Raw genomic sequence first — 144179 nt, 5'->3', positions numbered from 1 at the left:
TTACCCCACCACCGACCTTCGACTGACGGCGAGGTGTAGCTCGTTATTGATATCGACGCTGCACGATGTCATTAGAGCAAACATTATTGGCGCCGAAGTGGCACGATATATGACGTGCGCAACTTGCTCACATCCAGCCCGTCTCTCTCTCTCACTCCAACTTGTGCGATGCGGTGGTCTTGGCAATCGTAAATTGCTGAAAGTGCTGTTTTGAATGGGCCTGCACAGGTGCACATCTGAACGGATTTCAATCAAAAGTTTCCAGGAACAAAGGTCTCTGGGCTTGAAAGGGAGCAGACGTCTTTGTTGAAATATTGATTAAGGAAAATTCGCATGGATATTTTAACAGTTGATTGAATCGCTTCACGATTTTTATTTGGGCCCCAATTAATAATTGGTGATAGATTTCCCAAATCATCGTAGCTGGTTTAGTGTCATTTCTGACAAGGCAGCTGCCCCGTTGGAGGGGTTTTTAATTTCCGAAATGGCCAATGCAATGGATCAAAGCAACGTGGACGCCAAGCAGGGTGTTATTGAGGGCAGCTCAAAGACCCCTGCACAGAATAAATTCCTACGCGAGAAAATGGAGAGCACACTGAGGAAAGCTCGGGAAAAGGTCGCGCAGGTACAGCAGGAAGTCGATACCGACCGCTTCGACAAGGCGTGGGAGCGCGTCTACGGCAACAAGCAGTACCGACCCTCGTGGGTCGGGAAGCTCCAGAACAGGGGCTCGCCGCCCAAAGTCCGGCACACGCGCAAGAAGCAGGAGCCCATCAAAGAAGAGAAGAAGGAGGACGACGACTTCTTCTCGAACCAAGTCGAGGGCATTCCCGAGCAGTTTCGCGCCAAAAAGACTCTCGAACCCCTGAAGATTAAAGGCAAAATCGTCCCCAACGAGCAGGAGCTGGGCAAATGGCGGAAAGAAATTGACACAGGCGAAACGACCAACAACGCAGTCGTCAAGAAAACAAACGTCAAAGGCTGGATAGACGACAACCAATTCTGGAAGCATGACAAAAACTTTCTTGCAGCAAAGCCCAAAAAGCGATTCGATTCACATAAACCTCCCGAGAACCAAAAAATCAACACGGAGAGATACGATATGGTGGCCAAGTACGAGAACAAGGTTCAGAACGCCGAGCTCAAAATCGGCAACAGTGTGGTGCCGCGAGAGCGGGATCTCAAGAAATGGGGTGACGAGCTCGAAATACCAGACGATCTCACCACCCAGGATTTCAGTATCGCATCGTCAAAGAAACAAGTCGCCACAACGTCGTCGAGCAAGGAGTCGGAAGGTCAGAAAAAATGGAACAGGGTACTAAAGACTGCAGATGTTCCGAACTTTCTAGCATATAATGGATATTGGTAGGCAGTACAATGTATACTGCATTTAACATAGAGCAGTCATAAAACGCATCACTGTATGAAATCGCATCAACCCTTAGTTTCTACCCTTTCCGTATCAAACTCAGTACACTTGATGATCCTTGAGAGATATCAGGATGATTGCACTCGCTTTTTGGAATGGGGAGATTATACGCCAGCAACTCGATATTTCGAAATGACGTATAACACCTGTTTATACAGCAAAGATGGGCAACTAAACTTCGTTCATATTTGCCTCAGACGCAGGAGCGAATTACCAATTTTGAAATCATCGTTTGCTGAGCATGTTTGATTGGCTTGGTGTATGAAGACGATTTCTGGGAGGCAATCTACTCCTAGAAGTCAAAATCTGGTGCATTCATGTTCTGTTTGGAAAAAAAAAACCCGACAACAACAATGTGTGATTCTTCCTGTTTGTCGACGAGCGTTTAAAGCCCAGAGCACCAATTATTTTTTGGGTGAAGTATTGTGAATCACAAAGCCAAACAATGCCAAATATTGGAGAGCCCCTGTTACGACAATTCGATACTCTTTACCTAAGAGATGGATTTGGAGTAACTCGCGGAGCCTGTATCATTTGGGTGTTTGTGAGTTTGTTTGTTTTCTAATAAGAAAGGTATCCCACGAACGCATCAACAGGAAGTGTTTGCGTTTGTGTCCCACCTCTCGTATGTAAAGATGGAGGTATAGGTTGACGATTTCATCGCCCACTGATGGCCAAGGAATAGCGTAGGCGTAATGACGAAATTCCTCAAGAAGTTCCGGGTTGACTTACCCGTCGATCTGTCTACGAGCTCGCAGCCGCCATAGGCTTCCAATTTGAAGTTGCAACGAGGGGATTGCTCGTGCAAGGCAAAAAAAAAAAAAAAAAATGAACGAAGTTTAAGACATTTACTATGTATTTGATTTCCATCAAACTTTGTAAGATAATTATGTAAAGATATTGCTTTGAAAAAAAAAATATATATATATTATATCATATACATAATATGGCATGTCAACACTGCTCAATATACGATGGCACCCAATGTGATATTGTTAGATACAAGTAATTGTGACCTGTTAGATTGTTAGATTCGCTCCGTACAACCTTCAACATATGGCATATAGAGATAACAGCTTTATTCTATATATGTAGTATTGCACTCGAATTGTAGGTGGAAGAAAGTGGACTTAGATGTCTTAAAATGTACTTTTCACACAATATCCTGATATTCCTACTTAGATGGAGAAAATTGTTGATGCTCATGTTCATACTTTTTTAATGAATGATAAAAGAGTCAAGATGATACTGAAAGTGAATTTCATTGTTTCAAACAACTTCAAAAAGTATAATATGTAAATTATGCTACACTAAGTGATATCAAGCGATAAAATTTATATTGATAATTTTGTTAATCAGTATTTTCCTCCTTTGTACTTCTGTATGTCAGTGTACACGGTGTAGTATTTATCTGATTGCAATTTACAGAGTATTGGGAAGCTATGAGTGACTCCATACTGGCATACCAGTGATAAGACACAATGTTCATATTTGGATGTTAAGAGCTGTGCGACAACAGTTTAAGCATTCGTGTTTAATGCTCCATGATTGCCCTCAACATGAGACAGATCGCAGATCTATTCAAATCAATCACTACAAATTGATGCCCTGTAAATCTACAAGGACCCATGGGTTTGGACTTTTGTGCGTTTTTTTTTTTTTTAAATATGTTATGATTTTTTTAATGCTTTATTTAGTTGTCTAAGAACTGGGTCGCTTCTCGGGTTGGACAGGCCAAACACTGCGAATCTATACGTGCCAAATCACTAATTGTTCATGTGTATCCAAAATAGTGTGTTGACAACGGTAAATGCGGACCGATTTGAGATTGTTGATATTTTCTGGGAAGAATGACTGAGGATTGTAAGGCATTGACATGGTCATTTTCGACTTGGCTTTCCGTGAAGGAAATCAGAAGATTGTTGGTCGGCAACCAAGGCTTTTCGGTGTGTGTGTGTGTGTGTGTGTGTGTGTGTATGAGTGTAGGATATACAATGAAACATTCTGTAAGGGCAAGGTGTTTTACTCCATTTTGACCAACTTTGGTTAGGGACTGTACTATTAACTTGATTTATACTTGTTTCCCACCTGCTCTTCTGCATTGCAATGATGCATCCTATAGAAAAGCTTATAAACGAGGGACTGTATTAAGCTGGAGAAATGATATGTTAAGTGTGTTGCCCTTTTTGTCACGATGGTTCAGGCGGGAAACGAATGCGTCCATACATTATGGACTGGAGCGATTGAGTATCTTTTGCATAAGCCAGAATTGTGCACCTGCTTCTTTTCCTACGACATTGCCTGAGACAAAGAGGTTTCTGACACCTCAGCGATTGAGTACATCCTCCATACAGGACGGATGTACACGACGCAGACGCATCCTTTCGTCCAATTCACTTGTTAGGTCTGAAATACAAAGCTTGGTAGTAGCGACTGGAAATAACGCCTGGTTTTCATTCACTCTTATACTGTATTTTATTGTAGCAGTTGCTGATTGCGACCAGCCTGCAATACACCTCTCACTGTCATTAGGATCCATTTGCATCGAATGTGAAATTGGTTCATTGTCGTTAAAAGGGGTTTATGTTTTGTGGAGTGTACACAAACGTAATGACATTCCGTTTATGATTTTACTGTCTGATTGATTAGAAAGTGAAGGTTGTATAGCATCCAGAGGGAGAAGAAGATATATAAGGGGATGTGAAAAAAAAATGTACAGGAAATTGACGGAAAACAGTCGCTTCAAGGTGTAAAACATGAAGGATTTGTATGTATGTATGGATTCATAACTTCCGAAGGATATTCTCCGTATGGGCATGCTAAATGATATCAGTGCGAACTATGCGCAGCGTTGAATTTAATTTGTCGATGTTTAAATATGTAGTTGTCGATGTTGGCGTTAGAATTAGAAGGCCTAGCAACAACAAAAAAACAAAGATTAATTAAAAAAAAGATAAAATCAAAAGGTTAACTATACATGCTGCTAATATGAAGTGATAAAAAGCTTGGCCGACTTTGAATATAGCATAGTGCACTTAAGAACCTTTGGACGAGTACCTACGACTACCTTCTCATTATCTGCAGCATTATGCCCAGCATATCCAATAATTTGAATTGTTAAGCAAAAAGCGTTACATGGCACCACATTCACTCACAATAGGAATCCACGAAATGATACGTGTTTTTTTTTTTTTTTATTTTAGGCTCATGAGCTTGCAAATTGTATGTCCTTAAGATTAGCGCATGATTTTGATACCATTCAGTGTCATCTTATACAAGAGGAATTGCATGATTTTAAATCATAGAGTAAATATCCCTTGAAATAATTATGTAAGTCCCAAATGGAGCTTTAGGTCCATTGTACCGGAAAGTTTCGAATTGCATTTTCCACTTTTATTGTGCCGACGTAATACGATTTGTACCATTCAGAGTTGTAATCTGTGGATATAGCGCAGTTCTAGTTATACATGTATTACAAATATCTCGCTGGTTATTGCCAGGTCGTCATAGCAACAAATCATTTCCTTTGCCGCGAACGCAATCAATCATTATCCACATATAACACCAGGGTAGCGTATTAGGTTTTTCCTGTTTCGTATTAGCTAATCGTTGGTATATCACGACTATATTAGTCCTCCAGATGATCTCTCCACCTGCACGGGGTACTGCACGGTTCACCTCTCTTGTACGTTGTATTAAATGTGTTTCATTATGTCGGAACAGATCAGTGAGATATATAATATATTTGTCTGTCCTTCCCGCAATTCAAAAAACACACACACACAAAAAAAACGCATTCCACCACACATTATTGATAATGTCGTGACTTGTTGTCTCGCAGACAGGTAAATGTATTCATACATAATCTCATCTGTCCTTTCGTGTACTTTTAAAAACAAGTATATAGGCTACTTATGCAGCATACGTGCTAAACGCGGAATATGCGTAATGGATGTAATTAATATGACCTGCCGTGAATACGTTTGGAATTAGAATGTATGTCAGGCAATGTATCGAATAACGCTAATTGCTATGAAGGCGTTATCAGGGCACCTAAACTATAGACCAGCAGGTGCTAATGAATAAGAGATGACGGGACAGTTTATGACGATTTTACGGTTTCAATCTGTATACCTTTGTTTGTTTGTTTGTTTTCTTTTTCCTTTTTGTTCTACTTAAAACGGATAAAGAAAAACAATAACATAACTCAACCCACCGTCATGCACTAGCCGTGACAAAAAGTATTGTTCGGTAGCAGAGATTGAAGCTTTTTTTATTGGCGCGCAACTGTTCGGAAGTACATAGGCGTTTGTGTGAATTGGTGTGATTTGCTTTTTGTTGACTTTCCTTTAACCGCTGTCTGGAAGAGAAAAATGGATTGGGATGTCGTAATATACATCCCTTTGCGTCATGCACTTTTTTTTGCTGGAATCCTGACCTCTGCGCTCTTTGTGTTCTTTTGGTTTTTAGATATGTTGGCAATTTACCATGCTAATGATATTTATCTGTAATTTTGCCTGTGTATTCTACCCAGGAGCACATCTACTGTGACTCACGCAACACGGTGCATTTTCCAACCATTCAGCTCTAACTGATGAAAACACAGGTAGATGTTTCATGAAGGAGAATATAAAGAATTATCATCTTACATAGCAGATGTACTTGATCCACGACAAATATTATGGAAACACGTTCATATTTGAAGGTTAAAAACAAAGTTTGCTCGCCAGCATTTCTTCCTTTCCTTACAATGCCAAAGACATCAATGTCTTCTTATTTATGTGTTTGTGATACGCCATTGTTAACTTTGTCTCTCTCGCAATGGTGTGCCATTGTACACAAATAGGACACCTCGTTTTGCACAGTATACCTGCACGTGAGTGTACCTTGCAGTATCGCGTATTACTAGATAGTCATAATTATGTAAAGACACTTTCACACAATCGGACACTACATATACGCGGCTAAGTGAATTCTAAATCATCATCACATGTATACTTTTTTTTTGATAATTCTTTATTCAAATTTCGTTCAAATTCCATATCACAAGAATCAGAAATGTTCACAGAACAAAAACAAGAGTTAAGACATCATACGAAAACAAACTGCATTATACACAAACATAATACAAAATAACATCAACTTACACTATATAAGGACAAAATGCAGTAATACCAACATTGTGCAAACTAATATCAAACTTACATTGTTACATTTTTAACTTTTATTCTCGCAAAGGCCCGTAAAACAGGAACATAATAGATAATTTGCTTCTCGAAAAAAAAAAAGAGAGAAAAAAAAAGAGGCCATTTGCGAGAAAACATACCCACATGCACACAGACACACCCACATAACACCAACATGCCCTCCCCCTCCCCCACCCTCCCATAAGTGCAGTGCCTTCAGCCCTCAGGTTTACATTTACACTTGAATAACTGTGCCGTGTATAAGTTGCCATTTTATTTGTCATACAATAAAATACATCCTAATCATAATATGGAGGTGATGTGGAAAGGTAGAAGCAATAGAGAGAAAAAAAAAAAACGACAACGATGTGATAATAACTCGCAGATACGGCAAAATCAAGACCAAAAAAAAAAATACACAAAAAAAAATCACGTATCATCCTCGGTATACATCATATATTCCAACTGTTTCTCTTTTACTCGCTATTTTCTTCTTCTTTACACATATTAAAATACTTCATAAAATCATTAAACTTCGGTACCTTCCCTTCTGATCTCTCTAAATATAAAATATGTTTAACCATCATTATAATTGTATTCCATCCTTTGACTTTTAACGAGTTTCCGGATATACCTGTATAAACAACTTCCCAGTTTATATTTCCTAATTCTTCTAAATTCAATTTCTGAATAATAATTTGCCACAATTCCTGCACTTCAATACACTCCCAAAATAAATGTGAATATGTCTCAGTGTATACTGCCATCAGTGTGTACAGCCATGTACATACATACACACACACACACACACACACACACACGCACACACACACACACACACACACACACACGCACACACACACACACACACACACACACAGACATACACACGCACACACACACACACACACAAAGCGTGGAGCGATTAGTTGCAAGTAGGTCGCGTCATTATCACTTTAACTGGTAACCATCATTTTGTATCGCCAAAACTGCGTCTTCTGGAGGTTAGGTTTACTTTGTTTGATTATACGTTTTCTTTATCAATTCATCCAGTTAGTCATTCGTTCATTTATTAATATGTTTGTGCATTCATACATTTATCTACTTAATTTGTCTATTCTTTAATCATCCATTCATTCATAGTAAGATGGATTGCAATCTTATGTCTTATCAGAGACAAACGAGATAACATTATGATTCATTACGCAACTCGTCATTTATTTACGATGAAGCTTACAACATTCCTTCACGCATTTATCGAAGGCATCGATTGCCAGTACCGATTTACCTATCGATATCGGCTACCCTTGTCATTTTTTCGGTTTCCGGATCGATGAACTGCAAATTAGCGGCGTAAAGCTCACTAAGGCGAAACGGTGTTGCGTAGTTACCGTACGAATGTACGCACAGCGGTCTAGTCTGTCTCAGTAACAGACCATCGATGGATTATGATATTATCGACTCACACTCTCTTTTTATAGCCTCGATCCCAGCTATAACATGTCGTGGCTTACATGGGACTCACACTCTCTTTTTATAGCTTCGATCCCAGCTATAACATGTCGTGGCTTACATGGGAGACTGTTACGATGAGGATACTTCATTTCCTAGCTGTGGAACGCGTCCCATGATTGGTATGATTAGTACTAAACCCTGGAGTAATAATAGATGCAAAAGCGTCTTTCTGACTCCCGTGGTAACAATGAAATACAGTGGGATATAAAATTATCAAAATATTATTGTCTAAGTGACACATTATATGCTTAACGCTCAGTTTATTACCCACTTGATCTAAACCAAGTATTATATACAGGCATTTCTGTGCGCTCCATTTTGTGTGGTGAAGAAAATTCTTCAGTAAATTTCCTGAACGGTTTCCATCTCTTGGTAAATAAGCATCGCTATGGAGACGTAAATGTGTGAATAAGTATAAATAGTCAGTTATGAATTAAGAGCTGTTTCTCCTAGGTATACCTTTTACAATGAAAAGAGTAAATTCGGTTGATGTATGTTACGTTTGGCTTATATCTTCTTAAAACAACGTTTATGTGTTGCGCCGACTTCATTGTTTGTTGTTGTTTTATAAATGTATTACCATGCTGTGGTCACAAATTTTCACACTTCCTTTATCATGAATGGTGAAAATCTCACGTGTTTTCATTCGGGGAACTGTGGTACTGAATATAATCATGTGACCATTACTAATAGATCCCACCCCCTGCCCCATGCTCACGTTCTTCAGCAAAGGCGGTGTACACGCCAGTAAGCGGATCCAGGGGGGAGGGGGGGGGGGCGCAACCGGCGCACGCCCCCTTTATTTTTCGTTAAAAACAAAAGAAATAAAAATAAACAATAAAATGAAACCAGGAAGTGGCACCAGAAATATTTGTTGCGCCCCCCCCCCTTTACAGAATTCCTGGATCCGCCCCTGCACATTATGTTGCCACTTTTGTTGATATGGGTACGGACATGCAGGTGCAAAATGATCGTAATCAGTCGGCTTCCGAAGTTGAAGGGGAAAGAAAAAGTGGTATTTTATTGCACTCTTGTATATGACATGAAATTGATCTACTCTACGGAGATCTAATATAATGTGCCCAAAATTACCCACACTGTTTGCCTTCAGACACTGAATATTTTTCTTAGATGCGAAGTGAGGAAAGTCAGCATTTTCCGCTCTCTGCTCAAGAAAATTTCACCTAAATTATTGTCCAATAACGTTGTCATTATTTTTCGTGTCATTGACGTATACGTTTAGCTGTCATGTATACATAAATATCACCCATGATGCAAGAAATTGATCGCTATATAATGTTTGTCTGTGTAATGGAATATGTGTGTTTTATAGGCCAACCTTTAATAGGATGTGAATATTTGCTTGTTTGGATAAAATATTGCAGTATCATTTGTCATAATGGCAGCTTTGATCGCTTGACATATCATACTTCAGCCAGTTTAGTATAATATGATTTCCCGGTCAATTTCAAACTCTCCCCCATCAAATTTGTAAAAACGGTTATTCAAATTCAACAATACAATATGTTATGTGTCTATCGGTCGTTCAATTCAACGCAAACAGCAGTCAATTTCGTTATTGCTTACGCGATTTCTTTTTCTTTTTATGCGATCATAAGTGTCAATAGGAACACAATTTCGTTAATATACGGGGGTGGATTCGAAATTTCTGTTATCAAATCAAGAAGTCAAGGCTCGTAAGTTCGTTTCGAACACTCAAATTCGTTTTCGGTAGGAAGTAGATTTTAAACTTATTCATTCAAATTAGTATTGTGCACGATGTATCCGCGTGAACACATCTCAACAAGCATTTTGATCTTACATGCATACACATGCCAAAGTACATATAATTTACATTCAAATTTCGTGTGTTCTTTTCCATTCTCTTATTCTTTACTTCTTTTCCCTTTCTTTCTTTTCATATCTCTTCTCTTCTTTTGTGCCATTCATGACTAGTTGCTTTCCTTTTTTCTGTAGTTTCTCATGTTTGTTTTCTTTATTTTCATTTCATCCTTTTGTGCATGTCTTCTGTAGGCACATGTTTGCCTTTTTTGTACGCTTTATTATTATCTGACATTTTATTTTTTATTTTTTATGCATCTTTTATAGCTGTCTGGCGCTTGACACCAAGTCTGTCCGCATTTCAAAATAGTCCGTTTTGGTGTCTGCAAAAAGCCGTGGTTATTCTGAGTCAGTCATCACTGGTATTGCTTCGGTAGCGTACTGAATGATGGTCAGATATAATATTGTTGTTTTGACTGTCTATAGGTTGTCAGTTCATTACACTATCCCGCTTCAAGTTTGTAGAATGAAATGGAATGAATACAGATCACAGAACAGATGAAGGCGTAAGCGTTTATTCAATAGACTCTGGATACTAATCATGTTAATGTAGTCAAATAAACCTGCTCCTGATGACGAATAACATTATACAGATCTATTACGCAAGGAATTCCCGGAATGAATTTTAAAGAATATTTATGGCTAAGAACGGGAGAACAGGGGCATAACCCCCCCCCCCCCCCCTAGGAAATCACAATACCACTTCCACATCAAAGCTCAGATTTCCCACATTTTCCAAGATTTTACAGCAAAGGAAGGAGAATGTTTCATGTTATTTGTCAAATGAGTATAACATCACCAAGGCTCAAGTATTGATCTGAACTGAAGTTCCCAAATCCCCTCCCCATTTGACTTTCCATAAACAGATACGAACCTCACATTCTGAAGTTGGGTGCAGTATTTTCAGATATGCTTGAATCACCGAAGGAACGGACATGTTAGGCATGGACGAATTCGAATGACTATTTATGAATACCATTGTTCTATAGTGTGAAATTGATTGGTGCAAGTTCAAGTTGGTTGCCGAGTTGTTGATTTTCAGCGCCCAAAGACGAAGTTGAAAGCTGATTCTTTTTTTTTTTTTAATTGCGATCGCATTTCAGACGAAATTGATTGGAGAAAGTGTGAAATTGACTGGGAAATCCGATATTGGAGTATAAGTTTATGAGATATACAAAGATTAACAACGCGGTGAAGTAATAACTGTGTCTTAGTAGATTGAGATTTTTGTACGTACCAATTAAAGAAAAAAGAATGATGTCCTGTCGGGTTTGTTGTCCACTTTTATTTTGTTGGCAAAATGAGTACCTTCATCAGATATCCGTCCACTTAAAATGTATGTGCTTTCAATGTTTCTACACGATTTAGAATTTTTGCATGACTTGCGATGTAATTATAAAGGTATGATTATAAAACCATAATCAATTCAAACATTTTGTGTGCGTCTCTGACTTCTTATTGCAAATTGCTATAGTGATAAGATTTGAACAGAATTATGATACTTCTATCACCTTTTCGGCGCCAATCTATACTGGTGCCGTTTGAATAATTCTCTATATGTGTTTACAGCGTTACTCCTGGAGGGCATTTCATGAAGCGTTTTGTCACATATTTTGTCTGACAAACCGTTAAAAGCTACTGAAATCCTTGCATTTGATTGGCTAATAGCAAATTTGTCCGACAAAGTTATCAGACAAAATGCTTCATGAAATGCCCCCTGTACTCATTCATGTAGAGTAGCAGTTTTCAGATTTTATCTCCTTCATTAGTTCATAGATCGGGGGGGGGGGGGTGGGAGGTTTGAGGAAAAAAAGTTAATACCGTGATTCAATAAACAAAATAACCAACGTAATTATGTTTACAAAAAATACTTTGTATGTTTCTGCATACAATTAAATCCATGCATAGAATCACTGAAAAAAGGGGTCTTGGACTTGTTTACCTTACACCTTACACATGACTGTACACAATAGGGCCTAACTATGATTATGTAAATATGCAAGTGTGTCTATTTTTCATTTTGCGTGTGCGTGTGTTTGTGTGTGCACGTGGTGGGAGATAGAGATAGATAGATCGATAAATCAATAAATGAATGAATAAATAAACAAATACATACATGCATACATTAATTGATTAATTATACAGATGAATAAATAAATAAGATAATTGATTATAGATGAATACATTGATTAATTAATTAATCAATTACTCAATCACCTATAATTGATTAATTAACTGATAGAGAGAGGAGAGGGATAAAAGGAGATACAGTATACTGACACAGGATTTAGTGCTCGTCTTTTTGCACCTATACACGATGACATGCACACAATACGAAATGCACACAAATGGTTTCATAACGAAAACATAGTATGAAAGAAGACACACAATCTAACTCAGTTTGAAAAGAGCATGCAGACAGACTCACGGAGGTATACATTAATTATCAGGAATGGAGGCAAATATAACCTGTTCAGCGACTCTCTTATCCTCGTGCTTTCAGTACGAGAACTGATGATTAATAGACAAACCACGAAAACAAGCAAAGCATTTTCCATTACTCTATAACTTTGGGTACATTTGGCCTTTGTGTAGGTATTGTTAGGTAGATGAATGAGGACCATGACCTTTATGAGTCGGGGCGTTTGAAAAATTGAAGGGTGTTAATAATTAAGCAATGACAAAACTATGAAAGAAAACAAAAATAGATAAGACGATTGCGCACTTTTCCTCGAATGGGTACGATTGTGTCGCCAGCAACATTTGAGCTCTTGAGGGCGCTATGTAGAAGAGAGAGACTACGGCCATGGAAGCGGTCTGAGCAAAATTTAAAGGGCTCTGGAGGCTGCAGTGCTAACTCCTGGGGAATCCGGGTGCAGTTCACATTGTACTCGGAATTAAACCTAAGTGGAAATCATATCGTTTTCTCATATGCCACATCTATGTTTCAAAAGGTGACAAAAATAATAATAATAAATAATGATAATAATAATAAAAAACAAATAAACAAATATATAAAACAAAAAAATACAAAAAGTTAAAGGGGGCACAACAGGCGCGACCCCTTTAATTTTCTCCCTTTTTGTTTTAGTTTAAAAAAAAAAGAAAGCAAAATTAAAGGGTTCGCCCTATTTGGATCCGCCACTGGTGGGTAGGTCTCACGGAAATTTGGAACAATCAAGCATCAAATCTTCCTCTATATAGGTAGCTTCGAAAGTTTAGTTAGCACCAAGCAGATTAAATGACATTAAAATTATTTTATAAACAAGAGTGGCGTAATGATGTAAAAGAAAATTCCCAATGCTTGATCTATCGAATTTTCAAGCAGGAGTACCATTTTGAGAAATGCTTCTGACACTTTAGTGATTCGCAGGCAAAAATCTTATGCAAACTCCGTTGTGCTAATCACAAATTGTCAATTGCTTCTGAAAGATGTAATTAAAATTCCTCTAAACTAAAGATTTTGCACCCATTGCAATGAGGATAAAATCGGTGATGTTATATAGTGGCATTACCTTTTAATGAACAGCAAAGAAATTCTGAAATGATATTACTGGAAATGCCCAAATTAATGGATTTTTTTATCTAACTGGTGAAAAGAGAACAGTCCTTTCTACTTTAACCAAGTTTTGTATAGTTACGTAATGACACATGTTTAGACAACTAGTATTTTGTCCTTTTCTTGTGTACTACATAAGTCTATTTAGAAGCAATTAATCGGTAACTTGTTTGTCTTCTCACTCTCCCCCTCTCTCTCCATTTCTCCTCCTCTCGCTCTCATCTCCATAATCTATTATTTCCTTCATTCTTTGTTCACTTATCGTATTAATATAATAATTTCCGTACGTCTTGGGTGTTTTTTATTTTCCTTTCCCTTTTTTATTGTTTTCTCAATTATATATCACTCGTGTTTCTTTTAACCTATTGTTGATTTGTGTAAGTAGGCCTACTTTGCCACCAGTTTTGTGTCCTTCTCACTCTTCCCTCTTCACCTCCATTTCTCGTCTCCCTCTCTCTCTCTCTCTTGTCATAGTTTTTCCGTCCTTTGTTGTTTGTTCACCATTATATTGTGTGTTATTTCTGTACGGCCTACATTTTTCTTTATTATTTCATCATTCGTATTTCACTCTTATCTAGTACTTAATTATCGGTGTTTTGTATATCTTTAAAGTTATTTGCAATTTTGTATCATTGAATTACTAGTAATGGGTATAAAGGACTCCGATGCCCAGAATATGGGTTGTTGAGTAAAATAAACTTTCAACTTTTAACTTACAACGTAAAGTACTGTACCTTTGCGTGTACAACAGTGCCACTAGCAGTTCGGTGGCTCGGTCCAGCGATCACTGCTGTCACGCACACTACTAGTCTATTTTCAGACACTGCTGAGAGGCAAGCAGCGCGCGATGCCTTGTCCAAAGGCTATAGAGTCTGACTTGAAATTAATGGCTGAGCGAAATACAGCAATAACTGTCATGATTATTATTTGAGTATTATAGTATTATTACAATCCCCTCCCCCTTTTGAGAGCCAGTATGACCAAAACTCGGCCATGCCCGCAGACGTAGCGGAGAGGGAGCAGTTCTGCCTCCGAAAATTTTCACCCTGCCCCCTTTTCTTCAGACTCGAATATCATAGATTTTCGAATGATTTACATTCTGTAAATGAGCACTCAACAACTACAGAGTACAATTTTTTTTTGTATTTGCTAATTGCACTTCTCGTAATATTATCCTAAATTCTCCCCTACCCCGGTCTCCCCTCTCCTGGTCTCCTGTCCCCCCCCCCCCCCCACCCCCGAAATCGTTTCTTCGCACCGCCATCAACTCGACAGACGTCTCTTGCACTCCTTCACATTCATTGCCAGGAAGTGATCTTATAAGTCTACCTGAAAGAGGTGATAAACATATCTTCAGCAGCACAAATCCGGTTGTTAGAAGGATGGTGCTGGACTTGGTCAAGATATATATAGGTTACAACAGATATAATATACTTTATACAGTAGGCCTACTAGTATAGGGGCGAAAAAAAAAATCAGAGATTTTTCTTTATGGTTGTTAGGCCTACATGACATATTGTGTCAAATCAAACTATTTAAAGTTCTTTATTCCCTCAGAAGGGTCCATGGAAAATCCAATTTTGACTCCCCCCCCCCCCCACGGAAAAGCATACACTTGAAAATCATCTGGCATTTGCTTCATTTGAGCATTGAATAAATTTATTTTAGTGGATCCGTTAGTGGATCCGTAAGGACTTGAAGAAATTTTGAGTTTTTTTATGCAATCTTTTTATACATGTTTTGACTACCAAAAGCAATTATTGATATATACGGGGTCTGATTACTTGGTATGTAATACCGTATAATGTATCAATAACCATTTCTTTTTTTTTAATTGATTAAAGAGTACACAACACTTGAAATGTTCGAAAATTTGAATATCGTTTCTATGATCAAATGTAATGGAAAAAAGTCAATTATCATATTTTTTTTTACATCTCAGCCACGTCTGCCTTTGTCCTCTTAGAACACGGCCAAGCCAATCAAAAGAAACCCTGTCATAAAACAGTCCCGTAATACGAGCGAAGCTGATCATCACGCGCTTCATTGTGTGATGGCTGAAAATGGGATTCTAAACATATAACTTTTCCTCTTTTTTTTCTTCAGACGTAAAAACCACTGAAAATATGTAATGTTGGGAATATCTTGCAGTAATCAGACTTACCACTCCAACAAATAACGGGTGCTAAAAGTTAAATTTGTAATACTCATTTCAATTGATAGCTCTTTTTTTTTGACAAATCCTAAACACTTATGACGTTTTTGTGTTTTTTTTTTGTTTGTGTTTGTTTTTTTTTTTTTTTACTACAGAAGTGTCTAACACATATAATCTTCAAGGATCCAAAGAGTTCATCAGGAGTAAAGTAAGTCAAAAGAGTCTTTGCATCAGGGATGTGGAAATTACCTTCCTGCTGGGCCCCGTCTTACAAAGACTTGTGATTGATTCAAATCAATCACAACTTTACGACTGAATGCAAATCCATCTTATAAAAAAGTTATGATTGAAATTGATCATTATTTGCATGATGAAGTCATCAGCTGAGCAAAGAATGATACCTTACACTACATACACGTGTCTTTGTTGAAGTATAACACGTGTACTTGCGGTGACGTCATTCGTCAACATACAGACCGTACCATTCTCGATGGATACGGTTTCGGGTACGGGTGGATGGATGAACACTCAGTGCGCCGCCTCCATACCGATTTACGGTACTGGTAACATTCAATAACTGCTAGCATTATCAGCATTGAAATGACCATGATAGCTACTACCAAGGTACTGATTGTGTACTGTCTGGCTGTGATGCTACACATTTCACTAATGTGTGGCGTTATATCGATGGTAAGTCCTGCTTAATCCAAGTTCTATCAACTGACATTTAAAGAGTTCGAAGCAGCAGGAGATGTGCCACTGGGCACTGTAGGAAGGGTGTCGGTGGCAGATAATCACGCCAGAGCACCGGGGTGGAATATGTCGGAGTTCCGATGCGTGAGGAATGATTGGTACGATAAACGTTTGATCAAGAGTTGTATAAACGAACAAAGAAGTTGAATAGGAGAAATCGAATCCTTGACTGTTAAGAAAATCTTCGGGTATGTAAGTTCTAGGTCTAGATGATGCATGTGAAATCCATTTTACCTACTTTCAATTAATGTGGCCGTCAACAAGTCGCATTCGTGCACTTGTGTACAGCAACACTAACACCAGGGCAGGGCTGTGTATAGTATATTGCACTCAATCAAGGTATTAACGGTACTGCTGTGCCTGCCTGTAGGCTACCTGGTATGTCACCAGTTGGTCATGGCTGTTGTGAGCATAGTTTGTAATTTGTGGTTTTATGCTGCAGAAGGTATATGTGTAAATATGCTCCCGTTAATGATTTGGTAGATTAATGTCAGACCACATCAGCTAGATTACTACAAACGTTGGGGCGGGGGAAACGCGCGGGGAGGAGCTAAGGACAATGCTGATAAGTAAGCACACAATAGGCCTAACGTTACTTCTGAATTGCTCATAATATTCATAAGGCTTAATATCTCAAAGGATGCATTTTCTCCATGACTCAACTCAGAAAGTATCTAAACACTTTTCAGAATACTTGTTCTTTAAATAACACAGCAAGTTGAAAGATCACATTTTGGTCATTTTGTATTGTAATCAGTCTGTAAGTATTCCTCTTCCTTTTGTGACATTGTGCGTCTTGTAAGAGCAAGATGGCTGCCCTTGAAGATCACCATACGTTCATCCTAGACCTTTGGCTTTCTGAGGAATTACCAAAACTTTCTTAATCCTTGTCTGTTATAGTGATATTGCCTTTTGGTATAAGTAGAACAGTTTTATTCAAATACCTGAATATCTGACGTAGCTCTAAATTACATGTATTCCAATCATGTTTCACCCAAGTAATGCCACAAACTGAATCATTTCAACATGCCTCAGCAGAGGAGTCCTTTGTGATGTAAAAGAAGAGAAGAAAGTTTTTGCTTGAAGTTATGACTGCATGATGCATGTTGAGAATTGTAAGCATCACATCCCCCCTTCCTGTTTTTTGTCTTGTGTATTTTTTCATCACAGGATGCTGAATTTAAAGGCTCCTCAACAGCAATCACAGTACATGAGAGTGAGAAGGAAGGTGAGCTCATACGGGAGGATGACCACCAAGAAGAAGATGATGGTGTGGTGATGGTGACGGATGAGGAGAGAGAAAACTTTGAAGTCTTCGTACCGACGAGGGAGTGGCAATCTATCCAGGAAGGTACGTTAGTCATTAGATTTAAAAGGCTTGTGCCGAAAGGGTGGGTTGGGTGGTGGCGCGTCGCGTTACTGGGAACACCACCCTTCGTCCAAAGCCCCCCCGGTTTTGCCGAAAGGGTGCGTTGGGAGCGTTGGGTCGCGTCGCGTTGACTGGAACCCCACCCTTCATCCAAAGACCCCCCGGTTTTGCCGAAAGGGTGCGTTGGTACTTTTTCTCATGTAATATCAAAAGACGAGTTTTGAATTCATATTTAACCTTCAAACAACCATTTCAAAGAGGCTATCGTCTGGATCGGTTTCTAAGCGCACAGGGAAGAGACGAAAGTTGGTCTAATTCCATTTTGTATTAAGCGCATTACAAATGTAATGTATTAATATTATTATTATTATCATTATCGGTTTACACTCTATTACCACTTGGTCTACAGCCAGTTGGTCTAATAGACTGTTTAATATCAGTTGGTCCAATAACCAGTTGGTCTAGTCATCATTTCGTCCAAGTACTGTTTGGTCTAATTGTTATTTAGTTTAATTACTATTTGGTCTACAGTCAATTCGTCTAATAATAGCCATTTGGTCTATTTTTGGTCTAACACCAATTTATATCATCAAATACTGATTTGGTCTATTATGAGTTGGTCTAATTCCATTTCGTCTAATCATCAAATGGTCTAAAATAAAACCAAATTATTTTGTCCAATATAAATTTGATGTACACATCATTAATTTTGGTCCATTGCCCAGTTGGTCTAGCCTCTGTCTATCATCATTTAGTCTACACCCATTTAGTCTAATAACCATTGATCTTATTGTCATTTGGTCTAATAGCCAGCCTCCTGGTCTAATCAGGTACCATTTGGTCCAATCATCGTTTCGTCTATATGACCAACTGGGCTATTTTTTTTTTTTTTTTTTTTTTTGGGGGGGGGGGGGGGCCTTTTTATTGATGTGTACACCAAATTTATATTGGACAAATTTGGTTTGATTTTAGACAATTTGATGATTAGACGAAATGGAATTAGACCAACTCATAATAGACCAAAAATAGACCAAATGGCTATTATTAGACGAATTGACTGTAGACCAAATAGTAATTAAACCAAATAACAATTACACCAAACAATAATTGGACAAAATGATGACTAGACCAAGTTATTAGACCAACTGATATTAAACAGTCTATTAGACCAACTGGCTGTAGACCAGGTGGTAATAGAGTGTAAACCGATCCGGACGATAGCCTCTTTGAAATGGTTGTTTGAAGGTTAAATATAAATTCAAAACTCGTCTTTTAATATTACATGAGAAAAAGTACCAATGCACCCTTTCGGCAAAACCGGGGGAGGGGGGGGGGGGGGGCTTTGGACGAAGGGTGGGGTTCCAGTCAACGCGACGCGACCCAACGCTCCCAACGCACCCTTTCGGCAAAACCGGGGGGGGGGGGGGGGGGGGGGCTTTGGACGAAGGGTGGTGTTCCCATTGACGCGACGCGCCACCACCCAACCCACCCTTTCGGCACAAGCCGATTTAAAATCACCTGTTGTCATACCCACCTTTCTTACTTAGTCTATAAGATGAATCTATAACACAGGCCTGCCAATGTAGGCTTATTCATTTCAAACTGTTGTGGATATCTTATTCTGTCAGACTGAGATCACAGATGTTAGCCATCGACCATGGCCGTGGCTACTGTTAAGGACGAGTCCCGAGTATACTCTGGCAAGTGTCTATGGGAAATGCATGTTGTAGCAAAATCAGTCCGTCCTCAATGGGTTAAAAATTGCCAGAGGCTTGTACCGGTACATGATAAAATGATGAATATTACTAGTAGAAAAGATAAACTCTGTACATTAAGAAATTGAAGAAACAAGTAAAATTTCCCCAGAAAAGCAGCTGTGGTAACTACAGAATCCTAATGGATTGTGCGCAAAGTCAAGCTCTATCGCGACATTAATTAGAATCTTGTTGGAAATACAGTCAGTTTTCTATTAGCACTAGGGCATCAATGAACTGGATGCACAGACCAACGTGTTTCTATGTCACCATAAATGCAGGTGTTTACTGTTATCTCTAAAAACACATAGTACCTACTTGCTAGGGAGTAAATGATGTATTTTGATTGCAATGATTCATTCATAATGTTCAACTATAGAGGGCCTCCTGATCTGCAATGGTCATGAGAGGAGAGTGTGAGAGAGAAAAGAAAATAGTGGAGTTGCTTTTGCAGAGGCATACTTCCAAACTCCTCAGACTTTGAGTTTGCAGTGCTGTATTACAACTGCTGTACATTGTAGTTCAATAGCACTAGCAGTGTACCCTGGAAAACTCCAGCTGTACACCAAGCTGACTTGATTGTGAATCAGTTCTTGGGCAGGCACAACAGTCTGTCCAAAGTTGTCTGAATGGGCTATGAGCAATAAAATTATAACATGAGCATAATGAAACGGCAGAAATGCTGTTTAGGTGATGTTTTAAACAGGAAATATTTTGTACCCTACCAAGCAACTCTTGCCCAGAGCATGCCAAGTTTGCAAGTAGTAGATTCCACTGTTAAAGAATAAAGAGATTAGTAAATAAAGACTCATGTACACGTTAAATTATATTTTTGTCCCCATTGATATCTTTTTGTGCTCAGGCACATTAAAGACCGGCCAAGTTCCCCTGATTCTGCACAAACTCCCCCCCCCCCCCCCTCCAAAAAAAAAAAAAAAAAAAAAAGAATTAACATTTTTTCATGTCCTGATATGAAGTTTAAAGCAAATCTGTTTTGTATCTTGAAGTGGATGTAAAACATTAGTACAACAGCTCTTTAAATGCTTTCTGGAGTATCCCTTTGTAATTTGATGTGTTAATGCTGGCAGCACTGTATTCTTGTAAGCAATAAGCACTGTGAATCAGGGTTAACCCAGCAAACTACAAATTGGAATTTGCTGGCCTGTGAAAAACGCTATATGTTTTAGCTTTGGACATACAACCTAGAAAATACTGCTTCCTGTAATCATTGCTTAGTGAATGCACTGCACTTGGGATAATTGGGGAAAAAAAAAGATGTTGGTATCTAATGAAGAATTTGGGCAGGTTATAGAAGCATGCGAATGTGGAGTGTAAAAGTAAATCCCTGTCAGTTTGGTAAACAAAGAGGAATCAATTTTCAGTAGATTTAGACTTAAATTTGAGGATGAACGCAAACATAATTCCTGTGTTTCATCGTGTAATTATTGAGTGATGTTCCACACTCATACTAAGTTGCTTTCCTGTTATCCTTGTTTGTACAGGAACAACCATAATGTCCAAGCAGAGGTAGAAACAGAGTTTACAACCCCCGGTATCTCTTAAACCTGTTGAGGACGGATTGACTTTGCTATACTGTTAAAGTGGATATTTTTGCGTTACTAATTTTTCGCGCTTGGCCGGGTAAGAAGAGTTTTGCGTGTTTTTAATTCCGTGGAATCAAGACATCACGCACAGGCACATATAGCAAGCAAAAATATTTGCGTGCTTTTATTTTCGCACTAGTTTCTGGTTGCGCAAAATGCGCAAAAATTTCAACATCGCGAAAATTTCCACTTTTACAGTAACACACATTTCCCATAGACACCTGCCCGAGTGTTCTCGAGACTTATGTTCAAAGATTTAATGTGAGATTCTCCTGTCTAATCCCCCTAGCAAGCTGGAGTCTGATTTGTGCATGTGCGTAGCATACATCACAAGCATGAAGTGCAGTGTCCCTTGCCACCGGGGTTAGAAACAATGTTTTTCATATCTCTGCTCAAAACTCAAGTTAGATTGTCATGCCTGTTATGAGAAACTATGTTATGAAAGTACCAAACTGCTCTGAGTGCGAGAAGGGTATAATCTGACAATGAACCAAAAGAAATGATCAAAAGAAAATGCAAAGACAGGAACAAAAATTAAATACAGAAGTACATGAAATAATGATAAATTTCTCCTCATCTCTTCTTGTCAGGTCAAGCCATTCCAGCAGGACTCCATGTGAGAATCAATCTTGCCACTGGAAAGAAGGAAGCAAAACTTCTTGACGAAGACGAGGAACAGACGACATCTTCAAAGGAGGATGTGAATGTGAGTTCACTCCTAATCTCTACCCCGAAAGGTCATTCTGATTCAAGGACTACCATGATGCCACCTATGAGTCTGGATTCTTAGCAAGCCTCCTCCTTACGTCCCCCTTACAGTTACCACTTTTGTTGAAAGATTATCAGAGAAGATGAATCCTAATCCTGTTCATGCATCATAACACTCTCTGTGCTCATTCATACTAATTGCGACCCATAATCAGGAAAGCATGAATAAGTCATTGAACATTAATACCCTGATTTTGGTAATTTGTAATTCTGCAGACTATAAGCATTATAGTTAGATGTGATCTGGTCTTCTTTATTTCCAGACACTTGCCACAGAAGAAAGCCCTAAATACTTGATTTTGATTGGCTGAAAGTGACTACGTTTAATTTTTTTTAATGTTGTTTATTGCTCATATAATATGAGAAAATAATCGTTGTAGTGTAGCTGCAGTCAAGCATGCACAACTTCTATGTATGGCACATGAATAACATGCTTCATAAACCAAAATGTTTTAAATCTAACGAGATATGAAACTTGTCACACTGAAGACGAGTTAGGTGATACGCTTGGGGTCATCAGATGTTTGTCGACAAAGAAAAGAATGTGATATAGCACCTTGAAGTTATATTGAGATACTTAGTTGAACTTTTTTGGACCTACATTATTCAGATCACATTTTTTTTCTGTCACACAAACTAACTGGAAATTCTGTGCGTGTGTGACTAAGTTGATTTACAGGCTTTTTGAGTACGTACAGTGCATTTACCAAGTGATCCTCGACACGAACAAATTAGACGTGACAAGTGTTTTAAAGATAATAAAAAGTTTTGGTACCTCAAAAGTTTCCCTGAATTTCCGTGTTTCAGGTTAAAGTATCTATCATATAACTAACACTGTGAGACTTACTCGCCCAAAAGTGCTCTCATTTCTTAGTAATCATGCAATTAACTGCGACCAGCAGCCCCATACGCATAGCGTAATGGGGCTTCACATTGTAGCCTTCAGGATCATGACAGATTTAGTATCGCGCGTAAATATCAACTTAAAATCCACAAAATTCTTCAATTTGAAGACTTACCAATTAAGTTGAAGTCTTGAAAACAGGCTTTGGGCAACGTTTGGTTCTGCCAATAGTCCCTTTCTGTTCGAATTGATGACTGAATGTGACTCTGTCGAGAGGACCTTGGGAGAGCTACATACACAGATTACTACGACCAGCGCATACGCACACATCACATGCGAACAAATTTCAAATCCATGAACGGATAAGATGTTTGTGTGCGCATGCGCTGGCCGTCAATTCAGTGTAGCTCTCCCAAGGTCCTCTCGACCGAGTCACATTCGTTCATCAATTCAAACAGAAAGGGACTATTGGCAAAACCAAACGTTGCCCAAAGCCTGTTTTCAATACTTCAACTTAACTGGTAAGTCTTCAAATTGAAGAAATTTTTGGATTTTAAGTTGATATTTACCCGCGATACTAAATCTGTCATGATCCTGTAAGCTACAATGCGAAGCCCCATTTAGCTATGCGTATGGGGCTGCTGGTCGCAGTTAGCTACACAGTATGCGTATGGGGCTGCACGCTGCTGGTCGCAGTTATCTCGCACAATACGTGTACTACCTCGCCGTGTACTACCTCGCCTCGCGGCTCTGGTACGAAACCATTATTGAATGATTACTAAGACATGAGAGCACTTTGGGGCGAGTAAGTCTCACAGTGTTAGTTATATGAAAGGTACTTTAACCTGAAACACAAACTAAGACAAGGAAATTCAGGGAAACTTTTGAGGTAATACCAAAACTTTATATTATCTTTAATAACCATCTCGGCTTTAACATTGGCTTTTTAAAACATGACCTTTGACCCTTATTTACATAACCAATATGACTCCCTCTAATCTTGTTATCATAATTTGATATGATCAGTTCAGAGAGCTCTTACAGCTATATACAAGCCTGTGAGATTTACCAGCAGTAAAAGCAATGAAGCCTCCGATACAAAACAAAGGGATATAGAGCGAGTGTGTCTGTTTACATGAGAATGTGATTTATACCTGGATGAAAGTGGCATTACCTCAATTAAAGAAAAAAGGGCAAAAGAAAAACTTTTCTTGCTTCTCATCCTATGAGGTTAATTATTTGAAATTTCAAGGGCCCAAACGTACGGCTGCGGCGAAAGAGACAGCGCCTTTAACCATGTAACTGTAGGTCTCCTCCAACCAAGAGTAGTGAACATAAGCTTATATGTGAATCATAATTTATGACGATCACACGTGGTGGACACACATTCAAAGGGGACAGTTAGAAGTGGAAGGAGTACTTAATCGTCTCATTAATTCCTAATCAATGACACCCCTACATATAGGCATACCATAATTTCGCATCTAAAATCAATGGTAGGACTCATGCACCATTACTTGTATAGTGCATAAACTTTGCTTTTTAAGCTTTGAGTGAAACGTGTCATAACATAATTCTGTAATTCCATCAGCAGTGATTGACATAATAAAGAAGAAAGATATATCAAATTGAACGCTTAGAACATAACCAGGGGGGATTATAGCATGATACTCGGTTCTTTACTGCCTAGATGCCAACAACACACATCACCCACGGCGACGCATAGAGAAACAGCCATGGCGAAAATAAAACTTTGCTTTTTCATAGGCAGAATGACACAGAACCCCTTCAAACACACTGTACTTGGCAGTGTGTGGCATGAAAGAGCTCTTAACTAATACTAAACAGTGTATACCTTCCGTGGCATGAGATACCTCTATTGCAACATGAAAGCCCGTCTACAACTCCGATGGTCGAGCAATAACAAACTGAAATTTCAAAGAGATGAGCGAGATGCTATACACCTGGCCTAGAGTTAATTAATTCAGTTCTCATTCCAAATACTCAAGTTGGGTTATGTTAATAGAAACATTCACATCTGCACTATAACTTAAAGAAATGTAGCGACAAGGGAAGAGAAAAAAAAAAGAGGTGGGAGAGGAAAACTGCACAACTGCAATTTATAACCTTGCGTGATACAAGTGAAGGAAATGTATTAGATGTTATAGCATAGTTTAAGCATAAACTGACAAATAGACAGACAATGTCAGAAAAGAAACTAACTTACAAAATGCAGTAAACCATAGCGTAAATTGCTGCTCTACCACTCTGCCTAGGAACATCCACACACACACACACACAAATGTTAAGGGAAAGAAACAACTTTAGATATAACCATTTTTAATGAAAGGAAAAAAAAAAAGAAAAAAAATATCTGCGTCAGGATAACAAACGTGTCCGCATGAACATGCATGGTATTGATGATTATCTCATTGATTCAAAAGCAATGATTCCTTTACCACCAGCACCATTACCACACACCAATGACGTCTCTGAAATCAATGGTAACACTCATGCACATGTAATTTCATTGTGCATTAACTTCCCTTTTCCTAAACTACCAGTTGAACGTGCCATATTGTGATATTGTGTATTTCGATCGGTAGTGATTCACTTTAAAAAAGAAATATAATGTATCAAGTTGAATGCTTACCTCATTACTCAGGGTAATTCCAGTTTGATACTGATCTGTTCTACTGCCCCAGATGCCAACAATACATATCACCTACGGCTACTAATGAAACAGCCATGATGAAAATAAAAGACACAGAACCCCGTCATATGCACTACACTTGGCATATTGTGGCACGAAATACCTCATATAATATAAAGCAATACAAAGCCCATTCCTTAAGCCCATTCCTTTCCTACCTGTCTACAACTCCGTTATTGGGTCAAACAATAACAACTTGGAATTTCAAAGAGATGAGCAAGACGCCATACACCTGGACCAGAGTTGGTTAATTCAGTACCCATTCATGATAGTTATGTAAACGTCCACATTCCTACCTATCCTGTTACAGTATAACAAGAACAAATGGTAGAGAAAAGGAAAGAGAAAAGGAAAGGTGGCAAGAGGGGCACTGTTCCAAGGGGCAATTTACTACATTACGTGTGACAAATGAAGCAAACCCAACCTCCAAACTCCAATACAAAACAAGGGAAATAGATTATCTGTGTTCAGGGGGTTGTGTTTACTTAATGATATAATACGATAAATGACATCGGAGTGAAGCTGAACTGTCTAAGAAAAAAAGAAAAATAAAGAAAAAGAGAGAGGGAAAAAATTAAAACAGCGCCCTGCGTTACTCGAACCTCTCGTCCTCCGCTATGGCATTATGAACATGCAGCGCACTAAGCGATTGAGCCACACGGGTCTCCCGATGATCGTGTACGAAAATTAAATATATATACTATTCACGACACATATTTACTTTTATATTGACATTTCTGCCCTGATAAGGGTGTCTGATCGATATTTCCATGCCAAATTAAGAAAATTTGTCGTCTCGAGATACGTCTTTAAGTGACTGTGATTGACTGTGATGGCGCTATTCGACTTCCACAACTGGATTCGATCAATAATAATACAGTTGCTAAGATAAACTGGTTAATCGTTTCGTCCAGATTCCATTCTCATGTCCAGTTTTAAACTACAAAATTGTCAACATAATGTGGATATTTGAAAAAACGAAATGCATGGTTACTACAGCTTATTGTGTCAGCCATAATATACTTAAGTTTTAGAAGACATAGAACAAAATCAACTGAGATACAGGTGCTAGAACGTCAAGTCAAGGCATGGTTTTGAAAAAAGTTACCTCCCATAGACATAACACCTAAATTTGGTTGATTTTGAGTCTTTGCCTTTAATTACAATTTCCAGCATGATGACGTCATCAAAATGCAAAACAATGACAAGGATTTGAAAGGCAAATGTTCAAAGTACAACATATCTAAATTTGGGATAATATTGAGCTAAAACAACAGAGATAGCAGCAAATGAATGCCAGGAACAGTACCTCAAAAAATTTAATTCCACTTTTTTTATTTCAGATGACGATATGATGACGTCACGGAGCATTTATCTAAATATTGGTACTTGAAATGTTATTTGCAATTCGTATGCTTTTGTAATATTCAATAAAAACATAGGGCCAATGGACATTTTAAAGAGCTATGGCGAAATAAACAAAGACATGTTTTTTCACTATATTTGCACATAGACGCGCACGCGAAATTTGAATTTTGACGCAAGTGCATTGCTTTGTTATTGGTCAAAATCGATCAGAAATCAATGGATGTTGTTCTTGGATGTATCAAGAATCAAAATCAGTCAGAAAAAGTGATCTTTCATGTTGCTAACGCGCTGTGCGTGCGAAAACGCGGGGACAGACGTGCACGCGCAGAATTTTTTGAAACGCTCAAAATTGTCTGAAACTTTGAGATTTCACATTGGGAAGTCGTTTTGGGCATTATAAATTTTTAACACACGCATAGCGCGCGTCATAATGACCTGAGTAATCAGCATAGTACAGGACGATCAGTCGTGACTTGAACTTTGTGTCTACCGAAAATGATATAGAAATGACATTTTGTTATGAAGTTATAATCAATCAAGTGACTTTATCTGAAAATCACAAAATGGCACCTAGATGACATCACAGATATGTTACCATCATGAAAGCTTCATGTACAGAGATATTGATATGAGATATGTTGACTGAAAATTTTTATTTTATTTTGTCATGTCATTGTTGATATATTTTGTCCACAAAATTCGTCAGAAAGAAAGAAGAATAAAAAAAAAAGGAAAATTCTGTACAAACTCAAGAGGTGATACGCCGATAGCGTATCACCTAAAAATGACCTTCGTAGACTTTGGAGTATAATTGTTGTATAGGTATTAGATAAAACTTTTGACTGTTCAGCAAACTTTGGATTGTGCTATGTCAGCTGAATCACATCTGATTTCCTCAGCCTTGTGTCTGCAAAATATCAGAATATATTAGGGGTCAGAGGTGTATCCCTGGATTATTTTAGCTGTGAGCCCAAATTGTTTTGCCACTGTATTCCCTCTGTCCTGTCCAGTACTCGTTATTGATTTGAGTCCCACATTCTCACTGATCTGTAATCTGGCAGATATGTTTATTGTTTCTTTTGTTAATTTTGATGTAAGACTGTCAAAAGAAAAACAACAACAACCAAACACACCAGTCTGAATGATCTTTGAATGTAATATTTGTGAATGAACTCTGATTGCAGCATGAATCTGAGGAGGTTCAACATGCCAGGGAGGAACTGGAGAGACGGCTAGCCAAGATGGAAGGCGATGATGAGTGTGAGAAAGGTGAATGCAAGACTGACAGTGAGGAACTGGTAAGCATGCCTATGTATCACTCCAGAGGGTTGGTCAGTATTCATACAAGGACCGTTTGACGTCATCGTAACAATTATTGAAACAATTAACCAATTACAAACACACAAATAACACTACATCATTACTATGACAGGATAAATGCTAATTGGGTTGAATTTGCTTGCCATTTTGGTCCATAGCTGGTGTATTTATTGGATGAGCACCATCTGTGCACGCATAGCTGCATAACAAGGTTAGTGTACATGTATGGGACAATCCTGTAGTATTATGGTAGTTCCATTTCATGCCTTCAGAGCGTATTGATGCTTTAGCAATCATTAATGCCAAAATTTCCTCTTCCCACAATATTACCTGACACTTGTTATGTGAATCTTTGTTGAAGGTGATTTTATGTGAAATAGAGGAGGAATATTGCATTTTTTTTTTTAATAGGAAAGGCTTTTGTGACCAGAGATAATTTGAAAGTTGCAGTAGTTGGAACCAGTATCCATGGAAACAACATGACTCTTCACTGGTAAATACATGCTGATGACTAGTTGCAGAGTGTGAGCATTCATTTTTAGCTCACCTGAGCCGAAGGCTTAAGTGAGCTATTGCGATCGCTCTTTGTCCGGCGTCCGTCGTGCGTCGCCCGTCGTCCGTCATGCTTAAACTTTTTACATTTTCATCTTCTTCTTGAGAACCCCATGACCAATTTTCACCAAACTTGGCAGGTGGCATCCCTAGGGGGATAGGATCTCAGTTTGTTCAAATGGGCACCATGCCCCACCTGGGGGGCCCCCAGACGGGGCCCAAACCCCCCAAAATGAAGGAATCTTTAAAAAATCTTCTTCTCTAGAACCAGAAGTAATAGAGCTAAGTTAATACTATGAGTTGGTACATTGATGGCTGTAGTTTCACATTTGTTCATGGCGGAATCAGGGGTGCCCCCCCCCCCCCCCCCCCTTGGGACCCAGGGGAGGGGGTGGGGAGGGGTCCGAATGGGGCCCAAATTATACATTTAAATTTAATTATACATTAAACTTGGCAGGTAGCATCCCTAGGGGAATAGAATCTCATTCCCATCATATTGGCACCATGCCCCACCTAGGGGCCCCAGTGGGCCTAAATTGGGGCCTAAATTGTACATTTTCATATTTTTCTTGAAAAGCCCACAATGAATTTTCATTAAACATGGCAGGTAGCATCCCTAGGGGGATAGAATCTCATTCCCATCATATGGGCACCATGCCCCACCTAGAGGCCCCAGTGGGCCTAAATTGGGGCCTAAATTGTAAATTTTCATATTTTTCTTGAAAATCCCACAATGAATTTTCATTAAACTTGGCAAGTAGCATCCCTAGGGGGATAGAATCTCATTCCCATCATATGGGCACCATGCCCCACCTAGGGGGCCCCCAGGGGGTCAAACCCACCCCCAGTAAGAAATCTTTAAAGATTTTCTCTAGAACCAGAAGTGATTATACTAAGTTAATACAGTACAATGAGTCAGTATATTGATGACTAGTGTTTCAAGTTTGTTAATGGCAGAATCAGGGGTCCCCACCCCCTTGGGACCCAAGGGAGTGGGATGGGATGGTTCCAGATGGTGATGTAAGTTGTACATGTTCATAATCGTTGAAAACCCTTTGATGAATATTTGCCAAACTTGACAGGTAGCATGCCGGGGATTAAGATCTCAATTTGTTCAACAGGGCACCATGCTCCCCTTGGGGGACCCAAGGGGACCTAATTTCCCCCTCCCCCAACATTAAGGAATATTCACAATTCTTCTCTAGGACCAGAAGTGATGAAGCAAAGTTGTTTTGAGTTTGTACATTGATGACTGTAGTTCCAAGTGGATCCAAATTTTCATCTTTTTGCTGAAAACAACATAATGGATTTTCACCAAACTTGCCTAGTAGCATTCCTAAGGGGACATGATCTCAAAGTGTTTGAATGGGCACCATGATTTCCGTGGGGGCCCCAGGGGGTTCAAACCTCCTAAATTAAGAAATATTCAGTAATATTCTTCTCTAGAATCAAAAGTGATAGTGCTTTAAGTCTTTTTTTTTCCCCCAAACTGCATAGTCAAATGTTCTATAAAGAACAGTGTACTTGGCAGGTATTTTTACCAGTGTGATGGTATATGCAGATGGACACCATGCCCCCATTCTCAAAGCTACCCGCCTTCACAAGTTTCCAATGTTCATAGGTAAGAGTCTGTTAGAGTGCATTGAAGGTGAACCTGCGATACTCAGGTGAGCGCGAGACCCCCGGGTCTCTTGTTATATGAACATATGCCATGTCCGGGATATACTCAGTCTCTTATTTATTCATTTATTTTCTGCTTCATGTAGATAGAAGAGGTAAAGAGGCGGTACAGATCCATCGAGGAGCTGAAGAAGGAATTTGCTGATCTGAATCTGAACGTGGAGACGGACTTTGAAATAATGACAAATCTCATCACAGAGTACAAGGAGACTACATCGACAGAACGTCGAGCAGTCATCCTACAAGACCTCGAGTACTATGTTCACCAGGTACACCCCCTTGTTGTCAACTTGATACATGTACAGTCAAACCTGTCTATAGCGGCCACCCAAGGGAAGCGACAAAAGTGGTCATTATAGACAGGTAGCCACTATAGACAGGTCAGTGGCCATTTTAAGTGTCAACACTTGCATTGTACAATAGCATGAAATACTGCATATTATTCTTGAAAAAAAAAACAAAAACAGCAAATTACTTTGCATGAGCAGCTATAACATGGGGATTTTTTTAAAAACAATTTACAAGTTTCTTTTAGCCTACATCTGTTCTTTTGATAGGACTCGGTAGAATTTGTGCAGTGAATGTAAAAGCTTATGTATTCATGGCTGATTTCACCATTGAGCGAAATATTTGTGGCCGCTATATGCAGTTAGATATTTACCAAGGGATACAAAATAAGTGGCAGCTGGCTGCATTAGGCAGGTGACCGCTATATAAAGGGTCTATAACGCAGCAATTTTGTGCGGAGGATTTTTCAGTGACTGCTCTAAAGAGGTGGCCACTATAGACAGGTGGCTTCATTTTGTAGAAGGTCAGCTCGAATCAGTTACTGTAAAACAAGGAATGTTGGTGTGCATTTTGATTTCACAAATTTTGCGAGAGCCAAGATTCGTAAAATTCAAAAGCACATGAAAGTTCTTGTTTACAGTCTATGCATTGAATGCCAGTGGCAATTTGTGAAAGTGTCATGCTGCAAAAAAAAAAAAAAAAAAAAAAAAGCAATCAGCTTCAATTCATACAAGATTTCATGCCATGAATATATCTTGTTTTAGAGTATATTCAACTGCCACCAAATCAGGAAAAAGGGAAACACATTTTGAAAGACACAGATGCAAAATAAATCAAGCAAAAAGAATGATAGAAGTTTCATCAAATTTTGAAAAATAATGAAGAAATCCAAGGATTATAAGGTTAGACATGTTTTTGTGAGACGGTGACATTGGTTGCAGCCTTGATGGCTATGTCCGTCTTCATATGTGAGTTTTATAGCAAACAAGTGCACTGCTGCATCGGGAAAAGGTAAATTTGACAAAACTATACACAGATTTGACACACACAAAAAAAAACATATATTGATAGAAGAAGCTCTAATCTTTTCATCGCAGTCATTTTCTGGTCAGCAGAATGCAACCAAACATGAATTTAGGCCATGAATGTAGACACTCTTGTCTACATTTTGGGAACCTGGCATATTGGAAACCTGGCATACCAGGTTCCCGTAAGGAACAGATTAAAAGCTTGACTAGGACATCCACCTGATATAACTTACACATATGTACAGAAACATTATAAAAAACATATGTGCATTCAGTAGGTTTCACTCATATCTTCTGTCTATAAATCATACATCATACATTGCTGATCTTGGCTGTGTAATCTTCATGCTGTGTTCATAATGCTTCAGTAAGTTCTTAGTTACCGGCATTGATATTTCTGTTTAATCATAGTGTGCAAGTTTGATGACTTAAATCTGTTTAAACTAGGTGAATCGTCATCAAATTGAAATCACACGACATCAGAAGTATTATCTTCCTATCCCCTAAAATCTGACACCACCAATCATTTCTTCCAGGAGTATGGAAGTTGCATGAGTGTCTACCCCCTTGGTTGTGGGGGAATCTTGAAATCCTCCATCCAACTTTTTTATCCCTTGTATGATCTAGTTGTACAGTATATGCAGACATTCTGTTCGCATTCACAGTTCTCTGATGCCTTTCATCTCTTACTGATTCTCAATCCTATGCATAGGTTGATAATGCTGTGGATCTTGAGCGATTGGGTGGCTGGGAGATTCTGATGGCTGCCCTGAATGATACCAGTGAAGCCCTACAGACAGAGGCAGCTCACGTCATTGGATCAGCTGTACAAAGGTAACCTTGTAGATCACAATTTCATCGAGAAAACCAAGCTGTATGTCATACAGTTGGACAGAAAGACAGACAAAATATACGAGACAGATCTTTATTGATGATGATGATGATGATGATGATCCACAGCATTTGTATTGCACCATATATCTGTTGTAAACATTCATAGTCGCAGACTCCTCCAAGAAAGTTAGCAGTTTATTAATGCCTTGTGAAAACTGTGAGTCTTGAGTGAGGCTTTGGAGTGATCCAGTTTGTCAATTTGACGCAGCATTCAAAACACTTGCGGTATATGAAGTCATGCTACATTAATATGGCAGGGAAATAAGATGTATGAAATGAAGAGCAACAAGCAAAAAATGCCCTTTACAACTACAGCAATAACAAAATGTGTCTTAGGTAGAGTTCTAGAGGGTGAAATTCCTAACTTGAATGAAAAATCTAAATTTATCAGGAAAGTTAAAACGATCTCATTCGCTCTCTTCTGTTTAGAGTGTGTTGATGTTCTGATTTACCCTTTGAAAATGAAGGAGGGGTGGCTGTTTCATCTGTTTCCTCTTCTCTGTGGTCACACATCAACCACAAGTGTAACATATTTTGACTGATATAATTTGGTGTTCAAATGATTGCTGTAAAACTCTGTCATAATTGTTTGCTTTTTTTTAACACTTTTTCTCATGAACACTGAAACCTCTGTTTTCACCTTTTGTCCATATTTCACATGTAGGAATGAAAACTCTTTGCATTCCATTCCAGTGCACTACTTGTCTGTGTTTCATAGGAAAAGACTTACATTTGTGTGTGTGTGTGTGCGTGTGTGTGTGGGAGGGGGGGGGGGGGTGTTTTTCACATGCACTATTAACCCACTGAGGACAAGTCTCGAGTATACTCAGGCAGGGGTCTGTGGGACATGCGTGTTATAGCAAAATTAGCCCATCCTCAACGGGTTAACTGTATTTTTTTTTCTTAATGCCTCGAGGGGGAGGGGGTTTCAATTGCAAAATTTACCTGGCTAGGATTTGAAAAACAGACAGGAGCAAGTTAATTGTATAAGTATGAGATAGTGACATGGTCTTCATTTCCTTTTTTTGCCTCTTGACAGTAACCCAAAAGCCCAGGTAGCAGCAATCGATCATGGAGCTATGCAACTCCTCCTGCACCTCTTACGGACAACTCCATCACCATCCACTCAGAAGAGGGCACTGTTCGGACTGTCTTCCCTCCTTCGCTTCTTTCCCTATGCCCAGAAGAAGTTCCTGGATCTTGGGGGCCTCAATTTACTATCTGGTCTTGTTCAGGAGGACACACCGGGGCGCATGCCACTCCAGATCAAGAGTGTGACACTGCTCCACGATCTGCTCATTGAACAGGTGATTTGAGTTATAGGAATTCATGCATTGGCTGAGTCTGATCTGTATTTTAGATTCAGAATCAGATTCATTCATTGTCCATTTAGGAAATTCTTTTTGTTGGCATATACACATAGGAATATCTACATACATACATTTATTCATTGACATACACGTATAAATGAATACAATTTTCAATATGTACTCAATTTCAATTGAGTATATATCGATCTCTCGGTGTGGAAGCAGCATATAGGCTTATGAAAAGTGACAAAGAAAACACTGACACAGCCTTTGAAGCTGAAGAAAGCAGAAAAATTTGTTGAATATGTGAAACAAGTTCTTCAAAATAGGCCTTGAGCAACAGCCTCTTTTCTAATGTCTGTAATGTGGAAAAAATAAATGAGGTTTACTCAATGCATAAAAATGAGTTTCCTTGCATCAGAAAGCTTCTAAACAGCGCCTAAATATCCTTCACTGGAAAGTCAGGAGTGTGAAGTACAAAGGATTCATGGCTAAGTTTTGAAGTGATGGAGACCTTGGCACTTTCGTGACAAAGACCTGCATGTACAGGGAATTTTTGGATAAATCACAGTTCTGAACCATAGGCATTTTTGCATGGTGTTTTTCCTGGATTCTCTGGCCTAAAATCAGCATGATAGCTTGGTGTTAGCATGTAATGCCAACTTTTGGCTTGTTTTTCCAGTGAACATGTAACTAGATCTGACTAAGTACCAGATATTGGTCTACTGTATACACTATCGGCCAAAATGCACAATGATTTCTTCGACCTATCAAATCCAGTGACTTCCTGTAGATATGTCTTAATATTGGCACTTTTCATTGTTATGACATATCTTTTTTCTTTGTATCAGAGGAAGATTGGGTGCAATTTGCACACAAAAATCAAACAAACTGGATACACAAATTTGCAAATTTCAGAGAGAAACAGTAACGTTATTGTTCTAAAATTTTGGGAGAGGATCAGCCTAAGAGAGAGATCTTTCTCCTCGAAGGAGTGAATCCTTTGAAGTGCATCCCATAGCCTTGTGTAGCAATATCTTTAACCATCATTAGAGAAGGACTCAAAAGGGGATTAACAAAAATAACACAAACAAAGAAAGAGAAAGGAAAGGAAGTTCATGAAAATATAGAATATTCAACTTTTTGTGTATCATGGTGTAAACTTTGTGTGTGCCACACTATTTTGAGACTGCAGTGCATGAGTGCTATTTTTTTCAAAGCCATGTAACTTGTATTTTGCTAGAAATGCAGTACAGCAAAGTTGTAGAAGAACTTTTAGGCTTTGCTGTGATGTAAATTTTGTGACAAAGCCATGGTTATGATGCTTACAATTTACACTGACATATTGTGATTTATTGATCAGTTTGTGTACGGCAGTGCATTTGAGCAAAATATGCGTCGTTGGCAATCGTTGTACTGAGTTGGGTGTGCAAATGCTGCACTCAAAGATTTAGGGGGAGGGGCATGGTCAACATGTGTACTTCAACTGTACTTCAACATGTTTTCTGATAAATGACTGTAGCATTTTCATTTTCAAATTTATAGTAACCAGACCCTTTTGGCTGTTGTGCAGGAGGTGAACTGTGGAATAAGAATGGTGAATCAAAAACAGCTGTGACTAAAAAGTTCAAAGGTAGTGCTGCCCCAGTCTGCCCTAGAGAACAGTCCCCATGATGAGGTGGAATTTGTCCTTCATTTTGAGTTGATCCAAGGAAAACTGTGGCCTGGAGTGAAACCTGGTTCTTTGAACCTTGAAATAGAGCTTGTGTTTGATACCATTTTTTTTTTTTGACAGATGATATCTATACAGCAACAGAGTTTTAGTCAACTATATGATTGGAGCTTCAGTGTACTTTTCAAGATGTGTGTACACTTGGTACCCATTCACTCATTATAGTTGTACCAGTTGTAAAAACTCAGGTGCTAACTCATTGATCTCTCCCAAAACAACACATAAACCAACAGAAATTCTAAAGCGAGTGTTTGTAATTATCTGTAGAATGTGGCCACGCTGTTGGTTTGCTGATGATATATCTTTCAGTATGCAAGTAAAGACACTTGAACCTCCGGCTGCATATATCCTGGCAGTCATTTCAGCTGTGTTGTTCATTCTTATCACTCAGATATTGGAATCAAACTACCAGTCAAAAAATTAGATGCATAGAAGTGACCTTTCACTACGTCAGAATCAAAAGGAAGATGGGCTGGAAGAGAATGGGAGAATGGTCATGGGCGCATACTTTTTGTGCTCATCTATTTATGTGTGGCATGTTGCTAGATTTGTTGCAAGTGTTGTCATCTTCTTGATGCCGGATGATACTTGAATTTAGATGGTCTTGAAGAGACAGGCCAAAGTACTATATATACCATGTCATGTAATTAATGGATATGATTTGCAAATAGGGATATGTGATATTTCAGACAACTATGTGACTGGTTACTGTAAAAGTGGTTTCTTTCGCGTTGGTTTTATTTTCGCGCTTTTCGCTCTTTGAGGTTGAACCGCGAATTTAACATCACACGAAAATGTTTTGAACTCATCACTTGTTACAACGCTATCATTACCGACCGCGAATTTAAACACACACAAAAAAGTCGGCACCGATGGAAACCGCGAAAGTTTCTGTACGCGAAAGAAACCACTTTTACAGTAGATATTTGATCAAGAACAGAATGAGGAATGATACTGTCTGGAAGCTTAGTGTCATCCCACTTGGAGAATGGCAAGGCAAGGCTTATGTGCAGCTGAGTAGCCAATTACATGCCTTTTGTGAACTTTGATCTGCCTTACCTCGCTAAATGTATAACTTTAAAGGCTTATATGCATCATTCATGTTTAGTATGGTAATCTACTGACTGTGCATCAATTGCCCAGTCCAAATTAGAGACCAGTAGTCCAAATTAACGAATTGTCTCCGAATCATCCATGATTTTGCGATGTACTTGGGGGCGAAAAGGTGACTGTGTATTTTCTTTCACGAAAGGGAATTTTTGGATTTTAAACTTAGATTATGATAAGTGATATAGTTATTTGATAGATTATGATAGCATCTTATCAGTTGCACATGCCATTATATAATCATAATTTATATGAAAAAGATATTCCAGCTACTACCAGCCTTGGAAGAATCAGGCATCTGGGCAGTCTGTCACCTAGAGGTGACTGCCTCATTTGGAGTCAATGTTGCTGGCTGCTGTGTCTCAATAGTGACTGTAGATGTATAGATTAATTTTACCAATGTAACGGATGAAAGGATTTGTATAGAGCAGATAATCAATTTTAAGAAATCCAGTAACTGAACATAAACTCAGCAAGAGCTTAAGGGGTCTGCTTACTCTTCCTTGTAGAAATTGTGGACAAAGAATGAACATGTATGATCTTTGGCTTTGCCTTCATCTGCGGGCCATGGGGAATGTTAAGATTCACCAGTTCCTTATCAGAGGAAAAGATAGTCTGCTGCAGGGCTATGATTGGAACCTTGCCTCCCTTCTTTGAGCGTGTTTCTACTGAGCGATGAAAATTTGAGGTGATGCGAGGCGATGCAAGGTGATTCGTGGTGATAGCGGTGATGCGTGGTGACACCTCAAATTTTTCCTTAGTAGAAACAGATTGGGTAGTGGCCGATGTGCGGTGATGTGAGGTGCTCCGTTGTCCACCTTTTGAGGTTGTCGATGCGTGGTGATGCGAGGGACGATTTTCAGTAGGAACACACCAGGTAGCGAAATTCGCGGTGTACCGGAAGTCTCTATTATTGGGAGATTTCGCCCGCGTTATTTGAATGGTCACACACCTGCTTTGCGTTCACAGCGCTGACGTATCTCGAGTGTTGTAGTATCCTATACAATACATGCACACTTTGTACTGCGTACTGTTGCTTCTCGTTTCACGGCTTGCATGAACCACCAGATACACTAACTTGTTTCTTGTAGTTTGAATAAATTATATATTGGAGAATATTGACTGGAAAATGGACCTGCAGCTAATTTTTATTTTCAAGTGACGGCAGATATGACAGAAGTAGTGAGGGGCATTTCATTTTTGGACGGCAAAACAAAGCGGAATGCCAACAGAATGCCGTTATGTAGCCTTGCATGCTTCTTCTAGTTTGAGATGTTGCATCTCCTGAAACATTAGGCAACTTTCTCATTCTCCAAGCAGCAGATTGAACGAGACTCCTGACTCTCTGACTGGCAGTGAGAACAGCTGTTACAAAAGCGAAAGTATAAATGCACATTTCACGTCCTGATCTAGTTTGTGCCATCTTGATCATTTTGTTTACCTTCCCATACCACATGACCTGCTACCACATCTGGCAAATACACGACTTCCGGTTCACAGCAAGTTCTCTCCCATCTTCCCGCATCACCGCGTGTCACCGCGTATTTATCGCTCAGTAGAAACAGTTCTGGTAATCGTAAAATACGAGGTGATGCGAGGGACAAAATTCGCGGTGATGCGAGGTGATACGAGGTGATGCGAGGTGTCCCCAGTAGAAACACGCCCTTTGTTTCTTTGCATTTCATAGGCATAATGCTACACTGAATTTTGACTTTGAAACTCCTTTTACTTGTCACTAGATGTTGCTTCCTTTGTGTCTTGACCAAGTGTCTGCAGTGGCTTCTCACACTTGCTTACAGATCCGCGTCAGCTCCACGCTTTCTTAAAACATTCTGGGTAACTTCTGCATACCTTCATGAAGCTGCCCACGCCACTGAACTCTTTCAGGAGGGTTTGCAGAAGAGACGTAAGTGTAGCAGAAGGGCTGGATATCCTGACGATGTCCTTAGGTGAAGTTGCGGAAGACGTCGGGAAGTTCATTCAGTTTTCATCTCCCTCAAAATTTGGATGCAGACATTTTCTCTCTCTGGAAGGTGCAAATGTTTTTAGGAATAATAAAAACAGTGAAAGGAATCTTTCAAGAACACTAAGAGAGATTGCCAGATGAATGCAAATATTACTAAATTTGCGTTCTGCATCTTGTCTGTGCCTGAGTGGATGCCAAGTTTAAAGTCCCTGAAGGGAGCACAAGTTTCTCTTACTGTCTCCTTTTGTCTCAATGTTAATCTAGACTAAGACACACAGTGTGGAACAGTGTTACACTAACCAGGATTACTTGTGTGTATCATTTCTGTAATAATCATAGTTAAAAGAGAAGTATGATATCAAAGTGTGCAGTATGTTTTACAAACATAATCATGACAAATCACTTAGTTTAAAAAAAGAGAGATTAGAGAATTATTCACTTGGATGAATAGGGTAGAGCAAACACAAAGTTGCTGAAATTTTGCTCAAAGTTTCCAAAAGTGAGAAAGAAACAGAATTTTAACGCAATTCTCTGAGTGCCTTGAATGCCCCCAAACGAGATTCTTTTTGCCCGTCGACAGGGTACGGACAGGTTGGTAATCCACCTGTGCGAAAGCAGTCAAGAGTACATGTATTCCCTTTCCACGGTCAATTACATATGCCATCGAACAATGGAAATATCGATCGGGTGCGAGGTATGAATAGAGCGTGCGCTGATGGGCTCACAGCCTCTTTTGTTCTACACAAAACCAGGCACCTGAATGTGATGACTGGGGTCAGGGAACACAGAAATCTACCAACACTCAGCTTTGATTGCTATGTACATGTTCATATGAGTTTAATAGCGAAGCAAACGTAAACAAGATCAGAAAAGGGGTAAATAATACTGTGATATACACATTTTTCCAACAGAAAGAGAACACATGGTGATAGAATAAACTCTTATCTTTTTATCAAACCCATTTTTCTGGACATTACAACACAAAGAAACACAAATTTAGGCCTGGAAAGTAGGCACTGTTGTCTTCATCTTGGGAACCTGGTATACCAGGTCCCCGTATATCAGTTGCTCCCACAGGAACCTGGTATACCTGGTTCCCATAAGGAATGGGTTAAATGTCACATTACATGAAGCAATGATATCAGTCACAATTACAATGACATGGTGGATTAGGCAGTGATGATATATTTATCTTAGCAGGCTCCAAAATCTTCACCAAATTTCCTTTCATTTGATAAAATTACAACAAAACAGTCATGCATTATATGAGTAGAGTTGTACTGACTAAACAATGACAAACTTTTAAAATGTGAGATGTTGACCCCCAAATCCCCCCCCCCCAAAAAAAAAAAAAAGATTTTGTCTTGTGCATTACTGTATGCAAAAATGGTGAAATTATGACCTTATGATTGAGATATCCTGGAGTGTGTTTTGATATTATGAACAGTATCACTTTCATGTAGAGGATTGAAAATTCCATCGCTTTCTTATTGTTTTTGGTTTATTTTCTTGGGTAGATTTCTATGAATACTACCTGAGCTGCTTTTTTATTTCACTCAGTCTAACCTCAGTCCAACCAAGTGAAGTTGAACATGGATTACCTTTCTGCAAAGAAAACTTGTATGCCATACATGTATGTCAGTACCTGACTTTTAAAATTGTCCCCAAGTGGAAGTGTTACCTGATATGTTAAATCACTATAAATTTTGTGTAGGGTCTATACACTTTGTGTTTGGTTGTATGTGATGCAAATTAATCATATTTGAGTTTGTGCACCATACATGTTATATTTGAGTTAATGCACCATTCATGTTATATTTAAGTTGGTGCACCATTCTTGTTATATTTGAGTTAAAGCACCATTCATGTAATATTTGAGTTGGTCCACCATTCACGTAATGTTTGAGTTGGTGCACCATTCGTATTTCGATCAAAGCCTTTTGAGAGAAGGCAGTGTGCTTCAAGGGTCATTCTTCCTCTGAGTTGTTAAAATGAATGAGCCTACAAATCTTGATGTGGTCATGCACATCCCTCGCTCCAGCCAAGGAAATTTATCATGCTTGTTTGTTCTTTAAATTTTTTAGCAAACATTAAAGGCAGACTGAAATGTTTATTTTAACCCGTACACATCCCCTTTTCTTTCTTTTTTCCTCTAAATGTCAATTGATCACTTGTTGAAGGAAGTCCTACCTCTCCCTATTGATTGAATCAAGATCAAGATTGATTGTAGATGATAGTGACACTGGGATGATAAGAAGCAAGTAAAGAAACACACATTTTCACTCACTTACCAAAATAGGTATGTACACACAAAATGAGAGAGTGGACACATATGCACACACACACACACACACACACACACACACACACACACACACACACACACACACACACACACACACACACACACACAACACACACACACATGCACACACAAGAATGGCTGTGGATAGTTCAGTGATTTTTATAGAGGAGCAGCTGCTGGTTCTATTTTTTTTTTTTAACTCTGTGGGCACACATGTGTGTAGCAAGAAAAATGACTGCCCCAGTTTGGATGAGTTACCTGTACCTGTGACATGTTCCTTTGTATTCAGTCATGTAAACCAATTATGATGATAACTTTCAGACAGTCTTGTGCGTGAGATTTTTGTGTATTGGACACATATACCCAAGAAGGTTGCCTGATCCATATGCTATAACTTTCATTTAATAGTATAATAATAGTATGGTAGTCTCTTTGAGTACTAACACTGCTCTTCCAGAGGGTCCTGCCATTATTATTACCCCAACATTGCCAGATACCCATCTCACATGGGTAAAGAGGGACAATGGGGGCAAAGCAGCTTTTCCAGGCATGAACACACCGAGCAGGATTTGAACCTCAGACCTTCTGTTTTAAAATCCTTGGTCCCATCCACTATACTATGGGGTGCTCCACATTTGATTGTAGCCTACAAACTTTGTAGATGCCCAGCTAGCATAGTTATAATGACTTCAAAATCATATTAACCTAGTTAAATATTTGTGATACTGTATATGCCATATATGTTACAACATTTCTATTTTCACAAACTTTAAAACTTGGGTGCTCTTCATCAATTTAACATCACGTGAAAGTATCGACTCTTATCCTGACACAAATGTGGTGTGCAAGCGTGCATTTCACCATTCATAACTGTACTCCATGGTCACAAATTTAACCATTAAGTGGAGTTGGTGGGAAGTCCCGATTCGTGAAAAATTAGACTTGCTAAATATATGGCATATACAGTAAATTTATCAAATTGTTTTTCTGAGTTGCTCTCAATATACCTCCTTATACACATTCATGGATAGAATTTGCATTTCATTTGAATGCGCTTCTTCGACTACAGCATATTTGAAATAAGGTTTTGTCATGTCTTTAACACGTAATTCCTCTGTTTAATGCATCTCACGATCTTGTATTTTTTGAGTATATTATTTGAGATTGCTGCTGTGTGGCATTTTTTGTGTTAATTTCCCCCTTCTTCTTCTTTTTTTTTTATGAACAGAGGAATGCCTTGAGCTCCCCTGAGGCCATTGATGACCAGAGTGAGGAAAGGAAGTTGCAGTATGAGAAGTAAGTCAATTATTCCTGCTTGCTTGTGTCATGTGTGCTGCTGCAAATCCCCTGCTTCCACTGTAGGCAGGCTCCTGCTGGACGTAACGATTGAGCTTAGGTAGGGATGTTCAGTCCAGTGCCAAAGAGCTGCAGTGAATGTTTTGCCACAAGAGCCTCTCTGAGGAGTGGCATTTGTAACGGCTGACATTTGGGACCCGCCGTAATCTCAGAGCGCGTGTGCCGGTGCCGCCGCCGCCGCCGCCATACCGGTGGTGGTTTTCCGTTTCGTGTCGTGCTTTGTTATAGGCCGGCATCATGTGAAGACTGTTGAATATTCATGCATCATTTGTTGTGGTGGGGAAGAGTGATGGAGGGATGGAGGGAAAAAACAAAACAAAACAAAAGGGATGAGAGATCCTTCATCACCAAACACTGCTGCTTCTCATTAGGAAGTGGTTGAAATTCCCACCTCGCCGACCATTCTTTGTTCTTTTTGTCTCTCTCTTTTTTTTTCTTGTTAAAGAGGCACTCGAATGTGGAGGGAGGGGAAGTTCCTGGCCGAGGCATAATTGGTCAAACACCGAGAGCGTTTTTGACATCTCGAAGAAAATGGGAGCGTGTCCCATTTCCATGCGTTTATAATGTCAAGTGATGTTTTATTCACTTGGACTTCTGATCACTCACGTCTGGACAGAGCCCATCAAAGGTCATGCACTGTGCACTGGATGACGAGTGGAGGTGTTGCATCTCTGAGGCTTGCACATGCAGTGACACAAATGTGTCACAATATAACTCATCCTCCCCTCCCCAAAGTGTGAAAATTAATATATGTATCAAGGTCTCCTATGGGGTTGCAGTCACTGACAGACAGTCAGATAAAACTTAAGTAAATTATACCGTTGCCCTGTTAACCAACTTATTAGGGAGCTTTAGATTGTGATGCACATGCTAAGATGGCAGTTGCGTTAACCATTCTCCTCCTTCCCAGTGTCTTGTTGCAAAGTACAATGTAGCGTTAGATTTTGCGAAGATGTAGCCTATAAAAAGTAAAATAGCGTCCCCATTTGTTGTGCGTGGTGTGCGAAATTTCTCGTGACCAGCTAGAACAGCTAGCTGATCTCATAATGGCATTACAGTTGTTCTCTGCATTGTGAAAATGAGAGGATGCTAAAATGGCCCAAAACCGTTGTAAAACTCTGATGATGTCAGATTGATTTTGATAAGCGGTCTTGCACATGCGCAGAACAGGTTTTTTTTTTCCTCATAACGTTTGCATTGCAAATCTAAAGCTCGCTATTCACAGTGTATGAATCTCTGTAAACCAAAGGATACTTCTGATGAACGGAGCTTTCCAGAGGCTTGCCCAGTATAGCAACAACCATTACAGGCAAGCTAGAATCCAATTATAAGGTATTGAAAAAAAAATGGAATGGTGCATGTGATTTCAGTGTCTTTATCTATATTTCAGTATCAGGCACACACATACATGCACGTGTGCACATGCATGCTTTTTCCACAAAAATACAAAATTCTTTAGTGTGGAATTGTCATTAAGGTGACATTAGGCATAGACGACCTTTGTGTTTTTATCTTGTTTCATCTTCCTTTCATTTCTTTGCATTTCTTTATTCGTTTCTCTGCATTTCTTTTTTTATGTGGTAGTAACCATTAACTTTTGACTGCTTGTAATACATAGATGCCTAATTCTGTACAGGCAAACAAACACACCATGTGTACAAATGAGGCATGGGTGTCTGGAGAGATGAAAAAATGGTAGAGAGAGATTTATATCTAAGCAAATATCCTGACATCATACAATTGGCTAGATAGTAAAGTATGTCTTGTCATACATCAGCGTAGAGGCACATATCACACACAAATTTGATTGATTTTTTTTTTTCTGTTTTTCTTCCGATATATTTTGCACATCCTATGATGTAGCACAACAAAAACATAGGTGGCTTGCCAGTTTTCTGTAAAGGGCACGAATTTTCAACTATGCCAGTTTGATGTATATGAAATATTTTTTGACCTCCTTTCCAAGAGTTGAAATATGAATGTGAGTGAATGATACAGAAGTTTATATGCATGGATGTATTTTTCATATAAAATCAATGATGAGAAAATGCATCCCCTTGTATACGTGCCTAAGTCTTTTCTTACAAGCTTTGCAAATAAAGATTGTCCATGCTTTTCTTCTCTTGGTGCGACTGTGATTTCTCGTTTGTTGATTGAAATGGGGGGGGGGGGGGTTAGTTTGTGAAGGATAACTGAAGACTAGCATTTCATGAATCTCAGCAATAGTGACAGGGCTTTCATTTGCAAGATTCTCTTCATTGCACCATGCAGTAGAATGTTGACTCATTTTCTGCGCTGGTCATCCAATTATGTTGTTGTTCATCTTAGTCTTGTCTACATCCATATTCTGTGATGTCCCATACATCCCCCAGACTAGTGCAATCAAAGCCACTGCTCTCTCTTCTTGTTTCATGCTTGGCCTTTAAAGGGGCAGTTTCTCTGAACTTAAGCTGGGATTCAGTTCATACAGGACAATGAGGAAATTAACACATTTCCTTGGCTGAGATATATATCACTAATTTAAAAATACTTTCTCCATTCCCCCAAAAAGCTATTGTGGGCCTAATGCTCCTTTTATGTGTCTGATTGGCAAACACAAGCTTGGTGTCCAAATTTAAATAAACCCTTAAGGCAGCGCTAACTCCAACATCGTACCCAAAACAGCAACAACAACAACAACACAAATGATGAAGATGTGATATAATCTTGCTGTAGACATTGACAGCAACAAATTTTGTGTCAGTGAGAGTTATATAATGCTTTTTATAAGTTTCACTGACTTTTGAATTTTTTTTTCAGATGATGGTAGAACTAGATTAATTTTGACATTATTATTTGACTGTCAGGAGCAAAATGATTTAACTGACAGAGACAGAATGGGGTTAAGTGAGAGTAAAGGGTGGAGAGGGGTCGGAGGAAGAATTATGGTCTATTGAAGGGGTGGTGCATAACCAGAAACGTTATCATTGCCACATTAACAATGACAACTGGTGCATCTAAACCCACTGTATACTGGAACCAGTAATATGTATCAAGTCTGCAGGATGTGACCACCTGTGGAATGTAAAGGATAGAACCAGCTCGGATCTCTGTGTAGGTAACTCCAGCCCATTATAATGGAGTCCTCTGGACTGGCAGTTTTCTTTCCTTTCATTGAAATTCTGTTAAAGCTGATTTTAAAAAAAGGAAAGTATATAAAGATTCATATATCATGATTTTGGGACCTGAATTTTTACTTTGTTGTAACAAAATTTTGTTATTTTGTTTGTTATAACAAGAGTGCACTGTTTCACAAATCAGATATTTGATTGTTTTGCTTTGTGTGTTTCTTTTTTTTTCTATCATAGCTCTTCAGATAGAAAAACATTGAGTGATGTAGAAATTGCATACTGAATATTTTTCTCTTCCTCACTGAAAATTTCATCTGGCAATTGATTTGTCTGATTACAAGTCATCGGCACTTGAGTGCAGATAATCCTTTTAGCCTAGATTCATGGCTTTGCAGTTTGGCACGCCGTGAATGATTCTGCAAACTTCCAGGGCGGGAAGTTTGCATGCATCCCATTGATCTGATTCTTGCATCAGGAGCACCATGTTAATACAGCCTAGGGAAGGCATCAAAGAGATAATCATAATGTGTCACAGCAAAATAATCCAATTAAAAGCTTTGTTCCCCCATATCAATATCATGGTGTGCTGTTTTGTGCATGGAACAGTCATTAGAGCCTAGACACTGTGGTACTGGAGTATCCATTCTGGTATCAAGATCATACATATAATTTGGCAATTAGTCAATAATAACATTGATTTGCTTCAAATTTTACTGCCAAAATCATAAGGGTTTTTTTTTTATGATGCTGGCCTGTAATACCTTCTCATGGACCAAGTCATGGGCCATCTTTTTGGCATGAACATCCAATCTTGGATGCAAATGTGTATCACAGTGTTCACTGAAACTTTAAGAATGTTTGATAAAATATACAACATTGGTATAATACTGCTGTCAGGAAGGTTAGCCCAGGCACAATTTAATTGTGTGCTGCAGTAATGTGATGTAGTGTCCTCTGAACAAGTTTCTTTATTTGTTGCTTTTTCGCCCAAGGGCCACAGCATTAATTAACCATGTTCTCACAGTTACCATACTATCACTGACAGCTGAAATTAATTCGAAACTACAAACCAATTCACATGGTACTTTTCATTGATGATCAGTTACAGTGAAATATCATTTCATCAATGAGCATCACTCAATGATTAAATCTGGAAGCACACTGCAAGCAAAGGATTCACACAAAATGTAGAAGAAATTAGCTGAGAGTGCACTTTCTGCAGTTTACCATTGGTGATAATTACCTTGTGGACAGCAGACAGAGAATGCAGAACAGTAAATTGTACTGAGACTGGTATTTGATGGTTTACAAATAATTTGAGTCGTCCATTGACTGAAATAATATAATGGCTTTTTAGGAGTAAAGTTTACCCAGGAGCTCGCTGATAATTGCATTAATGAGATTGCTAGCTACAATGCTCCACAGTGGTGTACATTTCATTGAGCCTTCCACAACTTAACCACAAATAAAATCTTGTGGTTAGGAGTAACAAACGATAACTCAAAAGCTAGAAAAGTCATTTCACCGTCTGGAACTTGGAAGTCTAACTGTCATCTTTATAGTGATTGACGGCTTTGAACCAACTTCAAGCTCAGCCAGCTTGGGTGTAAAGCTAGCTATTGTTTTTCCTCTCTGCTCCGTTCATAACTCTTGCTGATACGATCTAATTGTGGCAGTGATGTAGTGCTGTCATCAATCAAGCCTTAGGAAACTGTTTGTGACGTGTTTGCCATACCACACACCTCCATGCAATGGTCATGTCATGAAAGATGCCCCCCCCAAAAAACAAACAAACAAACAAACAAAACAAATAAAACACTAGCGACCAGCAGAGCAGTGACCATCCATCTTCTTCATTTCGTGACCAGCTGCGTTTTTTTTTTTTTTTTTTTGGGGGGGGGGGGGGAGGGAGGGAAGGGGAATGATACTGCTGCTGATGCAAATGGCATACCTCCCTCATGTGATGGATATATCAAAGTTAATTCGGGGCAATGGCACAGATATAACTATGATGTGAGCGTTAATCTTGGCGACTCCTTGACAAATGGCTGTGATGGAAGGGGAGAGTGTATAGCAGGGTGGGGGGAGGGGGCACATTAGTTTCTTTTCTTTTCTTTTATACGCACGCACACGCACACTGGCAAATTTATCAACCCCATTCAGTTAAAGCGGGCATTGGATGCCGCAACCACGGCGGAATGCGCAAGAAACGCTTCCTGTGGCCGAATCCTTCCTTAATCCTTGGGAGGGTAGCGCTCTGTCACATTTTATTACACAAGTGCTGAAGGCAACGTTAAAATAAATCAGAAATGACACTTACCCAGGAGGCGAGCCAACTAGGGAAGTGTTTGGACATTTCAAGATTGATTAGTGTGCAGGACATTCATAGGATCTGAATATCTATCATAAAAGCTTAAGTATTAAAAACTGTCTAATCAAACTAAGTGCTCAGTTATTGCCACAGCGGCACTCATGGTAGTGATGTGGTTATCCTAAACTGCAGTTAGCATCTTAAAATTATTTTCAAGAATCATATAGTACAAAGTCAAACACGTAAGTCATAGTGCTCTTCATATTTCTTTTTTTTTCTCTTTCAACAGAACATTGTTGTTAGTTGCAAACACATCAATATGCAAATCAGATGAGAGAACAATGCCATTGCCAAACATACCTTCCATTTCTTTTTTCATGAAAACTGGTGGAAAATTAGCTCTTTTTTGTCACAGATTAAGCAGCAGCTTTAACAAGTCTCTCTTAAAAAAAAAAAGATATTTATTTGCCAAGTCACTGCAGCTCTAGGATATTCACACATTTATGTTCAAATTATGACATGATTGCTTCATCACTATTTCAATGAGATAAAAGGACAATCAATTGAGATTTTTTTTTTTTTTATATACCAAATCTGATGCAGGTCAGTTAGGTTTCTGATGTCAAGATTACTTTCTTTTTTTTAATGCACATTAACTGCAGGGTTATTTAGTGCTACTGCACCAAGCTCAATACAAGGATGTTGTCACAGATTGCTTGTGAAGCCAAATAAGGAATTTGATGCTGTGAAGTTTTAAAAAATGCTGTTTTGAAGTACTGCAAGTAATTTTTACAATTGTTTCTTCCAACTTTGTGAATTCACATACTGTGAAAGGGCTGTTGTCTGACAGGAGTTTGGGCAGAACATTGTGAGTCCTGTAAAGTCTATTAAAGTCTCTCTATGAGATCACATTCTATAAGGTAATGTTTATGAATTAGTGCATGAATAAAGTGTGTCAGTGCAGTGAAGTGCTCCTCTTTGCAGGTCAGAAATTCAAATGATAGTCTCAGTACCAGTATCATTTACAGTGTGCCATCAGCCTTTTGTGTCAAGTACATTGCTATCATTACTGTGTGAAAGGTTATATCGCTGTACTGTAGTAATGCTGCCCAGTTTTCTCATCAACTTCATATAAAATGATTGTCAATAAGCTGTCTTGCATCAAATAAAACATTTAGATGGAGGTTTGTCAGTTTACTCTGTGATCTAGACTGTCGAAAATGCCTCAAGCTCAGTTCTCATTTTGTGTGGATGCTTTTCTTTTTTCTTCTTCTTCTTCTTCTTTTTTTTTTTTCGGTTGGGCATGTTTTTTAATGATGTGCTTGTTCGTCTCTGACAAGTGCAATCAAGATTCTAAAACCCTTTGGAACTACCATTATTCTGCCTACAAGGAATTCCGTCACGTAAAAGCTGGGAGGGGAAATCCCCTTCTTGTAGGCTGGCTTACTAGTAGAGCTATTTAATCCATGCTGATGGAGAAGTGGCAAAGCATTGCATAGACATTTGGGAGTTGTGTGCATAGGATGACTTTTTATTTAATTCAATGTTTGTTTTTCTTTTTTGAACCTCACTCTTTATACTTCACCCAGATTTTCCACAGGTGTAACAGTTCGTTTCTATTCAATCATCTTGTAGATGAAATCTTCATCAGTTAGCCTAGAGATGCAGAGTGGCATTATTCATAATTCACATGGTGCTTTAAATGGTGTTGACTCTAAGCGGCGTCAAAATGCTAAAGAAGTAAAATTGTTAGAGATGCTGTAAGAAGTGCTAGAGGCATGAATCTATAGAGGTTAAGAGTGTCAAGCAAAATGTCAAGGGTCAGTAAAAATATATAGGCACATGTTAAATTACACCTAATTCACTTAATTCACCACTCTGCACACTTTGGCTCTCATGTGGCTTCTTTTCTCCCTTATTTGCTTCCCTGTGTTGATTCCATTAAAGTGGGTCTTTCATTGGGCTGGAGACTAGTTGGTGACCTGGTGGAGGCTCGAGTCTCCCTAGTTGCACAGACGTCGCTGAGACGTCTCCACAATGTCTCTCTGGGAGTCATGGGAGAATCAAGCACATGCAATGTTTCCTAAGACTTTTTCTGATCTCCAGCTGGTCTCGGAGATGTCTCCGCGATGTCTCCTTAGTTGCGGCCAAGACCGATTTTGTCCGCGAGGTCTCCGAGACATCTCCACGACCTTGCAGAGACCCATTGGCGACCTACCGGAGACACGGAGAAGACATCTTGTAGATGTTGCGGCGACTTGTGGGCAAATAAGTTATCACCTTGCTTTTAGACATCTTGGTAGTCGCCCTGGAGTCGCCTTTTTGGTAAAAGTGCAAGCTGTTTTGTTGTTGTTGTTTGTCTTTTGAGTCGCACTAGTTGTGGCACATGGCAATATCTCCTCCAGTGAGATAGGCCCTTTAGTTTTCACAAGAGAAGTTTCATTGGCAAATTGCCAATTTTCTGTGTATGTTTTATTTCTTTCTTTTCTGAGGCTGCCCTCACTATTTAGCACCTGCTTAAGATGGCAGACTCCTACATTTGTTTCCTCTTTGAATGGAATAAGTGTATCATTTACTGCTTTGATTTCATTGTATTTGTTCAAATACTTTAAAAATTATTTTGTTCATTATACTGTGAATTTGTTGCGTAGATTTTTTGTTGTTGTTGTAGTACATACACTGTTAATTCCTTTATGATTTTCATTGAAAAATGCAAAAATGAATTCAAACTGAAACTGAAACTGAAACTAAAGAGGTAAAAACACCGTAGGTAAAAGTACCAGAGGTAAAAATGTTGAAGATAAAAATGGCAACAGTAAACACACAACATGTGGGCTGATGTTCATGTTGAACTTCCTAGGACACTATTACAACATCAGGCATATTTACTTCTGGCATTTCTACCTCTGACATTTCCACTTGGTTGAAGGCTAGGCAACTACCTGAAAACTGAAAGAAAATCCTGAAATGTGAAACCCACCTTTTGAAGCGTATTATTTATGAAACTCTGCCTGGCTTGTGACAATTTCAGTCAATGTGAGCATGATGTCATTGCCATTGCTAGTTTGTGATGATCTTTGTTATCATCATCAGCACTTGGTGTCACTATTTGATGAGAAGATGCAAAACTTGACAACTCTACAACATTTTTGTTTTTCTGTCCAGCTCAAGCGAAACCATCACTTCTTTTTAAATCTGTCAGAATGCTCATTATTAAACTCTATGTGTTCGTGGAGTCTGTAGTTTCATGAGACAAGAATCAACCACGTATTGTAGGGTAGTGATATGGCTCAGTCGGTGGAACATCTGCCTCCCGATCCAAATGACCCAAGTTCAGTTCCCGAGTCTAGCTGAGTAATGTTGTGATCGTACCGTCCCCTCTAGTTAGAGGCACAGCACTCTGTCCCTCGTAAAGGACATTGAATGGAGGTCCCATGTGTGAGTTAGTTACAACTCACACATGTAAAAGATCCCACTTCATTCATTTGTGGTAAAGAGCAGGGTGCTAACCCGGTAAAGTGGTCCACCTACCTACCCACACAAGAAAAAATAAAAAAATGAGTGATGCCGACCCCTCATAGTTCACCCCAGGTTACAAGCAATAGTCAGCAAATGGTGTCCATACCAGGCTTATTGTGCCATATGAAGTTCAAAGATACCTAAAGGTACATGTATGTACTACATAGAGAATACGCCATCATTTATAGTTTGCAGCTGTCTGTAGTTCATATGTCTCTCTCTTTTCCTTTTTATACTGTCCAGATTGTCGGGACAGAGAAGCATAAAGTTGAATTCACATGATTCATGTATGTTTATACATAATATAGATGTATAGTATATGTCTACATATATTCATACATACACAGAGATAAAAAAGAAGAAGATACATGTATAGATATGAATTTATCTATCTATATCAAGATATCATATACCTCAGTTTAATATTGCCTAGATTAAACCAGATAATCTGAGTAAGGAGTTGTCATTAATGGTGGGAATAGTGTTGCAGTCTTTGGACTGAGGGGAGCCGGGAGACTTCAGATGACAAACAGGCAGTGACTGACGTGTGCACATGTGCATGTTCTAATTGGGTCAGTGGGGTAATCCTCCTCCCAAGCTAGTATCCATGGCAGGGATGCTGAGCGGCCTTACCATGAGAACCTCACTCTTATCTGCTGATGCCTTCCCCATCAGACAGTGGAAACGCAGCTGAAACTCCTGCGCATCTGTTGAAACAGTCGAGAATCAACGAAGCGGGCTTGACCTTTGGAGATACCGAGACTTTCAACATGTGTCAAACAAAGATTCACTGCCCGCTCTGGGGGCATTGATGCTGCTTCAACTTCATAAGCTGAATATCAAAGTTATGAGAACAATATCGATTGGCCAAAACTTTGAAGACTTAAGATCTGTGATGAATTCTTCTGCCAGATCTCCACACCATATCTGCTCATGAGTAAAATCTGGGTGAAGACTTGATGAGATGAAAGCTCTTTCAATGTGATTTTAGAGGAAAAGCAGATAAGAATTGTGATATACCCCTCAAATAGTCATTTGTCTACCAGTAAACAATAAAATAGCATAAGCGTCCCCCTTTCTAAAAGTGAGGTTTGTTTTCTGATGGTTACCGTTTTGACTGGATTTAATACTCATCAGCAAATGTATGGGAAAAAATTGTCTTGTGTTTTTGTTTTCTTCTATCAAAACACACAAAGAAATGAAACCCAACTGTAATGGTTTGTTTAGCTTTCCAGCTGGTTTGCACCAATATCCTTGGACTTGGACTCACTCACAATAGGCAACTTTCTCCACTCCTAGTAATGTTTATGAGAGGGTACGTTGTACCTCTGTCAAAAAGCAAGCTTCTAAAGTATTGCATTAGCTCTAGAAAGAAGAAAAAACACCTAAAAAACAAATATGCATTTATTGTTTTCTGAGGTCCTGAACATTCACTGACAAAAATTCACAAGTTGTTACAATATTAAAAGAGAGTGCTTTTTTTTGCAAGAGAGAGAGAGAGAGAGAGAGAGAGAGAGATGGAGAGAGAGGGAGAGTAAGGAGATTGCTTCTACATCCCCTTCCCCACCCCAAGTCATCCAGAGAGACAAGAATGTTATCCACTGATTAATCCCCCTGACCCCATCTTGTTGAAAGAGAGGAGTAGTCATGAATCATTCAGGGGAGTTAATGGTGATCTCCAATCTTGATCTTAGTCTGGCTTTAGGCAGCTCATTTTTTTCTTTTTGTCTTTCCTTTACTTGTCTCTTCTGTTGCCACTCCTTTCACAAATTCCTCCGACTTTTCTTCAGACCGAGATTAGAAAGGGCCGTCATCCTCTATCTCCAGGCATCGAAACACTCCTCTTGTCATTTCTTGGAGATGTTTCTGACCACTGAGAAACATCCGGGTCATTGTGGAAGTGCTTCTTAGGGTGCGTTCAAGCACTAAAAAGCAAACCAACATGAACCGAACCAAAGCATACCGTACCATGCTGTGCCAGATTTGGAGCATTCAAGCGCTCTGTTGAGAAAGCGTACCTCATGAGTTATCATTAGAAGGGGGTCACGCATTTTGTAGCAACAGGATCATTCACCTGACATGCTTAAACTACTTACAGATGTCCTGAACAAAGAGAATGAACTTTATGGATTATGACGTAAGTGCATGATATGTGCATTCTTCACATGCAAATTTTTGGTACGCTTTTGGTACCCTTATGGAGCACATCAGGAAGTGGTCCACTTGGTGCACCTGGTTCAGTTCGGTACGGTACACTTTAGGAACGTTTGAGCGCTTCTCTGGTGCAGGTTCAGTACGGTTCTGTTCGCTTTAGGAGAGTGCTTGAATGCACCCTTTCTCTCTTTCCTCTAAACCCTTGTCTTGCCAATTACTTTGAGCAACCACTGAATGTCAAATTAGGGAGGGGCAGTCGTGAAGAAAGTACTCCAAAGCAAACCTAAGGTTGATGATCCCTAGTCCACTGAATGTAATTGTTCCCAGTTGTGTGAGTCTTGTGTCAGTTTGAAAATCAAGAGTGGTTGCAGGCAGTCAAAGTGCATGCAGTATCTTGTTCTTACAAATGATTAAAACTGCAGTTTGAGGGATTTTTTGTCAAATGGCCAGGTTGTCTTTACTTGTAGGCATTAACCCATGAAGTACACAGGGAGTTCTTCTGCAGAAAATTGTCATTGAATTGGCACTACTGAATTTCACTGCACAACTTAATTTGAAGCAAGAGTAGATGGAACAGGTAAAATTTATTAAAGCTTTAATCTCTAAAAATATGTTGCCAATTTAAGTACAACTTATGAATTTGCAACTGAGAGGCTTACAGAAATTCTGTAACCAAAACAAACCATATAATAAAGATATAGGTTAAGTAACTGTAAAATGAGGAATGTGTTGTGTGCATATCAATATCAATATTGCAACTCTAGAGTGGGATTTCTGTTAACTTCATCTGAAACTTCACAAGGTGTTTTTTAAGTGAGAAAGCTTACAGCAAAGAAATTGCATCATTACTCATATGACTTCCAGATCTTCTTTTATGCTTTGTATTCTGAGTTCATACATTGCACTATACGATATGCGGTTCTGTATCTGCGTCCGAACATTTTATGTTCACAGAATAGTATGCTGGATATAGTTGAATGAGCAAACAGGGCATGCACAGCATTTAAAAAACAACAACAACAACAACAACAACAACTTTGCAATCTTTTGCATCAGTGCTAACACCACCAGTTTTTTTGAGCAGTGAGAACACACAGTCTGAAAAATTGTGAGTTTTCATGTCGCAATTTTCTCCCACTTTTTGTAATGAGAATGACCCTATTTTTTCTTTGTAATCTATGCTTGTTATTATTCTATGAATTATTTTTGTTTGTGGAAAGAGTCAGGGTAGATGGGATGAGGAAGGTCTGTGTTAAGGCAATATGGGAGGGGAAAGATTTAGAGGTTGAGGAGAGGGATTTGAATGTTACGACATGAGATCCATACTGCAGGAAAAAAAAAAAATCCTTGGTGTGTTGAACAAGGCTTGGAAGGTTTGGAGGTCATTCAGGTCAGAGAGTTTTTTTTCCTGCATTGTTAATGGCTCCTTAACAGTCACATTGAGTCAAAAAGGAAAGAAAGATAGTGAGAGAGAGAGAGAGAGAGAGAGATAGATAAAGAAGGCAGAGAGGGGACACTCAATGGTATCACGCCATCAGAAAACTCCCATGCCATCAACCCTAATGGCCTCAAATTTTTAAAAGCAACATTTACCCCACATCCTCGGATGCATCAATCAGGCATGAAAATGTCACGGTGACCGATAAAATGTGCTGTAATCAGAGTTCGACAGCCCCCGGATGCTCTGCGAGGTGGCTTAATTGCCCCGTGGCTGTTGCGAACGATTCTGAATAAATTAAAAGCCCAAGCTCTAGAGGGGGGCACGTGCCGGACGCTCTGCGTGAAGGGAAAAGATGGACATGGATTTTGAAAAGTGCAAAAAGTAGTCCTCCAATTTTGATGGGCAGACAGATTTGGGCCAGCTTATGAGCCACCCTGTATTAAATCAAGGAGTTATCTGTCATAACTCCTTAATTTAATCAGTGAGAGCCTTCCTCACACTGTTTCGAACAAGAATAAAAGGCTTCTGTTATTGGGCTGACATTCAAGTATGGACACTCAGGTAATTTTCATGCATTTATGTTAATATAGACTGCTCATGCACAATAAGGACATCCTCAACAAGTGAAAAAGCAAACAAGGACTGTGCGTCCAGTGTACATCCAGCGGGGGAAAAAAAAAAAATATATATATATATATATATTATATAAGTGTCAATGGCAAAAGAGAAAATACATATGAAAATCATTATGTTTAATTTTGCATTTTTTAAACATTCTGAGATAGACAAATTTGAGGTAAAATAATTCTTTGTCATGTCAGTGTTAGTATGCAGCAAAACCCATGGGAAAGTAAAGAAATTGATCAATGGTGACTACAAGAATGAGAAGACCTGTTATCAGTACAAAGTGCTATTAACATTTTAACTTTCTTGGGATATAAAACAATGGGAAGGGTATTCTGGTTTAGTGCTGGTGATGCCAAAAAAAAAAATTGTGTCACAGAATGTGACAAGTTTTTAATTGTTTGTTTTTTTCAGAGACTCTGCGTTGTATGAACTCCTAGTGTAGTCCACCTGAAATTTTAGCATATATTACAACGGAAAGAAAATATGTAAAATTGTGTGTGAGTGTGTGGGTCTTCACTCTAGATGCTCCTTGGTGCTGCCATAATTTTCATATTTGACCACAGTAAACCCTGAATTATAATTGATGGATAGAAATCTTCGATTCAAGTTTTGATATTAAAGTTTGTAGACACTTTTAATTCACATTTTTTTTTTTTAAAAATCAGTATGTCAGTCAGCATTTAGCAAAGTGCTTAGAACGTCATCTGTAGTCAAGATGCCGGGCAAAAATTTAAGCATGTTGCACTGACAGCCTTAAATTCCTTGTGGACCACCCTCTGCAAAAACAAAATCTCTTGTGGGTGTAATATGAGGTAATCAAATGACAATGTGGTGCATGGAATTTCATCCATGCATGAGAGTTGTTCTACATTCTCATCCCTGGTAATGGAAAAAAAAAAAGAAAGAAAAGATGCATGAACATAGCGGAAGCATTGCTGAATTTCTTCTCTCATTTCTTTACTTTTTGGGAAAAAGAATATTTGTTAAGAAAGAAAAACATTCCTTCCATCATCAGTTTTCATCATCGATGATGGTTTGATGCTACAGGGCAGCTTTTGTTCTTATTTGCAAAGCTGTTAGTATCTTACGTTACTCATTCTGTGGCAGAGAGATGTGTCATGGGGATACTTCCACATAATGCAGTGCTGCTTCTGAATGATTAGAATGGTTCTTTCTTGTGAGGATCTTCTGTGGTATCGCGGGAGTAGGGGTGCATTCCAAGAAGTAGCACCGTAATTCCTGTATCTGTTTATGTCTTGTTGTGTGTAATAGTGTGTGTTTGTCTTTGTGTGTATTTGTGTGTGCTTTGAAATGGATGAGGTGGTCACTGTGGTGGTTGTGCAGAGAATGAGGATGTTACCATGACAACTGTTGTGTGAGTTTTCCTTCTGTCGGACTGTTGCCATGCAGACTGGATTGCACCAAATGTAGAACTCTTTTTAAAGAGCTACTGGTCAAGGAATTCCTCCTCCTAGGCAAATGAACAAAGAAAGAAAGAAACAAACAAACAGTTAAACAAAAAGCAACACACAAACTGAAAACATGATGACTGAAACTTCCCAATCCAAAGAACTGTTCATTAAAATGGGGTTTGGCTTGGTTGGGATCCATATGGAAAGAGAAATTTCTGTAACCATGAACATATATTTTAAAGATCTCCATCACATGGCATTCCCATGCAGGCTGTGTTGATGGAGCAAGGCACAGATGGAGAGGGCAAAATGGTCTTATAAAATGTAATTACCATCATCAAATTTAAACAGAGGTCAAAATGTTTCAGGAGGTTGAATCATGCTCTGTTTGTGGGTTGCATATATGTGTATCTGCTGGGCCACAAGCCCACTGCTGTCCTGGACAACTAGAAATCTTCACGACCAATGGTCATTTTGTGCTTTGTTGATTAAGATGACAGTTTTGCCGTCTGTTCACATATTACATGGTATTGGATAGATTTATACATGTAGTGTGTGTGGACAGAATGAAGTAAAATGAAACTGGGAAAGCACTTTGAGATCACGGAACTTTGCCAAGCAGCTCATTTCCATCCGTATTGTGGTTCTCACCCTCAAAAAATACTTGATCCAGACAATGATCTAGATAATCTTCTGTTCCTTATGTCATCATCAACTTTTCCTGAAAGCTTCATCCACATTCTTAAATAACTTAAATTGTACTTACTGTATATTGTATACAGACTGACAAATAAAGCAATGCTGGTAAAGACATAACCTCCTTGGCAGATGTAATAATGGATCACATTTGTTTTTGTTTTGTTTTTTGAGCTGAGCAAACATTTTTTCCAGACCATGAGACATTCTGCACTGGCTGTATAACCTGCAGGTTGTGTACATTACATGCCACATGACAGTCATGCCGCATAGTTCAGTCAACCATGAATGAAATTTGACTCCACATATTTAACCCAGCTGCTCTCTTTTTCATTTTGGAACCTGGTCATTTAAACATTACCAAACTAGAGAAGCACTCTGAGAGCGCAGACCTCCGCCAAGCATGCAGCTCATTTCCATTACTGATCTTGTTCTTCCATAGAGATATCAGTGATTTCCACCCATACGTACTTATCCTATAGCATGCTGAAAGTGTTTATAATAGTGTGCTGAAAGTCTCCCGATTTCCTAATATAGAAGCCTTTGTTACGTCATAAACCCTCAGCTGCACAGCGCGCGTCGCCCTAGCAGAAACTAGAGCACGCACGTTAGTGCATGCATGCAAACCTCAAATACGCGCAGCCTGAACTTCCAAGTTCATTGACCCTACCTGCCAAAATGTCAAAAATCCTTCATAAATTCCCCCCAAATTCTCGGATCACTACCAAGAGTTAATTTTTTGTTACTTGTGTCATTCTCGACCTTTCCTGCAAGTTTCATTCCAATCTGTTCATCCCAATCCGTCAAAAAACTACTTTTTGAGTTATTTTGCACACAGACAAACTAACTAATTAACTAACAAACAAACAAACAAACAAACCAACGGTAACGAAAACATAACCTCCTCCCTTGGCGAAGGTAATGATGCACTCAAAGCCAGAGACATCACTACTGACAGTGAAAGCATCCTGAAGTATCTGTATTGTCATGAACCATCAATCATTAATGTCCACATGAGCCTTCATCTGCGTCATATCAAGGGAGGATCATAAAAAACTCCTCTCCAGTACTTTCACATCTGTGTGAGAAAGTGTGAAGTTGTCCATGCTGACGTTTGACCAGTCTGAGATAGCTCATGCATTCAATGATTGATAAAAAATAGCCCTCAAACAGGAAGAATAGGTCAGATCCCCACAAATGGTGTTGTGTGTCTGTTTGCATGTGTCTGTCTGTGTGTGTGTCTCTGTGTGTGTAAAGTAGGGGGGTATTAATACTTGGGAGAGGGGTAAAATGCTTTAAATTATTTCCCTTTAATATTTGCTGTACTATTGCAACAACAACAAAAAAAAGAGAAAAAAAAATAATGGCAGGGCCAACCAAATTACTAACTTAAGTAAAGACAGTGTGGCAGTATTAACCCTAAAACAAGAAGGGAGGGGGGGGGGGGGACCCCAAAGAAGTTATTTACAAGGTCATGTTTGTCATTCGGTCTTTTAGGTCAGTAAATTTTGTGACAACAAATACAGTAAAGCCAGACATTTTCAAACACATTGTAATTTAGCAAATTTTGTGAGAGCCAAGATTTGCAAAATTAAAATGCACACAAAAGTTCTTCTCTACACTATATGCCTTGAATGCCAGTGGCAATTCCTGACAACTTTGTGCCACACAAGAGGCCTTCGACTCCCATTCGCGAAAATTTCATGCCCTGAAAATTTCTTGCTTTACAGCACTAGTAAATATGCCATGTATAAAAGAGTTGAATGCCTTGTCCCCTGGCTCAACTGCAGAATCTGCCTTTCTAAAGACCAACTTGAGAGTCCTCAGATATGAAATGTGACAGAAGCCTGTGTGATTTCCATCATATCACAAACTGATTTGTAATTTGATCTGAAATACGAGTCCCATTATAGATGTAGATACCTTATGCCTTCTACCAAGCTTGCATCTCTTAAAGGTAGAATCTCTCTTTCAGCAAGCACTCCAAATTTTCACTCAAGTGTTCCCAGAGTGAGGTACTTGGCATGCATAGAGGGTGTCACTAATCTCAGCCCGATGCACTGTGCTGTAAACGCAGAAATTTTGCGGTACATTAATTTTTGTGCTACTTCTGGCTTGCGCAAATTCTAAAACCTGCAAAAATATCTTCATAATTTTCTCAGCACATTGTAAATGGGTTGACTACTGCGCAGCACTAATTCAACAACCCACGAATATGTTTTTGAGCCGCTCAGCGCAAAAGATTAATCATGCAAAAATATTGACGTTTACAGTAACCAGTATGTCCACATGTAATACTTTGAAGTGAGTATGGCCCTTGAATATCTTCTCAGAATATGTTTTCCTCAAATCGCTGTGGCATTTGTGCTTCCGCCAAAAGGGTTGGTCTTCTCAGGTAAACAATATTCACAACTGTTCTGCACAGCAAATAAAGTGTTGTGGCATTCTTTTGGTATGGCCTGTCATTTTATAAAACCTTAATCAGGTAATACAGTACTCTCCGCATAATCGGGTAGGCTCGAGCAGAGCGTTTCTTACCCGATTAAGCGAAGTACGCGATTAACAGAAGAACAAGTCTAATTCACAATTGACACACACAATGTGTATGTACACGTTGTACATTGATTGTACACTGCACCAAACACCTACACTGTATGCTTTACATGCATGCTTGCATGGCACATTATACATACCTTACACTTGCTCAGTCATCCTTACACTCTTTTTATGGACAAATATGTCTTTGACTATAGACTCCTCGCTAACACGCAAGCGTTTTCCGAAATGAACACATCTCTTTGCGTGCACTAGTCACGTAGAACGTCGGGTTACTTTTTGAGAAGTGACTGGGGAAAAGAAAAATTTTGGAGCTGGTGCATGGCCTGATTTTCATGGCAAACTTCTTGTAAATCGTGACTGTTGTTGCAGAGCAAGGGAGGAGTGCAAGTGTGTTCAACTCATGTCTGCTGCATTGACATAATGATCGTTTACGTGTGGCAGGTCGGTACTGGTACATGTGTTTTCATGTTTGATCACTCCCCAAATGATTGGTCTTCTTTGCAAATTAAGCAGAGAATGTGATTAGCCATGGAAAATTTGACAGTCATAATTTCTTAAAGTGTTATATCTGCGATAAAGTATGGGTAGAAATTAGATTAGAAGAAAATTATTTACCCATTTATGCGAAGAGGCAACCCGATTATCAGGTAATTTTGATATGCATTGGACTGATTTTGACATTACAACCCAATTAAACGGAGTACCCGTTTAAGCGATACCCGATTACGCGGAGAGTACTGTATGGGGCAGTCTGCAAATTAACTAAACAAACTTGATTTTATGTGTTGAAATATATAGAAGAAGCAAGTGAACTGAAAAGTCCATTACTAGGTTTTCTGGTATCTATTCATAAAGGAGTTTACAATGATTGCAAGTTTCTATAATTGCAGTTTCCATGGTAATGTCTCAAATACTTAAATCTGATTGGTTGATGTGTGGTCACTTCAATGTAAATAGCAACTGCAATGATTGCATTGTGAAATTGCCGTAAGACAGTTGTGAAATGGTGCTATGGGCTAGGAGAAAATACCCCCCTTCATATTTATTGCATTATTAACCTGCTGAGGACGGGCTGATTTTGCTACAACACGCATTTCCCACCAGACACTAGCGCGAATGTACTCAGGACTCGTTCTAAATGGGTTGAAAGGCCTATTCCAGGGTACAGTGAACAGTATGGGTATGTTTTGAAAAAGAGATAGAAAAATGACTACAACACGGTTGATGTTATCTCCAGCTGATAGAGGGCTTGACACATGTAGGCATGATTGAAGTCTGAAAGCATCAGTTGGCATTTGGGCTTCAAAGGTTGATGCCTGAAGACCACGATGGTCAGAGAACTTGTTCCAAAACTGGAAGATAGGGCACTGCACTCCCCTCTTTTTAAGAGTCATTAAAGACATGACAGAGTGGAGAGCATTGCTGTCTCTCACATCAAATTGACATTTTACGAGGACGGCATGAACAGCCACAGACATAGTCCTACTTTCTGTTATTGGAGGAAATGCGATATGTAGGTCAACAAGCATGAAAAAAAAAAGGACAGGAAAAGAGATAGGATGATGTGTTCATGAGGGGAGGGGGGGGGGGATAGAAATTGGAAGATATTTGAAACATCCCAAGAGAAAGAAGGCAAAAGGCATCATTTCCTGTTGTCATCAAATGTGCAGGGTAATAAATAGAAATTGTGTAAGCATTTTTGGTATGTACATCAAAAAAAACTGACAACAACACGGCTGCTTGTAGCATATCTGTGGCAGTTGTTACCAGAAGCAAGCTTTTACACTTGGAGGATATCATTACTGTTATCATAAGCAGCAGTATTGACATACTTTTGAAGAGGGATGGGGGTGAGGAAATGAATTTGCTTTTATTGAATCACAATTGTGCCTTACACCAAGGAAACTCTGATTTGTGTGGCCATTTGACTTTCACAACATTTTGATGAAAATCCAAGTGAGTTTTGTCTCCAAAGTTTCCGTATCATTGCTTGATTATCATCAAAAGTGATGGAAGAAGAGTGGAATGAATATAAAAAAAAAAAAATGACCTGCACTTTTTGTTGTTAAAGTGCCATTCCACGTCATGTTCAGGTTGGCTTGAATACATTGTGTAAAATCAAACGTACATGATAAAGGTTATTTCAGTCAGTTATAGGATAAGAAGGTGATGGAAGTTTATAGTGTCACATGTTATGTGAACTGGAGGATAGGATGAAGTCATCACCTCAACCCTTTTCTGTTGGTTTATGTACAAAAATGTTGAAATTGTGATATAAGGTTGATGATTTAACAACAGAAGCCTCTTAACCTAAAATGTCATCTGTTGTTGATTACAGCTTTATAACAATTTGATGCCATTGATACATCTTCTTCTTCATTGATATTTTGTGAAACACAGAAATTTTGCGAAGATGTAGATGTATACATGTAGTTCAGTTGGGTACTTGTGTGGCGATGACATCATTGCCTTTGCCAATTTGAGTATGGAGTATGAAAACATCACTGATTTACAAACACATGGGAAACTTTGGAATCCATAACTTAGTCTATCTTAGATTTTGATAAAATCTCTGCCCTTCTATTCATCTGTTTTGACTCAATTTGTTGGCAGCCATTTTGAACAACATGCTGAATTAAACTTTAAAGAGGAAGGAAAGGAGTCAAGTTGATGCAAGACACGCCCTTTTCTGAGAGACCGATTTAATACCTATTATCTCCATGCTGTGAATTTCAAGAACAGGTGCAGGTGATGTCATTCCTGAGTACAAAACATTCATAAATTTGTAAGTCAACTGACTTTGTGAAAGGAGCAATGCCTCAAAATCTTGCTTTTTGTACCACAAATGCAGCATATTTCAGCATCAGAGTGAGAAGTCCGTAACTTTGCTTCTTGAAAAGTTCCTTTATGATGTGGCAGAGGGTTGTATCTAATATTATTTGCATTTAATAGTGGCTGTTGAGGAGACAGAAACCAGTGTCTCGACGCTCATGTTTACAACTCGAACACAGTCACTTGAAAACCAGTTCAGCAAATGTAATTATGAACAAGTTCTTTTGGGAGTCTGAAACCCTTGTGATAGTTTATATTTATTCAAATCTTCATGCAGAATCTTGTAAACAAGCGTGTTTCGGACTAACAGACAACTTGCCCCAGGCTTGCCAGACAAAGCAAGAACTAAATGCATGAAAACGAGATTCCAATTATTGAAATATATGTAAAGAGAGCAGGTAAATTCAATAGCTAGTTACTAGGTCCTCGGGGTGCGAAAAATGTCTGCAAATTTGAATACATTGATAAACAGGCCTACATTTTATTTAGGTTGTGGTTGCATATGATATGTACATGCTATGTGTGCATGGTCCACAACATGCATGTCTCACCCATTGATACATTGTTTCTTGCATGTTTGAATAACTTAGACTTGAATTCTTGATCTTGATGCTGAGGGTTCCTGGACCTTGAAATCAACCTACTTTCGCAGTTAATATCTGGCAGAACTCACCAGTGACCTTCTGAACTGTTGCAAGAAAGAAGAAAGTATTCCCAGCAAATAATGCCATACTCATAAGATCTCATACTGTTTTTCAAGATATGTTGTTTGTACATATGTGATAGTATCCAAAGGTGTTATGACCACGTGGCAAGAGGGCTGTTAAAATCTTGGCTGCCGCAAAGAAAGAAAAAAAGACATATTGAAAATTTTTCAGCATCGAGTAACAAATTGTGGTTTGTAGATCCCATATTTTCTGACAGGACTGGTTGTTCGACGTGAAAATTGGCGGCATTATCGGTATGTTGTTAGGACGGTAAGGAGGGCTATCCGATATATGAAATTCAACCCGATTCTTTGGAGCGATATGATTGATGGCAGGGATGAGGTTCGGTGCAGCAATTCCCAAATGTCCGGATACATTTCAATGTCCAGCTTTTGGACTTCGTGCCTTGGTGAGAGATTGAGAGTGGAGTGGAATTAATCTTGTTCAGAAGCTTTTCTTTCATTAAGCGAGGTATCTGGGTCACCATTTTTTTTTTTTTTTTTTTGACAGAGGGCTGTATAATACATACATCTTTATGTTTTATGAGCAAATGTTATGCTTATCCTTTCTTGTGCAGTAACTGTTCAAGCTGTATTGTGACAAAAGTGGAGAACTTGACAGGAAAGTGTTGTATAATGTGAATGCACACCATGATAAGTCTTTAATAAATAGAATAATATCTTTGAAAGGGATGGTGGAAGTTTCACCAAAATCAGTCATAAGGCAGGAAAGTCATGAGACTTTAAAGTTTCCCTTGCTTTCACAAAACAGGAAGTCACGACATGTGGTAATTAGATAAGGGGATAATGTCTCAGCTACAATTACATGTGGTGATAGTGTTATTGCCCCCAATGTCTCCCATTTACCTGCACACAGTAGTTATAAAGGCCACAATTAACCATTTGTGGTTTGTAGTCGAAAATCATCAACATACTTCCGAAAAGGTTATGTTCTGAATGAATCATTGTCCAACTAGTCTAAATGTGACATTGTGCATGACAACTGCAGAGAGGAATGTGGAATGGTTTATTGGTGTATTAAGGTTATCTAAAACCCATGACTTAAATTTAATTTCATTTGCAGTAAATAATGATACCATTTATCTTGTGAGTTCATGTAAAAGGAAAAAAAAATGTGTTTGTAATTTCCCGATCAAGTGACATCATCTTATTTCTTGTATTCAACTTGTCATTTTTTATTTCTAAAGAGACATGACTAGTAATTTGACAGGAATTGGTGGCTGGCATTGAAATTAAAGCATTTTAAAGATTTTGAGCAGATGAAGTAAATTAAGACTGGGAAATTTGAACTGCAAAGCTCTTAATGTAGCTTTTCTTGATTATTGTATCATGATTGTCACTGTGTTCTTGCCACTGGCAAATGTTGCTATGAGTTTATTGACTTCTACTTGAACTTGCAGAGTGAGGTAATTTAAGCACACAAATGACTATAGTCAATACTTTATTATCGAGTGTGATGAGTTTCACATATTACTCTTTAATGCTTCAATCACTGGCATGTTTGCCATGTTGTAGCTTGTGAGGTGTTCCTCATTTTTGTCCGCATGTGTTTATTGCTTGCTTCTTTGTTTCTTTGAACACCTCACAATATGATGCTTCTCCACGAAAAACTGATTGCAGCATTCGATCTGCAGGAGTGTAACATTATCCTCACGCGATGCGACAAATGAGCAAAACAGTCCAAACGAATGTCCCGTTTGAAGGGCACGTCGGACAATAGGGCACGGTGTTCATTGTTTGCGCTCCTCAGGTATGCGATCTTTACATTGACGGTTTGGATTGCATTTAATCGACAAAAACGATTCAGGAGACTTGCACACTGAAGCTTGCTTAAAGCGCCAGGTTGTGTGGATACAGTATTGTTTGCTGTCAACATAATACCATTTCTTTGACGATTCAGAAAGTCAGGCCAGTGCAAACAGACTTCGCTTTGATACACTAGACTCTCTGCTTGCAGCTGCCTTACAAAGGTCTCCATCAAGACTGCCTCCAGATATTAATATGCCGTACAGATTGGATGTCATTTCGATCATTAAATGTCACTGTGATTTGACACTAGAATAACAAGTGATGTAAATGATCTTACAGAACTTGCAGGAAGCTAGAGGTGTGAATAATTGAGACATGAGCCATGTAGGAAAAGTTGGTACAAATATATTTTTGTCCCCGGGAGTGAAAACTTGCCTCCACTCACACATGCATGGCATACACCCTTAAAAAAAAAAAAAATAAAAAATAAGATATGGGCCTTTAACCGCCTTCCACACGTTATGACTGATCTTCACATATTGTGAACAAGTGTATCTGACACCTTAATAGCTATGGAGGATGATGTTGGGTTTGATTTTGTGCATGTGTGTTTGTATGTCTTTTTTTTTTTTGGGGGGGGGGGAGGGATAGTCCAGCATTCTGTATGATAAGAGTAAGTGGAAAACCCAAATCACTGAATAGTCATGTGTTGCCATCACAAATACAGAGCAGATCAATTGTTTTTGTTTTTTTTTACTTCTCAAATGTCACTGTAGGATGAGTGAAAGTTAATGATGGTGAATATAGTGCCAATAAGATTGTTTAAAGTTGCAGAGAGTATCAAAGACAGATGTATGAATACATAAATTCACACAATGAATGTTGGAACGTTCACATCCAGCAGGTACTGTACTTGTTCGAGGGCTCCAAACACTTTAGCCAGCACCGGCATGCAAACATACTTGTCGAGATGAGCCAGATGTCTAGCGAATTGAGCCAGTAAGAGAGGGGAGAGTTAATCTCTTAATCTCCCGTCTCGACGTCTGGTTTGTGCCCAGCAGAGTAGTCACAGATTGCCTGGCACAATGTGATGTTATTACACACTTATATGTAGATTGGGCTATCTATCCATGCCTTACGTGGAGCAGTCTAATTGTGTTTACAATTTGTATCTATACACTCTCTGTTGGAATCAAGGCAGCTTCATCAAATATTTTTGTGAGGCAAGCAAAGCATATTATGAGGAATATTCCTCCTTCCCTGTCTTTTGTGTTGGGTTTTTGTTTTTGTCAAAGAGTAAATTTTCATAGCGTGATATTTCAATTCTGAGTCGCCTGACTGTAATCTCGCCACGTAGTTTACTCACATCTGTTGCGTACCGTGAGTGTGTCATGAGAGTGTCACTATGGAGACATAGTAACAAGCTCTTCAAGTATTTCTTCTTCTTCCTTTATCTTTTTTTTTTTTGGGGGGGGAGGGGGGTCATTAAATTTACAGTCATTTTAAAGGATATGTGATATATTAAGTGATTTGTGAATATTCAAGTATTCAAAAAGAATTTCTAGATATTTCATTATATTATATCATTAAGTTTTTATATTCAAGTGGCAATATTGATTTGTTGTAGATTTCATAATCAAATGTACATATGTATATATATATATATATATATATATATATATATACACATATATATATATGTATTTCGTATATATATATATACATATATATATATACATATATATATATGTATGTACATATTATTATACATATGAAGAGTTTGTTTGCAAAAACCGATAAGTCCATATTTGCCAAATGGAGATATTTGCGATTAAAGGTCAAGAAAAATAAAGAGAATGATAAGAAAATTTTTGCTTCTTTTGACCATAACTTCAAAAATGTACCTTTATATGTAGTGACCAATATATCATTTAAAAGGTATTATTTTGTACTTTATGACAGAGACCCTACTTCAAAATCTTCAAAAATGGACTTATCGGTTTTTGCAAACAAACTCTTCATATGTATACTAACATAATACAGATAGTGACAGCAAAGGGCTTAACCACAACATGGCGGGCGTTGCAAGGAAAGTTAATATATTGGGTGCAACCCAACATCAGCCACGTCTTTGTGCAAGTTTTGCTGCCAATATATATATATATATATATACATACTGTAAAACCAGAAACATTTGTGGCATGAAACTTTCATAAATTGCCGACCATGGAAAATTTAGGAGTTGCATGTGCAGGATTAGTGTAGACAGAAACTTTTGCGCGCATTGTACTTTCACAAATCGTGGCTCCTCACAAAAATTTGCAAAATTTTCATGCAAGCAATATTTTCTTTGTGTGTGTTACAGTATGAAGCAAATTTAATGCTACATGGAAAATAATGTTTATGGCCTACATTGTGATACATGTATCTTACCAAATAAAAATCTTGAATACATGCCAGTTTCAGATACTACACGAGTATTTTGTATTTACTGTAAATTATTCTTTGGCTTTCATGTCTTAGCAAAGCTGCTCTATGCTGGGGGTGAAACATTAACCCTTTGAGGACGGACTGATTTTACTACAACACGCATTTCACACTGACACTTGCCCGAATATACTTGGGACTCATCCTCAACGGGTTAAGCCATAGAGTGAGCCTCAAGTGGTATTACAGTATGAATATTTTATAAGGCACAAAGAAAGTGGAGAGTGTCAGGGGAAAATTCCTTTTGTTTGTGCCTTGTTGTTTCAGGGCTTAACCAGATAGTGAGGCCCATTAAGTAATTTGTCCTTGAAAGAAGATATGCAGGACTTACGGGTTTATATGCATCTAGAGGCACTAGATTGAACCTTAACGAGGCAAGCCTTTGTTGACACTTCTTCCAATTAATGCTAAATTTCAGTTAGTCTTGATATGATTCTCACTGTCATTGTCAAGGATGAGTGAGGTCCCAAAACCCTGAAGAATTTCTCAGAATTTATGGTGTACAAACAAGCAGTTAATAAAAAATTCATACTGGACGCTTAAGCATGAAAACAGCTCTCTACTGGCTTGTTTAGATTGGGAAGAAAGGGAAGAGAAGTTGTACAAAGTAGTGAAGAGCAACAACAACCACTGAAGTCAGAGCACTGTTAAAGAATGAATTCCAATAATGTCAGCACTATCTGAAGAAAAGACTTGTGCTTTGACCTTTTATAGGGAGGGGCTGGTTGAGATGAGGGTATTATTTTTTTCTTAAAGGGGAATTCCAGACGATTTTCATAATTTCACATCATGTAGTGCATAAATCAACATCTCCATGTATAGATTTGTGGAATTTATTGTGGTTTTTGAGCAGAGAAACAATACTTTGAAAAACCTTAAACAAATTACACTGAACAAGGATGATGACATAGAGGCTCACATATTTCAGAAATGTAGCAGTGTAATTCCATCACAATACCACTCAGCTTGCAAGTTCACCTGTGTATAATCTATGCATGCCTTGTTCTTTTGTTCTGCTTCCTTGAGCCCCAACTCATGCATTCTTATGGTGACCCTGCCATGTCATCATCCTTGTTCATTGCAATTTGTTATAAATTTTGAAAACATTCGTATTCCTCATCCTAATCACGATGAATTCTGAAATGCTGAACTCGGTATAACTAATTTATAGTTGTTCAAATGTAAAAGTCTGAAAATCATCTGGAGGTCTCCTTTAAAATGGTATCTTCTGAGGCCTGAGTTATGGCAACTGCATCTTGAAGATATACTGAAGTGACATGTCTAAAGTGGCAAAACCAAAGTTTGCAGTTGCTGTTATTCTTGTTTTGTTTTGTTTTTTAAGAAAGAGGACTTCTTAGTCAAGGCTGACAATTTAAGTTAGGTCTGAAAATTGGATGTGAGATTTCAAGGAAATTGTCTGCTATTCATATGCAACACTCTGAGGCTTCTGTAGTTATAAGTAGGCTTTTGCAACTGTTACATTCCACTATGGGATGATGAATGTACTGCCAGCTATGAAGATTCCCTATATATGCCTAACCTGGAGATGAAGAAGCAACCAATAAGGCATCAACACTTACTGAATGCTTGTAAAGGCAGGAAATGCAGAAAACTCTTGGAGGAGACTGTAGAGGGAATTGACTTCTCCCACTCCAGTAGGCTATCCTGGAGAACCAGTTGATGTCTCACAGGCAGAAGCACAAAATCCACACACTTCCCCATGTCTGCAAACTCCATTGCAAGGAAACTCCTCGATAATGTGAGATTCAAGGGTTTCCAGCAAGGAACAATCCGCAATCACTCCATGTTAACCTGTTGAAGACTAGTCCCCAGTATACTCAGGCAGGTGTCTATGGGAAATGTGTTTTGTAACAAAATCAGCCCGTTGTCAATGTGTTAAACTAGAAATGTCTGCCTTATGACAGGCTCCTGGTATTGATGGCTTCCTCTCCACACCCTTCACCACTGAGGAAATTATGCTGCCTCCACTGACTTAAGAGTGGAAACTAAGGCCCAGGAAATAGATAACATCCCTCCACCGTTTTGTATTCACTGTGAGTCATGATGTCTGGAATGGCTCAGGGGTTCCTGCTCCTATTGCCTCTCAAATCTGGCCATACCTAAGATTTGGTGCAAGGCAACAGGTCATTGCCATACCCAAACCCAACAAGCCAACTGACAACCTGAAGAGCCAGTGCCCATCTTGCTCCTTTGTGTCCCTTTGAAGCCTCAGGAAAGACTCCTCCTAGTCCGCTTTGAACCTGTCATCAATCCTTCGTTGCCTGATGAACAAGCTGACTTCTGGAGAAGGAGCACCATCCATCAGATTTTCAACCTTGCTGATGAAATCGAGGTAGCTTTTGAAAAGCATCTCAAGACAGGTGTGATCTTGATGGACCTCACAGTGGCTTCTGACACAGTATGGTACCAGGGCCTTCATAGAAGCTATCGTGTATCATCCCCAACTGTCACCTTGTGAGATTCATCTGTGCTATTATCTGTAGCCGCAGTTTCATTCTAACGACAAGCAATGGACAGGTCGGCCGATCACATCCATTGAAAAATGGGGTCCCCCAAGGTTCAGTACTGGCCTCAACACTTTGATATCATGTAGACAACCATGCACTTGTTTACTCTGACAAAAGTTGGGCAATGATAGAGAACACATTAACATCAGACATAGATGCTCTTGCTGTGTATCTAAGAACATGGAGACTGCAGCTGAGCACCACAAAAACCATCGATTGCAACAGCACCTTTCACCATGAACACAAAACTAGAAGGCCCATTGGCATCTCATCATCAAGCTTGACGGTTTAGTGCTGCCTTCTATCACTACCCCAACTTATCTTGGGATAAAACTGGACATACAACTCACCTTCAAAAAATACAATGGAGCACTGCACAGCACATTGACATCAAGGAACAATCTCCTGTGCCGTCTTGCTGGTTTTTCCTTGGGATTTCATACCAGAACCCTCTGAACAGGTGCCCTCACATGTAGTGCCACATAATATGTTGCCCAAGTATGGTGCAGGAGCGCCCATGTTTAAAAACTGGATGCTGCCCTCAACGACACTTTGTGCAGGGCTGCACACTAACGCATTTTTTTTTCCTACTGGTCCGACTTGTCTGTTAGACCAGTAGGTGCCTAGTTTTTCCATCTTTTACTGGTCCATTCCTGAAAAAGTTACTGGTCCAACAGTGATTTTTACTGGTCAGGGACCATCGGACAAATGCCAGTGTGCAGCATTGCTTTGTGAATAGCCAATGTATGCCTACATCCAAGCCCAGTGAAACATCTGCCTGTCGATCTCTCCGGAATTGCTCCAGCAGCAGTTCGCAGGGAATATCACATGTCCAAATTGGTTTTTAAAAGTCACTACAAGACACATCTCACCTTCTGCATGCCCACATAGCAAAGACCCCAAACCCCGGCCACTAACCTACACTCTTTTGGCCTTTCAGTCGCCAAGCATGCCCACAAACTTTGCAAACTCCAACTTCTATCTAATGGAGCAATAGAAACATGATTGGCAAGAGGCAGCAAAGCCTACACAGCTAGCAATCCATCCTAGTACAAACACTCCACCAGGCATTGATCTCCCCCACAGAGAGTCGGTAGATTTAAACCACCTGCATACTGAAGTTGGCCATTTTGGTGCCAGCATGCACAGATAGGGCCTTCGTCCCTCAGCAGTCTGCATAATATGGTGCTCCAGAGCAGAATATGGACCATATCCTGTCCAAGTGCACCAGGCTTGGCTCTCCTAGGGGCACTTCAATTCACCTGACCAACCCAAGCCATGACACAGTGGACTGGTTATGGCAGCTTAAAGAAAGAGTGTAACAGCAGGCCTCATATGCAAGAAGAAAATGATAAAAAAGAGGAAGTCTGAGAGAAATATCCCAATACCCACCCTCCCCCCCCCCCAAAAAAAAAAAAGAATGTTGAGTCGACCTTAACTGTAGTTTACTGGCCAGCTGGAAAATCTTAAAGAAGAAATTTATAGGAAATAATATATAAATTGACTGTTTTCCATCATTTAATGTTATTGTCCCCGCCGAACGAGTTCGAGCAGGGGACTATGAAACGGGCTCCGTACGTGTGTGTGTCCGTCCGTCCGTCCGTGTGTCCGTCCGTGTGTCCGTCCGTGTGTCCGTGTGTGCGTCCGTGTGTGATCAAAATCTTCAATTTGCTACTTCTCTGTCATTTATGAGCCAATTTTGATTCTGTTTGCTTTATATGATAGCACTACATGGGAGCTTTGAAACTTGTACACAGAATTTCAGTCGTGACCTTTGACCTTGACCTTTGACCTATATTGTACATTTTGCTACAAAATGCTACTCCTTCGCCATTTCTAACCCGATTTCGATTCCGTTTGCTTTATATGATGGCACTAGGTGAGGGCTTCAAAACTTCTACACAGAATTTTGACCTTTGACTTCTTTGACCTTTGACCTTGATTTTTGACCTATATTGTACATTTTGCTACAAAATGCTACTCCTTCGCCATTTCTAACCCGATTTCGATTCCGTTTGCTTTATGTGATGGCACTAGCTGAGGGCTTCAAAACTTCTACACAGAATTTTGACCTTTGCCTTCTTTGACCTTTGACCTTGATTTTTGACCTATATTGTACATTTTGCTACAAAATGCTACTCCTTCGCCATTTCTAACCCGATTTCGATTCCGTTTGCTTTATGTGATGGCACTAGGTGAGGGCTTCAAAACTTCTACACAGAATTTTGACCTTTGCCTTCTTTGACCTTTGACCTTGATTTTTGACCTATATTGTACATTTTGCTACAAAATGCTACTCCTTCGCCATTTCTAACCCGATTTCGATTCCGTTTGCTTTATGTGATGGCACTAGGTGAGGGCTTTAAAACTTCTACACAGAATTTTGACCTTTGCCTTCTTTGACCTTTGACCTTGATTTTTGACCTGTAGGCCCTATTGTACATTGGCTACAAAATGCTACTCCGCCATTTTTAACCCGATTTCGATTCCGTGTGCTTTATGTGATGGCACTAGGTGAGGGCTTCAAAACTTTACACAGAATTTTGACCTTTGCCTTCTTTGACCTTTGACCTTGATTTTTGACCTGTATTGTACATGGGCTATAAAATGCTTCTCCTTCGCCATTTCTAACCCGATTTCGATTCCGTTTGCTTTATGTGATGGCACTAGGTGAGGGCTTCAAAACTTTTACACAGAATTTTGACCTTTGACTTCTTTGACCTTTGACCTTGATTTTTTACCTATATTGCACATTTTGCTACAAAATGCTACTTCTGGCGGGGACATATATTACGCACCGCGTAATTTCTACTTTTCCTTGTTTTGATTAATTTCTGACATAAATCATGCAATAAAGTTGTCTCTGCTTTGAATATAAGAATCTTTATTTTTACCAAATTTGAGCACTGGAAAAAGTTTGATGCGGCTACGAAAAGTGCCAAATCTGTGACGTCACCACGTGTGTATGCAACCCAATGGGATTTACGTATCTATAGGCAAACTGTGTGCACTTTTCAGGAAATTGGTGTGTAATTTGTTGTCAATCTAGAATAAATCGTCCGCCAAAACTATATATTCATGTCGGGAAATTGTTTGTTTGTTTGTGTTCATTAGAATATCATATCTTACACCCATAAATTTATGGAAAAACAAAGTTTTAAAAGCACAAAACCTATCGTCAGCTCAAGATTCACGATTGCCGTGATCAGCTGTTCCTTCGTAAAGCCACAATTTGCTGTTATTATTGACACAACAAATCGATCATTGTGGGGGAATTGCATATAGGTGAGGTAATCTTACATACTCATGAAGGATGATAACTAAGTTAAAGAACTGTAATTGATTGGAAATCATTTTTACACCCATAAATTTACGGAAATACATTTGAAAAGCACAAAACCTACTGTAATCAGCTCAAGATTCGCGATTGCCGTGATCAGGTGTACGCACAACAGTACCAGCAAAATCGGCAGTGAAGAGGTATTCCGTGATGCAGTGATTTCAGCTTGATTCTTCTTCGAAATGGCATGATGAAGGTTTCTTAGATAAATGTGACCTTCTTTTTCTCTTGTGTGTTGGTTTAAATTCTAATTTCTACCTCAACTTGCTAAAAAAACACTCTAACAAAGCGGGAAACTGCAACATTTCCTTGTTAAGCAGCAGTCACGATACACGTGTTGCATGCAAGCATGCACCGCTGCTGCAGCGATTCCCATAGTATAACACGTAGGTTGCTTGTAAACCAATCGTGAACACGTATTTCGATCACGTGTCTTGGTAAGCAACAAGGCTGTTTACGCATCTGGGAGACGATTTGCATAAACTTACACATGTTTCAGACGAATTTATGAATGAAAATGAGTATAGCATGACATCATGCCATGACCATATTTGGAATAAGCAGAGGTAGAGCTTTCTGTAGGTACCAAATGTGTCAGGGTTCAATGCAGAATATCTAAGACACGATCGCCAAAAGAACAGTCATTTTCGCCGTATGCGAAGGCGATTTGGTCTTTAGACGTAAGATTTTGGCCAACATTTGAGATTGACATCCCACTTTTCTCTTCAAAATTCCATATTTTGTAGGTTGTATTTCGAAATGTTGTTGATATCAATCAGAAACTAGAAAATTTCCCCTGCAATGTGATACCAATATAGCCGTATATATATAGCCGTACGGCAAATCAGCTCATACACATTAGGTGACGTCGCTCAAATCCGATGTTTCTTGTAGCGAACGGAGCTACGTGGTCATGGAAAGTGGGTGTTTTTTCAATCTCAAAAACAGTTTGGGGGTAATGTTACATCGTCTAAAAGATATCCAGTTTTGTTAACTAGCTTCTTAGCTTTCCGTAGATATCAAACTTGTCATATTTCTAGATTCTCTATAAATTTCTGCTTTAAGTCTTGGCTCTTTGCATGAGCTTGGTAAAGGAAAGTCAGCATGCTGTTGGGGTATGAGATTAATTTTCATACTTTGATAATAGATTCATGTCTTTATAATAGATTCATGTCATTCCCCTTCTGGTTAATGTAGGATGTGTTACATGCAGTAGGAGAAACAAAAATAAAATTGCATCGTTTATTTAACCACTTCTAGTCAATGTTGCGGGAGAACTATTGGAATGGTGGCAAAGGAATATGGATAAGAAATCAATGTTTATTTTTTCCTCCAAGTGCGTCATTTAGGCTGATGTAGTTTCCTTCAGTTTCAAACTGTCTGAAGATTTGACAGGTGGATAGCCATTAAAGTGAATCCAAAACCATCACCTGTGGACACAGTATGCAAGAAAGAGCATTATCCTAGCTTGGCTTTCTTCAAATTGGTGCTGGCATATGCTGTAAGACTAGGGATAAGAGAAGGAAACTTTGCTGGAGGGAGAAAAAAGTTATCGCCACTCCCTCCCATCACCCCCCCCCCAAAAAAAAAGAGTGTAAAGGAAACAAAAACATTTTTGATTGTATATATTGAGAATCCTTTTAATGGAAATTTGGTTCAACTTCAATGTGGAGCATGAATCTCCTCAGAAAACGGTGAGAGATCGCTGTTTGACCGGCAGCATTGAGTGAGGCAGGTGATCAGTTTCAGTGAGTGAGGCGATACCACAAGGTATTTTAGATTGATGTACATTTGAGTTTGTGACAAGAAATATGCACAGAAATAGATTTTAGTGGGCATTTTCTTCTGTAATCAAAGTGGGAAAGAGTCACGAAGCTCAGCCTTACAGGTAAAATCCCCCCTCACATTACAGCTAGCGTTACCCAGCAGACAAGAAGCTATGTCAGAACGGCCGACTTTACTCTTAATTCTCTCTTTCCTTAACTTTTCTAGCAGATTGTGCAGTGTTTCTTGCCTGTGTCTAGAATTAACCTCCTTTTACCAATAGGCTAAGTGATGATGGACATATTTGTCTGTTTGTGGACAATTCAGGTCCACTCAAGCACAGCTCGGATGTTGAAATTTACAGAAGACAAACTAACCAGAAGTAACTTCTCCTATCCTGGTTTCTTGTTCTGCAGAAAAGAAACTTTTCCTCTCCTGGTTTCTTGTTTTGCAGAAAAGAGGAATGGGTATAGTACTTGCTTTAAAAATTCAGAGTACAAAATGTAGTTATGTTAACAGGCACTTCTTTCAAGAGAAATGACTGAATGCTTGTAATTGTTAATTTGATTTGATTTGAAATTTGATTCTGTGACTAAGATTTGTTTGTTTGTTTCTGGCATATCAGAAGCAGTTGCTTTCAAGGTTGCCCAAATGCATTCTGTAATACTATACATGGGCCAAAGACAATGTACTCACATCAAGATGCTACATAAATGCACAGGTACACTCTATTCTGGATAGGATGTGTTGCTGTCATGTGTGTAGCATGCTGTGATGTTTTCATGTTTGTAACGAGCATACACTGTATATATGTAATTTGTAACCCAATCTTTTTATGTGCTCAAGGTCTTAACATGACAGTGCTGGAAGAAACTTGTAATTAGCTGGGACTGCACAGCATACATCTGTAATACGTGTACTACCAGCATGGGGAGTTTTGGTTTTTTTTTTGGAATCAGTAACTTTAATTGACATCTTATCACATACAAATGGCAGCTTGCTACCATTATCATTGCATCATGGAGAATAAGGACAGAATTTGGTGAAACGTTATTCCAGTGAAACGAACAAAGTAATGAATTTGTGATGCCAATTCGAGATGACACTAATAAATAACCAGGATGTTAACATCATCATTCATGTGCAGTGTGAGTATCAGGATTTTCTTCATCCATAATGTGACCAAAGGAAATGTAATACATAATCTGTCTAGTCTTTTCCACGGTGCATGATATCAGCCTGCATTGCGCATCATACCATTCACTGTCATTCACTTTATTTTCAATCAAATCATGATTTCACACTGACATATTTCCCAGCTGTTGTAGAAGTAGAGTTCAAATGACATTTGAACGTGAAATAATTATTCTTTGACCTGTCACATGTCATCGCATGTGAAAATAATAAAGCTAATGGTTCCAGGAGAGCTATTCCCATCGAGAACTCTGGCAGCATGGCGACCAATTATAATCACTGTGTTGAGTTCTGCATCAGTAGCCCTGCCTTTTATTACAGATGCTGGTGAACATTATGGCCCGAATTCACGAAGGTGGTACGAATGAAACCATGGTTTAAACCATGGACAAAAACCATGGAGCGCCAAGTGTCACACGGAATATTTCGTTATGAAATTGGTCATTTCGTCGACAAAATCACAGTTTCGTTAACAAAATTATCATTTCGTGGACGAAATGCTCATTTTAGTTGCAAAATGTTGTCATTTTTGTTACAAAATAATAATTTCATCGACGAAATGACTGATTTCGTAACGAAATATTCCATGTGACACTTGGTGCTCCATGGTTTTTGTCCGTGGTTTAAACCATGGTTTCATTTGTATCACCTTCGTGAATTCGGGCCTATGACTCTTAATAGTAGACTTGCTAAGGGGGTAAACGCTGCATTTTTTAGTACAAATGTCCTACTTGGCACAAATGTTCCCTAGGGCAATAGAAAAATTTTCATCTAAAGAGACACTCTGTATCTATGCAAGTAAGCCGTAATTTGCATAATTTATGCATAAATACATATAAAAATTATTAAAAAATATATGTGCATCCAGCAGAAATACCTATTTAGTAGAAGTATTCTATAGAGTAAGTGGAAACAATTCCTGCAAAGATTGATTTCATACCTATGTAAATAGACCTAAAATTTGCATAATTATGCAAGTTATGTGCAAAAATCTGCATATTTAAAGAATTTCTAATCTATTATGCACTTGATCCTGTAGTACAAAGTTTGAACCTTTCATGGATGTTCCTTGGGTCAAAAGCATATGATTCATCTAAAGAGACAAACTGTCTCTATGCAAACAACCTGTTATATGCATAATATGCATATCAATACCTACACATAGATAATCAGAACAAACAAAAAAACCATTATGTGACAATGTCCTAAATCGCTTTGAACTTAATAGCCAAAAAGCTAATAGAATAAGACAATTTTCTCACAACAACACTTTTCAGTTGCTTTGTTTCCATATTATCTCATTAACTTATGCATTTTATGCATAAATTATGTAAATAAGTATACAAGATGTGAAATTTCGAAACATATTGATCTTTGAAATAATTTTTGCTATCAATTTTCCCTCATTACATAAATGCTTTGCAGGGTGGGAAAAATAGCAACCGACAGTGAATATAACAGTAGGGCCTACATATGAACAGATGCAAATCGGAACAATATTGCTTACAAAAGGATTGTTTTTCCCTTGCAAACAGTACCCAACTGAGGTCATGGTTAGAAAATTGTTACAAAAAACACTACCATAGTGAAAGTGCGAATTCTGATTTTCATTGTATTTTGTAGGCAACCAAGCGAATAAGAGGCTTCGCAAATTAAATACATCAAACTGATTATAAACTTGTGCAAATTGTGTAGATGCAAGGGTATCTGCACACATTAAGAACGTACAAGCTTGAGTTAGAAGCAAAGTCTGTTTCTGAAAAAACAAAAAACAAAACAAAACAAAACAAAAAAACATTCCCTCAGTATGAGCTGCTATGGCATGGAAACTATGCTAGGAAATTTATACACAACATTTTTGATAAGGCAATAATTTGCAAAAATTGTCATGTGAACAATATAGGAGATGTTATACTTTAAGTCAAATAATCTTAGTCTCTGACTTAAAATCAGTCAGTTTCAACCATAAATCAAAGCAAAAAGTAATATGTCCATAATTATTAAAGAGTAAATCAGATGGCCTTTACAATTACTAGGATGTGATTTGTCAACAGATCGTCACATGCTACTGTTTACGAGGATCGTACAATGTCATATTCTCCCTGGTTGTGATTGTTTTCCCTTGGGATAATGTATCTCCCTTGCGGTCCAAAGAATGTTATATTCCACTACATATCAGCTAATACCTGTATAGATGATCATAACCTACATGATCTTGAAGCTTTTTCCAAAAAAAATATTTGTGTTAACTGGTTTTGTGTTAAGATGTCAGAGGTTTAAAAAAAAATACACAGGTAAAAATGTAAAAGGTAAGAATGTCATAGGTTAAACTGTACATGTGTGCATTAAAATTAATTTTCATGCGACCCATACATTAAAATTTAATGACGGTGGTGACTATACCATGTCACTGAATTCCATGTCCTTTCCTACTTATCAAGAGGAAACAAAAACACTTGAGAGGGGAGGGCTTAACATTTTTTTCGATAATAAACAAGGGTAATACTGTCAGGTAGAACATGCACAAATATGTACCAAGTTTCATGATTCCTTGATTCACATTCAAGATATGGAAGAAAAAGGCAGGAAATTTCCCAGAGAATATCCATTAGGTAATACATGTATATTAAGTTTTGAGAAAAATCCTACAAGCATTGCAAAGATATGAGGGAAATAGTGTAATTTTGAGGGCCCAATTGACCTTGATCTTTGACCCCTGACCTTTGACAAATGACTCCTAACTTCCCTAGAAAATCCCTGCCAGTACCAAGTTCCATGAAGACACCTTGAACCATTTGCAAGATATAGAGAAAAAAAAGTTACATTTTAACATTTTCACCTGACCTTTGACCTTTGACCTCTTGATCTGAAAATCTCTGGAGTATCTTATTTTGGTAGTACATTGTATGCAGTCATTAAGTTTGAAGAAAATACCTTCAGACATTGCATAGATATGGGGGAATAATGAAATTTTAGCATTGACCTTGAACTTTTTGACCTTTGACCTCTTGCCGATTTCACTTAAAAACTGCTTCATTAATTGCCCCATCATAGGTTTGGTGAAATTTGCTTAATTCAGTCTTGAGTTATCACGTAAACTGATACAATTTCTTATGCTAAAGTCGACCTTGACCATTGACTTCTAGTACATTCGGGTATTAATATGCACAATATGCTAATTAGGTGGTATTTGCATAGAGGAATAGTGTTTTGATATTACAAACCATTTCCTTTTGACTAAAGGATATGCATACTACTTTGGTAGTTTTCATCATAAAATGCAATTCTTAGACTGTAAAAAAACTTAAAGTAATATTTTTACTTTACTTTCTTTACTAATTATGTAAATTGGCTGGTAATGATGGTTCAATTATTCAAATTCTTTCCTCATTTTGTTTCATAGAGTGTTTCTAATGGGTTATATCTATCTAAGATGAGATTTAAGGGGGGTTTCATTATTCATAAATCAATTTTCATAACTCACATAATTATGCAAATTTTATGTTTATTTACATAGGTATGAAATCAATTTTTGCAGGAATTGTTTCCACATACTCTAAAGAATACTTCTACCAAATTAGGTATTTCTGCTGGATGCACATATATTTTTTGATAATTTTATAAGTATTTTTGCATAAATTATGCAAATTAAGGCTTATTTGCATAGATACAGATTGTCTCTTTGGATGAAAAAATTCCAATTGTACAGAGGAACATGTGTGCCAAATAGGACATTTGTGACCCGCTACAACAAAATGATCCTAAAGTCGGGCGAGGTCGATTATTTGAAAATTGCATGATATAATCCCCTAATCTTTCTGCTTTAAATTGATAATAACACATTTTATAAAAATAATCGGCTGCGGAGATATCAATGTTTAAAAGAGAGCATGTCGAGACGTCTGGAAAATCACTGTTTCACGAAAAGCGCCCTTAAAGTCTTCCTTTCGACGCAATCGCAATCAAGGGACACGCAAGTCAGTTTTCACCTCTGGACAATAGAAGGTAAGCCCTAGCAACCCCCGAAGAGTTCATTCAAGCACATCAGCGTCGGCCGTCTCCTCACCAACCAATCAGTGACCAGGATGTGGGAAGCGGCTGAGCATAGCGCACCCCGCCCGCAAGCACCAGTCGACTGGGCAGTGTGCGAGCTTCACGCATCGGTTAGCAGCAAGCAGCAAACTGACCCATGAGATCACTCTGGTCGTTGTTAGGGGCAGAACCTATCTGTGGCGCTCAATCCAAATTTTCGAACCAGTTTCTGCTTCGTTGAAATGCCAAAAAACATGGCTCAGAAAAACGCTATTTTTTAATCTTTCCTTTGATTATTTTGCTTCAAAATTTCGACAGATGAAAGAAGACATGTTAGACTCCAATAATATATCAAAATCAGAAAATCGTACGTTTTGACCAATTTTAATGCTCTGACTTCAAACTCGATTTTCACGGCTTCGACCGTGCGTGACTTTAGGACCTTTTTGTTGTAGCGGGTCACATTTGTACTATAAATGCAGCGATCACCCCTTTTTTCGCCCTTAGCAAGCCTACTATAAAGGAAAATGAGTCTTGTGCTTTGTAATATCAGCTGTACAGCGATACAATGGCTCAGAGGAACGAAAACATCCAAGTATAAGCAAGATTTTGGAGAATTGTGATAATGTCACCATCAGCATGAGTATGGACAATCATCACCATGCTAATCATTCTGTAATGGTCCATATTGACACTGCTGTCTTGGGAGTGAATATAGTATATACTTTTATCACTTTTGACGTTTTCAGTGATTACAGGCAACTTTTTCATAGGGTTATTTGACACAATGTCAGAGGCCTTGGTAGCATGTCCGACCATGCAGCTTAGATTTTTCAAACTGGAAACATTATCACACAGTGCCCTTCCTAATTGCATCATGGTGTTGAACTCTTCTATATTAGTCTTCTCTATCACCATTCCATATTTCCACACCCTCCATCTGCTGTGTTGAGTTCATTCATGTCATTATAGGATGTTATTCACAACATAATCACTGTTCTAGTCATTTTAGATGACAGCACATTGTATCAACCCCAGAGGGGACCAATTGTGGAAAAACCGCAATAACATTAATTTTTTTCTCTCTTTTTTTTTTTTTTAAAGCGCATGATCGATATGAGCATTCTTAAATGCATCCTTTTAATTGCGTGGGTGACGATCCTTGAGGCTTGAGGCCCCGGCTTATAACCTCTTTACAACCAAAGGCTGTACTGTTGAACATACAATAACGATGTAATTTGAGACATTGGTTCAGAAGGGGTTAATACTATATCCAAGGTACAGGGCATTTGCCTCCAATCATAACCTGTATGATAAAAGAGAGGAAGCTAGGCATGATCAGGCACAGGTACCGACATATCAAGTCCCTATAGCAACTATTGGAGGTGCAAGAGACAACTTGAGACAGTGTAGTGTCCAGTAGTCCCTCTTGTGCTGAAAATCTCCTATTTTCTCTTGGCCTCCAAAGGAAACTGAAATAACGTCTGAGGAACAATTCGTCATCTTGGCACCACTGAATTGGTTTGATGATTAGAATCCTGGAGGTAGATGTCGGGATGCCAAACAAAACAAAAGCAGATGAGAACATGGAAGATTTGTAGAATCCAGATGGTGTGCAACATGAAATATCCTCATGGGTCTCATATCCCTAAGTTGCTTGCATATCCCCCAACCACACAGATGATTAATAGATAGTGCTTTCACCTTTTTTTTTTTCTTTCTGGAAAATGAGAAACTTCAGTGTGCATTAATCGTGCCTGTGTTCCTGGTCGTCAAACCTTCACTGCACGATGCATAAAAACGTCCTTTTTTTCCTCGCAGCGAGGCAAACTTCCACCCCTCATGTTGAATGTTTGTCAAGTCTCCATCAGCTAACTGTCTTGCATGTTTGTGTGGTTGCATCTGATGAGGTTCAGTTCCTTCTATAAATGTGTTTTGAAGGCATTTTTTGTGCATGTTTTGTTTTGTTGAGGTCAAATTTTCCAACCTTGAGGCAAATCTCTTTGAGGAGTGTACTTTTTTTCCCTCTATCAGAATTAGGTTAATTGGAAAATTAAGGATGCATTGCCGGAAACATACTGGTAATGAAATCATGCTTCATAATGCAATTGGAGAGAATACTGGGAGTGGGGTTACAGTGGGGATGGAAAGTACAGGAAAATGAGATTGCAAACAAAAGCAGACGGAGAAGTGAATGCACGCATGGCTTTACATAGTACCTCCCAAAACATTTCTAGCATAGATTAATAACCTCTCATCCCCCATCCCCCATTCTCCAACCCCCCCCCCCAAAAGTCAATGCTCCATATCCATACACCCACCCTAGTTGGACCCCATTCCACATACTTGTAGTGCACTAATAATGGCGTTATAGAGAAATGCTTTGAAACATCTGGAAAAAAAGATATGACCCGAGTGCAAATATTGTCTTATTGGATAATGGATCTACTCCGGGGAAAATGTACTTATATAAGTGTCATTATTTGCTGCGTGTTACTTTGTCTGCAGAGGCTAGAGAGGAAGGAGAGTGGGAAGACAAGAAGGAAGGACAGAAAGAGAGGGAGAGGGAGAGAGCGAACTAGAGTTTCAGCCTTTTTTTTCCCATTGCTCAGTGTACCCAATTGCTTTCGGCAAATCACTTTGACTCAGGTAATTGACTTTGCCTGGTCTGTGAATGTGCCGCTCTTGAGAGGTATGTGGGGTGCTCCTAGGAGGGCATTATCTGAGAAAATGGCAAGCTTTATGCTTTTTATTTGTCTTTTTTCCTAAGTTAAACAAAAAAAAATGAAAATATTAGAAGCAATAGTGAGGTGGAGTTGAGCCGAGGAGGAAAGTCCATCAAAATCATCTCTTGTCGCCCACACTAAAACCTCTTAGCTCCTGGCTGTGTCTATGGAAGGGGGGCAATGCTGACCTCAATTTGAGCTGCCCAGATAAACAATAGACCATAATTTAGCCCATTTATTGGTGAGTATGGCTTGGGCAGGCTTCTGCACGTCGACACAAGTGGTTCAAGACAACACCTTTCAGGAGGAAAGGTAAAAGTGGTGGTATGATAGGAATGAGATATGACGTAGTTGGCATTCAGCCAGATTATTTTAAAAAGGTATATGCCCTATATTTCACGAGTCGGGTGCTCTTCGCGAATTTAACAGTACATGAGTATATCAATTCCTGCATGCATGATATGCATAGGCCCTACATCATACATCTTTACAATGAAAAGTACCAAATCAGTTCATTGTCACTTACAACTAATTTTTATGATATTGGAGTAGACTCAATAAATGCTTCCCCTGTGCTATTTTCTTTGCTCTGAGCTTTTAACTTGTTAAACTTTTTTTTAAAACAACATTTATTAATTCCTCCTTTTGCAAGATAATGCAGTGAGTGCATGAGGATTAAGTAGTATCAAGTGATACCAATGCAAGTTTTGTATCTGTAAACAGGGGCCGCCCAACATTTGGGGGAGGTGGTCAAGGTTAGTGCTTGTGGTTTGGACAATGGTATCCCCCCTTCCCCCCCCCCCATCCACATACACACACACACACACACACACACACACATACACACACACACACACACACACATACACACACACACAGTTTCATGGGGAGAATGTCACACAGAACCTTGGAAAAGTCATGGGTTTTGTTGTGTGTGGTTTCTTTTTTATCTGCATAATGCACATGTTACAGGCTTCCTCTCACCCGTGCACCAACGCACTGAAGACCACATGGGACTGCACTCCAAGACTAGTTCAGCCAATTGTCTCTCGATTGATGCTTCTCTCCAAAGCCTCAATCGACAATTCTCTTAAAAGCTGTCTCTGAGTTTTTGAGTTGGCATTTTAATAACCCAAAGAGTCAAGATTCTAAATTCATGTCTGTAGAATAGACAATCTAGAAGCTGTGTGTGAAATCCACATGGGAATGTAAGTATACAGGCCTTTCAACTTGTAGTTTACCATCTAACATAGATGGTATTACACTGCATGGTGCTCTGTAGTATGGTACTTGTTTTTATGTGTGCAAGGAGGTTGTGATGTAAGAGACAATGAAGTCCTGGGCCTCCTTTCTGCCCAAGCAATATTGTTTGTAGTTTCTACGGTAACTTGCACACGGACTGCAGATGTGGTACAGGGGTGATTAAGATGAGTCTCACCCACCCCCCCCCCCATAAAAATCTATTCCACAGTATGGTACTCACTTAGAAAGAAGGACTTTCCATCGCCAGTAACCTAAAGGTGCTTCATGGAGAATCAACTTGTCAGTAACACGATGGTTAAAGGACATATTTGCTCATGCAAAACTGGCTTTTTTTTTTTCAAATTGACTACATGGTACTTGCACGTATGTATTTGCTGGAAATAAATGTCATTGAACCTGAACCTGAAAATTTCTTTATATACAGTGAATGAAATAAACTGCAATTGATCAGTTCAGTCTGCCACTGCTATTCCCTGACCTTTGAGATATTCAACAGTTTGATGTATCGGCAAATCTTGGATAGGATTGTGTTTATTTTTTTCCATCTTCATGAAGAATGGAGAATGGGAAAATTAGGAGTGACCTTCGGAGCTATATATCATCTGCAGAAACGTTCACCCAAATTGCATTCCAGACAGCTCGAGTCATTGCAATTTGTGACGAAATAGGATAGACTGCTCTCCTTTGAAGACAGACATGTGAGCAATTTCTGTGAGCAGAGGGCTACACAAACTACTGTGGGAAATATTTGTTCTTCTGATTAAATTTGTTCAAATTGATTTGAAGTCTTGAGGGAGATGAATTAGCTCTCGCGAATTAATTCAGCATATCAAAATTTAACAAAGTGGGGTTAACTGCAATAACTTTTAAGTTAACTTAATTTATAATATGAATTAAGCATCAATATCTCATGTGCCTTCTGGCAATTATGATTTTATATGATATGTTGCATTTGACTTGTTCATTTAATCTAAAACAAAGTATAATAAAATTGTTGTGACTCTTCTTTTGATGCTTAGTTTATTGAAAGCTGTGAACCTTTTTGTTCATCAGTGAAACATATTCGTGTAGTCTTTAACGAGTGGGGAGAGGTTCAGAAGGACATAAGAAATAACAGTCATAGAGAGGACTATGAGAAGGAACTGATCTGCACCTCTAAAAGGATGTAGGTCTTGCACATGTTTAGGGAAGATCAGAGGGAAGGCTGTACTTTTGTGTAGTTGCAGCTGTTCCTAAAGCACATAGCTGTGCCACACCAATATAATTTTGGTTTTTGATGTGTGAACAGATCCAGTGCAGACACAAGGTTCTTGGCAATTTTACTAAAACTGTGGCCACCTCTCGCCATGAGTGCAAGTTTAAAGCTCCAGCTGTTATAACCCCTATGAACCCTTTTTTTTGTCACCAGAATTTCTCTGTGAGAAATCAGTGAGAATTACTGGCGTATTCAGTATTCCCTGAACTGAACATTGTAATTGTTTTCATGAACTTGTCCGTCATGTGGGGCATCTGCAGTTTGCATTTGATATATGATATTGGAATTCTTCATGTGTCATTGATTTTATTGTCTCGCCCACCGGAGGTGAAGGCGAGACTAAGGGATCCAAATGGCGTCCGTCTGTCGTCCATCCGTCGTCCGTCCGTCGTCCGTCCATCGTCCGTCCGTCGTCCGTCACAAATGTTAAAGTTTACCTGCAAGACTCTCTTATGATGCATAACTTGGCAACTGTTACAGCAATGGCAGCCACACTTGGGTGATAGAAGCACTAGGGGTATCTTCATGTTATGGTGTTGTCGGAGGTCATGTAATGATGTCAAAGGTCATTTGAGGTCATATATTAAAGAGTATGTGCAAGACTCTCTTTTCTATGTTAAAGTTTACCTGCAAGACTCTCTTTTGACAAATAACTTACAATGGCAATCAAACTTGGGTGATGGATGCACTGGGGGTACCTTCATGTAATGGTGCCGTAAGAGGTCACATGATAAGGTCAAAGGTCATTTGAGGTCATACGTTTAAGTTTACTTGCAAAACTCTCTTATCACATGTAACTCAGCACATGTTGCTACAATGGCAATCAAACTTGGGTGATGGTAGATGTCTCTCGGGAAATTGAAGGTTACCACAAGGTCAAAGGTCACAGACAGGGGTCAACGAACTTTTAGGGCCCAACGTTAAGTTTTTAGGGCGCATTTCGTTTATGGCTCATAACTTTTGATCCCTTTGTCCGTTTGTGACCAAACTTGGATGGAAAATGTCCCTTGGGGAGGTGAAGGTCGTCACAAGGTCAAAGGTCACAGACAGGGGTCAACAAACTTTTAGGGCCCAATGTTATGTTTTTAGGGCGCGTTTTGATTGTGGCTCATAACTTTTGATCCCTATGTCCGTTTATGACCAAACTTGGACGGTAGATGTCCCTTGGGGAGTTAAAGGTCATCACAAGGTCAAAGGTCATAAGCAGGTCAATTAACTTCTGGGAGTTATAAAAAATATTAATTCCTTGCACGCGAATGGGCGAGACACAATTTGGCACTTGCCTTGTTGGGGGGAGAGGATGTTTCATTATACCAAGGAGGTTCTAGAGAATGGAGTCACAACCGTCTTATTTCCTTTGCTAGATGTTCGAAGCTGCCGCTCAAAAATATTTGAAGCATGTGCAAAACAGGATCTGCGGCGCAGATAGGAAGACAATTGACTTGTGTCTCATTGCATAATCACTAGCCACTTTCAAAGGAAGATATTTCTTTGTGATGGTAATTACTTTTCGCTATCCTTTCTTATAAAAGGTAGGTGGTACAGACATGAGGATGCGCAAATAGAAATTGAGCAAAAAATGCTGAAATGAAGATGAAAATTACTCAACTGGGCATATGCGGGCACTAATCTGATATATCTATCAATAAAGAATTATACGTGCAGATTATTCCATATTAGTTTCATTTGTGGAAACTAAGTGAAAAGTGATAAAACCACCTTTCCAGGATGGTACAGTTTTAAACATTTTTACATGATACAGCTCAGATTTACACTTTTGTGCAAATTTCTGGACGGAAATGTCTTTTGTTTTACATGCTTTATCATTAATTGAAATTTCATTTCATTTAATAAATAGATAAGCAAAATATGGCCAAAATTATGATAACGTTCAAAATTAATCTTCAGAATGCTGAGCAAGACGGCGGCAAGGAACATCGATCATCAAAGGCACAAGTGCGCCTGTGGAATTCCTTTGTACATCAATAGAAATCTGACAACTGTTTGAATAATCACAGCCAGTTGGAACTCCAATGTATAAAACCTCCTTGATTATAACTATATGACAATCTGCTTTCATGTTTACTTATCCAGAACTTCAGTGCACCATCTGGCACATATTATTGTAATTACATTGTAATTGTTATACATTTCAGCTTGTATGGTTGTTACAGTGTTACAGACTGTATTACAGCAATGACAGTTGTAGAGGCAGATATCATTGTTACAGGGTTCCTGTGGTTATAGAAAACCTGGAAAAGTCATGGAATTTTGACAATGTTTTTCCAGGCCTGGAAAAGTCATGGAAAATTATGACTTTATATATCTTTTGCCTCTTTAGAGATCTTCCTTTTTTGCAATATAATTTTGTTTTTAAGGAAAAAATGTCCTCGAGTAGAATCTGAAAAACTTGTTGGCTGCAGATAGTGTTGGGATGGTATACAAACTGTCCATTTACATGGATACTACTTATACAATAGTGATTTTCATTTATTTAACATTATATACCTCATACATAGATTTCTCTCATCTGATTGGTTAAAAGTGGAGTCATGAAAATAGCTGTGCCCCATTTTTGATCAAAATGACGTCATGTACTGTGCCCGGGGCATAGAATCAACTGTGCCCTGTAAATAGGTTTGGAGACAGTCGCAACCCCGTACACATAGATCACTCATATATACGCACCAATGATACGACCGCCGCGCTGTCGATCAGCGTTGATTACGAGTGTTGTAAAAGAGACTAGAATCTATATTTTCAGTATCTATATTTCGGAATCCATATTTTCGGTATATAAAACAAATAATGACAGCTTGATATTCAGGGCACAGTTAAGATTATGTAGGCCCTCAGTGATGTGAAAACCATAACTATGCCCGAAGCGAAGCTGAGGGCATAGTTATGGTTTTCACATCACCTTGGGCCCATAATTTTAACTGTGCCCCTCATAGCAGTCATCATTTGTATACTAACCACTTAGGTTTCCATGAAGTTACCTTATGAAAATGAGTCCTTGATCTCTAAAATTGTACATGGAAAAGCCATGGAATTTATTTTTGTAAAAGGTGCAGGAACCCTGTGGTAATGTTATCAACTAACATGCCCATCAACTTCATACTTGCTGCTTGTATGCAACACCCTCGTATAAAAGTCAGGGTGAGAGGTGGCAGAGGTAGCCAGATTACCAACCGTATTCGTTGCAAGTATTTCCCACAAAATGCTGGCTAGATGTACCATACTTGCCACACAAACTTTGTGGAATTGGAGGGAATTCAGGAGCAGATGAGGATCACCTCACTGATGGAATTAGCAAGCTGGAGGTTTCCCCCAGAAGAGACGAACAGATTTTCTCTCCCATTTTCATCCCCGTCCCCCTGCCCCCCCCCCCCCCAAAAAAAAAAAGAGAAGTAGATGCACGTGTACCCTGTATGCTTTTTGCTGGTCGGGAAGGGCGTGTGTACTTTCGGCGTCGTGCACACAGTAACACAGGAAAGGGCAGAAGCACATGAATCTGCAGGCTAGCTACTACTGCATTCAGGAAGTCAGTGTTGCTCCTAATTGCACCCCTTCCCCCTTCCAACGCTTCTGATCTTTTTATTTGCACGTGATAAAATGCGCTCTGACACTTGAGTTTATTAACCTCGCAGGATGCACTACGGAGAGAGAACATGGGCTTTGGTTATTGGACGGTTGATAGATGGAGCAACATTGCAATAGGGAGGAAAGGGAGAACAAGAGATCCTGGTATAGCATGGATGGAAATAATTGCCAGGAGACTTTGGAGAGAGACTGATGGTAGGACAGAGAGGAGAGACTGAACGTGTGATGTGTTTTTGAGTGGTAGAACGTATGAGGGAGGCAACATATAATGGAGAACGACCCTTACTTGAAGAAATCTCCCAGACTATGCCAAATTTCAGATATATTCTTCTCCAGGTCCAGAATGAATAACACCAAGTAGAACTGTGTTTAGGCATTCTTAGAGTAAAGAATGTACGATGTTAGTTATTCATGACAGGTTTTAGTGTCAGTCTAATTGGGCACTGAAAGGGGTATATTCAAAAGTTGAGGTGGAGCTCACAGGATCATTCTGACATTACCATGTCTTCCTTTGAGATGCAGGATCAGATTTTCATTAGATTGGCAGGAATGATTGCAGGTGCCAGGGTACACAAGAATATTCAAATGATATAGGTATCAGCCCCCACCCCCCCCCCCCCAACCAATCAGTGTGTGTGTGTATGTATGTGTGTGAAATATATTTCGGAATTTAGTTTATCAGTGGACATGCTTATGACTACATGTAGTGACTTTGTCGAGAGATTTCAAAATGAGAACTGATATTTAATGACATATAAAGAGTATGGCAGAATTAGTTAGTACCAAATCGCAATATGAAGAAGGGGAAGGAACTTGGAGGGGGAGGAAATGAGTCTGATAAAAAAAAAATAAAAGGAAAGAAATTTATGTAAAAGGCTCTTCTGAAAACTAGAGGAGACAAGGAACAGGTGGGAAATATATGATGATGCAGCAGGTGGAAGAATAGGAGATGGACAAGGAGGATTGGTGCCTTCATTTCAGATGAAATGCCTGCTGCTGGCCACAGGGTGCTGTACTATTGATGGACAGACATCGCTCTAATATGGTTGGGATCCTGTGTATAATTCTTGCCTCGCTGGCACATCATCTATTCAGAGGTCATATTGCAGCGCGGCTCCGCCCACTTTCCCTTCGTGCACGCACAAACACACACACACACACACAAGGCATGGGTTCACCAATCCACAGGGCATATAAAAGAAAAATTTTCGTGGCCATTGTATGACCCATCAAGGGGGAAGCACTTGGGGCTTTATTTCGTAGCCCTGCAAAGATAGGAAACAGCAACCACATGAGTTTCTCATTATCACTATGGAGAAAACCAAATGTGATTATTTACCAATACATCACATGAGAGTGTGACCTTGTTAAATTTGCCCTCAGGTTGTGTATCTTGTATTCCTTTATCAACAAAAAAGCCCTTTTTTGTCTCCATATTTCTGTCTCATGCGAAGATTTTTTGTCTGCTATTAAGCATCATTTTACCTTTCCATCAACATCTTTTGTTGTAACAGTTGTTAAATTTATACATAATCACTGAAAGTAAGGAACAAATAAACAGTGAGGCAAAACAGCCATGTGAAAGAGGAAGAAAAAGAGAGACGCCCAAAGAGAATTTTTTGAAGTTTGGTAGTCTGACAGTAGATAGCAAACCAAAAGGTTATCATGATGCAGCATAGCAACATACACTTGAATATGTACATCATTCTCCCTCATGTAGCATAGCCAAGCAAAATCTGCCGCCCCATACTTGCGCTTTGGGTAACACTTCATGGCAGCAGCCGTCTGCCGAGGATGAGAAAACAGTTGGTTCTGGGAAGTGTAAGAGTCCGTCCTGCACTTCCAGGTTCTTTCTCGCGTCTCAAAGAAGGTTAAACGATTCAGCAGCTGACCGTTTATTTGAACAAATGCTCCTCTCGCGTAACACAAGAACTCGCTCTTTCAGCCGCGTCCTCACATATTTTGGGGTTGGCATATATGTATACATATATATATATATATATATATATATATATATATATATATATATATATATATATATACATATATGTATATATGCCAACCCCCACCATTCCATCTTCACTACTGCAAAACACAGTAACACTGTTTATAGAAGCAGGCATCATCCTGGTGTAAGAGCTTTTGTGATTCTGAATTTGTTTGCAGACTACTCCTAACTCCCTTTTTGTATCTCACTGGTTAGTATTAGTGTTTCTTCATCCATTACAGCAAGATAGGACAAGGTAAAATTTGAATAATTTCAGACTCATATGAAAGCAGAGACAAAAAAGAAATACATATTTTTTGCACACCTGCCACCTGTTGCATAAAACTTTTTACTTGAGATAAAAAATGATTGGAATTATAAACTGAGGTTAGTTTCATTTTGCATTTGACTTTACCACAGAAAAAAAAAATCTGATAAATAGTAACTTGGGTTTTCTTATGTAAAAGTTGTAAGCAACAGGTCCCTGATCATGCATAAAGGGCAACAACAAAAGTAGTAAATGAAAAAAAAAATGTGTTTGTAACAAAAATCAGGAGAACAGCTTGAGTCCAAGGGAGCAATGTTTGTTGCAATGCATATGCAAGATAAATGGAAACAGAAAGGAAAAGCTGAGTTATGGATGAACCAGAGCAGCAATGAGAGTATTTGACATTATTTAAAACAAACAAAGACACACACTAGAGAGAAGAAAACTGGCATAGAGAGAACTATAGGCAGCTGTGCAATGCTTGCATCTGAGAGTATGAGGAATGTAATATGGTAGTGACTCAAATGATGAAAAATGGCAACTGAAGGATAACAACCTGGGTTCTGTAATATCTCAGTCCAGAGAAGAATGTGTTTGCCTTATATGAGGTGATAAATGTTGAGTTCCCCTGGGGGAAGGGGGGGGGGGGGTGTAGGGGAATAGGAATACACCTGCAGCTGATAGTGGCTACCATGTACTTTGATGTGCCTGTGAATTAAGAGTAGTGATTGATGACAATATTTTTATTTGATCGTGGAACTAGTTCAAGGCTTTTTTCGGAGCCAAATCAATGAAGTATGTTTGCCTTTTACTTCACACTGGTGAAGGCATAAAGACGGCTTTCCCCCTCGTCACTGTTTGGACAGCTTCAAACTTGTTTTAGTGGCATTCGATTCCTCAAATCATTTATCAAGTGTTGTTTGAGAATAGAAGGGAAAGAATTCATATGCGTACACCCTTTTTGTTGGCCTTATGTGATTCATGCCATTTTATAAGGCTGGCAAGATTTGTGAGGATGTATTTGTCTGATGATGCTCAATCCCTGTATACATTTATGTATCTTTTGGATTGTGATACAGGTGTGACCCCCTTCTTGGTAAGCCATGATGTTCACTGTTAAGCCTATTCAAATTTTGAATTCTTTACCTTGTTGATTTTGCTGTTTACTTACTTTAACCCATCATTAAAATTTTTTGTTTGTGTGTTTGTGTGTTTCCCGTCAGAATCAACCTCGCACCTAAAATGGTGGAACAGGGCTGGTGTGACTTCGTCCCGAAACTGCTGGAGATTTCCGACCATGACACAAGGGAGAAGGTTCTGCACCTGTTGGAGGTGTTACTGCCTCACTGCAGACACTTTAAGAGCAATCGAGCCTTGCTAGATAGGTGAGTGTACTATTAGCTGCCTATGGCTGTTGCCATGCTGTGATACTGTTGATTACAGTAGATACCAAATACTTTGCAAGTCGGAAGTTATAAGACAGTTTCATGGTTTGTTGAATGAGCGACCATGAATGTTGCAGTGCTAGCAAACTCTCAGTATATAGGAGTTATGATATCATGTACAATTAGTAGGCTAGACATCTGTGTACAGCTGTTGCCAGCCCACTTTGCAATGGTGCATACATCGCTCTGGTACCTTGTACTCAATGTAACTAGATGGTGATATTCTGATGGGTCATTAGATAATTTGCTAATCTTTCTTTCTTTTTGACATTCAAAATTCATGAAAATAAAATCCCCTGTGAAATATTTAGCATTTAGAGTATTGCCTTGCAGTGTTGTGTGCAATAATACTCGTGGTACTCCTGTTTGTGCTAGTGTCCTGTGTTTATGTTGTGTATTATAGAGGCAGGATGAAAGGTGGATGTGATAGCAGGACAGTGGTAATGATGATAGTAGAAGTAGTGCTGATAGAAGAAGTAAAAGTAGTAATAGAAGAAGCAGAAGTGACAAAAGTTGTAGTAGTAGTAGTAGACAGTGGGGTGAGAGGTAAGGTTAACTTGATAAGGATGAGTCCCAAGTATACTCGGGCAGGAGTCTATGGGAAATGCATGTTGTAGCAAAATCAGTCTGTCCTCAACAGGTTAAGGGTTAAGGGGTTGAGTAGTTGTGGAAGTAGTACAAGTGATATTCAGTTGGCAATATTACCAGCAGTATCTATAGTGTAGTAGTTGAAGTGGGAACCATGACAGTAGTATTCTTAACATCAGTACTAGAAGGAGTGATAAATGTAGTAGCTGTGCTCAACTTGTAGTTGTAGAAGCAGCAGTGGTGGCATATTAAATTAAACAGCTGAGCAAATGTGGAGGCCATTTGCAGTCTTTCAGCAACATGCCCTTGGAAGGTTTTTACAAATTGTATATGGGTGAAACGAACTTTGTCAGAATGAAAATGACAATGACAGAACAGGGTTTAATGTGGAGACATTCCCTCAAGGTTAGCAATGAGATTCCATTATGCCCTCGTGGCGCCACAAAATGAGGCATAAGTCACAGGGTTTGGCTCCCGATTATGACTTTGTTTGAAAAACAATTTCTCCTCAGAGAGAATACCTACCTCATTATCAGTGCAAAATTGGTTGACATCATACTTAAGGGAGTCTCAGAGAGGCAGTAGAATGGCAGTGGAGGGCCTTGTTTGGTTTCTAAGCGTAGGACATTGAGAAGATAATTTGCAGACGAAATGTTAATTGAAACTGCTTATAAACCAGCTTCTTTCTCTCTCTCTTTCCATCCTTTTTCCATTTTTTTTTAAAGTGCTGGTTATCAACATGCAAATTCTAATAGAAAAATTATCAAGTAAATGATACAATGATATTGAAAATTCACCAGAGAGCAGTTATTGATTTCTACTTTGTTCGCATGAATGAAAGGGTGCCAAGGGTAATGGGGGAAAGTTTTTATAAGTAAATGCTAATCGTCACTGTGTCCCTGGAGGTCCAAGGTTTTTTCAGAGAACCTTGAACTTTTAATATTGATGTTTTAAGTAGATATTATTGCCAAACTGTGTCTAATCATTGGCGTCAAGTTTTTTTTTTCTTGTGAATCATTTGGTTGTCTCTTTATTCATTCATTCATTCCACATGAATTATATTATTGACATATATCTAGAGATATGAAAAGTTACAAAATTTCTGAAAATTTGTTGTATGCAGACTGAGCTTGATATGATATTTTATGATACAGAATGGATTTAAATCATCATTCTAGAGTATGTCATATTCAGATTTAAAGGATTAAGAAATGTGCAGGGGAACCTACAGAAAAGCAGATGCTTGTGGGGGTAGGTGCCCCTAAAAGAAGTCAAACACATTTACTCGCACACATGATACACACACTGCATGCCTGCAAGTACACCTGGACAAGCATGCATGCACATGCAAGCATACAATAAAGAGAAATGAAAGGGAGAAAACCCCAACAATACTGTTATAGGGACAGTATGGAGTAGACAAATAACTTGGGTGCCTGCAACTGTGAGAGAGAGAGAGAAAAAAAAAGTATCAAAAAATAAGAAATTATAGTTGAGACCATGTGGACCTGTTCAGCAAGCAGGCCGAGCAGTCTAAATCAATGTTTTGAAAAAGAAGTGTGTATACATGTGCATATTTGCCTGCATGTAAAGGTTAGTTTGGATGATATGACTTAAAGCAGCCAACAGTGACACCAACTTGACAGAAAAAGTGATATGTTTTAAGATAAAAGTGTCTCCAATAAAGGAATGTCTGCTATGATTTCTTGGTTTGTGGTTATACATACAAATTGTAGGAAACACAGAAAGGCATTACTTATTCCATATTAGGAAACACAGAAAGGCATTACTTATTCCATTTGACAATGCTTAATTTGGTCATCTTCTTGTCGCAAATGTATGTTTGCTGGTTTTGTACACAATGAGGAATGCATAGTTACTTGCACACAATTTGTCTGATTGTTTGCATTTTATCAGAAGCATGCCTCGTGACGTCAAATGGATATATCCTAATTACAAAATGAAATGGCGCTGGTGAATTGGGGATAATGTCAAAGAACAAACAAATATATAAACCAATGAGAAAACAAATGAATGAGGTCTGTTTTAGGCTGTAGCATAGACACTGTGTATTCCTGTGGGCGTAATTTACTCAAACTCATGAATATATCATGGATAAATTTTGAGGAGCAACTTCCAGCACTTTGGCAGACATGCTTTTCCGGGCCTTAAAGATTGTCTGCAGTGTTCCTCAAATTTTGTGTCCCAATTCTTCTAATCTTGACATCTAATATCTGACCTCCATCTTTCCAGAGTGTGGTGGTAGTTTGCAGTTATTGCTTAACAGTATGAGTTGAGTCATAATCAGTGTATTGCTCCAATTTCATGATTCGATGCATCATTCCACGAGGTTAGTAGGAGCCGGTAGATTTCAAACCAAGCCTCTATGCCTGTGTAGCAGTTGATCTTCTTTACTGGCATCAAAGTTGACATTGTAGAGGGAGAGGGGATTGCCTGTGGCTGACATCAGAGAACAGAATTCATCTCCCGAGGGCGAGCACGGGAGACTCTTCTTCTGCGGTCATGATTTAGGAATGTCCAACCTTTCCTTTCATTTTTACATCTGCCACACCTTACCTGCAGATATTTGCTATAGCTGCCCAGAAGGGTGCTGGAGACATTCTGTTTTCAGGTTGTCTGTCCCTCTGTCTGTCACACCCAGCTCTCTCTATTTCAAGTTAGAGAAACTATAAAAAGAAATAATTGTCTTTTAGTTTTGGCAGGCACTGCACGACACAGGGTCAAAGGCAGAGCTGCCAACTCTCCCTGATTCTGCAGGAGTCTCCTTGAAAATGTCAAAATCTGTTCATGTCTGAAAAAGAGGATATTAAAGTGCCCCTGATTTTGGAATTATTTTCGTCCATTGAAATGCATGTAACACGCAGATATCTCCCTGATTGTCGTGTGGAATTTGGATGTGGAAATGTTGGAAGACGTGCAAAGGTCACTGAACTGACAAAAATGTCTCTTTTTTTTGGGGGGGGGGGGCAGCTGTAACTTCAGTACAGTTCAGTTCAGTTCAGTTCAATGACTTACATCTAGTGTGTGCATTGAATACTATCACATCCAAACTTATAAACAATTGCAGTTCACTTAACTTGGCTTAATGTGAACAATTAACACAAAATTATCCACTCTTTTAGTACCTTATTTCTATTTCTATATTGATTTCAAGTTTGATGTATGCATAAAAAAGTCTTTTCCATTCTCCTTCTTGATTTTTTTTGCTTGCACAGACTTGCCTCCTTGAGCAGAGACTACCATTCTCTGGCTACAGAAGAGTCCTCGGACGCAGGCAACATCGACGAATATTTCTCGAGTCTGGAGAGCTTGGTGGACAGAATTCTCTCACAGATCTGAATCTGTCACCGTCACCAAATTCCTCAGGAGAACCACATCAAGATAGAAAACCATTGTGCTCCTGAGCGACCACACCAACTTTAATCCTTTGTGTGTTTTGAGTGCTGACAGTCATAGAAAACCCAAAAGCATTGTACTTCTCTGACAGAGAAATGGTTAATACTGTGAAGCACAGGGATGAAGTCAGGGAAATGAAGCTTTTCAATGCAGTCATGTACTGGGCATTCAATGTCCTACTGAGAAAGAAATGTGGGTCATAACTATGTGCAATGCAGTCTCAAGAGCTCTGAGAGCAGCAGTGATGCAGATGCTGTGAGGATGTGGTGGGTTGGGGAGGGGGGGGGGTTGTGAGATTTGAAAGTCATTGTGTGCAAGAACACATTACACAACAATTACAGATGTTGTGAGGATGTGGGGGGGGGGGGAGATTGAGATTGGAAAGTCGTTCCGTGGAAGAATGCATCATACCACAAAGGCTGCTGAACATTGCCCAAGTGTGGAAGGCCACTTTGATTGGAAGAATCTCTGGGTGGAACCCTCAAAGAGTCATGGGTTTTGTTTGACTTGTTGATTACGTTATCATTGTTTTGTTTTGTTTGTTTTGTTTTGTTTCTAATTCTTTATAGTGCCAAAAGGGTGTAGGGGTAAAACTAGCCCCCAGTTAAGAATTAACCAAAGTATAATATTGCCATTAATGCTGCTGATGGGACTCTACCTCACCTTAACCCGTTGAGGACAAGCTGATTTTGCTACAATATGTATTTCCTATAGACACTTGCCCGAGTATACTTGGGACTCATCCTCAATAGGTTAACATCCTTTGTACTGAGATTGATTGTTACTGTATACTGATGCCTCAGATATGTGCCTATATATTGTCAATCTCTACCAAACACTTAAACACATATTTACACTCCAGAACCAATTTCCCAACAAGTAAGTTTTTTTATGGCTGCTGGTTTTCTTTCTTATTCTGGGGAGGTACATTTTAATGATAGAATGTGACAAATATTGTACACATTGTAAAGCTTTGAATTTAATAGAGAATAAAGAAAGTACTCAAATTAAGAAACCCACGATCTTGGCCTTTCACAGGCATTCATAGGGAAGAATAATCCAGGGGGGAAAAAAATGATTTCTGGTATCACAAAAAGAAAAAGAAAACAAAATCCTGTGAACAATAATTTTAGATGGTATTTTCATACTTTATAGTGCAGTATCCAGCACTGTACAGCCAGTGTGTGCTGACCAGGCAGGTTTATCTGTGTCAGGTTTCTGAAGTTCACTCTCACAGTGTAAGGACTTCTTAATCGTAATTTCACTGTTGTTAGATTTTATTTCGTCTTTGCAAAATCAGCCTGTGTAGTATCCATTAAAATATAATGCTGAAACATTTGGGTTAATCAGGAGAGGATATGAAAAATAAAATGATGTTATATCAGAGACTTATTTTTTTTTTCATTTATTGTTGCATCCAACAAAGGTTGTTTTGAAACTCAGTGTCATTTAACAAGTTGCATGTGCATGATTATTTTGACTTGTGGACTCTTCCTTATGGGAGTACAGATGGGGGGGGGGGGGGGGAGGCGCTGTGGCATAGTGGATAAGACTCCTGACTACCGATCGGAGGACCCGAGTGCAACGCTGGGGTAATAATAATGGCAGGGCCCTCTGGTAAAACTATTATGTTGTTATTATTATTATCATACACAATGTGTAAGTGTCGCTCCATTTTTTGTACGCACAACTTGGCTTTCAAAATACCTTGATACTTAAGAACCTTTTACACTTAAAAGCTCTTTATTTTGTTAACAACTTGTGTAAAATTTTTGGTTTTTTTCCAAATGGTACAATACGCTAAGATTCAGGCTGATTCTGGTGAAATACAAGTAAAAAGACACATTTTACCTTCAAACTCCTTGTGTGCCTTTCTTGAAAGCAAAAGCTGTGATTTTCAAAGTTTAATGAGTTGAATGAGTTTGAATGATTGTGTGTGCTGTAAACTGAAGTCTTGAGTGAAGTTTGGTGAGGAAAACAATAACAAAAACAAAAACCGACAACACAGGCATGTTGTCGAATATAGTGTACCTGTCAGCAAAAACAAATATATGCATTAAATGTTATGATGTTGATTTTTAGAATTAAACAAACCAAAAACTGTACCTTCTCTTCTTTCTCTCTCTCTCTGTCTCTCTGTCTCTCTCTCTTTGGGGGAGGGACTTTATGAAAAACTTAAAGTCCTCATAAAGACAAGCTGCCCATATTCTGCAAATTTAAGGGGAATTAAGTGCAAGCGCATATGCGGGATTCTGTAAATGCAGCAATATTGGTAGAACACAACAGTGAAGTTTAATGAAAATCGGGCAGTCTCCACAAAATTTATGATTTTTTTTTTTAATGTTTCCATAGATGGAAGTGGAAATTAGAAATTCTGGAGAGTTCACTTGTTTTTGATTAGCAGAATATGGTTGTGTGGCAGTTATTAGGATTTTAATTTGGCACAAAGATCTTTTTCTAAGATAAACGAAGCTTTATACCGATGCTTGGATGTTTGGAGTCGAGAAGGACTGAATTAATTTCCACTCATCGATGAGTGTGTATTGTTCAGCCAAGTATAGATGTGGAATTTGTCGTATGGCTGAGTAATATTCCCACATATCGTGTAATTTGTCGGATGTGTTGAGATTCATTTGACTGATTGTGGCAAAGATGTGCATGTTTGCATGTCTTTCGTTGTTATTATGGTGGTTTGTTTTTTTTCTTTTCCGCACTAACGATGAGAGTGATGACGTTATCAGATGTGGCATACCGCTTGATTGACATGCACTCGATCTATAACCCTCGCGTCGCGCTGCTGCATGTTACCTGCAATTCCATGCTATGTTCGACATGACTTCAAAGGAACTATAATGCAAAATGCATATTGACTTGCGTTGATTCATGTTATCCTCCACATCACTGGCCAAACGAACGAATATCTAGATACATGCCGTGTTGTTTATAGTAATATTTCTACTATTCATATTTCTAATATTTCGTAATATTACATGGATACACGGATACACCCCAAAAAAAAAAAACAACAACAACAACAACAACAACAACAGCAACACCAATAACAACAACTTCCAAGCCAAGATTCTGCCAGTAACATCATCTGCCAATCATTACATAAGTACTTGTATGACTAACAAAAGATGCTGGAATGCTCTTTACCCTTGACTGAGCATAACTGGCATGTTTCCATGTTATTATAGGGGAAGGTAATCTCAAATGTCTTTGATTTTATCATTTATCATATTACTACTTTAGCAATGATTGACAGAGATTTCACGGGCAGAATCTTAGTTTGGAAGGATTTTTGTGAGCGTATCCAAGTTATCTGAAGAATAACAGGAGAAATATTATCTTGAAATATAGGGTACTTAAGTTTAATAGATATTAATTTGACCACATAAGGGATGTTGAAGGTATTATGTGAATCAATACAAATCAACATACATGTGCACTACATTGTTAAATATCAGACAGATTGGATTGTAGAAGTACATGTAATACTAAAACAGGACGCTGAAGTAATCCAAACTTAGAATGTCACGCACTGTCACCACTCAGTATTAACACTACCAAGGCAAATTAGCAGAGATGATGACCGGTCATTGACCCAATCTATGGTCAGAAATGTTACTAAAGGTAAAGATTTGGGTCCATTATATTCTAAAGTTCTACAACCCTTTTTCTCTTTAAAAAAAAAAAGAAGAGAAAACAGTTGCTAGGTCATTCTAACACACCATAGGATAGTGGCACTGGTTATAAAAATGTTGTACTTCACTTTAAAAAAGGTAATTTGATTTTAAAAGAATCAGCAATATGGGCAAAGGTCAATGGGAGACTTGTAAGGCCATGACATCATTACCTGATATCCAATTTGCATAATAAGCGTGGTCGCTGCATCTGCAGCTGCATCGCGAGAAAAACGTGTGAAGGTTTTCGATTTCACAACTTTCTTAGGTCATGGTACGATGTTGCGATAAAATTTCTACTTTTTCTGCTTTATTATTATTCGACTTTGCTCAATTCATCAAAGTCACTACGAGCTTGGTGTAGAATTGCACTTTAAATACACGTCAATATATCAAGCAGTATAAAAGCCAGCACCATGTTGTAATGCCACTGAAATACATGTACTAGCAAAGTGGCCGCAGGTGTGCTAGCTCATAGGATTCATTCCTACTGATATTTGGTTACAATTGACTCTCGTTATAAAGGACGCGTATATAACGAGCACTCCTTATGAAAAAGTTACTGTCTTGTTTTGAATTCCTTTGTAACGTTTATAGTTTGGTAGGTTGTTTTTTTTTTCCGATCATGAGGTCAAACTGTTACGTAAGGGATCTCACTAGTGCCAAAGGTCTGTTGTAATGAGAGTCCACGTATAAATGTCATTGAGGCTTCAATAAGATTGGCAATTTCCAAGGTCAAACTTTTGTTCGTGGGCAAACTTGACGAGGTCATAATTACATTTGCGCGAGATCTGTATAATAGAGCCAAAAACACCCACCAATGCAGTGATCTCTACTCTCCTTTGCTGGTTTCTGAAAATGACCTGATTTCGTAGGTGAACAAACTAAGCCCATTGCAACTTCTCACAGGAATGCATCGATGTTCACCATGGGTAACGCCGAGTGTGAGGACATAATACTGGGTTGGCAACCACAAATTAGAAATTAAAAAGAAAAATATCATCAACTTTCCCATGTTATTTCTACTTAATGATTGAAATCTATGTATACAACAATGCTGGAACTTTGCTTATCTGACGCTAGAGGGACAGAAACCTAATGAAACATGAATTCGGTATCATTTTTTCTGCGTAATTATTACCTCGATCTTAATCATAGACATGAACTACTGGTAATCATGCACCCTCATCCGACATACTCGTATCCGTGTTAATGCTTTTGCAAAACAACGTGAGTGTTAAAACATTGAAATATACTTTTCTCGCGATCTTCTCTGCTTTTCCCGTCTGCGAAACCAAAAATTATTGGAATGTGCATGATCGGCCATTTCTAATGAAATGCAGTCGGTCATGCAAACCAAAGTAGAGTCGTAGTTCTCTTATTTACCCAGGGTATCCTCTTCATTGTTGTCACTGCTCTACCATAGGGCCTTGCCATTATCATTACCTTAGCGTTGCCAGGTACCCATTTATACGCCTGGGTCGAGAGGGACATGGAGGGTAAAAGCATCTTGTCCAAAGACGTAAGCACTGGGCGGGATTCGAACTCCAGTCCTCCGATCGGGAGTCGAGAGTCTTATCCACTATGCCACAGCGCCCCCAAGGGCATAGCCTGAACCCCACCACTGTGATGACTAAATGTTATTGTTACAGCTCTGACTAGTTTTCAAGTTATAAATCAACAGACTCGTGTCTTATTTTCTTTGTTTTTTGCCCATTCCTTAAATCCCTCTTCATTACGTCCCCTCCTATGTCTCGGTAATAAGAGCCACCTTCAAAGTGTGATTGAGGTGTAACAGTTGGGATAAGAACCTGATACCGTGATCGTTAGATCAGTTTTGAAAAATGATCCTTGAAAACTTTTCGAGGAATGTGAAGAACTGAAGGAAGACGGTAGGGAAAAGGAGAATAAAGAATTAACAAAAAATATGTTAAAGATAAAAGATAAGTTGAAGAAATAGAAAAGCATGGTGGAGAAGAGACAAGGACATTGTAGAGATGAAAAATGAGATGGAGAAGAAGAAAGAGCAGAAGATGACGGTGAGGAAACAGGTGCAGAGATGAGGAAACAGATGGACATGATAATGCGGAAAAGGAAAAAAAAAAGACAAAAGAGGAGGAGGAGGAAGTGGAGAAGGACAGAGAAGCAGAAGAAGAAGAAAAGAGAGAAAAGGAAAAGGGGTTTTCGAGCGCTCTCGGAACAGATCCGACACGGTATGTAACGCATCTGTAATAGCATACGTGTTCTGTTTGGACAGCGTATGACGCCTGATATTCCTCCCCTGGGATCCGGCGGAACCTGCGACATGCAGGCTGTTGGTATTGGAACATTTTCCCCTAGGATAAGATGGTAATGACTGGAAGATGATATAGCAGGGTACTTTTCGACGAGACATAACGATTCCTTATCATCGTACCACATCTAACTCTTCTAGATAAATGAAGCGGTTCCCGCTCAAATAAGGCGCAATCATCTATCGGAAGCGATGAACATGCCTTCTTCAAAACGTCAGCAAACTGCCGCCTTGTTCATCAGTCTTCGATTATCCTCAGACGGGTCTGCCAGAGAGTGAGGATAATCCTAGGAAGAGTAAAGAAAATTTAGTAATAGTTCGTCTCTCCCCGAAAGATTTATCGCGTCCCCTTCATTTTGTTCAAAAGTGTTTATGTATATAGATGGACATGCGAGAAACGAAGAAGAAATGGTTATTCTTTCAGAGTGCGATAACCTGTCATGCACACAATAGTGACTGTGTGAAGGAATACCTGTGTTGATCATTAACATTCTCCCACAAAATGTTATTTTGTACACTTATAAGAGGTTCTCTTTTATTGGAAAAAGGCCAAATTCAATAAGTACTTCGTGTACTTTATCCGAGAGTTTTGGAAAGCTTAGTCGTCTTGACAAAAAAAAAGTAAATAGACATATGCCTTTATTCTTTTGGCATATTCGATGATATATTGTATTCATTAGGAAAGGTCAATGACAAAGGGAGTACTGCTTGTAATAACTTATCTTCAGGCACTCAAGGCTGCGATGAGCCACACCTGGTAATGACTACTCTATTAATTGTAGTAATCCGTCAAACGTCAAGTACACGAACCTCTAAAGACGATAAGACCTCTAAAGACGATAAGACGAAGGAAGTAGGTTGCATTCGGAAAGAGCGTTTAACCACCCGACTGGCGATAAATTGTGACGTTAGATTGAAATCAATCTTCCTTACCTGAAGTGACATCTAATCTTTCGTCAACCTTTCGGCGCCTGAAAAGAGACGGTTTCGATTAGTTACGACCTTATACCGCTGCTGATGGTATGATGTGCTCTTTCTGGACGAGGTTAGTCTCGACAAACAATTTCCTTTGCGACATCACGTCATTTAATAACCCAATATCGGCAAGCAGGCTAACTGACGTCGAAATGAAAAACAGAAGACAAGTGTGAGCGACTATTAAAAAAGCAGTTCACTTGCTGCCCTTCATCTGTCGGTAATGAATTGTGTTTATTTACTTCACATGGAGGAGGAGACATTCAAATAGAGAGCGCAATGAATTTCTTAGACTGAATATAATGCATCTGCTGCAGTTGTGCGCATTCCACTGATTTTAAGACACGCGGCATGCTGACATAAACTATGAAGTGCTGTGCTTGATTTGTACACACTGCCCAACCTCACTGGAATTTCATGGGATTTTTAAAATCCATGTTCACTTTGATATCAGGGTGAAGTAGTAACGGTAAGGTAAAGAAATAAATCAATGAAATTTACGTTGGCATCGAACAAGATTGAAATTACTATAAATTGATGGGAAGCATAGCAAAATGTAATATGAATCTGGCAAAGACTTATGTGCCAGTCCGTTTAAGACATGGGATGAAGACAATATCACCTCATTGAAGTTGCATATAAGTGACCGTTGATTGCGTAGAACATAAATATTAGAACACCTTGATTTACTCTAGTATTTTGTTCGTGAATGAATCTTTCTGTGTTCAGGTTGTTTGATTTTGCTCTATTTTACTTTTTTTCCGGACACTGTGGCATAGTGGATAGGACTCTTGACTCTCAATGGGAGGCCCCGAGTTCAATTCCCGTCCAGTGCTTAAGTCCTTGGACAAGCAAGATGCTTTCATACCCACCATGTCCCTCTCGACCCAGGTGTGTAAATGGGTACCTGGCAACGCTGGGGTAATAATAATGGCAACACTGAAGAGGCTACCCTGGGCAAAGAAGACCGTATCATCATTATCATTACCATTATTATTATTATTATCATTATTATTATCATTATTATTATTATTATTATTATTATTATTATTGTTATTATTATTACTGTATTATTATTATTATCATTATTATTATTATCATTGTTATTATTATTATTATTATTATTGTTATTATTATTATTATTATTATTATTATTATTATTATTATTATTATTATCATCATCATTATTATTATTATCATTATTACAATTTGAAATAGAGTGAAATTTCATTTAACTTTCTTCGCTATTTTGCAGTTTCAATATCGCCTGTCCGCACACTTCCAATCATTATTCTTTACAGGATGTTAAGAAGCCTTGTTCGGTCTGTTCCAGAGAGATGTTGCACTTTACTTTTCAAATGCAAATCTCTTCACAACTGTGGCAAACATTGTTGCCGAACTAATGGAATTTTTATTTTCTTTGTACACTCCGCTTGTACTTAGTGTTTTCAAAACACGTCGTCTTAATTGAAACTGTGTAAAAAGGTTTTCTACTGCCCGGAAATGCAGTATGGTTACAAATACGTAATAGAGAGAAAGAGAGACGGGGGAGGAAGGGAGGGGGAGAGAAAGGGTATTTCATTGCCACTATTTCTTTTTCTGTCTTGGTTTTGTTGTGAGGAGCTGCTAACTTACTAGACCAATATTTTCGCGCCAGTCATTAAAATGCATCAATAACATAATCACCCGTGAGTGAGCGAGCTCTTTGAGTGTCGGGTTTGTCGTGATGGCCAGTTGTTGTTGTTGTTGTTGTTGTTGTTTGGTTTGTTTTAGCCACAAATACGTAGTTCATAGCGCTTGATCTTGATAAAATAAATTGACTGTGCTCGTCACAACGCACTTCTTCCAAAAGCATGGTAACATGTATTCCAAATCTTTGAAAACACAATGTGGTTATAATGCAAGAGGGTGTAGAGTTCTACCAAGTAGCTTCCTTTAGCTACAGATTATGATATGAAAAAAAACCCGATGACAAACCATGATAAAAATCATTTCGATGATCATAATCGTAATGATAATAATATGTATAAATGTATAGTGACGTGTCATGTTCACCTAAGCTGCTTTACTGCAATGAGAAGACGAAGGAGAAGAAGAACAGATATAGATAACGAATAGGACAATAAGCTCAATTTTCCTTCTTTTATTTTCTCTTTATAGTCAATCCAGTACATTTATCATGATCAGTGAATAGAGAGTTGTTGATCTTTTCATGCCTCCGCCACGAAGTGGTGCCGGAGGCATTATGTTTTCGGGTTGTCCGTCCGTCCGTACGTCCGTCCGCATTCGTTTACGCGATAACTTGAGTAATATTGACTGGAATTTTACTAAACTTGGTCCAAGTATAAAGAATGATGGGGCAATTAGTTGATTAGATTTTGGGTGAAATCAGCCAAAGGTCAAAGGTCAAAGGTCAAGGTCAAATCATGAAATTGTATCCGTTTACGCGATAACTCAAGACTGAATCAAGCAAATTTCACCAAACTTTGTCCAAGGATGATGTATGATGGGACAAATTTTTGATTAGTTTTTGAGTGAAATGTGAAATTGGACAGAGGTCAAAGGTCAAAGATCAAGGTCAAATCCTAAAATTTAACTGTTTACGTGATAACTCAAAACTGGATGAAGCAGCTTTCAACAAATTTGGTCCAAGGATGATGTATGATGGGGCAATTAGTTGAGTTGATTCTAGTGACATTGGAAAGCGGTCAAAGGTCAAAAGGTCAAGGTCAAATGCTAAAAATGTTGCTATTTCCCCCATATCCATGCAATGTCCGAAGGTATTTTCTTGAAACTTAGTGTAGACATGTACTACTGCGTAAAGTTTCTCAAGAGAGAGTTTCATGTCGTAAGGTCAAAGGTCAAAAGGTCAAAAGTTAGGTGAGAATGTTACAATTTCACTTTCTTGCAAATGGTTCAATGTATCTTCATGGAACTTGGTACATACACATGTACTGACTGGCAGGGATTATCTAGGGAATGTAGGGGTCATGGGTCAACAGTCAGGGGGTCAAAGGTGAAGGTCAACTCCTCAAAATTGTACTATTTCCCTTATTAACTAGTACTATATGCAATGCTTGCAATATCATTTTAAAAACTTGATTATACATGTATTACCAAATGGAGATTCTCTGGGATATTTCCAGCCAGAAGGTCAAAGGTCAAAGGTTAAGGGTCAAAGACCAGGTTTAAATGCAAAAAAAACCCACTATTTTATACTGTTATTACACTCTTTCTTCATACCTTGAAAATTACTCAGTGTATGAACTTACAAAAGGGTCGGTCAGAAGTCAAGTAAAAATCCTCACTTCCCCAAATACGTGTACCTGCACTCTTAGACAATTATAGCAAACCTAGTTCAAGGAATGTGAACATTCAAGATATTTTTGACAAACCTGACATTTCAATATTTTGTCAGTCATCACACATTGTGAAGATATTGTACCATACACCTATTGGGAGAATCATGCATTATGGCGGAGGCATCAGTCGCCATAGCGACATTTCTAGTTCTTTCTTTTTCTCTCTCTTTTTCTCTCTCTCTCTCTTCAAGGGGGGAGGGGTTGATCCGCGTGCAATTTGCCTAATTGATCGTCACTTCAGCTGCTAATAGTCCCCTTTGAGAGATGCGAGAATGAGCCCGCCAATAATAATGAGACCTGTCCGAGGTAATCACGCCCATCATGTTTTCAGGCCGCCTGCCTCGACGGACAGCGTAGATTGCTTACCGTGGCGCAGGTGGTATTCCGACCTTCGTCTCCGGGGCAGTCGTGACATAGGCTTTGTCGTGGCCTAATGAGTTAGTAAGTGTCGTCAGGTTTGTTATGTTCTCTTCCTTTTTTCCCCTTCTTGTGTTTTTCCTTTGCTTTTGCGTTTTTCTTTTTAAACAAAGTTAATGTTTGCGAGCATCTACTCAATCTAAAGAAGTTTAAAGTGAAGAAAATAAAAAGTGTGCCAGACGTCACAATAACACAATAACGTCTTAACTTAATGTAAAAATGTGGTTTTAATTTGATTTCGATATAATGCATGGTGTATGGAGTGGTACATATCAGAGAAAACTTGTAAATTCATGGATTTCGGACATATTGCATGCTATTCTCGAAAGCAATTAGCTAAGACCGCTTGACTGTCAAATGTCTAAATTGAGTACTTCGTATGTGTACAAAAAAGTAAAAAAGCATAATCTAGTTTGCCCGTCTGATACAAAGTACGATGAGACGGAAGGAACGGGAAAGATATTTGCATTTTTACTTTTTGACACCGAAGACGATCAATGCGCATAATTATCATAAACTAGCTTCATGAGCCTATATCAAACGCGAGCACAGCACTTGATTTGAGATTAGTAGTTATCATTTTATTCGACATTTTGGTGCGCGCGATACCAGAGCGGAGTCCCCCGAGGCGAATCGCGCCTGACGTTTGCCGCCAAATTGAATCACCGCGTCGTAATTCGACGTATTATGGAACCACGAAGGAAGGCGATACCCTCTTCAACGATTCCCTGCAATCCCCTCGACGCTTGTCTACCCCGTTGTTTGTCAATATCTAACGGGTGAATGTAGGTTAAATGCCTGACTTTTATTGGTTTCTTAATCGTTGCAGATGGAATGTCTGTTAAACGTATATAAGGAGATACTGGCAAGCACTGATGAGATGTTTATGTAAGAATACATGCTATTTCTGTTACAGTCTCTTTCTTTTTCTCTTTTTTTTTTTGGGGGGGGGGGATTTACTTTGTCATTCGTATGAACCTAATGTACAGCGTCTCACCAACAGTGTAAAAAGACCGATGGAAGGGTCGATCATTCGTAATGGTCAAAACTTATGCTATCTTCTGAAGATATGAACGTATTTACCTATGCAGATGTGTATCGTACCTATGATTGTCGCAAGAACGTATGAAGGGCGCCCTCAACGCCGTTTTATACGGATAGACAACTGTAGTATGCAATTGCCTGATCGACGCAATGAGAGAATAAGTGGTTTCGTGGCAGTGAGCGGATTGGAGTATAGGTCATCGTTCGGCTTCAGTGACAAGTTTCGATCCGCTCTTCGCTTCTGCGGTATCGATGACATATTCTTGTCAGATTATCGATGCGGTCTATCGCGCCTGGAGAGTGATTATTGGGTATTTATGATCATAATCAGTTTTTTCTTGCCAGACGATAGAGGCTATTATTGTTATTCGACCTGTCGTTGCCGATAGGATGCAAAAAATGAGAGGCAAATATCAATAAACCGCTAAAGGAAACTTTGAATGGGGCCAACTTAAGCAGAAACTCACTTGCATGGACAAAATGGAAATATTCGAGAATCCTTGTGTTATTAGCGCCACTGATCGACATTCTGCACGCAGTTAGAGATATATGCAGTGGCCACCCAGGTGTAAGAGTGCTGTAATGAACCATAATTATCCATAGGTGAACAGCGCGCTGAACTTCGAAATGATTGAGAATTTTGGTGGCGTACATTCAGTATGTGAGTTTCATATTATTTAATAGGAGGATGGCAAATATTAGTCATATTCTCAATTACTGTGACAAAATGTGTCCGGGTGTAGGACCACAGACTATAGGATTGATTTCCGTATCGTACATTGATTTAGTGTCATTTTGGTACGGTGTCTAATCGAGGTGACTACGTTCACCGAGAGGCGGCAAAACGGGGATCGCTGGGAAAAAAAGCAGCTCGCAAAGAGCGGTCACATGGGAATGGATCTGTTGCATTGATGCATGCCGAATTTATCTCATTAAATGACACGGATGGATGCCTTTGCATGCTCTGAGCCGTATCGACATTCATTCATCAGGGAGAATTGTCCGCATCTGACGGTCCTTTCAAGTTTTGTCCCGTTTCGCCACGTTTTATCAAGGTTCTTACACCAGCTAGAGTGTATGGCAGCCGTTTCAATCACGTGGCGTGCCCGCGTATGACGGTTTAAAGGCCCGGCGCGCTACGGCGTGTTACGTTTCACAGCGTTTCTACACGGCGCTCTTGGTCGGGGGGAGTATTATAAGCCGTGACCAGCAGGGAAGCGTGATTCAAGTCTGAGCACAGACGACATACTGCTGCATCTACAATACGAAAGATGAAGGCAAAGCTATGCCACCGAAGAAGCCAAGACGTATAAAGCAACCAAAAAAGCTAGCCAGTCCCTAGCGATGGGTCAGCTCTGCGGTATGCATGTGTGCGTTCTTTTCTTGTGAGCGCGATTTTAAATAGCCTTTTGTGGTTTTTGAGGGGGATTTTCTTTCTCTCTTTTTGTGACTCTTTTTACTCCTCAACTTTGTTTAATAATTCAGCCGAATGGTTGACAGCCGTCTACCGTTACGTTTCACGGGTGTGTATAAATAGCAGCTGAAGCTTTGTGGTCCTTAAACTGTCCGGGCTGTGGGGAGGTGCAAGCGGATGGGAGGGGGGGGGGAGGTGTAGGAAGGTGTAGTCGCGGTTGTCAAAGGGACTTCAGATTCTTAAAAAAAAAAAAAAAGAAAAAAAAGTTTTAGTGTGTTTTTCTGGGGAGGGGAAGAAGCAGTTATCACTGCCGCCTGTATACTGTGTGCACGTCACGATCTCGACACCCGCCAGTCATACAGCCCACGAGTCGTACAACCCACGAGTTATACAGCTCACGAGTCGTGCAGCCCACAAGTTAGACACCAAGTTTCGACATCAAGTAATATAGGCCCACGAAATATACGGTACACCAGCTCGACACTAGGCAAAATAATGAGGCCCGTGAGCTCGACACAAGGCAAAAAAAGGTGACCAACATTACATCACTGGGCTTAATGTACGCAGTGTCGGTCTCGTAGACCTTTTTAGTATAGTGTCGGACTCGTGGGTTTTATTTGCCTAGCGTGGAGCTCGTAGACCTTATTTGCCTAGCGGCGAGCTCATGGGTCCTATATTTGCTTAGTGTCGAGCTAATGGGTTGTATTACTCGTGGGCTGTACAACTTATGGACCTTTTTTTTCAATGTGGAGCTCTTGGGCTGTAAAACTCGTAGGTGTCGAGCTCGTGGGGTGACCTCCTTTAACTATAACAGAAAAGCTGACTATTTCTCGTGACGAAGAGAGCGACACAGATCTTCAGAATATTCTTTTGTGTTGTGATAAGAATGTGCCTTATATTTCACGGAGATCTGGTTCGGTACATCCGTGCCGTAGGGGATGCAGCTGGAGTAAATAAAATAAGATGAATTAAGCTAAAATCAATCATTATTTTTGCGACGGTCGTTTACTGAAGTAGATGCGACGGCAAGCAAGCAACACCACCAACAACAGCAAGACAACATAAATATTGCGATGTGATGTAACATGAATAGAAAATAAGGAATTTCCAGTTTTGGGCGCAGACCTTTATAGACAAGCTTCATAACTCTTTGGAACCGAACACGTTGTGGTGTAATTTATGATCGGCCAAAAGTATACAATATAACGTGAGTCCACATAATCAAAGAACGCTCGTTAAAAGAAAGGACAAATCCAAAACAGACAAAAGTCAGTCGAATAAAAAAGGAGCAATTTGTTTAACGGGAAAAGTGTCGGAGGGACAGCAAGAACAAAGCGAGAAACGAAGGGTGAAAAGGTCAGCCCATGAAATTCAAGTGGGCTCCAATGCTGATGGATCAGATGCCAAGAATGTATGGAAATTAGAAGGGCATGGAGATGAGGCCGAATAAGAAAATGCAATGGACAATGAAATATCAAACAAAACTGCAGTTTACGTCACATCTGAAAATTGCTCACAGTAAAAAGAGAGAAACTGTTACTTTGCTAGAGGAAGGGTGCTATACATTGACCAGTCACCTAAAATGCAGACAATAAATAAATTGTTACAAATAATTCGGAAACCAGATACTAATATTCACAATCTATGCTAGATTAAAGTACTAATTCAGTTTATATCACCTTTGATGACCATTGGACCCCATATGCAGAGCAGAATCACGCAGTAGAAAGTTTTATTTCAAATTAAGAGAAATTTGATTTCTACACCCTCACCTCCTTTTTGCCTGCAGGTGAATCCAAATAAAGGTTGAGACAAGTGACCATGTCTTAGTGGTACTGTGTAGAAGGAACCGCGCTTGCTCAAAAGAAACGTTATCCTCCTTTAATACACAGCGTCCTACTCAAATCCATTAACCTCTTTAGAATCCTCTTGATCTTTTACGCTGCAGGGTACCTGAAAACCTTTTGGGAACATAAGACCGGATGGTATTGCTGTCATCCAGCTTCTTATACAAGATTCATCACCAACTTGTCCCAAAACCACATCCATTTTACTACTGTTCCTGCCACATACTTTGGAAGACAAGACCACAACTTTAAGTATATGTTATCCCTGATGCAGCCATTAACTCCTGTAAGTGTTTTTTCTGTATTTCTACCCAAAGTACAATAAGAATCTGGAGCTATCTACGAGGCATTCCAGTTAATGCAAAAGGAACAACCTGTATGCTTCAAGGAAGCTCTTAGGACACCCTTTGTTCAATAGAGAAATGCCGTCTCCGGTCGGCTGTCGCATGGTTAATCCTTTTTATGCCAATGAGTAAAAAAAAAAAAAAAAAAAAAAAAATTGTGCACAAACTTCATACAAGAAACTTATAGACAGGTAATGTTGCATGCAGAGGGTTAATGGGATGGTACAGTTTCGGTTGAGATGTGGCTTCAGGTTTCCAACTTTTTTTTATGGTAATTTGTTGAGATAATGAAAATCCTCGTATGGAATATGAAAGAGCATATAGTTCTAAGAAGAATTCAAAGTTTATTTGATGAAAATTGGTTTTGAAATGACTGAGATATCCAAAACAAAGAATTCGTAATAAAAGATGGGATCTACCTTTTTTTAGGATCACTTTGTTTTACTTTGTTTTTGGATATCTAAGCCACTTCAAAACTGATTTTCATCATTTAATAAACTTTGAATTCCTTTTAGAATAGTACGCTCATTAACATTTCATAAGGTGGTTCTAAGTATTTTGCAAAAAGTTCAAAGCTGAATCCTCACCTCAACCAATACCATACCTTCCCTTTAAAGTTTAGCGACGTTGATTTTACTTGCAGAAAACCTGACGCCCTTTTGTCTATACTGTAATTGATTAGTGTTTTGTTTATACACCTTCCTCACACTTCCTGTCACTCCTCGCCTAATCCACCATCCCAGTATAGTTTCCTGAATGAGCTTTTAAAGGAATCGCCCTTTCAAGTAATATGAAGCATCGTGGGTTGACACTACATAGGAAGGTAAAATTTTGCAGGAGAAAAAAAGACAAATTTTCCTCGCCCCTAATTCAACTCAGTATCAGAATTCTTGTTGGAATTTTTCCACACACAGGAGGCTAGAGACACAACGTGATTGATGCAGCAGAGAGAGCATCATCCTTATGTCATAACTTGAAAAAGAAAAATAAAGGCACGATGCCCTATAATCTCAGACTCCATCCAGCATTACCATGTTTTGAAGACACTTGCCAGGTCAGTGTTTCGCTAAACAAACATTGTAAGTTGTCTCCAGCTTAAATTCTGGGTTGAGGATTACGGTGTACTCGCCTAGTCACTTATTGCTAGGATTACTGTCTGCTCAGGCTAGAGGTGCTGCAATTGTAAATACCGGATAAGATGCAACTGAAACAAGCTCTATACCAGACAGTGATATGGATAGTGAATAATTATGGATTAGCTATTAGAGCAAGCAAGCCTGGCCATCATGCTTTTATACTAAGTTTCAATAAAACCCCCACCAGACTGGAAATGCTGTATATATTCAATCTTTACAAACCAATGCAATGTGTTAAATGAAAGTGTACTCAGAGAATAAGGAGAAACACTAATTTTCATACCCCATGTTAAATTCGGCCTATAAATCGCTTCCTCAAACTATAGCAAGGTAGATAAAAGAACTGTATCTTCGTTAATCGTTCGTTAATCCCAAATGAAATAATTTTCGTTATTCCAAAGGTTCGTTGATCCAAAGTTTCGGTAATAGCATTTTATTGTTATGACTTGGCATTATTTATCACTGGATGAGAGTATCAGTTTGTGTGTGTGTGTGTGTGTGTGTGTGTGTGTGTGTTTGTTTTGTTGTTGTTGTTAAAAAAAACAACTACTTAAATTGTTTTACGAAATAGTGTTCGTATACGCTGAATATTTGATTCACACATAATGTCACCATTTTTCTATGTGCCATAAGTGATAGATAAATTTGAACTTTCTCTGGGTCTTAATCATTCCTTGATTACAAGACATGAGTTTCTGATGATAATGTATGTGGTAAGTTTTACTTACATTGATTTAGTAAAGTGATCGTGTATGTCCTGTTTGAATCAGACACTATTTGAGTTGTAATGATAAACAAAAAAAAGAACAAGACCAGATTTTTACCTGTGTACCTGTAACTGTGACTAACACTTTTCTCTCTTTCCGTCCCTCCCCCTCCCCCATTGAAGACATAGGATTTTTTTTTTCAATATTTCAGTCATTTTTATTTTCCATTCTTAGGACACCTCGAAGTGAGAACAAGCATAAACATGTTAAAATGCCATTTATAATGTAAAGGTATGCTGCATTCATATTGAGTGCTGTAATTAAAGAACATATGTTTTTGCTCTATAGAGTTACATGGCTGATTCATCATTTCTCTTTGCTTGCCTAAGCTTGAATTCCAAGGCTTGCTCCATAGTATGCAGGGAATGTTTTGTCATGATTAATGAGAAAATAGATAAAAAAATGTTGTGTAATTAGATCTTTAAAGTCCCCCTTGAATGCAAATGCCAAATACATGTACTCTATAAATTCCGTTCTTAAATTGTGATCCGACTATATATAGATGAGTTATTGTCACTATGTGTGTATGTTTGTGTGTATGTATGTATGTGTATTTGTGAAGAATATTAATATCGATAATACAACTACAAGTACTATAGTTTGTATGGATCAATACAATGTTGCCACAAAGAAGACGCTTAAATGTTTATGAGCAAGGTACAACAGGATCGCCTGCATTAAGTCGTCTCTGATGGATTAGGCAATGAGTATAAAGTGCCTTGCCTAGGGGCACACCCACTGCTGCCATGCACCCATGATCGAGGGTCTGCGTTCTTATCCACTGCACTGCATTCAATGACTCCTTGTCAGTTGCTTGTATTAGTCAGTGCTGCCTCTTGTACGACATATTCCAGTACCATGTTTTAAAGTAACTTTTACTGTGGTACTGGTAACATTAATCTGGATTTACAGTAACAATCTGATGTTGTGTGTGTCCCAAACAGGGACCTTAGATGACAGGACCCCCTCATTTTCCGATTAATGAATATTCGGAATAACCAACATTAGCCAGTATAAATGTAATCAATAGAGGAATTCTCTAAAAGCATGCAATTACATTAGAACATAATACATATACAACGTCTAAAGCGGGTTGATCGATTTACTGAATCAGTATTGACAATAGTTTAAACTTTGATCAATCACAAGCAGCAAGCGACATTCCCTTCTGACAACTTTGAACATATTGAGACCTGAAAAATTGACAATTTTATTAAAAACAAAAACAAGTGTATCTGGAATCAGGGTGGAAGTCCTGACAAAGCACTGGAACAAAAAGACGTAATATTATGTAACCTCGCTTAGAAAGTGTCGCTGATTCTTAACGTGTTATTGTAAGAGGTATATGTTCAATACAAAGCAGATTATTACATTTCATATACCTCACTGAGAAATTGCGTGATGGTGCACCGAGTCATTCCACAGGCATATGAGCCAAACACAAACTTACAACATAGTTACATGAACTAATGAAATGAGGTGAGGTGTTCTGTTTCCTTGCAATTTAACAATTTAATCGCAACTTGTTTCACAGTTTGTTTTGTATGTCAAACAAGTAAAATCCAAATGTAATACACTACGTGTATAAGGTAAAATTAACACTGTCTGGCTCTGCGAAGTCTAGACAGCAAACTTACCCACTGCAAACTCAAGACCAAGAAATCAAGAAGATGAACTGACCTTTTTTTTCTGAAATCGTAGTTATGACTGTATATTCGAAGCATTTGGTTACACTGTAATGTCAGACAAAATATCTTCTGCTTTTCAAATACTTCGTAATCAATACAAACGGAGAATATCCTCATACCTATCACAACTTCAGATTAAAAAAAAAAATTGTTCCCTCTATTTGGACGGAGTAGTGGAAGAGAACCACTTTTTCTGCATGACTCCTAAACATGACATGCGAAAGAAGTAGCTACTCTGATGTGGTATTCACATAATGCAAAATATTCAAGGACAAGGTTAAAAGAGCCGGAAAATACAGGGTAAGTGATCGATTGGAATAATATCTAAACATCAAATGTTTCTTCAATGAATCTAATTTAAGGTGAGCTTTATCCTTGTACAATTTCAGTAATACCCAAGTTCGGTCCCCCAGGTGAAAACATTCCGTATCCATACGATACATTTCCAATACCCACAGTTGTCGTCTGATTATAATAATAATGGTTATCAAAAGTACTTTGAAAACACTGAACTTTGCATAGCTTGTATCGGAAATGACAAATGTGTTGAGAATGGTGTAAAATTATCTTTAGATTGATATTGAGATATAGGCATTAGTGATATGTACTGTAAAATATGCATCCAACTTGTATTTTTTTTTTCTCAACGTCTTAAATGCTGAATGTAATAATACATTGTATAATCATTTGTAGTTATTTATGTCCACGTACATAATTATACAATCGAGCATCACCACTGTAGCATGCAAGAGCCTCCGGATTGATATCTTGTTGGACCATAAGTGGATAATCGCAAGGGGGTAGATATAAGGTGTTTTATCTGGGGGAACTATGTGGAAGGACAAAAATTAGAAAACCCTGGAGACATCATTAACGCTGTAATGATTTGTGTCTTTCCGTTTTTCCGTCATCATCACCGCGACTTGTTAATTCCGTCCACTTTTGACCTTCAAATAGTATTGCCATTCGTGCAGATCCAAAATTGTCGAGGATAAAGTTAAAGGGACTGTACAGTACTGGTTGAGGTGAGGATTCAGGTTTATAACATTTGTGGTGAGATAATGAGAAACCTCTTATGAAATATGAAAGAGCATGTAATTTCAAGGAGGATTCAATGTTTATTTGATGAAAATTGATCTTGAAATGGCTGAGATATCCAAAAAAGTGATCCTAATTTAATAGACAGGCCACTACTTTTATTAGGATCTCTTTGTTTTACCTTGTTTTTAGTTATCTCAGTTATTTAAAAAAAGATTTTCATCAAATAAACTTTGACTCCCCTTAGAATTGTATGCTCTTTAACATTTCATAGAGTGGTCTTTAAATATCTCGCAAAACGTTACAAACTGAATTCTCACCTCAACCAGTACTGTACAGTCCATTTAAACACACACACACACACGCGCAAACACACACACACACACACATACACACACACACACACACGCATACACACACAACCACACACACACGAACACGTTCACAAATGTGTCGCGTGCAGAAGTCAACAGATTACCTTCCTCGCCCATGAAATTGTCTATGCCATTCAATCAGGTATTATGAGAGTGTCTATGGGGGTTGGGGCGTTAGACTGTGATGTACTCGAATGGAAACATTATATTTATATCCCCATATTATAATTGTTATAGCCTTCACCTAATTCTCCCTCTATCCCTCTCTCTGTCTGTCTCGCTCTCTCTCTCTCTTGTGTTATCATTCGTCTCTGTCGTTCTATGTTGGGTTTTATATCAGGCTACGGCTTATGTGGGCAATGCACTTTTCAAAAAATGTATGTTCTCTTAACAGCGCATATAGGGTGATTTGAGTGTTCAATGACCAGTCTCGTTTCTGTCTCGCGGCACTTTAAGTCCCATTCTATGAGGTCGGTTGGGCATACTGCTCCCGAGAAGTATCGATTAAGAAATTTACCGCGACACATCACCACCTCTAAATACTTGCTTTATTGAAGAAGAAGAAGAAGAAGACAAAAAAAAAGAAACTGCGGAACGCAAACCGTTTGCTAAGAGACCGATAATTGAAACCGGATATCCGAAAGACCTAAGTATCGACAGTCGAGTTGGCAAACCTGTATTTCACCTTTGTAGGCAAACGAAGAACACTCTCTAGGCTGCGAACCGACCGCGATGTATTGAGTTTCAGATGGAGTAGGTTAATCGCCGGGTTCAAAGAACTACTTACTACACGACATGTCGACGGGGGTTCTGCATGAGATTCCTCTGTCTTTCTTTTGCTTGCCTATAGCTCTGCATGGTTGGTAACCTTAGATCCGACAACCTTGAACAGCCGTCGTCTAATAAACGTTCAGTTGCCTCATTTAGTAAAACTCTCGACGAAATCGATAATAGCCAACGCACAGTGTTGATGAGAAACTGTAGGATAAAGGTTGAAGAGACCTGTAAATAATCCTTATCAACTCTGCCGTTCAACGGTAAAATGTCAGGCAATAATGCCAAGGAAAACAAACTAGGAGCAATATTACCAATTGGTTTGTGTACTAAGTAGTGTTATTATAATGATAAATACATATCATAGTACCGATAATGAGTGTAAATAAAAGGAGACAAGATGAAAGCAGAGGAGGAAGAATGTACTCGCATCTTTGATCACTATTACTACTAGTAGGGGGCCTAAAGACTACTACTAATACTGCTGCTGCTCCTGCTACACTACTACTAACTACTAGTTCTATACTACACGCCAACCTTACTAATATTCACTTATTATCGCAACTATTGCGATGATAATTATCATGATAACATTGCCTGCCGGCCCCCTAATACCGGTAATATCCCATCGGTAAGCTCACAGTCATCCAAGAAATGTGTAAGATAGCAAGAAATTCGAATGTAGACGCATCAATATTGATAAAAGGCGGGGTGGAGATTTTACAAACTTTGATGTGAATGTTTCACCTCTTGATTTGATTTTTCCGCTGCATATGAATAAGATGTAATCACGAACATTCCGGATAGAAATCCGCCCCAATATTACGAGATTACCGTGAAGATAAAGCCATGCATGGAAGAAAGTAGCACGGAAGTGTAGCGTGTATAGCAGTGAGAGGTAGAGTTGTGATTTCTTTTTTCTTCCGGTTTACTCTCGGCAAGGAACAATCATTGACAATATTGAAGTGCGTGATTGCTTGTAGTAACGACGTGACGAAACACACTGTGTTATAAACATGAAATATAAGGTGCTTCATATGCCCCCATTTTGACATTTTTTTTTTAATAATATAATTATTATAATAATGACTGTAATCTCTTTCGTTTCGTTGCGTCGCATTCACAACAAGCATATGTGTACATGCCTTATATTCTGTTTGAGTGCGTGTTGTGTAATGTAGTGTGGTAGTCACGAGTGCTTTGGAAGAACAAGAGTTTTATTTTGTCACTTATTTAGCGGAGAAAATCGAAGCAAACCAATGGCGGTTATACATTTACGTTGACCTCTGTATGCGGTGTGTGTACAATTTGTACCCGCGCGTGCAATCGTGAATAAGTTCGTGTGAGTGTGTGTGTGTGTGTGTGTGTGTGTGTGTGTGTTTGTGTTTGTGTGTGTGTAATTGGGGTGGTTTGGTTTGGTTTGGTTTCATTTCTGCATTTTCTTTCTTCAAGTATAATGACAAATCAATACAAGTTGATACAGAGTATGCAAAAAGGAGTAAAACATTTAGATCAGTACAGGGAATTGTCAATATCGTAACAACATCATTCCTAATTAAATCTGAATTATAGCAACATTATAATGCATACTGTATTCGTATCTGAACAAAGGAGGAATCAATACAGGGGACCGTCATCATAAGCAGAGCTCGACGTGGATGATGTAAAATTACATTACAACACCAATAAACCCACAAATGTAATTATTAAGTTAACTCTTTTGCCGTACACGTATTCCTAACGAATAATGGCGGCGAATAGTGGCTGCGAGGGGTCGAAGGTCCATTATACGGCACCCTATTAGGCGCCGTTATTATATGCTAACTTACACTATGCTCTGCCATTGAACCTACTCTGGCAAAGATTTGGTGTCCAAAATTACGCATGAACAATGATTCACTATGATTAAAAAAAAAAAGAAAGGTAGAAAAGACGGAAAGATGGATTTGAAAGTGACAAGGTAAGGGGTAAGAAAGTAGATATACAAAAGATAAAAACAATGTAAAGGCCAGGGTCAAATCAATACAGAATGCCGTTTCGTATAATATTGACAAATGTTATAAAGAACAAAGCAAACGCATAGTATAGGTCCCTACTAGTTGAACACACAAAGATGGTTGTCGATATAGGACTATTTTACAATAGGCATAAGTATTGACTCCCTGAAAAGGTCATCGTTTGCGATTATGAAAACAATGTGATTAGTACACGGCTAATGCTGGCTCCGTATTGATTCAAATAGACATTATTGACCCTGAGAGTGAGTCGAGTCAGAAATCAGGTGTACGACCAGTGAGTTTGAGCTTACTTCCAATTCTAACAGTGTGATAATTTTCCGTTGCCAATGCCTTCTTTGTTGGATATGGGTTTTGAAGACTGAGATAAGGTTGTAAGATATTGCAGTCTTCAATCGTCGTCGAACGATAAAGCACCAGCGACACGATGATCGCTCGATGGGCGTACGCCATGACTGTTTGCGTTCTCCTCGCCGTCTGTAATTCTCCGGAAGGCTCCGCAGCCAAGATTAGAAGTAAAAGTGGAAGCAGCGAAGAAATTCAGTGGCCGCTCTTTTCTTGCCGACGCTGCAAAGCAAATCCATCGAAGCGATTCACCGTGTGCGGGACGAATGGAATTACTTACAAGTCGAAGTGTTGGATGTTTCGCGAAGCTTGTCGATTGGGATCACCTCGAGTTCGGGTGGCGCACTTTGGACCTTGCTATAAATCACTGTGGATATTGGGACGCTTTATTGGAAGCAGCGAACAACACGGGGGAAATACAGTGACAACTTCGGGTAGGAACCACTTGGATTAAAAATTGTTGTGTATTCAGGAAAACTCAGAAGGGTAATGCTTAACTATTACCCATGAGCAGGAATGTGAATTTGCAATGTTAGCATCTGGCCATTACAATGCGTACTGACATTCGTGTTTGAAAATGCTGTTTAGCTCGGTCAAGGAGGTTATTTTGTTTGTTTGTTCGTTTGTTTGCTTGTTGATTTATGTTGGTTAGTGTAGGATTACTATTATGATTATGATTATGATTATTTTTTTTTTAGGGGGGGGGGGGTGTCGGGAATGGATCAAGGAAGTAATAATGAGAGTGAAGCGGCGATCCGGACGCGTTTTTTTTAAGACGGCACAGATTGGGGCATGGCGCGTGTTAAACCTATGGGAAAAACGTTGGGTTAGGGTTTTTGGTTATGGTTATGGTTATGGTTAGGGTTAGGGTTGGGGTTAGGGTTAGGGTTAGGGTTAGGGTTTGATGGTTAGGGTTAGGATTAGGATTAGGGTTAGGTTTAGGGATATGGTCCCCGATTGATTTTTAGTTTCCCCAATCTGTGCCGTCTAAAAAAAAAACACGCGATCCGGACCCCCGTCTGAATCCAGGGATTAAACATATATATTATATTACGGGTGTTGTTGTTGCAGATATTTCTGGGTTTTTTTTTTTCATATTTCGCACCTTCTGGAGTGTGGAGTCGTTGGGTCTGACAATGCAGAATGTTTAGATTGTTAGGGCTGTTGATGGTTGTTGCACGATATTTTGTGGGGAAAAAGATCTGCCTCCTCAAAACGTTTGTGTTTTTTCTATTTGTTTCTCCTTCCCTGTGCGAGACTGCAGGTCTGATATTGTGTCAATAGCAATTAAAATAGGAAGAAGCATATCAATGAGCTATCAAACAGTGCATCTCTTCTTCTTCAAGTTCTTAATGATGTTTTTTCCCCCATAAGTCTTTGTACTGCATTCACAGTTTGTCAAAGTATAGAACACCCGATGGTGCAGCGGAAATTGACAACTGTTAGCATTCAGGTATAATTTTTCATTTCCACAGCTGTCCTCCCGCGATTTGACAGATGCCGAGGTCAATTTAATTTAAGGATTGAAAGATGGGCTGTATGAGGAGACATGATTAAATATTTGTGTTGACACTCTGATACCATCCAATATAAGAATAGACCCGAAATTAAATCACAAAAGAGACAATGAGACTGAAAAAAAAAAGCTACAGGAAATCTGCCAGATGGCACGAATGTCAATACGTGGTTCATGCGATGTGGAGAAGGATTCTGCGGCACGTATGTTTGTTTGGCTGATAATGTCGGAGAAGAGCCTCGGTTTGACACCGAAATTTATCGATGTCATCACATTATTTTGTCTCGGTGAGCTATTTTACTCACTCAATATGCATGTTTATTACAGTGAGGTTCACTACCCTGTCTTCATCACTTCATCAGTTGCTGTTCTGTTGATGAGCAGCTGCCGAGCTCCTTACACAGCAGCACGTGTCAAAGCGATCACTTCGAGCTTGCAGTCTGTCTATATTAGGATATCCGTCCGATCCCAACCATCCATAAATATTGTAGAGGGCCCATTACCACATTATATATATTAAAATCCATGGTCATTTTGCTTTTCTTCTGTCTAAATTGGCAATTTGAATTTGAATACACCGCAAAGTCTGAGATTCCTCGAAGGAGTGAAACTGTATATCGGTATGATAAGAGGACGCCCCCGGGGACCTCGCCGGCAGCTCTTTCGTAAACCTCCGCTGGCAGAAAATCATTCTGACATCTTCACGTCTTCTTTTGATTTGTCCCTCTGCACAGCGAGCTTCAAAAAGCAGAAACGCATCTACCTCGCAAATCACCGAGTTGCGCAAGAATGCTTCTCTTTCATTTTCTCCATTTCGACACCTCTAGACCCATTTATTACTTCATTTTATTGCGTGTTGTCTTTATATTGATTGAAAATAGATATCTTTTTCACCATCAATAAAACAAGAGTATTTGAAATAAAAAAATAAATATCCTTAGTCCTGATATCCACATAGGATTGGATTTGGATTAGATTTGGATTGAATTGGATTGCTTTTTACTTTTTTATAAGTAATGTGTGCCTTTAAAGATTATTTTAGAGGTATAGGGGTTTTTCTTTTCTTCTACAATCAAAAGACATGATTGTAGATATTTTGTACTCTTGTTTTGTCAATAATTTTGTAATGTCATAATTGAGAAAATGGAAAATGGAAATAAATTTGAAAAAAAATGAAAAGAAAATCATCAATTACTTCCCTCATGTAGGCCCTACTTAGTTATTTTGTCTCACTTCATTCTAGAAGAAAATGACAAAATAGAAGAAGATCGAAAATCTGTTGTTAACGAAAAATATTATGGACCCTGTGTTATGCATACTTGTTTTCCTTCTGTCCTCGTGGACTGATAGAATTAAAACATATAACATTCCTTTTTTATATGTTATTCTTACACTACCTGGAACTTGAATAAAGTCATGATTAAACAACATTACAATGAAAGGATAACCACACAATGGAAACACAAACTTCAAATCACTGAAATTCCCCCACACAAACTCTCTCTATCCTCTCTGTCAATCTATCTTGATATATCTACCTCTCGCTGCCCATCTATCTGTATATCGAATGCATATACTGTATATATTCATATTTTAATAAGTATATCTTCATATATTTTACCGACGAAGAGCGATCAATGATGAATAAACCTAATTGACAGGAGGGGATTTACAGGAACTCTGAAAAAGAAAAAAAAAATCGTCGCAACATCATGATATAATCTAAATGTCAAGACTTTGCACCTGCGCCAGTGAGTAGCCGAACAAAACATTTCGATTTTGTTCTTTCTCAACATTAACAGAATTTGATTTCTGTACATTGCAGGAAGGGAACAAAAGGATGATGACAAAGCAACACCCACGTAAAAAATAAAGTTTATCATGTAAGAATGGCATATTCAATATTAACGCCTTTCTACATTCAAGCTGACAAAGCCATGTGTGTGATACGAAGACCGCGGGGAATTTCTGTCGAAGTGCTGATATCTACAGAAATTACGTATTAACAACTTTTTTCTCTTTTTCCCCTCTCTCTCCCTCTCTCTTCTACTTACTATTGTTGGAAGGACACAGAAAATATCACTGTCATAACTGATATCAAGGTGTGAGTTACACTACGTCAGTCGCCAGACGACTTGTGATGCGATTACTATTGATCAATAGATTTCTCCACAGGGCTTTCGTGGTTCCTGGCTTGTGGTCAGCCTGACATTTGCGAGCCATGTCATTTTGCATAGACAGGTGTAAAAAGAGTGGAACAAAACGGAATAAAACAAAAAAGCAGCACGGTTGTCGAACGTGATCGGTTAACTTATCACATGCGTCTATAGTAAGAGTCGCGGTTTTTTTTTTCTTTTATGGTACACCTGTACTGGTTATGGACTTACGTAGATCAGGAAATGATGGGATGTTTGTGAACTTTCTTATTTAATTTTTTTACATGTTTTTATGAGTCTCATTGACAGTTTATATAAGCTAGCAAAGACAAGACCAAAACAGCATCTTGCACAATGTCTTGGGAGCTATATCTGGATTAAGAAAAGAAAGAGAGAACTCTCTGCGCATATCATACTCTCCCTCTCTCTCCCCTCCCTTTCTCCATATCTTTCTTCCCTCTCTCTTTCTCTATCTCTTCATCTGTCTGTCTCTCCATCTCCCTCCCCCTCTCTCCTTCTTTCTCTCCTCTTTCTGTATGATGTCTGCTTCTCTCTCTGTTTCTCCATTAGATATGATTGAGCAATATCCAGTAATTTATCTCTGTCATCAGACGAGATTCACTTTCCACGGAGACTCTCTGTATCATATCATAAGTCCCTCTAAGACCCTTTCCATTTACAACCAATTCATTTATATTTTCTGATGGATGTGTTTATTATCAATCATTCTTCAAATTGCAGGCAGCTCAGTGCACACTAATTTTGTGCCAAATATATGCTTCGAGTAGGCAGCAGTCAAGCACACACAAATTTCTGAAAGGCTTTGAAAATTATTTGCAGGGAGCGTGGCACGGCCCCTTTTGCCCGAAAGGTGCATTGTGGAAGGTAATTCATTGTGGAATGTGTTCATGAAAAGAAATATACTGTTTTCCTGTTGTAGAAAATTGATATTCACTGCTACACAACATAAACAATGCACACACTTAGCAATTCCTTTCTCTCTCTTTTTTTGTTGTTGTTCATCGTAATGGATGGTGATGCAGTGACATCAAACTGATATATATATATATATATATATATATATATATATATATATATATACACATATATACATACATAGTAGTCTTACTAGAAAGAGTAAAGCAAATCCTAATTGTTGAATTGACAATGCCATTCGAACCTAACACTGAGGCCGCTCATGAAAGAAAAGTAGAGAAATACAAAGTATTATTGAATGGACTAAAACGCAATGGCTATAAGCCTTCCTTTCTTACCTTCGAGATCGGAGCAAGGGGGCAGATAACACTAAAACAAACAACGACTGAAAGGCCTACTCAAAACATATAAATCCAAATAAATTCCTACTGCATTCTTTAAGGACACTAGTAGATATGCAATAGTTTCATCATTCACCATTATGCAAGAAAAGAACAGAATTGGAACGTTAATCACTTAGATATGTAATATGTAAGTGTGAAAGACACTTAGTAATATATAATAGTTATGTAGAATTATTACATTAATAGGATAAATGTGATGATTTACTGGAATGACATTTGGCACTTATCCAAAAAGTGTATAAATTAGTAAAATTGGATTGACACTCGAACACTTGGAAATGCGTGTATCCCGGACAAATATAATGTTTTATATGAATTTCATTTGATCATTAGAAAATGTGATGGAGCATACTGGACAAATTAACGAAATGAGTCATTGGTTATTGACAATTAAACACTCAAAATCATGTAATACGTATCCAAGTAAACATAAAATTACTACAGTTGATTAATCAATTAATTAATTAAGCAATCAAAAATGTAATACAGCGTATGTGTACTGCGTGGGGAAATGTACGGTGATTAATTAATTTTGTGTGATTGTTGTCAACCTTACAAATCTGTTGTAAATACATGTATAGCTTTATTGTTATTGTTCACTGTAAGTACTTGTAAGTGTGTCATTACGTGCCATGACGTGTCCAGAATAGAACCATGGACCTGGTATATATGTCAACATGTCCTTTGTTGTTACTATTATTAATATTTATTCGGCTTTCATTCACAAATATCATAGTACATATTTCGAAATCAGAACATACACTGGAGTGGTAAGGGTGCACCAGGGTTACTTATCAATAAAGACATGATTACAACAATATAATAATAATAATAATAATAATAATAATAATAATAATAATAATAATAATATATATATATATATATATATATATATATATATATACATATATATATATATATATATATATATATATATATATACATATAATTATATATACTAGTCAATGTACCCGTGGAGTGTCAGAAATCCTCCATGGGGATTCCCCCAGAAATGGTCAAGGTCACTGGGTCAACAGACGTCAAATATCTGTTTTGCGCTACCCCTTGGTCCGATATTGGCCAAACTTGCTGGAAGCATAAGTAGGCGTACACCAAAGAGATTTTGAGGAGAAAAATTTCTTTGGCGTACACCTGAGAATCCCCATATAAGTATGCCAACATAGCGCCCTCTATCTGGTGTCTGATTATATTTCTGGGGGAATCCCCCTATAAGTACGTAGTAGGCCTACATAGCGCCCTCTATCGAGTGTCTGAAGTTATTTGACCTTTGACCCCAGCGACCTTGACCTTTCCAAAAATGAACCCCTCAACGGCAATTTTGTGGTCAACCTGCATCTACCCACTAAGTTTGATGGAGATCGGACCAAGGACCTGGGAGGAGTAGAGGAACAAACAGACAAACAGACAGACAAACGTTGCTCGAATTATAGTATGATGTATGCATGTATGTATGGATGTATATAAAGGTTGGTCCGTCGGGTAATCGAGCTTCGGTCTACCTGAACCGCTTTGACGTCTCCGTGGCCGAGCGGTTTAAGGCGTTGACGTTCCATACCAAAGACCCGGGTTCGATTCCCGGCGGAGACTATGCACTTATCAACTCTTGCACTTTTCCGAAAAAGGAGGAACAGTGAGAGGAATAATGATGTCAAAGCTAGGCACCGATTTCTCCTTCCTTTCTCATATCTCATATATATATATATATATATATATATATATATGTATACATATACATGTATATATATATATATATATACATATATATGTATATATATATATATATATATATATATATATATATATATATAGTAAAGTATTACTGTCTATCATAATATGTGTACATAATCATTGTAAACATATATAGATAAAAGTGTTGTGGGGTGTAAAGGAGGGGTGTAAGTTTGTGGGCACTGTATCACAGTGGATAAGACTCTTGACTCTCAATCGGCGGCTCCGAGTTCGAAGCCCGTCAAGTGCTCCATCAGATGTCCGTCTCGAGAGACCCAGGTGTATAAATGGGTACCTGGCAACGCTGGAGTATTAATAATGGCAGGGCCCTCTCGTTAAGCAGTAGCAACACTGAAGAAGCTAACCTGGATAAAAAAAAGAACCACCCATGTTTATTGTTATACATTATCATTACTGAAATAGCCTGCTGAATCTAACGATCCAACGTTGTCCCAGTCTGCACTAAGTTTTAGTGATCTCCCGATGTGTTAATGTGTATTGCTATTTTCCATCACTCCAGACAAAACAATGATTACTTCCTTTTGTTATTCAAGTTTGTTTGTTTGTTTGTTGTTTTTCACCCCTGAATGAGTGGGATGAGCTGTGAAGAGAAAACGAGCATCAGTCCAATTAAGATTATACTGTGAGTAGAAGTGATCTCCCACGACCGTTCCTCGAGCTTTTATGGGTATTATTCTGTAGGCGTCATAACGGCTTTGCGCGCTACGTGTTTGTAATTCTTTCCTTTTTTAACAGCGATATTATGAAGTAGACACAGAAAAAAAAAACACACACACAAAAACGATTTAAACTATTTTATATATTTCACGAGTGAACTGGTGATGATGATTATGATGGTGATGGTGGTGGTGATGTGAAAGTGTGCTTGTTTTCGCAGGCACAGGCACTTAATATTTCTGTTCAAATAAATCTGTAAACAGGGGAGGAAACGGAAATAAGCATTCCTGTAAATTCTTCAGTCAGGAAATCCTACATACCATACGGTATATTTTTCATTTCCCTCGAGTAAGCAGCGAGACTAACTCTAAGAAATGGATCGCACACCATTCAATCTAGTCTATGTTCCGAAAAGCATCGGAGGACAACGAAATCGTCTTCGGGTTACGCGTCCGTCACATGCAAAATGTGTTATTTTCGCACCCAACGAAACATCGTACCCAAATTAGATTGTTACGACATAGAAAGGAAATAGACTTGTTATTATTACTTTTGCTCTTTCTAGGACATATATGAATCATGCATGGCGTTGGTGGTTCACCCATCTCTGACAAAATCCGGTTCCATTTCACCCCGTATTTTTGGAACAAAGATGCTATTTTATCTGTCGCTTACTTTGTATCGTAGCTTTCTTGATTCTTTAACCTTCCATAATTCTTTGCTGTTGTGCGTTCCTCTTGACAAAATATTCCTCACTCGAGGTGAATGTAGGTCGAGCGAGCGGTGTCTCATACTTCCTCGAGACAGTTCGCCATATCGCTCTCCCACTCGTTTTCTCAAATATCTCACTGCTGGTTAGTCGAGTTATTGATGACCCATAGGCTAGCTGAGTCCTCCTATTGTTGAGAACACATCACCTGTGGAAAGATGGAGGGGGATCTTAATGCCCTTCTGTGTCAGTCTCATCGATATACGTTTGCATTGCCATTATCAACGCCTCCACTATAAGACCCGTTACCGGTAGGTGGACATTGTTGTTCATGTTTACGTCTCGTTACGTCATTTCTTATACTTTGATACGTCGCCCTGAAGTCAAGGGCCACGGAACGTTTTTCAGTGTGGGGGGCTCCGGGGGGGGGGGGGTGTCAAGGTGAAGCCCCACCCCTCCCCCTTTTTTTTTAGACACACCTGCGTAGCCAGGATATGATCTTGGGGGGGGGGGTATAGTTACTATGCGAGGGAGCGAAGCCACCGAGCCCTAGCGCGCGGAGCGAGCGAGAAGGGAGGGTGTGGGTGGGGGGTGTCCCCCTCCCACGGGGAAAATTTTTTGCATTTTGATATTGGAAATGGTGCAATTTGATGCATGTTTTAGCGTGTTTTATCGGCTTGAAACGGTCCCACTTGTTTAAGGTACCAGGATATTTTGATGTGTGCGCATTATTATTGAACAATTTGCCTATAAAGTGGTAGCATTTAAATAAACTTCTTGTATCAATTCTTACAATAAATTCATGAACGCTGTCTGTTAACCAATCAAACAGAATAGGCATGCACACGAGGGTGTACATAAGGGATTTTTCTTCTCCCACACGAAGGTGATTTTACATTTTGGAGACCTGAAATTCAGCGATCTAGTGCAAACTTTTGGTGCAATACTTGGAATTTTTTCTAGCTCCCCCCCCCAAAAAAAATAAAATAAAATGATTAGGGCTTTTTTTTTTCAGGGAAGCGTTAATAGCAAAATCACGGCATTTAGCTCTTATTCCGCGTGTGCATCATTCTGTGTGTATGTACAAAGGCTAATGAGGTAGAAGGGGAGGGTGTGGGAGGAGGGCCCCTCCCGCTCGACGGAGCGTTTGCGTTTTTTAAAATTGAAATGAAGCGATCTGAAGCGATCTGAAATTCGGATATTATCATTCCCAAAAGTGTACTAAGTCTACAGAGGGGACTAATCAATGGGAGGGTGGCAAGATACCCCTCCCATATTCGAGGGAGCTTCTTTTTTTTTTCATTTTTAGAACTGAAATTCAACAATCTGGCGCACACTTCTGTTGGAATATCTGGAAATTTCTCAATCAGAGAAGTGCAAGTCTGTGGAAGGAGACATAGCAATAAGATGTGGGAGGAGATAAGCCATATTCTCCCTCCATTTTGTGGCATATATTTGGAAAACTCAAAGTGTAGCCAAAGTCTACTTGTATGCACAGGGGGGCAAACAGGGAGAGTGCTATCCCCACCCTTCCCGTACGAGGGAGCTTTTGCCTTTTTAAAGTTGAAATTGAGATATTTCGTATACGCATATTTGATGGAATATTTGGGAAATTGTAAGAAAAAAAAAAAGATCAGGGGAACTGCGAAAGGAAAGGGTTGATTAAAAGGGATATTCTCCTTGTACATGAGGGAACTGTTAGTTTAGTTCAAGTTTTGCTGTTGGACTCCTACTTGCATTATTAACTCTTTGATTACAGATGACTTTCAGGTTTCTGGCGATTGGAGATCGGTAGGGCAAAGTTTCAGGGAACCTATGCACACATTTATCTTTTGTTATTCTTTATGTTCAATGGCTGTGTAGATTTGCCTGTCGTTGGTCAGTTTCGATAGTATCCTCTATACAAAATAAGGTAACCGTGCGGTCTGTGATAGTATGGAATATCATAATGCCATTGCTTTTAACGAATCTTGACCTTGCATAACATAGTCAGTAACCATGTCCAAACCCCAAAGTATATATAACTTGTAAGGCGGTAATCCAGATTATTGTATTAAAGGGAGGACAGAAAACAGATGTCATGAAACCCCACACATTATATCTATTGAAGTAGATAAAATACCTGTGTTCTAAAAACAAAACAAAAACAACAACAAAAATAACGTCAGAGCTAAGAAAAATATGATTTTACACCAGAAGAGGGAAAGTATACTGACTAGATTTAAGTTGGGTGGAGACTATTGGCAGATGGATAGGTTTAAGCAGATGTGTGCTTCTTCCATATTACATGTAGGCCCTGTACATTATAACTAGGCATGCTCAAAGCAGGGAGGTGGAAGAGAGTCTCTTCCACCTCCCTGCTCAAAGCTATCCAATTGCCAAACACTTGCCCATGCGTGGCAGCTATGTATAAACCGTAATATAACTCAGTATGACTAACAATTGGAAACAAATACGAAAATACCATGTGTGGAAGATAACGGCGGTAACTTCTAATTCTGCTTTAGAGAAAGAGAAAGAGAGGAAGAGAAAAGGGAGAGAGGCGGAGGGGGGGGGGGGAGGAGGGAGGGGGTGAATGGGAGAAGAGAGAGAAAAAAGATCATTGATAATTCATCTCATCTGTGTACTATGAAACCAACTTGACGCGCAACAAAACAGTGCGTTTGTTTATGAGCTGCTGTGTGCAACTGATACCTGTACGACGCCAACCTTGGCGTCACAGCGGACCCGAAATACAGGCCGACTGGCTATCTACGGAGAAACTCCAGTCGGAGAAGTAGGCTAACGTCATTACTGTTAGATTATCTCAATCGTGTTTACGCTGTCCTCGCTTTCTCTCTCATTCTCTGATAGAAAAAAAAGGAAGGTGTTAATCGTAGCAAGACAGAAATCAGAGAAAAGGGAAGGTTCAAGGAAAATAAGGTAGAAGACTTCCTGACGACCACTTTTCATTCTCTCCCAGCACACCCATGCACAATACGATACCCATACAGTTACGGAGGAAATTTTTCATCATGTCATAAAAATCAGCCGTAGGAGTCAAATGGAACATCGGTAATGAATCAAATGTGATATATATCAAACTGTTACAAAAGGCGAAGCATTTCTTGTGATTTTTTTCTCGCCCTGCGAGCGGGAAGCTATGAAATGGCTTTCATGAACAATCCTGTAGCGGTGCACCCATGCAGGGAATATGATCGGAGAAGAACGTTTTACTGCCACCTGATACTGCTTCAGGGCCGCTGTGCTCAGAACATCGCAACCTCCGTTGGACATCTTTGCTAAAAACAGTTGCAGGAAATAAATAAAATGAAACTTTGCTGGTTCTTTTATCAAGAACGTTTGACAAAAAACAAAAAACAAAAAACAAAACAAAACACCCACGCAAAACGCAATGCCGTGCGATTTCTCCAGTTAAGTCTGACCGGTATGCGGTGTTTCTAGCTCCGTGCTACTGGAAGAACTGTGATAAATTCTGTTAATAACTCAAAATGTCGAGGTCTCAGTGCGAATGTATGGTTATCATTCTTTGAGGCCTAAGGCTACGTTAGACATAGATGTCTTGCCACTCATACCGTTTTTGTTTGTTGGTTTGTTTGTTTTTTAACAAATATCTGAGAGAGTAAAATGTACCAGTTCGAAACCATGAGTACAAAGACTTATTTCCTCATTGGACAGCATCTCTGTTTCATTCTGCTGGCTGTTTCTCATTTTGTCCTTTTCTTCTTTTTTTTCTGGCATACACTATCACATGAGCGACAATCGTTCCTATTTTCGACTAATTCCGTGTCATACAATATAAGTCATTGTTTGCCATATAATTTTCCTATTACGCTTACCTATTCATCCTGGGTTTTTTTTTTCTCTCTCTCTCTATATATATATATCCTCTGTATGTGTGCGTGTGCATTACGTAGTCCCCATTATCTGTTGGAGCTCAAGTAGTGATGAAAAACATTACTCTTTTTAACGATAAGTCCTCAATAGCTAATCATGTCTTGGGTGATTTTGCTCCAGAGATAATAAGTTTAAATGGTATATTTTATCAATTAACAACAAAATCGGTCACTATTGTGTTTTTTTTTTCAATTTGACATGGGAACGTGAACTTTAATCTTCTAAATTGTGTGGTCAATTTCAAGAATCAATACAGACTTAGTCATCAAATAGATTTTGATATTCTAAAAGAGAAATAAATAAACAACCCAGTTGTTATACATTATAATGATTGTGAATATTGTAAAAGAGAATATTCTACTCAACATTATGAACCACTAACAAATAACAGTAAACCTTATGATACATACAAGGCACCAAACTACAGGAATTTGATTTCCGGTAATTAATGAGTAAATACAAGTATTTTTTACGATCATTTCATTTTCTTCTTACTTTCCTGACCAAAAAAGTCCACCAGGTAAGGAACGACCTTCCGACTACTATGCAAGCACCTCATCAATCACTTTCTTCGGACGTGTCTCAACTATCGATGACGTCGTCGACATGGACATCGGTTCCGCGGACGCCCACGTCTCTTTCTCCAACGCCCTCGCAAACTCCGCCCACCTGCCTGTCAACATGTGACTTGGCTCTGAAACCCGTGTGCGGCACGGACGGCCACTCGTACCTCAACAACTGCACGCTAGCTTTGGCTGCGTGTTTCTCCCGGAACCCCAGCCTGGCCTACGCTAGAGACGGATTCTGCGTGCTCTAAACTGTGTTTGTGTCAAGACAAGACAAACAGAGCAAAACAAATCAAGAGCCCGTTTGCTCCAAGTATTCACTATGTAGCAAACAGGAAAGTAAAACACAAACAAAAAGAGAAGAAATATTTACAACCCACTGCACGCGTATATTATACGACCTAACTTTGGAATGGAAAGCTTGGCTAGGTCCAAACTGCAATGTGCTCTGATGTAGATGAATTTCTCTCAGCAGTCGGCAAGGATGACCTCAGCGTTAATAGCCAAAACATGGCAAGTATAGATTAAAGGTACTTTTAGATTTTCAACGAAGCAGAGGTTAAGACGGTGTCCCTCCCTGTGCAGTGACATGTTGGTTAAACAGAGAGGTAAGTGTTTTGCACTTAACATTGAAGCACCTACTATAATACGAGGGATTAGACGTTAGATGCCTTTGGTACAGTGTAGGGTGTACGTAAAGTCTATCACGAACCTCACAAATTTCCAGTGCAGTTTGTTTCGCCAGCCGCTGATTTTAGAACAGTTAATGAATTGTGTCACTTTTCCTGTGTCTCCATGGAAACGAAATTCACCAGAGGTGCCACGACGGCGAAGCTATACAGATGCATGAGACCGCCATGAACTTCGGTTTTCACGCTTTGTTACCTCCATACCTACGTACATGCTTTAAATTTTGCAGCTACGCCTCTATCCAGCTTCTTTACTTAGGATTTTTCAGTAATTAAAAAAATAATATAAAGAAATAAAAAAGAGAAGATGCCTGTTAGTTATTTCAATTTTTTTCGCTGCCTATCAATTCATTATGTTTCATTATTACCGTATTCCCTTGCTCGCTCAAAAAAAAATAACAAAAAAACAACAACACACAAAGTCACAGTAGCACATATACGTGTATATTCATATAATGCAATGTGATGTGTGTGCACTGTTTTGGTGAGTATATTAATGTGTTAGTTGTGATTCTCTTTGATATTCATTCAAAATGTGTGCTTGTAGAAAATACAGCTAAATGTAGATTGAATTCTAATTCATATCAATGTTTCACTTTCAGTTTATTTTATCTATCAACTTTATTTGCATGAACAAGAAACGGGAGAGATCAACAACGATTCAGTTATCATGTGTCAACTCAGTGATAACAAACTTAATCATATAATACCAATTCAGTTCATTTTATCTGTTCACGAAACTGACAACATATAACATGAATGGACATGCAGGTTCATGAAAGAAACAACATTTTGAGGTACAAATCGAGAAGACGGTCATCATCAGCGATGTGCTTGACTAGGAATGATGGTGTCGCATCAGTCCTTCAAAACCATTTTATTCAGAGTGCTGTAGGTATCATGTCCTATTGTCAAATTAGAGTCTCTTTGGCAATTAAAAAAAATATCGGTGTGTGTGTGTGCGTGTGTATGTGTGTGTGCGTTTTTGGATAAGCATATCATAATACATTTAACCAACATCAATTAGTGACTCACACGCTGCCGACCAAGCTCTCAATCTACCTATCAATCACTGCAAGTCATGGCGGCTGTTGTGGCCGCCGAATTTTGATAGGGCCCCAGGATATTTTGGAATGAACGGAAACATGCTGCAAAAGAAACCGTCCAAACATGTCCTGAATGATTTATTGTGGTGTACGAGCAAGGTGCAAACATGTACAAGCAAAAACATTTATTTAGATATTGTATATGGAATTCTTTATTTTTCGTGATATCCGGTTAGAAACAGGGAAAAGTTCAAGGAGTGTAAGTGGGGGGGGGGGGGGGGGACTTTTAATGGTAATCAATGAAGGACAGTAAATTACCAAATTAGATCGCTTGCGTGACAATAAAACTTTCCACATGCAGCAAACTTTGTTGAACATAATCGCACAATAATATATATATATATATATATATATATATATATATACATATATATGTATATATATATATATATACATATATATGTATATATATATATATATATATATATATATATATATATATATATACATATATATGTATACATATATATATATATATATATATATATATATATATACATATATATATATATGTATATATACATATATACATGTATAATTATATACACATATTTATATATACATATATAACATGTATATATATATATATATATATATATATATATATATATATATATATATATACATATATATGTACATAACACATACAGACATAATCATAATATTATGTATGTGTATTACATGAAACCTTGATAAATCTGAAAAAAAAGACCTCTTTCACATCCCCTGGCAAGTTACCAGACCCGAGTATTATATCGTCGAATTTAAAGTGTGCTCGAGCAAAAGTTAGCACTTCAAACCAAAATGATGTACCCAAACAAAAGACGAAAAAAGATAATTGCGTATGGACTCTAAGGATTCTGCAATATAACTGTATCATTCCTTATACTAATTATTCGTTTTATTCGTTATTTTCATGTTTCACAAATGACACGCATCAAAATAATGATTGCAATACATCTGAATACTCGATCAGAGCATAGACACACATGGACAAAAATGAAATGGTCAATGACACAGTTTAAAATGTTGAGCTACCAGAGGAAATAAGAAATAAGGCGAGGACTACAGGCCAGCGAACTTGTTCGATGGCATAGGTCGCATTAAACATTGGTGTTTAAGAATCAGGAGATTGAATATAAGATGACAACGAAACAAAAAAAGTAACAAGGGAAGTTGAAAAAGTTTATTCGTACACATACGCACACACGCTCACACGCACACACACACACACACACACACACACATAAAAACAAACAAACGCAGGCATAAAATATGCCAGTTTATGTATCCATATGTACAAACTAAAATGGAGCAGCTTGGATGTACTCATGCAGGGGACGACATCGCCGAAAAAAGGAGGAGCGGAATAAGACGAATGTGCAAGAGTCAAAACCCAAGCACGTTAAAATCTATCGCAAAGAGCAGGGTACGTAACCCGGTGACGTGGTCCGCCCAAGTATATTCACAACTTACTGGACCCCATAGAAGACCAGTTAGTACAGCTGAATATGGGCTTTACAGCCATCTTGTCAGATGGAAAATGAAAGTAAACGAACAAACAAGAAAAAGAAAAATAAGGAAAAATAAGATAAAATAAGAAGAGGAGGAAAGAGAAATAGGTTTTTTTTCAAATGGTTTCTGCGCATTAACCCATGAATGAAAATTCTCTTAATCTACCTTTCAGAATAGGTAAAGATGAACGATGGTATATTTTGTTCAGGTGGTCATTTCCTTTAGCTAGGCCACCAGCCACGTTAAGCTTGATGCTTTCTTCTCGGAGATTGTTCTTCCTACGCGGAAGGTGAAATACATCCGTTTGTCTAACGTAGAATAAGCATGAATTTGAATGTTTTCTGAACATGAAAATGAAATTCGTAGAAAGGTCTGTTCACGTCAGTTTTTTTCTTCAAAACGATTCTTTCAAAAGGAAACAAAACTTACATTTTTAAAAGGGGTATTCAAAGAGAAAAAAAAATCCTTGATCACAAGGGACGTGCATTAGGTGGGGTTTCAAAGTAATCCGGATATGAAGCATGACTACAAAGAAATGCATCTTTTAAAAGATTATTGATTTTACACCAGGCAAGAATATGAGCAGTTAAGTTTTCAAGTTATCGGAATAAATACTGTGCAAAATACGACAGGATAAAAAAAAAGTTAGAGGTTAGAATTCACATGTTTTAAAGAAACTGCTTCTTTGATTGCCATGATCTTTCGAAAGTAAATCTTTGTCATTGTGAAATCAAACAATTCGATGTAATCATCAAAGCTATTTCAATTATCTTGACGTGACAAGGAACAACTCTCAGCAAATCACGAAATAACATACAATGAGAATTTCCCCTCGTGCTTAGAAATAATTTGTGAGCAAGAATCCACAACTGGTTGAATTTCAATTTGTTGTTCATTATATGGACGAGTCACCTGGGATACTCATGTGAAGAACCATGTTAGAGTCATGTGAAAAGCAAATGAATAATAAGACAAGGCAGATTGTTAACCAAAAAACAACAAATGTGGGTCTAAAATCGGTACTCCACAAGGACTTGATTTCAGCAAAGAAGCATTACCGCATATGCAAATGATTTGTCTTCTGCCAGCTTAGCAATCTTGAAACCAATCTACAACTTTACCACGAACTCCACAAAGACTTCCTTCATAATGCAAAAATGCTTTGGTCTATATCATCAAAAGGCTCCCTAAAGAACAAGAGGAAATCTGTTTGTCATTAAAAGCAAAAGCCGCTTTGCCTAAACGGTTAAGCAAAACATAGACAATTACAGGTATTCGGGGGGTTTTATGTCTCATAATTTTTCTCTCCTCGTAATCCATATCGTACTTGTTGTTAGTTAATGATTCTGCATTGCTTAAAAACTCAGAGGACAAAAATAAAATACCTCATACTTTATGTGCAAGACATTCTCAAATGTTTGGTTGGCAATTGGTACATCAATTGCCTTGGGTTATCGATTTCCAACTATAAAGTGGCTATTTTCGGCGAAAAGAAAGAAAAAAAGGAGAAGTCGAAAAAAGGATGAGGAAAAGAAGAATTATTAAAAATGACAAAATATAAGGAACTTTTGTCATTAGATAATTAATTTGCTCTTGGAGAGATTATTGATTGCTCGGCTATCAGGACTAATTTTTGTGTGTGTGTGTGGTTTTTTTTTTTTAGTTCAAAGTTTTCTAATAGGTCCATAACTGATGAAAAGGTGTAGCCTCGAGTACTTTGTATCGGGGGAGAGTCATGCGCAGTTTTGAAATCAGCCACGTTCTGCCTTCATGAATGTTTAACATCGCCCATTGACATTTAAACGAAGCGAATTAATTCCTCAAGGTGCTTTTGTATAAGATGAGTGATACCTAACGACGGGGTCCGCCCGTCGCGAACTACTGTATAAGGTGCATGATGCGCAAAACGCGGAAAATGGCGTATACTGCTGATTGTTATCGAATTCTACCTAGCCTGTACTTTGAATGTTAAGCAGCAGAAGAACGTGCCATCCAATTTTTGTGCTTTTCCAGACATCAAAGGACACCATAGTCAACATCAGCGTCCACAATGTCTGTCTACACCTAGGTTAGAATGTGTCACAGGAAAGGATTAGTAAATTATAGGCAATATAGGCAACAGGATGTACATAAGATGCGAGATGAACGGAAGTAAGTAAATTGATTCCAATGAAGGTCCGAAATGAAATCGTTGTAGCTGAATTTACTGTTTCAAATTCCGAGGAAGGTTTCATGTTCGATCCTGGACGCTTCATCGGCTCGTCTGATTTGATGGCGGGAAAACGTCGTTGCCGATCGGCGCAGGCGCACCGTGGACGTAATTGTCTACGACTGGGCGTGAAACCGTCCACGGAAATTAAAATGATAGGTCCAGATGCAATGATTTCATTTTGTGCGTGTATTGAACGATACCTAGATGAATAAGAATTAACATCAATTGAAAATCTATTTCATATATATACATATATATATATATATATATATATATATATATATATATATTAGACACTCAGCAAAAAAGTAAACACTTTTTCGATTTCATATTTTTCATAGATTTTGATGAAAGTCAATGTATTATATACCATATTAAAGATAATTTAATTGGCTATCAAGCTAGTAGATTAATACAAAGGGAAACTTTACGCATGAGTGAATACGTTCATTTTTGCCCTCCGAGGCACAAAAGTAAAAATTGCAGAATTTGACATGTTGTCTTTCATTTGGCAATGCCCTTCAAGATAACAATGATAACAAAAAACCACAATGAGAGACATGAATTAAATAGCAAAAACAAATTTTTTGTTCTCTTAATCTCTTTATAACCTCAAACAAAAACAAAGTGAAAAAAAAACTAAAGGGGAAAATTAGAATTTTCAGTCAGCTTATAACTTCAAAAGACATAGGGAGTAATGGCGTTCAGATGATTAAATAAACAGAATTTCTCTATTTCACTCTTTTTGTTTAGTACTTTAAGGATTTATGAGATAAATTTAAAAACCAAATGTTATATAGAGTTTTCCTAATTTTGAAAAAATAATGAAATTTCTACCATTTTGTTAATATTGCTTCTTCTCTTATTTCATTTGAATTTGGATTTGACCCAAGATTCATCCCCACCTATTTTTGGCCTTTATTGATATGTCGGGCTTCATTATTATAAAGATCAAAGGTTTATTTTTGCATCTTAATTCATGTATCTAATTGTGTTAAATTTGTCTTTTGTTCTTATTGTTATGTGGAAGAGCACTTACGCATGAATAACAACTTGTTCATTTTTGCAATTTTTACTTTTGTGCATTGGAGGGCAAAAATGAATGTGTTCACTCATGCGTAAAGTTTCGATTTTTATTAACCTACCTGGCTGACAGCCAATTGAATTACCTTTCATATGGTATATAATACATTAACTTTTAGCCAAACATTCTATGAGAAATATAAACTTGAAAAAGTGTTTACTATTTTTTGCTGAGTGTATACTACATTTTTTCTTTAGTATGTTTTACACGTCAAAGTCCCATCAGTGGTTTATGCACAATTATTCTTGGAGGCACTGCAACATAATAGCAAAGAAACAATCAATCCGAAATACACAAAGTACTAGTAACAAGCCAAGGACATTCAGTTGTACATTGCAATATAATGCAAAGTAAATCAATGAAAATGAAAAAGTACGTTTTTATGAAGAAAACAGAGATGCCCTTATCACACGCGACAAAGGGATATCAAGTTTACCCCTGGCTCTAAGAGAGACATGTATATCCTCTCGTGAATGCTTGAAGGGAGGTGGCGTTTCGGACTTCAGTGGTGACATGAGAAATGCCACGCAGTCATAGCGTGAAACGCGAGACTTTTCCTCACTTTACTTTTGACGCTGGTGCGTAAGATATTAAAATTTCGGTAGCCCTCGCCAGCTTTGCTATGAAAAATTTTGCAGAAAGATCTCATTTTGTGCTGAAGGCGCCTGTACACACTATAGGAAGAACTTCTGTGAAATGTACTTCCGAGGTCTCTCTCTCTCTCTCTCTCTCTCTCTCTCTGATTATATCTCTAAACATCTTCCGTTCTCTTCTGGTCTCCTATAGTTTTTCCCATCTATTTTTTTTCTTTCCTGCTCTGCGAACCTCCTCCCTGTCTTTCATTCGTCTTGAACATATGGTACGAAGACAGGAAAATAATCATTAGGACGTAATGCAATGGATGCATCTCGCCATGTTTGCTTATATACCACTACTTCCAATGTGCGCACTCTCCATCTTCGAGTCATCAGTCATGTCTTTTGGCTAACATTCAGTAGAGATATGACAATAAAAGCCATATCTGGTCCCATTAAAATACCATCTCCGCTGCGTGTGAGGAAATCAAAATTCGACAAATCGGTGTAAACCAGGAATTAACAAAACAGACATGTATTAATCATTCTTTATGTTTCCTTTTTTCCTGCTGATTTCCAGCATACGTAATTTTACAAGTGAAAAGGTGTCAGATTGCAATCGATCTTTCGTGTTGTCATTTGAGTCAGCTACTGAAAGTTTATTTGAGCCGAAGGGCAACATAATAGCTTATCACTCATCAGAACCTTACCGCATTGGCAAGCATCCTTTAGACAATACTAGTTATGCTATTCCTGGACAGAACATCTTTGGTCATTTCTTACCCTAGTCAGGACGGTAATATCCCTGGAATATTCTTGCCGGAGACGTTACGCAAAAGTAATTGTACGATAACAGTTTTGACATTCAGAGACATTTTGCGTGGGTAAAAATGTTTCGATAACGACTTCCAGCGAACACTGTCTGCCTTCGGAATGTACTTGCAGTGTCCAAAGTTATTTGATGACATAAATGGTATTTATTGATAGAATTGGCAACATAGACAATGCAGCAACATGTTCCTGATATCAATTTTCAAGTCTACGAGACAACTGCATTATTTTGAACCGTTCAACAACCCCAGCAGCCGCCTTCTTGGTGCTATTGGGGAAAAAAGTTTTGTCAGTATTCTTCAACCGAAAACATAACGCACACACACACACGTAATCAAACGCAAGAAAGATGATGAATAAAAGTGCTTCTTTTTGTGAAGAAGGTTTATCTAACAAATATTTGCATGCGCGGGACCACCCCTTTTCAGTGAAGCAATACGACTTGCGATGCAACTGCAGAGCATGTATCAATAAATGATGAATAGAATAACCTGAAGGGAAGGGAATCACATCACTTTACGACAATTTGACAATTCGATAGATATGTTACTGTTTTTTAAAGGGGTTTTGATCCTATTTTCCTTTTCTTATTAAGTTCTATCTTTTTCTCTCTATTTTTTCTACCTGTGGGGATAGATAGGGGACTGTATGTCTACTGCTTTGTTTGTCTTAACTGCCCACTTAGACGTTAATTATACACTATAAAGAGTCTTCGCTAGAATGCTGCACATCGCAGCTCCATCATAATTATTCAGGATCCCACACGCTCCAGATGTTAATATGTTTAGGTAAAAAGGGTAATCCAAGTTTGGAGGGCTACCATATCATAATTGTCAGCTATGAAGAGCACAACGTTGGTTGTGAGGAAAGAGGTAGCCTCTTTCCATTAATACTTAATTATGTTGACAATTTTCATGCATGACTGAGCACACGAACTGTAAAGATAAAGGCCGTGTCACACCTTTCCGGGCAAGCCTTGCGTGTGACTTGCTAAAAACAATTTTGACTACCCGGAGGTCCCCGTAGATGATCTGCCCATGACAGTACCTAGCACGTATCTCACCCGTAGTCGCCCGGAGGTGCGCACGCAAATTTTATTTACCCGCAACCATGTCTAGGCCCTGTCACACCTTCCGGGCAATCTACTCGGGCTTGTTGCGTGTAGGGATTTTTCAGCATACGGTACAAATTCTGAGGGCGAACAAGGATTTTGGCGAGCTTTGGATTTTACTTGCTGGACGCGTTCTACTTAAATTCTACTTGCGAATATACTATGTGACCTTTGTACCAGTCGCGTGGGGGCTGACAACTTAGTGAAGGAATTTCTTTAAAGGAATGACAGAAGTCTCACAGACGGTGACAGAATGTCATTATCTTGGCTGCATACGGGACTGCGAAGTACTTGCGTGGGAGTTGCCTGCGAGATGCTGCCGCTAAGGGCCTCCTACTGGCATTCTGCGTGGACCTCTCCGGGCATCCCCGCGACTAGCCCGGAAAATCTTTTGGTCATGCTCAAAACTTGGCTGCGGTTAAATCGGACTTGCGTGCGCACCTCCGGGCAACTACAGGCGAGATACGGGCTAGGTACTGTCAGGTGCGGACCAACTGCGGAGAGCTCAGGGTAGCAAATTCGTTTCCCCGCAAGTCAAGCCGCAAAACTTCCCCAGATGCGGTATGACAAGGCCTTGAGCATTCTCGAATCTTGTTCCGAGTAAGTCATGGGGGTTCGCTCGCAGAGGTACACGCAGAACTCTAGTATGAGATCCTTACCAGCAGCACCTCGCAGGCAACTTCAACGCAGGTAAATCTCAGTACCTGTAAGTCGCTCGTAACAGAATACAGAATACACGCAAGTAGAAGGTAAGTAGTACGTGTCTGGTAAGTAAGAAACAGGTGCGAACCTCGCAAACATTCTTGTCCGCCAGCGGAAAATTCTCCTTCGTGCGGAAAATCCCTCCTCGCAACAGGCCCGGTTAGCTTGCCCGGAAAGGTGTGACACGACCCTATAGGCCGTGTCACACCTTTCCGGGCAAGCCTTGCGTGCGACTTGCAAAGAACAACTTTTACTACCCGGAGGTCCCCGGAATGAGCCGCACATGACAGTACCTAGCACGTATCTCACCCGTAGTCACCCGGAGCTGTGCACGCAAATCTTTTTACCCGCAACCATGTTTAGGCCCTGTCACACCTTTTCGGGCAAGCTATGCATTCTGCTGCGTGTAGGGATTTTCCAGCATACAGGAAATTTCTGAGGGCGAACAAGGATTTGGGCGAGTCAGTGCATGTGTCTTACTTGCTGGACGCGTTCTACTTAAATTCTACTTGCGGGTATACTGTGTGACCTTTGTACCAGCCGCGTGGGGGCTGACAACTCAGTGAAGGAATTCCTCTGAAGGAATGACTGAAGTCCCACGGAATGTCATTATCTTGGCTGCATACGGGGACTGCGAAATACCTGCGTGGGAGTTGCCTGCGAAGTGCTGCCGCTAAGGGCCTCCTACTGGCGTTCTGCGTGGACCTCTCCGGGCATCCCCGCGACTCACCCGGAAAAAGTTTTGGTCATGCTCAAAATTTGGCTGCGGTTAAATCGGACTTAAGTGAGCACC

At 38.8% G+C, this 144179-nt stretch overlaps 2 protein-coding genes across 2 annotated transcripts; both read left to right on the top strand.

Annotated features, from left to right (window-relative positions):
- The first annotated feature begins 16505 nt into the window (after positions 1-16505).
- LOC140242002 (uncharacterized) lies at positions 16506-21956 on the top strand. Its single transcript, XM_072321746.1, has 3 exons — positions 16506-16523; positions 17610-17790; positions 21757-21956. The coding sequence occupies exons 1-3, from the start codon at positions 16506-16508 to the stop codon at positions 21954-21956; spliced, it is 399 nt and encodes a 132-aa protein (XP_072177847.1).
- A 6088-nt stretch (positions 21957-28044) lies between these two features.
- LOC140241771 (nucleotide exchange factor SIL1-like) lies at positions 28045-97694 on the top strand. The gene is made up of 7 exons (XM_072321522.1): positions 28045-28157; positions 30498-30680; positions 32440-32561; positions 33661-33928; positions 42270-42337; positions 93205-93366; positions 97251-97694. Exons 1-7 carry the CDS (start codon positions 28101-28103, stop codon positions 97372-97374), a joined length of 984 nt encoding a protein of 327 aa, XP_072177623.1. The 5' UTR covers positions 28045-28100; the 3' UTR covers positions 97375-97694.
- The last annotated feature ends 46485 nt before the right edge of the window (positions 97695-144179 follow it).

Source organism: Diadema setosum, chromosome 18, assembly GCF_964275005.1.
Source record: "Diadema setosum chromosome 18, eeDiaSeto1, whole genome shotgun sequence".
Classification (NCBI taxonomy): Eukaryota; Metazoa; Echinodermata; class Echinoidea; order Diadematoida; family Diadematidae; genus Diadema; species Diadema setosum.
The sequence above is the reverse complement of the archived record's forward strand: the minus strand, read 5'-3'. Positions and strand labels throughout refer to the sequence as shown.

Excerpts from the sequence above, each read along its gene's own strand:
- LOC140242002 (XM_072321746.1), top strand. Across the intron at positions 17,791-21,756 it reads GTGGCAATCTATCCAGGAAG|GTCAAGCCATTCCAGCAGGA; the intron begins GTACGTTAGTCA and ends TCTTCTTGTCAG.
- LOC140241771 (XM_072321522.1), top strand. The coding sequence starts at position 28,101 with ATGGAAGGCGATGATGAGTGTGAGAAAGGTGAATGCAAGACTGACAGT. Across the intron at positions 28,158-30,497 it reads AGACTGACAGTGAGGAACTG|ATAGAAGAGGTAAAGAGGCG; the intron begins GTAAGCATGCCT and ends TGCTTCATGTAG. Across the intron at positions 32,562-33,660 it reads ATTGGATCAGCTGTACAAAG|TAACCCAAAAGCCCAGGTAG; the intron begins GTAACCTTGTAG and ends GCCTCTTGACAG.